At 42.9% G+C, this 135,713-nt stretch overlaps 1 protein-coding gene across 1 annotated transcript; it reads right to left on the reverse strand.

The window, feature by feature from the left end:
* Positions 1 to 21,480: 21,480 nt before the first annotated feature.
* c11h10orf90 (chromosome 11 C10orf90 homolog) lies at positions 21,481 to 119,572 on the reverse strand. The gene is made up of 8 exons (XM_078223440.1): positions 119,361 to 119,572; positions 96,017 to 96,096; positions 87,255 to 88,407; positions 73,656 to 73,864; positions 50,877 to 51,081; positions 33,963 to 34,026; positions 23,435 to 23,534; positions 21,481 to 23,353 (listed from the first exon to the last, which is right to left on the reverse strand). Exons 1-8 carry the CDS (start codon positions 119,365 to 119,367, stop codon positions 23,297 to 23,299), a joined length of 1,875 nt encoding a protein of 624 aa, XP_078079566.1. The 5' UTR covers positions 119,368 to 119,572; the 3' UTR covers positions 21,481 to 23,296.
* Positions 119,573 to 135,713: the final 16,141 nt, after the last annotated feature.

Here is a 135,713-nt window from a genome sequence, read left to right on the forward strand (position 1 = left end):
GATGGAGCAGGCATGAAAGGCCAAATGGCCTACTCCTGCTTCTATTTTCTATGTATGTTTCTATGTAAAACACAAGGAAGTCAACTAAAAACACATTTAATTACAACAATGGCTATCCATTTAAATTTACCCAGTTCCAACAAGGTTTTTCACACAGAGGGTGGTGGGTGCCTAGAACTCACTGCCAGGGGAGGTAGTGGAAGCAGATACGATAGTGACTTTTAAGGGACGTCTTGACAAATACATGAATAGGATGGAAATAGAGGGATATGGTCCGCGGAAGGGTAGGGGGTTTTAGTTCAGTCGGGCAGCATGGTCGATGCAGGCTTGGAGGGCTGAAGGGCCTGTTCCTGTGCTGCAATTTTCTTTGTTCTTTCTTCAACACCTTCTCTTCTCCTAACCTCAGAACTAAAACTCCCCAAATAGCATCCCATACATTTTAAAACGATAAGCAAAATCCGGCAGTAGTTACCACAAGAGGCACCTATATCTTTTGGGGTTGCCTCTGATTGAGAATAAAGACAACTGGCTTATCAAAAAATAACACAGGGTTTCACAAGCTTATTGGGAATGGGCACAGCTTCCTGTTTCATAGGCTGCAATTTCAAATAGCTCCCCTACATTGGGTGAACTTGTTCCTGATATACTATTTTTTCTTTTGATCTTCCTCTGTTTGAACTAACCTTTCCAGGAGTTATTATGAATAACCTTTATTACATGAGCTCATCTTTTAGAATGTAAATGTCAAATTCACCCCCATCTTCCACTGTTACCAAATTACCTTAGGTAAACACTTGTTCCCAGTACTATTTGGCGATTCAGCCCTCGTTCCATGAATCCATACAATCTGTCTTTCTTCCAATTTCCATTTTAAAAATAGTTTATTTGTTCTTTAAACATACAGCCACCAGAACACATTCTGAATTATTGAATTTCTCTTTCCCCATTTCATCACAATGACCTAACATCTTATGGCGTGAGACTTCATGGAGTCTGGAGTCAACATTGAGGACTCCCAGGGCAACTTCCTTTTTCCTGTATACCACTGTGCCACCACCTCTGCACTGATTGTGCATGACTATGTCAGGCTGTTGCTGTGACACAAGTAAGGAGACCCAGTGTGGAGGGTTCTGCAGGGTGTGCCTTTATTGTTTCCAGTGTTTTAAGTTTATTTATCAGTGTCACAAGTAGGCTTATATTAAGACTGCAATGAAGTTATTGTGAAAATCCCCTCGTCGCCACACTCCGACGGCAGTTCGGGTACACTGAGGGTGAATTTAGCATGGCCGATGCACCTAACCAGCAAGTCTTTCGGACTTTGGGAGGAAACCGAAGCACCCGGAGGAAACACACGCAGACGCAGGGAGAACGTGCAGACTCTGCACAGCAGTGACCCAAGCCAGGAATCGAACCTAGGTCCCTGGCGCTGTGAGGCGGCAGTGCTAAGCACTGTGCCACTGCGGCGTCAAAAGCAAGTGGTCTATCTGGGTTATTCCTTTTGGACCTTTTTATAGCGGTTTGGTACAATTGTGTGGTTTGCTAGGAGACTTTGGAGGGCAGTTAAGAGCACAGCACATTCCTGTGAGTCTGGAGTCACATGTAGGCCAGACGAGCTAAGGATGGCAGATTTCCTTCCCGAAGGGGGCATTAATGAACCAGATGGGTTTTTTTTGGTACACCAATAAAGTTGCAAAAATGACAATCAATGATGATAGTTTCATTACAGAGCCCAGCTTTCAATTCCAGGTTAATTGCCTGAATTCAAATTCCACCAACTTCCATAGTGGCATTTGAACCCTATTCCCAGAGTTGTATTCTCTGAATTATTAGTTGGGAGACATTATCAGTATGCCACCACGCAGGCAGTGATAATTTGACTTTGATGAAATCATTTTAATGGCTGAATAAAATCTTTTTTTTCTAATCACGTTCAACTGACTCACAAATTGTGACTCCATGCTTAGCTGGCAAGACTCCTATTTACACAGCATTAGTTTGGGATTTTTCTGAAGGCCCAGATATTTGAAATGTTGTATTATATAGCAGTTATCTACAGTACTATATAAGTAACTTTATATATTCAAGCGGTTTAACAGAAAATTGAAAGGCTTATTAAAAATCCCAAAAGATGCCTTGTTGGCAGTGGGAGATCAGATGTAAGCAACATTTGAACGGCAGCAATATCCTGCAATTGAAATGTGGCACCAATTCAGAAAAACTTGTAAATGAATTGTCGAAATTTCACAATTGCCCCCGTGGCACCTAATCAGCTGTTTGGAAAAGTTAATATCCAATATGAGTTGGAATTATACTTTTAAATATTTGCCAAAAAATAAAATGAGCAGAAATATCTTTCTACAAAAACACGGTTTTACATTGCTGATGTTTAACATCCTTGGTCACATACACAGAAGCAGATGGTTTCCAATACTACCTTTTCTCAAACCTAAAAAATGGTCACAGTGGGAGATGGAATCTGGAAATTGTGGCTATAATAATCCTGACATGTAAAGAGGACATATTCCAAGGTAAATATTCGAATGAAAGCCAAGAGGGTTTAGCTCGGAGTCTCAAAGCCAGATTTTGACAGGCTGTTGCCTGTAGCACAGCTGTTAACAACTCATAATGCTGTGACTAATGCAGCAGGACTTCAGACATGTGACTTAAACTAAGGTAGCAAGAATATTGACCAGATAATCTGGTACTTAAGCCAAAGTTTTTTTCAAGCTGCTCTTAATGGGAGGGGAAGTAAAATCAAAACTATTCTGAAGAAAAATTGGATAGAATCTTACTGCCTTAGTTTATAAATGAAATTCAGGACAATTTCTGGTATTTATGAAGCCCGCTTATGCGATTTTATCAGAGTTGACCAATTGAGAGGCCATCTCCCATTGCCTTGTCCAATTAAGGATGCCAGGTGGGTTGCACAGGTAGGAAGATCAATGGGAGAGGCTGAGGCTTTGGGTGACTGGCAGCCTCACTGGGTGTGGAAGACTATGAGGGGGCTTTAAGGTGAACGAGTCCTATGAATACTTCTAAAGAAAGTTAAATAGACTGTGACCATAGCTGCTAGGCCATCATCGTGGAACTAGAGCTGTTGCTGTGACTCTCCTGGGAGGTCACCTCGAGTCACCTGTTGGGCTTTGCACTCAATGGCGGTGCTGTTTTCCCATAGTAAGATCCTGATGGTATCGCCAATTTGAGCCTAGATGGGCCTCGGCCTTATTGCCTATAGTTACCTGCCATGACTGAGCCGGATATCACTCTGCCTCTAGCAAGATCATTCAGAGGTGTGAACGTATTGGGTAGAGGACCTGATGTACATGTTTCAAAAATTCCCTAGCCTCCCATTTCTGCTGAGCTGAAAAGATTCTGTCCAATATTTCAGTGAGTGAATCTGAGAGATTAAATTATAGAACAGAACCTTTTGGGACACAATGGAAGCAGTTACTATTGATTTATCTGTAAGGAAGATCCATAAACGTCAATTGCCCTCTGGTGCTTTCATCTATGACCCTAACTCGTGCAACTCTTTACAGTGTTTCAGTCCACTACTCAACTATTGCACATCGCAGCCAAACAGCCCTGTCAAAGAACAAAGAAAATTATGGCACAGGAACAGGCCCTTCGGCCCTCCAAGCCTGCACCAACCATGCTGCCCAACCCAACTAAAACCCACTACCCTTCTGGGGACCATATCCCTATATTCCCATCTTATTCACATATTTGTCCAGATGCCCCTTAAAACTCACTATCGTATCTGCCTCCACTACCTCCCCCGGCAGCAAGTTCCAGGCACCCACCACCCTCTATGTAAGAAACTTACCTCATACATCTCCTTTAAACCTTGCCCCTCACACCTTAAACCTATGCCTCCTGGTAAATGACTCTTCCACCCTGGGAAAAAAGCTTCTGACTATTCACTCTGTCCATGCCCCTCATAATCTTGTAGACTTCTATCAGGTTGCCCCTCAACGTCGTTCTAGTGAGAACAAACCAAGTTTCTCCAACCTCTCCTCATAGCTAATGCCCTCCATGCCAGGCAACATCCTGGTAAATCTTTGCTGTACCCTCTCCAAAGCCTCCACATCCTCTGGTAGTGTGGCGACCAGTATTGAACACTATATTCCAAGTGCAGCCTAACTAAGGTTCTATAAAACTGCAACATGACTTGCCAATTTTTAAACTCAATGCCATTGCACAACACGAGTCTGTCTTATGGAGGCATTGAATGAAGATCAAGAGCAAGAACAGATTGGTCCGGGTCCTGAACTGATTGGCCCAGGCTCTGGATTGTCTTGTCCAGGCTCTGAGCTGATTAGTCCAGGCTATGGAAAGAGACATGCACCCTATGCAGGACATCCTGTTGCTCTTACCTGCACTCCAGGTCCTGCCACATTAGGCTCTCCATGAGATTGGCCACTCTCTAATGGGTAGTATTCATGCACTCAAAGCCTCAAGGCATGATTGAACTCATCTGCAACTGTCCGCCACCCTCTGAGGGGGTCACCCCACATATACCTTTGCCTCTAAACCTACTCCTGCACACTTGAGATGTGTTTCTCACCCAGTGTCATCAAGTCTAATATCCTACATTGATCCACCAAGGTGGACATGGTGAGTTAGTCTGGTGTGACACTGCTTCCTCAGACATGTTTACCTCCTCCTGATGTCCAAGCCTCTCCTCAACTTCAGGAAATGGCATAGTGCTGGGACCAGTGTGAGGCACAGGGGAATCTAATGAGAGGTAGGCATGGAAGCCCCCTCAATATTCAGCGCATGTTGTCAAACTGGGTTTTCCTCACAGATTGAATGCCATCATTTCACTTTTCAACCCCTCCACCACAGCCCCAGCCATTTCCTGAAAATCCACCACTATGACAATGACCACCACGCCATTCTCACATATGCCTCTTCCAAGGCAATGTGCACCTGGAATGGGGAATTTTCTACCAGCAACATGCTTTCCCGATGGGGCCCTCACAACCTCTATGGTCCTCTCCTCTACGGCCATTACTGACCTCAGCATTGGCATCCTACCCCCACTCCTTTCTCTTTCAAAGGTGTTATGTGCCCATTTTTCCAGCAAGGACAAGAAGGAGTGAGAGATAAGGTGGTGCAAAATTGTCTGGAGAAGGGAGGTTCTCACGTGATTTGAGACACCATTTCTTCTTCTACAGCCTTATCCAGGGGCATTAGGCACTGCACCAGTTTCCAAGGGATTGCTCAGTGTTTGGCATCCTCTGTTGAGGCCTTAAGTAGAAAGGTTGTGTGACTTTGGGGGTGCAACCCCTAAGCTAGGCTGCTGTGTCCACTTGTATAGATGCGCTGTGACCTGTATGTTCATTTGGCAGAATGCAACCACTTGTAGGGGTGTGCAAAGAAAGAGAGGGCTAACAGATTGCTCAGAACTGGGTCTTCCCAGGCAGCAGATCACGGCACAAACAAATCATGCAATGGGTTGGGAGTTTACTGAGGGTTGGCTCGTGGGCTAACTTTTACAGAGGCAAGAAACTATTAGCCAGCAATGACCTCAGCAATGATAGTATGTATGCACAGGTCAAAGTTCAGCAAGCTGTTCAAACTGCAATGGGAAAAGGCCATCTTTTCCTTGCAGCTCGAAGGTGGCTGTGGCAATGGCCATTTCATAAGCCCTGAGGCAGGTTTGATCAGCCTCTCCATGCCCCTCCTCCATTCCCACCACCCATTCAGGCCCGACTCCAGCCTGTCCCAGCCTCCCCCGATGAAAATCTCGCCTGCCAGTTGGCACTCCCGAGTAGGAAGCAGGATCGCAAAGTCAAGAAATTTACTGACTCCCAATTCTCACTTCAGAAATGAATATCTGGCCCGATCCCTTTGAATTCTGTGAATCAGTCATCAATCTTCAAGTACCCAGAGAGGATCAGAAATAACATTTATTTCAGGTTTGTGGTCTTAAATTTGATTTGAAAAAGCAAAAATTGTAAATGTAATATTATATTTCGTCTTTTCAAAACTAATGAATCCAAATGAACCCTAAATTATATAATTCTGGATTCAATTCAATTAAAAATTGTCACAATTTTGTCCTTGTGGATTCCTGCTGACTTTTTAAAAGTGATGTGGAGATGCCAGCATTGGACTGGGGTAAACACAGTAAGAAGTCTAACAACACCAGGTTAAAGTCCAACAGGTTTATTTGGTAGCAAATGCCACTAGCTTTCGGAGCGTGCTGCTCCTTCGTCAGGTGGCATGGGAGATGTGCTCACAAACAGGGAATACAGAGACACAAACTCAATTTACAGAATAATGATTGGAACGCTGATCAAGCTAATCAATGCTAATACAGCTAATATATTGCCTGGACTTACAAAATCTCACTAGTTGTCCTGTCTGGAGACAATACACATCTCTTTAACCTGTGCTCTCTCCACTCACATTGTCTGTACCTTTAAGACTTGATTAGCTGTATTAGCATTGATTAGCTTGATTAGCATTCCAATCATTATTCTGTAAATTGAGTTTGTGTCTCTGTATGCCCTGTTTGTGAGCACATCTCCCACTCCACCTGACGAAGGAGCAGCACGCTCTGAAAACTAGTGGTATTTGCTACCAAATAAACCTGTTGGACTTTAACCTGGTGTTGTTAGATTTCTTACTTTTTAAAAAAATGAACAGAGGTGAACAATATTCCTTTATACTTACAGTTACCCTGGTACTATCAGGAAGACAACCATTCCCTGTGCCTGAACCAATGCAACAGAGTTACTATTTCAGAAAGGTTTTTTTATCAAGTGCGCCGTGTGATCAATAACAGTGTAGTGAGGAGTATCCAATTCCTCATGGTATGACATGCAGCCAGTTTCCTCGCAGTGAAAAAGCAATCACTCCACTGGCATGCTAATAGCATCCATTTCCTTTGAGATCCTAGCAAACTAGTGCAGCTGGGAAAATGCTCGGTAACAGAATTCAACTGGTTTTTCAGTTCTCCTTTGATTCCTTTCTTAAGCATTTGTGAAGTTGATTCCAATGATCAAATCTTAAACTAGATCCTAACACCTGGTGCACAAGCAATAACCTGCCTCCAAAAGTATTCATCTTTCCATGATCTGATTTGAGAATAAAAGTGCATTCTCATTAAAGCACAACCAAGATTTAGATTAAAACAATACGTTCTGTTTTCAGGATTTCGATGCAGTGTTTTTTATTTGTTCTTGTGCATTGGCCAGACCCTTAAGATATTGATGAGATCCAGTTCAGGATCAATAACATTTTGTTTAAAGTGGGCAAAGAGCGAGATTCTCTAGCCTCCCCTCAATGATTTTCTCGGCGGCGGGAAGTGGCACGCCATTCACTGGCGGCGGGATCCTCTGGTCCCGCTGTTGTCAGTGGGAATTCCCATTGAAGCATGGCATGCTGCAAGGAAACCCGCAGCAGGGGGTGCGCTGCCTCTTTGGACCGGAGAATCCCGCTAGTGTGAACGGCTGGAGAAGTTTGAGATTTAAGACACTTGATGATGAAATAAAGCCACAAGACTCCAAAGGTTTTTAACAAACATAAATAAACTTTACTATACATGGTCAGAAAGATAAAACAATTTACAATATCTATCTTATACCCTAACATTCAGGGTAAGTATGAGGTATATGTGAATTAATAGGCAAACTGTGATCGGAAACATTACACTTTGATTTGATTTTTGATTTGATTTGATTTATTATTGTCACATGTATTAGCATACAGTGAAAAGTATTATTTCTTGCACACTACACAGAAAAAGCATACCGTTCATAGAGAAGGAAACAAGTGAGTGCAGAATGTAGTGTTACAGTCATAGCTAGGTGCAGAGAAAGATCAACTTAATGCAAGGTAAGTCCATTCAAAAGTCTGATAGCAGCAAGGAAGAAGCTGTTCTTGAGTCGGTTGGTACGTGACTTTTGTATCTTTTTCCCGACGGAAGAAGGTGGTTTTCCCGACAGAAGAAGGAGTACATTGCACAATAAATGATAATGCAACCAAAACAGATTCCATGGATTTCTCAACAACTCACCCAGATATTAATTGCACTGTGAATCAACCAGTCTCACTGAAACTTCACAATGGCTTTCAGTCTTCACCTTCAAAGATCTTCTTTTGGAAGTCTCTCCAAATGCCATTCCAACTCAGACAGTTTCAATGATGGCCCACCTCACACGGTTTCAATCTTGACTTCCAGTATTCCATTCTCCTAGATTCCTGAGTACATACTCAAGCACCAAATTATGGACAGAATTTCAGATCTTTGCTATTGCTCCAAAGAGTAACTTTGCCCGAATAGTCCTCTTTACTTAAAGTCTGCTTCATGCAGTCCTTTCTCTAACCTGGAGCCTGTTTCTCTGCTCTACTCTTTTAACTGAACTTAGCCGGGACCTCTTTCTGCCCCCAGTCTTTGTCCCTTACTTGGGACTTCCTTTTGGGACCTCTCCTTGCCCCCACACCCTTGTTCCTTTTCTGGGTCACTTATTAGGACCTTTCCCTGTCACCCTCTCTTGTCCCCTTTTTGGGACAAGCCATGGCACCCCACACCCAGTCACCTTACCTAGAATTTTGCACCCTCTTCATTCTGCATAACATACTAGGATGGTCCTTGGCCCAAAGAATGTATAAGATGCCAAACTGCACAGATGCAGCGTGCACCTGGGCTGCGCATGCACACAAAGTCTGAGGTCCACTGGGACCTTGAGTTCCTAACTTTTGTACTCAACAAGTAAGTTAGAGTTTCTTAACAAGTGGAAAAGGTCTCATTTATTTCCTATCATTAGTTTTCCTGGAAAGTGATGGTGAGCCCTCTACACAAACTGCTGCAGTCCTTTTGGTGTTAATGATCTCACAGTGGTCTTTCAATAAGGATTTCTAGGATACTAGTCAAGTGACAATGAAGTAACATGTATGTCCAATTATGGATAGTGTGTTACTTGGTGGAGGGCTTGTCTATTACTGCTCTTGTCCTTCTTGGTGGAATAGGATGCGGGGAGTGAGGTGGTGTTACAGATGAGTTACTGCAATGCACCTTGTAGACCACATATATTGCAGCTACAGTGCACTAATGATGATGGTGGTGGGTACAATACCAGTAGCTGATCCAGAATATATATGACAGAACATACATTTAGTGCCATAAATTGAATGATGAATCCCCAACCCCAGATTTTGTGGTTGTACAGACAGTGAAATTGTCAGCTGTCATTACTCTGTGAAGGTGACTGCAATCATTGGCGTCTTCACATTTACAGATAAGTACATAATCCATAATCATAATTAGCATATAATCTATAAACTGCTGTCAGTGATTCCATATTCTTCCACAGGGTGCACTGTTGAAGTCCTCACAGATGGAAATCAATTGAACTGAACTTCCATTTCTTATGCTATTATTCTTGCTGTAAAAACCCTTGTAAAAGTTATGCCTTGTTGAATGAGGTTCAACTGGGGTTTTAACAGCTTATTAAACCATAAATGCTTTTGAACAACCTCTCTGGTTCTGACAAAAACTAGTTTTATAATTTGTGGTGTGTCAAATTTCTCCGTCTGGTGATAACATTTCAACACATTTTTAGAATAAGTCATTTTTTTATAGTTTGTTAAGAATATTTTAGGGGCAGTTAGCGTTCAATCCCAGTTCCAGCTGAGCTACATTTGGGATTTGTCTCCTCACCCTTCCCCATAGTAAAATCAGAGCAGAAACCATGATCCAGAAACTCTTGAATAATGAGGATGTTACCCGAATAAAAAAAAAGATACTTTAGCTTCTGCCTTAATTCCATTTCAATACTCCAATCTATATTTTGTTTTGCGTAAACTTATAAAAACCTGCTAGTTGTTTCTGTGGAAGTTAAATTGTTCAAATTGAAGTTTCATAGTGTGGAAGTTAAGTTGTTCAAATTAAAGTTTCACCCTTTCTCTGTACAGTAATCAGCTTACAGACCTTTGAATGTGGTCAGTGCTTGTGCGTTCAGCAGGAACGGCTAATCTTCATCTGCATAAGTCCCGTAAACATTCTGTTTTCGGCCTTCACCAGAGGATGAGAAAAATCAGCATTTTCCACAACAGAAAACCAAAGGCATGCTATACAAATGAAGGATTAGCCGGAGACAGTTCTTCATCGAATAAGAAAGGGTGAAAAGCTAGGGTATGATTGGTGAATATGTATGCAAATGAAGGATGAGACAAATTGCTTGTTTTTCATTTGCTGTAATTAACTATAATTGCCAAGTTATTTGTACGTAGCTTCAGAAACACTCTCTGCAGAGGGCTGCAAGTCTGTTTCTCCTTGTGCACAAATAATTCAACTTTGTAAGATCGAGTATTCGTAGTGTCTCGTGCTGTTTGTACCCAAGATAGTACCTAATAGTGCCTAATGTTGCTAGTGCCCAGGATCCCCGACATTTCCTGGTTTGTGGACTGTGGGAGTTCTTCAATGTGATTGGTTGCTTAGCCTCCTTGATGCCATCACCCTTTGCTGGACACCAGAAATCCCCTATATCTGGCACCAGATACAAATTAATGTCAGCAAAGTGCATTTCATGCCACAGACCTTGCTAGATCTTTGTGAGCAGGTGCTTTTGAGGTCAGTAGTGAGCACAGTCACTAAATGACTGCAAATGCTGGACCAATATTTTTGGTTCAGCATAGCCTGGGGAGACACAACAGATTTGCCCTGGCTCTCTGAAGCATCATGGCTGTGACATTGTTGAATAACTTGAATTAAAATAGAGAAATTGCTGGGGAACACTCCTCCCTGTATACAATTTCAAATAAATCATAATCATAGAATACATATAGTACAGAAGGAGGCCATTCAGCCTAATGAGCCTGCACTGACAACAATCCCACCCAGGCCCTATTTACCCTGCTAGTCCCCTTGACACTAAGGGGCAATCAAGTGTGGGAGGAAACTGGAGCACCCGGAGGAAACTCATGCAGACACGAAGAAAACATACAAACTCCACTCAGGTAGTCACCCAAGGCTGGAATTGAACCTGGGTCCCTGGCATTATGAGGCTGCAGTGCTAACCACTGTGCCACCAGCCCATCTCCAATATAAAGTGAACTTTTGATTTTATGTTTAAAAAGTGCTGAATTACCTATGGCCCTTGTTATTGCTATGATAGCAGGAAAAGAGCAGTCACTGAATTAATGGGTGTATGTCTGCCTGGTTGGGCAATCAGAGACAGAAAAAGGTGGAACTGCAGTCATAGTTGAATAGCAATCAGTAAGCAAGAAAGAATAGAGGTATCAGAGGATTGAAGGAACTTAGAGATCAGCTGAAGTGCAGCATGGCAGTCAATATGAATATAGATTAAAAGACACAATTACCAATTCAAGGTGATTTAATTCTTACTCTGGCAAACTTATATTAGTCTCAAGAAGTCTATAGTTTGTGTGAAGGTGGAAATGACTAAATAAAGTTAAATATAAATACAGATGCATTCTGCAAAAAAATTAAAATCACTCACCTTCAATATTGGGGAAATTTTCAAAATACTCATAATTTGACTGCCTGATTTTTGCCAGACCAAGAAGTATAACCTAGGTGTTGAAGATAATCAAAATGGTGTTTGCATACTCTGCACATTCCAGTCTAGGTCTAACACAGCAGCAAATGATTACTGCGAGTGAACTAAAACATCAACTTAGCCAATTATTAGAGGGCGGATCCAATTAAACCATGTAACTGAAACCATATTCCAATCTTTAAAAAGACATACAGGACTTGGTGCTCCAGTCACAGCCAGGCCACTCTATAATACTGAAGTCAAAATTATTGAAATGAGACAGGCTTTATAAGATACCTCATTGTTTGGCTTCTCCCTTCAGAGAATTGTCTTCTCTGAAGGGAGAAGAAGAATTGGAGAAATGGGAATACATGGACTATTGTGAGTTGTATGATTGATATTGTTATGACACAATATATTTGTTTCACATAGACAGTCAGTCAAGTAGGATAATTTTTTACAGGTGGTGGGGTTTCCTATAAAAGTTGTCATGCAACCTATTCCTGCTGTGATTGGCTGCCCCACAGCCATTTAATGCTCTGAGGAACATTAAGTGGCTTGAGACAAGCCTTCCGCCCCATATAGAGAGGAAAACTTGCCTCCAAGAGCTGCTGGCTAAACAGATTGGCCACTTAAAGGCCTCACCTGCCACCCATTAAATCACAGCCAAGTCAGAGATGAATGGGTAGCTGGTGGGAAAGGCAATGCACCTTCAAGGGAACCATAAAATTCTGCCCATAAAATCAATCCTACATTTAAATATGGAGTAAGGTAACTTTTTTCATTATCCATGGAATAGAATTCATAGAATCCACACAGTATAGAAGGAGGCCATTCAGCCCAACGAGTCTGCACCAACTCTCCAAAGAGCATCTTACCAGGTCCAACCCCTCCCCCCCCAATCTATCCCCCTAACCCTGAGCATTTGCCATGGCTAACCTATCTCACCTACACATCTTGGGACACTAAGGGGAAATTTAGCACGGCCAATCCACATAACCTGCACATCTTTGGACTGGGGAGGAAACCAGAGCACCTGGAGGAAACCCATGGACACACAGGGAGAGCGTGCAAACTCCACACAGTCACCCAAGTCTGAATCAAACCTGAGTGCCTGGTGCTGTGAGGCAGCAGTGCTAACCATGCTGCCATTATATTGGAATTGCTGAATTGTAATCAGAAGGCCCGATTTTACAATCAAGTTGCGCCAGTTTTCGGGCGCAAAAACTGGGTAAAGTCAGGCATAAGGCAAGTAGTGCGACCCACGCCTGCCTCCGCACCGGTTCCCCCTTTACCAAGGCCCGAAAATGGCTGCGATTTGGACATTTAAATTGACATAATGGACTGCATGCCCAACCTTACCGGCACTTCCCCCTTTACCACCGTCTTCGTCCATCCAGATTCGGCGCGAAACAGATATGCTGTACAAAAATCTGATTCAGGCGCTCCAGTTAATGAGGAGGTAAGTGCCGAGCGTCTGATGGCTCTCTGCTTGAGATTGGTGGGCGGGATGGGGGGGGGGGGGGTGAGGAAGATGGGTTCAACGGCTCTCTGCTTGAAATTGATGGGGAGGGGGAAGGGGAAGTCCGCTGCCACTCTGCCTGTAATCAGTGAGGGAGAAGGGAGGTCCGCTGTCACTCTGCCTGAGATCAGTCAGAGGGAAGGGAGGTAGCGGAGGAGGTGGGGGATAAGGAGGTCAGTAATGTTGTGGGGGTGGGGCAATGTCTGTGGGGGCCAGAGGGAGGCATTATCTGGCCCGGGAGCGATGTGGTAGGGGAGCCGCAACCTATCATTTTTTCTGCGTATGCGCAGTTGGAGGCACCAATCGGAGCTGCAGTATGTTGGGTGCGTGAAGCCCCACCCACGGGCTTGTACAGCGTGATTCAGAATCGCTGATTTTGGTTCAGGCAGAGTGCGTATGTGGGTGCCTGAGAACGGGTCTAAAAGTCGGATCTGAAACACTACCAGTTTCAAATCCACCCAGCACTTGGAATCAAAATGGTAAAATAGGGCCTAGAGTCATTTCAGATTTTCTTTACATGCTGTTGACCATGAGACAAAGATATTTTTTCACACCTCTAAATAATACATTTGATTTTACTTCGGCCAAGTGGATCTCAGATAATGTGCTGCTAAATTGGACAAACCAGAAATGGAGCAAATTATTCAAAAATTAGAACTTTTTGAAAAAGATTGGGCTCAGCCATCACTGAGGACCAACAGAAGGATGGATCAATACCTGCCAAGGACATCATGCACACTGTGTGTAATTGGTATTATTGTGACTGACCAAATCATAGACTGATGTAATTTAATTTACCTCATTGCCAGCGGGACACATCAAAATATGTGTAAGAATGGAAAACTGGACCAGTAATGATTCTTGAAGAGTCATGGCATAAACTTTATTATACATGTGAATCTAACCATTTTCTACAAAGTTTTATGTATATGTGTCACTGTAATCAGTGGAAATTACAGTAAATTATTAAAAATAAAAGCAAAAGGAGTAAGATCGTATATAGTTCATTGTACTTCAGAAGCCATGGAGGGGCACTTCAAGCTTCCGTACAACTGAGGTATCAAAGAAATCTTTTATTCACTAGCAAATCTCTCATGGCATAACACACAGTAAATCAGAAATGTGAAGGCTGGGGCTTATCACTTCTCTGCTCGTCAATCTACAATTTTCTGCCCATTAATTTTAATGGGTGTAAAGTCACAGGCTATTGAGCACAGACTAGGACGATCTCATCCAGAGTCACTGTTACCAGTATATCATCTTCATGTTGCTGTTTCCCATATCTCTTTCTGCACTCTTCTGCTGCTATGTCTTCTCCTCTTTGTTTCAGTGTGGTTTTTATTGCTTGTCTCCCTGCCCTGTTTAGCACTGTCAGTGATATTTATTTCTTTGTAGGTAGGTGCTGGTGGCTAAGTCAGTGAGGGCTGTACCCCTTATTTTATGGTAGTGGACCTGGGCTAAATGTGGGATGCAATGATCAGTGGGTTTCTTTGCATCCCTTGTGCCAGCTCTATCTGTTGCCACAACTTGTGCACTGTAATCTGCTGTCCACTGGCATCATCAAACTCAAGCCCTGATCTTGTACAGTGCACTCTCTGTTCCATCTCTGACTCCCTCTTACTATGTCTAGCTACTTTATTGTTATGTGAATGGCCATGAAAGCTCTACCCAGTAATGTTCTGTTACCATTGCATTTTCTTTACTCACAAATAGCCCACCAGCTCTGGCTATTCTCTCCAAAACCTTCTTGCACTTTTATTTGCTATTATGCAGCTTTATATCCTGCATACCAGATACCCAGCCCTTATCTAATGTGTTACATTTATCAAATTTGAACTTTAAAGCTTGTTCTACATTTTGATTTATAGTTGTAAATGATCTTGGTTTGAGAACCTGTCGTGAAACGCCCAGACACAAAGTTTCTTTAAGTTATATTTCATGGGCAAAAACAGATTGTACATTATTGATCTGGGAGTTACCCACAACCTTGACTTGAGTCTGTCAGCTTGTCTCTTCCTGGGGTTAGGCTCAAATCAAGTCACACACACTTTTGCTATTTAAGCTCTAAAAATTACAAAGATACGTGAACAGGTTTCCTGCTAATGGTAACCTAGTATGTTTACACATCACATGATCATACCAAGATGAGAAATAAACAATTCTATATAAAGGAAAACTAACAAGACAAGACTAGAAATTATCTATGACGTATCTTTAACAACCAGGAACAGAAGCAAATTATGAGTTCTTTTAGTTTTGTGGTTAGATTGTTCTTGCTGTGAATATGATCATGCAGTTATTATTATATTCATATACAGACATTGTGGTTTTACCTGTCTGGTTCATTACTTATTCAGTTCACTGCCAAACCTTTGGCAATTGTTGACACTTAACATTTACCCTTAAAGTTCTGCTGTCCTTAAACCCATCTGATTGCCCATGTCCCTACCACACTCCACTGACACTCATTGGAGCTAACAGATCATTGTCACACGTGGTGCTTTGCCAGGATGCCAGGATGATACCATGGATTCTCAACCACTCCTTGGGTGCTGTCATGATGCACTGACATGTCCATCTCCTTCAATGGCTAAAAATGAGTGTGTGCCCAGTAGATTCATGGCCTCCTCTTCAAAGGTGGTGTTGCCAAAATGACCAATTGTGTCCAAGACAGATTAAATGAAAATGTGTCGTATGAGGCACAGTGATAACCATGGTGCCACCGTGCCGGCCTGATTCGGGACAGGAAATTCTGGCTCTGTATTTGTGAATTCATTCATTCTGAACGCTGACTGAAACCAGGGGCCCTGACAAAGATCTTTGTATCCTCGCTAGCCACTGGAGAGGTTTCAGAAGACTGGCGAGGAGCTAAAGTTGTTCCTCTGTTCAAGAAAGCAAATAGGGATAATCCAGGAAATATAGACCGGTGAATCTCACATCAGTGGTTGGGAAGTTATTGGAGAGGATTCTTAGGGATAGGATTTAAATTAAGTTTTTTTATTAGTGTCACAAGTAGGCTTACATTAACTGCAAGAAGTTACTGTGAAAATCCCCTAGTCGCCATAATCTTGTGCCTGTTCAGGTACACTGAGGGAGAATTTAGCATGGCCAGTGCACCTAACCAGCACATCTTTCGGACTGTGGGAGGAAACCTACGTAAACACAGGGAGAATGTGCAGATTCCGCACAGACAGTGACCCAAGCGGGAATCGAATCAGGGTCCTTGGCACTGTGAGGTAACAGTGCTAACCATTGTGCCACTGTGCCTCCCATGCGTATATACACACATTTGGAAAAGCATGGCTTAATTAGAGAAAGTCAGCATGGCTTTGTGCGGGGCAGGTTATGCCTTACTAACTTGATTGACTTTTTCGAGGAGGTGATGAAGGTGATTGATGAGGGTAGAGCAGTTGATGTTGTTCATGTGGATTTTAGTAAGGTTTCCTCCGGGTGCTCTGGTGTGGATTTGTGTCTACTTTGTGTGGGTTTCCTCCGGGTGCTCAGGTTTCCTCCCACAGTCCAAAAGATATGTTGGTTAGGTGCATTGGCAATGCTAAATTCTCCCTCAGTGTACCCGAACAGGCGTCAGAGTGTGGCGACTAGGGGATTTTCACAGTAACTTCATTGCAGTGTTAATCTAAGTGTACTTGTGATTAATAAATAAACTTTACTTTAAAACACACCAGACACCTGGGTTCGATTCCCGGCTTGGGTCACTAAATGTGCGGAGTCTGCATTGTTAGAGGGGGTTTAGGATAACCTGGGACTAAAAAGACTAATAGATAGAATAGATTAATTTAGAGTGAATGTAGTATCGAAAAAGCACAAAGTACCTGGAGTTACAAAGGCACTATTTGCATAGAAACACATATAACCACTGCTAGAGAATTTAAATGTGTATTTTTGAAAACATATTATATTCTGTATTAAAAGCATACATCTTGGCCAATTACACACTGTTCCAAGGCATGATGGGATATAGCTAAATAAGAAGAACCACATTTCTCAAAAACAATACAGCTATTGAGTGAAGCAAAAAAACCCTCATCAGTGTGGGTCCCAGACAGTCCAAACAATCCCAGACAGTTGAATGAATAGAGCACACAGTTTCCTGATAAGGAGTTGCTAGGAGACATTGGGAAAGCATTCTCAAACTCGACAGATTTATGTATTTCCATGCTATCAGAGAGTAAAATATTATTGGCCAAGGTAAATGATCTATGCTAATAATTATTTGCTCACATCCAGCAGGGGTGAGCAAAGGGGATGGGTAATTGATTTTTGAAATCATATAAGTTAATACTGAAAGCAATGCAATTTGGAGAAATTTGGGCTGCCTCAAATTATTCTCCCACCTGCATGGACCAAACTTGGGCAATAAAGTACATCTTCAACCAGAATTATTGTCTCCGTGAGTCATTTGTATTAGCTGAGCTGTAAATCAGTGAAAGCCAGGATAAAACATAGTCTCTGAAAACGCTCCGACATGCACATTTTCCCCATGTCTGTGTGGGTTTCCTCCAGATGCTCCAGTTTCCTCCCACAATCTGAAAGATGTGCTGGTTAGGTGCATTAGCCGTGCTAAATTCTCCCTCGGTGTACCCGAACAGGCGCCAGAGTGTGGCGGCTGGGGGATTTTCACAGTAACTTCATTGCAGTGTTAATGTAAGTATACTTGTGACACCAATAAATAAACTTTAACTTTTCTCTGCATTCTCTTTCCAGGCTCATCTCTTCCATGTGACTCATTTTCAATTACCTCAATCTCTTGCCTAGGTCCAGCCCTTTGCTTATTGATATTGTTAATAGCTCTTTTGTTTACATCCCATTCCCTTTCAAAACTGCAATCATGACATCCCTCCTCAAAATGGAACCCTTCTATTCAATTGCTCCCCTTCCGAACTTGCCTTTCTACTATAAGACATTTGAAAGCATGACTGCATTCCAGTTCTGTGCCAATCTCTCTCAGAGCTCACTGGTTGGTTTCTTTCAGACTTCTGTCCTACTCATAAGAGGGAGACAGCAAATATCACAAAATATATCACAAATAATGGGCCATATCTCCAAGGTACTGTTATACTGAGATGGGTACCCCAAAGATGTGCTCAGGAATCCCCCCACCCCACCCCACAGAAATTCACATAGCCAACCTGGACCAACTCAAAACATGCCCCCCCCCGCACCAATCAGTCTAACCCAATGGTCCCTGACCTAATCACCCCCGCCACTCAATCTTACCCACTTACCTGAAATGCTTAGCTTGTCAAAGACAATTAAACCTGACTGAATCTTTAACTTATAAGGTTCATCTAGTGCTGTAAAAAAGGGGGCAAGGTTTACTTATCTTCAACTCTACAGCCCTTCGACACTAGGCCTCGGTGACGCACTGCACTAACCAGATTTTGCCCAGTCTGAGTCGGAAGGTCGGATCGAATAGGATTGCCTTGCACTTTAAGGTAATAATTTTTGAGTGGAGTGACAATTTGACTCAATTGTTATTCCATTGGAAGCTATGGCCCAATTTCTTTTACTTTTCCATAATGTTCAACAAGATGAATTGCACCAGTTCCTTTGAATGCCTCTCCACTTGTCAAACTCGACAAAAATATTCTGTTGAAGAGTCATCCAGACTTGAAATGTTGACCCAAATTCTCTGACCTTAGTCGCAGGTGGGATTATCTAGCCCCACTGCTATGAATGGAGATTTGACTAGCACCAAATTCTTCATTCTCAGTGGCAGTGGGGTGCGCGAGGCCGGAGAATTCCAGCCATTAGTTCTGTTCTATCTCCACAGATGCTGTTAGACCTGCTGATATTTTCCAGCATTTTCTGTTTTTGTTTCAGATTCCAGAATCCGCAGTATTTTGCTTTTATTGATAGGACTGTTCCTGTGTGCAATTTATTTTATTATTTCTTCAAAGGGTGTGGGTATTGCTGGCTAGACCAGCACTTATTGCCCATCCCTTATTGCCCTTGAGAAGGGGGTGGTTTGCTGCCTTCTTGAACCGCTGCAGTCCATATGTTGTAGGTATACCCACAATGCTGTTCGGGAGGGAGTTCCAGGATTTTGACCCAGTGACAGTGAAGGAACAGTGATATATTTCCAAGTCAGGATGGTGTATGACTTGGGGGGAAACTTCCAGATGGTGGTATCCACTTCTACCCTGACCCAAGCCAAAAAACCTACCTGCCTATATCCACTTCTGAAGTTGTCTTACCTTTAATGTTTGCTGATCTGCACTGGCTTCCTGTCCCTACCATCACCACACCCCTCAGCCAGCACTGCATTAAATTTAAAATTCTGTCTTCAAATGGTTTGCCCTGTCCTGTCTTTGCAACTTCTCCCAGTTTGATTTAATCTCACAATCTCAAGTGTTCTGATTTTGGAGTTGTCTCCAATTCCCTCATAGCAGATCCCCCAATTCCCAATGGAGGAAAAAATACAGGGACAGTAAAGATGCAGGCTGTTTCAAAAAGATTTCAAGGCCAGTATCAAACGTTACCTTGCAGTTATGCAAATTGTCAGGAACAGGGACAATGCAACTAAATTGTGTTTCCGTGAAAAAGGTCGCCCTCATAATGGTGGAGTTGTTAGTAAATGGCCACCCATTAAAAATGGAAGTGGATACTGGGACTGTGTCTCCATTATTAGGGAGCAAACTTATGATCACCTCTGTGTGGTATTCAGCTCCTAAGCTTAGACGACACAAAGGCCAGACTGGCCACCTACACGGGGGAACCATTGCAGATAAAGGGCACCACTGTGATCCGAGTGATATATAGGCAGCAGTCAGCCTGACTTCCACTCTTCATTGCATGGGAGCAAGGACCTAGGCTTATGGGGAGAGATTGGTCCTAACACATCAGACTGAACTGGCTGGAGATCTTCAGGTGGGCATGGGGGACTGTATGACATCATCAATAAGTACCCCAAAGTTTTCCAGGAGGGGCTTGGAAAAATAAGGGAAGCCAAAGCTAAGATCTACATTGACCCCGATGCTACATCTAAGTATTTTAGAGCAAGACTAGCTCCTTACTTCCTATTGGAAAAAGTAGAGCCGGAACTGGAACACCTGGAAAAGCTGGGCAGTATTCTCAGATCGAGAAAGAGGGATTGGCAGTTGTCTTCAATGTTAAAAACTTCCATCGATACGTCAACTCTAGATGCTCCGTTATAGTGACTGATCATAAGCCATTGCTGGAACTTTTTGAAGAAGACAAGGCAATATCCCGCATTGCCTCTGCCTGGATACAGTGTTGGGCCTTGTTACTGAGGCTTATGAATACCTCCTAGAGCACCACCCCAGGACCAGGAGAGCTAATGCCAATGCACTGAGTCAGCTGCTGTTGCCCATAAGCCTCACCTCATTACAAGCTGTGGAAGAGGTCATGATGACTCTCAATTGTTTGGACACTATGCTGGTGTCTGTAAGGCAAATTAAGGCCTGGACGCAAAATGACCCAGTCCTATCTAAATTAAAATATATGAATATATTTTATATATAATATATAATTTATATATAATAAAAATACATTACATGTGGGGATTCAGAGGACAGCCCTCAGAACCAACCCTGCCTCCAATCAACCCCAGACCAATCACCAAGTGGTGGAAAAGGCCCTCCCGTGGTAGGCATGCTGGAAAAGAAATGGACTTGAGGGGGGAGGGATGGTGTGATCCCCAGCGGAGATCATCAATAGATATGAGCTCCCCTATCAGGCAAGTGCAGGCTCGTCCAATAGGGAAGGAGCAGTGGGGATTGGGGGTTGGTGGTTAAGACCAACTGGCTCCACTCAGGCCAGCAATTGATTGACTCTGGGCTTGTCTTGTACACGGTAGCCACAGAAGCAGTATCTTATGTATGTTGCAAGTAAAGGGTGTTGATGACAGAAGACTGGCTTTAGCGAGATTATTGCAGAGAGAAAAAATAGATGCTGCTTGTGAATGTCATTCAGCCACATCTGCTGGAAATATGTGAGTTCTTGTCTGGACACTGTATATAGATAGGATTAGACTGTTGAATAGCTTGCTAACAATGAATGCATACACGGAGAAAGATCACTTGGTCAGATACCAAAGAGCTATCAGCATCTATGGAACATACCTCACATGATTCAATGCCTTGAAGAAATGAGGGGAGAAAAAGAAAGGAAACACATGACTATTGAGAACCTCTAACACAACAGTCAGAGTTATGCAAATACACATTTTCTTTTCACAAAGAACAGTCTTGTGGATATTTTCATCATTTGCCTCTCAGAGGAAGCACCATATCAAGAAAGAAAGTATAGTGTATGCAGTTTTCACAGAAATGTTTGAGGTACTACAGATACTATGTATCTTCACTACAGGGAGGAGAAGCAATTTGTTGCCATTCTACTTACACAGAAATATGACAAAAGTTCAATTGTGCAGTGCCAGAATTAGAGCTTTGCCTAGTATTTATAACCAGTAATAATTTTTATTTAAAAATTACAAATATGGTTGAACAAACTAATACTTTATTCAATGAAACAGTTCTTCAAGATGAGCAGAATTAAAATAGTAAAATGAACACTACTTTTGGATATAAAGGCACAGCCAGCCTCAGAGTTTAATCTTCAGTTTGTCTTTCACAATATGATTATTTCAAATTGTCCTTCAATTACAATGAAGCTGTAATATTAAAGCAAAAAGCATTACATATTCTTTCTTATCTAAATGGACCAAAAGTAGAATCTAATAATATAATACTTTTGGACAACAAATCCAAGGACAGGAAGGAAAAATAAAGGTTAGCAGTTAATCAAGTTTTAATTCTATTTGGTATGCTTAAGAAAGGGTAACATTTGACCTGGCAGTAGATAGATGCTTAAATTCAAACACCCAACTAGATTATTAAATTGTTGATTTTTTTTTGATTAGTTGTGCAATTTTAAACTATCTAATTAGATGAATAAAGTTTTTCACATCTCCTGTCAGTTGATATCATTACAAGGTCTGTGCAATAAATGCAAACCTTACTTTGTGACCTCTTGCTTGCTACACTAAGCACCATTCCAACATTACTCATTAATAATTGTTCACCAGAGCATTACAAAACTATATAAAAAACAGTAGCAGCATTGTTTTAATACATTAATCCAACAGACTTTAAAATGGCTTGGTCATTTCTGGATGTCAGAATGCACTTTTCAAAATTGTAAAACAGTAAAATAATCAGTGCTCACATTGGTATTTGTGGGGAACATTATTATTGGAAAAGTCGGTCTCCATACCTTGTGTCATTCATCCTCCTTTATGCAGCCTTGTTTTCAGGCCCTTTCAAGATTACTAAGGTTCATAAATGTCGCTACCCCTTCCTGATCACTACTGTAGGGTGTCAGCTCAGAAGGGCACTCTTCTTCACATCTATTGACGCAGAAGGTGATTCAGGATGCCACAAAGACAATCATTAATTCTACAGGTTGATTCCTTACAGTGCCTATTCACATTTATTTGACATTTTTCAATCAGAATGAGTGATGTTTGGCCTCCGTCTGTAATTAATAAGTGCTAAATCATCTGCAGCTATTCCTGGAAGCTCACTCAACATGCCAAATCATGTCTGGTGGTGAGACAATTGATTAACCACAGGTATATTAATGCACCTCTATAGTCTTAGAGGAGCTGTGCCATGGATCCCAATTAAATGTGGAACTACTATCAATGGGCCGAATACAACTGTGGGGATGCTCAGTAATATTAAAGTTCCATTTAAGTACAGTTTACTGTGATTCGATTTGCTTTTATATTAATGCAGTCTGTAAACCTTCTACAGACCAATTTATTTATACATTTTATTGTGTTTTAATGGTCAGGTAAGGGGTGAGCAGGAGAGAAGGGCTGAGAATTCGTAATCCCAAACTGAGATTAAGACAAAATACAACATACATCCAGGACTGTGATCATAACCAACAAGTGCACTAGATAGACAAGAAACCTGGTTAAACTGAATCCAAAGGATTAAGATTAAATGGAATGCTTGAACTATTAAACACACATTATTCCTGATGCAATTGCAGCTCTCATTAATGTACCAATGAACCCGACTGCAAGTACTTTGCAATAATAATGAACAATGGCTTTACAAAACATGAATCTCCATACAAACTTAGGAAAATGTAATTTAAAAATTAATGGGTTCAAATGCAAAGGAGTAGGGTATGAGAAATTAGCATTTCAGTAAATTGCAGTGGCTTCAATGATAACATTTCTCCGGGAGCTTTCAGTAATAGTTCTTCATGATGATTCCTGCAGACTGTCATTGTTTCTCTGCAGTATTTGGTCAAGCAATTTCTAGGAGGAATGAAAAAACTGTTTTAACACCAGGGATATTTTGATGAATGCTGGCTAGGAAGTCTCTGTTGGTTGTCTTACCCTTTTGAATAACTCAGCTCGTAATCGATTTGTTTGAGAAATAATTTTCTTCTTCTCTTCTTCCTTTTTTCTTTTCACCTCTGGCAGCATGTCATAAATTCTGTCATACAATTTTCAGATAAAAACAGACATTAGAAGTTACCAGCCTTTACACATTTGTATCTTGTAGAAAATGGGTTTGATGACCATAGTTTAAGTCTTAAAAGTAGAAAGTCTGTCACCAGAAAGGGGGAGTTATTGAATTGGCTGTGATTCAGTGGTTCAGTATCATCGGGTTCAGCTGCATTTAGAACATAGAACATAGAAGAGTACAGCACAGGAACAGGCTCTTTGGCCCATGATGTTGTGCCGAACATGACGCCAAATTAAACACATACCTTCTGCCTGCCCTTGCTCCTCTATTCCTTGCATATTCATGTGATTGTCTAAAAGCCCTTTAAATGCCTCTATCGTATCTGCCTCCCACACCAGCAGCATGTTCCAGACATCTATCACTCTCTGTATAAAATATTTGCCCCTCACATCTCCTTTGAACTTTCCCCCCCTCACCTTAAGTGCATGTCCCATAGAACTAGACATTTTAACTCTGGGAAAAAGATTCTGACTGTCAACTCTATCTCATAATTTTATAGATTTCTATCAGGTCTCTCCTCAGCCTCCACCCCTCCAGAGAAAACAACCCAAGTTTGTCCAGCCTCTCCTATTGGCTCATACTCTCTAATTCAGGCAGCATCTAGGTAAATCTCTTCTGCACCCTCTCCTAAGCCTCCACATCCTTCCTGTAATGTGGTGACCAGAATTGAACTCTTAAGTGCGGCCTAACCAAAGTTTTATAAAGCTGCAACGTGACATCCTGACTCTTGCACCCAATGCTCCAACCAATAAACCTTCTTTATCACCCTATCTACTTGTGTGGCCACTTTCAGGGAGCTATTGACTTGAACCCCAAGATCCCTCTGTACATCAATGCTGTTCCGCGTCCTACCATTAACTGTATACTTACCCTTTACATTTGATCTTCCAAAGTGCAGCACCTCACACTTGCCTGGATTAAACTCCATCTGCCATTTCTCCGCCTATATCCAGCTGTATCCCTTCACAACTTTCTACACTATCCACAACTTCACCTATATTTGTATCATCTGCAAACTTACAAACCCACCCATCCACATTTTCATCCAAGTCATTTATATATATCACAAACAGCAGAGGTCCCAATATGGATTCCTGCAGAACACCACTAGTCACGGATCTCCTGCCAGAAAAATACACTTACACCACTACTCTCTGACTTTTTTGGGCAAGTCAATTCTGAATCCATGTGGCCAACTCACCAAGGATCCCATGCATCTTTACCACCTGGATGAGCCTATCATGAAGGACCTTGTCAAAAGCCTTACTAAAATCCATGTAGACAACATCCATTGGTCTACCCTCATCAATGACCTTCATTACCTCCTTGAAAAAAAAGTTAGTAAGACATGACCTGCCCTGCATAAAGCCATACTGACTTTCCCTAATTAGGTCATTGTTTTCCAAATGCGCGTAAATTCTATCCCTAAGAATCCTCTCCAATATCTTCCCAACCACCGATGTCATACTCACCGGTCTACAATTTTCTACACTATCCTTATTTTCTTTCTTGAACAGAGGAACAACATTAACTACTCGCCAGTTCTCTGTGACCTCTCCAGTGGCTAGCAAGGATCAGGGCCCCCGCAATCTCCTCTTTTGCCTCTCTCAATAGCCTGGAGTAGATCCCATCAGGCCCTGGGGACTTATCCACCTTAATGCTCTTCAAGAGACCCAATACCACTTCTTTCTTGATCTTAAAATGCCCTAGCATATTAGCACTAATCTCACTATCCTCCATATCCTTCTGCTTGGTGAATACTGACGCAAAGTACTCATTTAGGATCTCGCTCACATCCTCTGCTTCCAAGCACAAGTTCCCTTCTTTATACTTGAATGGTCCTACCCTCTCACTAGTTACCCTCTTGTTTGTAATGTATGTATAAAATGTCTCTCTAACCCTACTTGCCGATGTCATTTTATGGCCCCTCCTTGTTCTCCTAATTCCCTGCTTCTGTTCTTTCCTGCTTTCTTTATATTCCTCACGGGCCCTGTCCAATTTTAACTCCCTAAACCTTACATATAATTCTTTTTTCTTTTTGACTAAATTCGCAGTATTCCTCATTATCCAAGGGCCCCTTACCTTACCATCCTTGTCCTTCCTCTTTACTGGAACATGCCGGTCCTGAACTCTGATCACAACTCCCACATGTCGAATGTGGATTTGCCCAAAAACAGCTGCTCCCAATTAACTCTCCCAAGCTCCTGCCTAATATTGTTGTAATTTGCCCTCCCCCAATTTAGTACCTTTCCGCAAGGTCCTGATTTATCTTTATTCATAGTTATCTTAAAACTTAAGGAGTTGTGATCAGTGTTTCCAAAATGCTCTCCCACGGAAAGCTCAGTCACCTGGGTAGGCTCATTTGCCAATACAAGGTCCAGTACGGCCCCTCCTCAGGTTGGACTAACCACATACTGTTTCAAGAAACCCTCTTGGATGCACCTAACAAATTCTGCCCCGTCTAAACCTCCTGCTCTGAAGAAGTCCCAGTCAATATTGGGAAGTTAAAGTCACCCACTGTGACTGCCCTGTTGATATTGCATCTTTCCATAATCTTTGACTAAAGGTAACCTCAGGTTATTGAGACCACTGTCAAAATCAAACATTTTCTCTGCTCCACCATTACTACGATCTAAATTATCTAATTCAGTATTGACTTATCAAAAGTAACTAATCCACAGCAAACCTGATATTCACACATCACAATTTGAATTGATCTAATCAAGCACTCCCTCAAATGTTTCTCCTCTTCTGCCAACAGCATTTGCCTGTGAATATGCTCCACTTAACGATTTTCTCTTCTATTAAATTAGCTACAAAAATTTACAGTTGTTACAATTACACATATCCCTTACCCAATGACCATGACTGAAACTAAGAATCACCATACATTACAATCATTTACATTCAAATTTACTTCAACTATTGAAATGTTTAAAGAAGTCAAGTTACAGAAACTAAAAAGAAGCCTAATTAAGTAACAGACTGTGATCTGGTATAACATGAGCAGAAGAACCAGTGGCATCCCAGCCTTGCCATCGTTAGCCACTTCAGAAAAATATCTAAACTACCCTCATGACACATCATAACTCAGGCTTTGATCTTGCACTGCATGCCCACAAAAGGGAATTTCTAGACTGCAACAGGCCAAATTCTGGCATGAGAACTGAGTGTCTCATGTGCAGCTCAATCCAATGTGACCTGTGAGACACCTCCAGCAGGGAATAAGTGCCATATTCTTAGGGACAATCAAATTTCTAAGCTGTCCAGTGAGTTGTGTCTAAGCCGGGAAATATTTTGTTATATGCCCTGTGTCCTCTATGAAGGTAACCTGTTATTGGGGTGCACAATAGCTAGAATGGAAGATAGATAATTAAAATAGAACATTGGTAAAAATAAAATAATTTTATTAAAACTATGGAAAATGATTCTGAGGACATGGATTGTGGGTCTGTTTGCTTACAGTGATGCACTGAGATTTGTCCACTCTCCAATTGCTCATCAAAATAGTAGAGAACATAAAATTAAATTTTATTTTTCTTTGCTCTTAACTGGGCATTTTTGAAATGTAAATTGTTAATTTAAATTGATTTTTGATTGATACAGAAAATAATTGATCCCTTGGAGTGATTACAAAGCAGCAAGTTCATTGATGGGTTTAAGTGAAGACGTAAATCACAGGATTGGAGCTACTGTAGTTTAAAGCCATTACAATGAAAACCAAGATTAAATTACAACCCTGGAAATCATTTCATGATACCTATTTTCATTCATAATATCTGCTGTATCAGTTCAATGTGACATTCTACTTTTTAAAAAATGTGACAAACCCTTCTTCTTTAGCATATTTTCTCTTGTGTTTTTCAGGTATCCTTGGACCAAATACAAGCTGTGGTTTAGGGCTGATTGGTGATATGCAAAATACTGCAAAACTGAGGAATGCAATAATGACCAATTTTTCCTCACCAAAAGGGAAGAACCTGCTCTTCATTCAGTGGCATATATTGGCATATTGGCATAGGAGAAACAGTCTGGAAGTTTGTGAGGGGAGATACATTTCATCTCACAGTGCCAGGCTGCACTGATGCTCCAAGATGTTGCAGCATCAAGCAGTCACATGTGAAAATTTGCTCTGCTTTTGCCTAATTTTCTTGTAAGCATTGAATGCCTATGAGCAGCCAAGGCTTTGTATCTCAATGCACAAAGTATTCGGAATAAGGCAGATGAACTGACAGTACAAATTGAGGTAAATGGATATGATCTCATAGCCATAATGGAGACATGGTTAAAAGGAGATCAACACTGGAAACTTAATATACAGGGATACATGACCTTTCGGAAAGACAGGAGGGAAGGAAAAGATGAAATTATGTCAGTTATGAGAGGCGACCTAGCCTCGGATAACGTAGTGTCCATTACCAGCTTTCGGAGCCCTGCTCCTTCATAAAGTGAAGCTCACGAAGGAGCAACATTCCAAAAGCTTGTGATTTCAAATAAACCTGTTGAACTATAACCTGGTGTTGTGTGACCTCTCATCTTGTTCACCCCAGTCCAACACTGGCATCTCCACACCATAGAGTCCATTTGGGTAGAGATAAAAAAACAGCAAGAGAAAGAAGACATTAGTAGGAGTAGTGTACAGACCCTCACACAGTAGCCATACTGTAGAAAATGGTGTAAATCAGCAAATACTAGAAGCATGTAAAAAGAATAGAGCAATAATTACGGCTCACTCTTAATGTACATGTTGATTGCGTTGTCAAGTTGGAAAGGGTAGCCATGACAATGAATTCATAGAGTGCATTAGAGATAGTTTCCTAGAGCAATATGTCATGGAGCCAATTAGGGAACAGGCTATCTTCGATCTGGTAATGGGCAATGAGGCAGGTTTAATAAATTACCTCAGAGTAAGAGATCCCCTAGAAGTAGTGATCATAACATGATAGAATTTAATATTCAGTTTGAAAGTGAGAAACATGGGTTGGAAACAATTGTGTTTAACTTAAATAAAGGGAGTACCAATGAAATGAGGATAGAGTTAACTAAAGTGGGCTAGGCAGATAGATTAGCAGAAAGACAGTAAGCAAGCAGTGACAGGCATTTAAAGAGTTAATTCATGTCTTACAGCAAAAATATATCCTCGTAAGGAGGAAAGATTCTAAGAGAGGGATAAACCAACTGTGGATAACAAAGGAAGTTGAGTATTAAGTTGAAAGAAAAAGCATACAAGGAGGGAAAGGTCAGTAATAGCCCCAAAGACTGGGAAAATTTCAGAATCCAGCAATGGGGGACTAAAAAGATAATAAAGAGAGAGAAAATAAGCTATGGGGGCAAACTAGTGAGAAATATAAAAACTGACAATAAGAGCTTCTTTAAATATATCAAATGGAAGAGACAGGTCAAAGTAAATATAGGCCCCTTAGAAAATGAATCTTAGTAGATAGTTATGGAGAACAAGACAAGATAGAAGAGTCAAACAGATACTTTGCATCCTTCTTTATGGTGGAAGATACTTTGATCATCCCATTAATACTAAAGAATAAGGGTTAAGAATTAAATACCACCACCAAAGATGTAGTATGAGACAAACTAATTAGGCTGAAGGCAGCTAAGTCCTCTGGTCCTAATGGTTTGTATCCTAGGATCCTAAAAGAAGTAGCTACAGAAATATTGGATGTATTGATTGTAATTTTCCGGAAATCCTTGGATTCTGGAGAAGTACCTGAGAATGAGAAAACTGCCAGTGTGACACCCCTATTCAAAAAGGGAGAGAGGCAAAAAGCAACTAACTTTAAGCTGATTAGCCTAACATCTATTGTTGGAAGAATGTTAGAATCACTTATTAAGGAAGTGATAACAGCTCATTTGGAAAATCATAATCTAATTAACCAGAGTCAACATGGCTTCATGAAAGGGAAATCATGCCTGACTAATGTATCAGTGTTTTTTGAGGCAATTTCAACCAGAGTGGACAGAGGGGAACCAATATATGTGTTTTATTTGGACTTCGAGAATATGTTTGACAAAGTGTCTCACAAAAGGTTAAGTCAGAAGTTAAGAGCTCAGGGTGGTGGAGGTAATATTTTGGCAAGGATAGAGAAAGTGGGGATAAAGGCTCTTTTTCAGGTTGGTGACAAGTAACTAGTGAGGTTCCACAGGAATCAGTGCTGGGACTGCAACTGTTTACAATATATTAATGACTTGTAATGACAGATAATCAGGGAGGCTAATGGAATGTTGGCCCTTATTTTGAGGGGATGGAGTATAAGAGAAGGGAAGTCTTGCTGCAACTGTACAAGGTATTGGTGAGACCACATCTGGAGTACTGTGAGCAGTTGAAGTCCCCTTTTTAAGGAAAGATATAATTTCATTAGAGGCAGTTCAGAGAAGGTTCACTAGGATAATCACCAGTATAGAGGGATTATCTTTTGTCACTGGAATTTAGAAGAATGAGAGGTGATCCCATTGAACCACATAGGATTCTTAAGGGGCTTAACAGGGTAAATGCTGAGAGGATGTTTCCCCTCATGGAAGAGTCTTGGAGCAGAAGGCATAATCTCAGAATAAAGGGTGCCAATTTGAGAATGAAATGAGAGGAATTTCTTCTCTCAGTGGGTTTTGAGTCTTTGGAACTCCTTGCCACATAGACCTGTGGGGGCAGAGTTATGGTGTATATTTAAAACTGAGTTGGATAGATTCTTGATCAGTAAGGAAAGCAAGCATCAAGGGGAAAGAGCAGGAAAGTGGATCTGAGGAACGTTGGATGAACCAGGATCTTATTAAATGATGGAGCAGGATCAAGGGACCAACAAGCCTACACCTGTTTCTTTGCTTATGGTCTTTTGGCCTAAAAACACTGGCTATGCCGGTTCCACAGGGATTGGGGCATCTTTTTTAAAGGGCGGTCTGATCTCAACGTCAACAGACAGACTCTCCCCCCAACCAATAATGGACATCAGGATTGCCCCATCAGATATGATGGCTGGCAATCTCTCACCTCCACCCCATCAATGTTCGGTGGCAGTCTCCTCCCCTCCCCCCCTCCATCATTGCCCTGCCCCCAGGTCCCACCTCAGACCCCACTTCTAGCCCGCCTCTTGGCAATGCCAACATAGCACTGACCCCTAGCACTACCAGGGCACCGGGGGCAGACACCATGTTCCCAACCGCCTGGGGGCTGCATTGGTCTCCACACCCTTGACAAGGTCACCTCCACTGCTGGAGAGCAGTGGTGATTCCCATTAGCATGACATCACTCCGGTGGGGGAACATACGGCAAACCCGGAAGGTAAGGCGTTATTTAAATCTATTTAAACTGATGGTGGGTCAAAAACCTGATTACATTGCCAGTGGGGGGGATGAAGATCTCATTCTGAGATCTTCCCAACGTAAACTCCTTTATGGCCATCTCGCCTGAGTTTCCTGCCATCACAGGATTTGCGCCATGGCGAACAGGCCCAGAAAATCCCAGCTGATATCTGACTTAGCATGGCTCCCTCTGAAAGATATCTGTGACATGTGTTGGCAGTGCAAGAAACAGTGAGGATTTTCAACCAGTCAAATTGGAAAAGCTTCACTAATCCATGCAGAGCCTAAAGCAGGAAGTTTAAATTAGATTTCAATTATGTACAGAAAGCAAATTTCTTAGATTGGCTAGAAAAAGGTGAAATGCAACAGAAATGAGTTCTGCTCCAAAATCCTTCCATTTGCCCAGATTGTCCCAATTTCAGATCCATGGGCTAAGGCTTTTAGGCCCAACACTTTACCTGTGGCTTAAAGTTGAGGATAAGTCAGTAAAGTAATAGGTTCAGTTTTTGGTCTCAGCATTTTATTGTTGTCTATGATGTGATGTTTTACTGAGGTCATTTAATTTATCTGTAAAGTGTTATAACCAGGAGCTTGCAATTCCCTGTTGGAATATCAACTTGTTAATGAGTGCCAAAACTGTGCAAAGTCAAAAGCCTCAGTCCTGCAAATTTAAATCTGAGTAGATTAATTCAATGCATTTACAGTTTAGGCACTTTCCTATCAAAAGCGAGTATAATTTTTCAAGATTGTACTTTTATCTGAGAATTCAAAGGAGCCTTTTAGCTTTTTGAAAGTTCAATCCTTTGAATTGTTACATACACTTGACTGCAGGTAACAATAGTGCTTAATTCACATATTAATAGCCAATGGATATTAGATGCTTCTGCTTAAAATATTTGTATAAACTTCCTTAGTTCCTCTTTATGAATTCATTAACCTGTTTGTATTAATGATTTAGTAACATTCAGCATTTGCACACTAATATTCACTCAGCAGAGCATTAGTGTTTATATTGTTCTTGAGTAATTATTGGCTTTAATAGTCACTTCGCTGCTCGTAATACTAAACGTTTTGTAAAAAAATACATTATAATATGTTTAAGATTTAGGGATATTGTAAAGTATCAGAAAATGCTCTTCTCATATCTTTGTACATAATTTGCATATATCATTTTCTCCTTTCTCCTTCACACTTTAGTATTGACTATTAAGCTGAAAGTATTAAAAAATAAAACAATATTAACTAGCGATACTTGGTTTCTTCTTCACTCTCAATTAGGTCAAATACAATTGTCCTTTGGTTATACTAATTCTCACCCTCTCCATAATCAGTTTCACCACCATTAAACTCTTCAGATAGATTTATATCACTATAGAAACTCAACAAAAAACAGTCCAGACATATTTCTCTGATATTGTAGAGAATGAACTTCAGCACAAAGTAAGCTCAGTTTACTGGTCTGTGTGACATTGAACTGCACAAAATGCAAGAGCAGTTTATGATTGTGTTTCCTTCAGCCTGCTAAGAGGATCAGAAAATTCCATTCCTGAACAGATAGCAGCTTTACAGATGGATGAAGTTGCTCATGTAACCCTAAGCTTTTTCAACACTTCAGGGAAGATATTCATTTGCAAAGCACCTAGAGAATACTTAATTCCCAGGTTCAAAACAAAAAAAAAAGCAAAGACCCACGATAGGGGAGATGGTGGCATAGTGGTATTATCGCTGGATCAGTAATCCAGAGATCCAGGTAATGAACCCACGTTCACATCCCGCCACACAGGCAAAAAACATCTGTAATTAAAAGTCTAACGATGACCATGAAATTGTCAATCATTGTAGTTCACAATGTGGCCTTTGGGGAAGAAAATCTGCTGGGCTACATATGACTCCAGACACACAGCAATGGTGTTGAGCCTTAAAAAGTGATGGGCAATAAATGTTGGTCTAGGCCAGCGATGCCCACATGAATAAAAAGCCTCGACAGGCCAGCTGCAGGAAGGATGTTCCCCCTAGCTGGGGCTCTAGAATTGGGGACACAGTCTCAGGATAAGGGATAGGCCATTTAGGACTGAGCTGTGGAGGAATTTCTTCCCTCAAATGGTGATAAATGGAATTCTTTACAGCAGAGGGCAGTATAATGAATATATCCATGACAGAGATCAATATATTTCTAGATATTAAAGATATCAATCGAATGGGGGATAGTGCAGGAAAATTGTGCTAAGGTAGAAGATCAACCATGGTCTAGTTAAATGGTGGAGCAAGCTCGAAGGGCCAAATGGCCTACTCTTGCTCCTATATCCTCTGTTCCTATTTTTGCCAGAGTATATTTTGGATACGATTTTCAAGTTGAGAATATGAATGTTTACATCTGAAGACAATTTATTGTCCTTACAGACAGGAAGGAAAATGAATAACATTATGGTTGAAGTGAACAAATATGATGGACAGTTACTTCTGATAAAGTATAAACAGTTTTAAAATGTATACTCTTCTGATAAAAAAAATGAACAATTTTCCATCAAAATAAGAAATGTGTTGCTGCAAAAGATTGTGAACAGTTTCTTGTCTTCTGAAACTTGTGATGAGTAATAAAACATCTATGCTCAATCTGCAGAATTTAATGGTGTACTGGTGCTGGATTTGTTTTTAGTAAAGTTAGGTAGATTATGTTTCACTGCAAGACGATTGATTATTTCTTACATCTTGTTTTGCTTAGAAAAAAACCTCTTGGTATAGATTTGTGTAGATTTCACTCCCAGCACAAACTGTTGCTTGGTAACACTGTTGATTAGAGACCAGGAGCTTAAGTCAGCTCACCCTAGTCACAACGCTTCTCATTTTCCAGCAATTTACTGGGGAAATCAGGAAATTCAAACACTAAAATTAATGACTGCAAAGTCAGAAATGTGCAAGTATGTTGTGTTGAGTTTCCAGTTCTTCAATCCATGCTGCTGTCAAGCAAACTCCTATGCCTGGAGTAGAATTTCTGGATGGTTAACCCAATGGGTAATGTAGCAATGATTTTGTGTTCAAAGTATCTTTGCAACATCTAAAATCTTTTCGAAAGTGATCTCTCATTACCTTTTGGATCTTATCTGCATTTCTTTCGATGGAATCATCCTCTCTCTTGGTTTAAATAGATTATCTAAAAAAAGTTAATAAAGAGAGATATACATCAGAAAATCTCTTACTCATCATATTTTACACTATGAGGAAGTATAATTTGTAAAGTGGAACATTTGTAGTCTCAGTCTGCCAAGCAGATGATATTTGATTGAAGACTCAGGGTCCCCGTCAATCAACAACAACTTCTACTTTTGCAGCACCTTTAACTTTATAACTTACATTTACACAGCACCTTTAACATAATGAAAAATCCCAAGGCACTTCACAGGAACAGCATAAAACAAAATATGAAGCCAAGCCACTTAAGGAGATATTAGGTCAGATGATCAAAAGTTTGGTCAAAAAGATAGATTCAAAGAGTGTCTTAAAGGAAAAATAAAATGCAGGAGACTGAAAATTGTAGGGAGGGAATTCCAGAGCTTAAGGCCCAGGTAACGGAAAGCACACCCACCAATGTTAGAGCAATTGAAATTGGAAATATTCATGAGGTCAGAAGGCTAGGCTAAGGAATGATTTGAAAACAAAGATGAGAATTTAAAAATCATGATATTTTTTGACTGGAAGCAGCATCAAGAGTTTTAGATGACCTCAGATTTATGGGGATGGTGGAAGCGCAAGGCACATGGGGTGGCGGGTCATAGAATGTGGGAAATTAACCAAGACTACATTGGAATAGTCAGGTCTAGATGCAAGGCATGAATGAGGGTTTCAGCAGCAGATGAGCTAAGATAGGAGTGAAGTGGGGAAATGTTACACAGGTGGGCGGCACGGTGTCACAGTGGTTAGCATTGCTGCCTCACAGCGCCAGGGACTCAGGTTCAATTCCAGCCTCGGGTCACTGTCTGTGTGGAGTTTGCACTTTCTCCCCGTGTCTGCGTGTGTTTCCTCCAGGTGCTCCGGTTTCCTCCCACAGTCCAAAGATGAGCGGGTTAGGTGGATTGGCCATGCTAAATTGACCCTCATATCAGGGGGATTAGCCGGGTAAATGTGTGGGGTTACGGGAATAGGGCCTGGGTGGGATTGTGGTCAGTACAGACTCAATGGGCCGAATGGCTTCCTTCTGTATTGTAGGGATTCTAGGGGAAATAGATGGTCTGAGTGATGTGATGAATTTGTGGTTGGAAGCTCATTTTGGCGTCAAGTATAGCACCAAGGATATGAACAGACTGATTTAGCTCAGACTGTTGCCAGGGACAGGGATGGATTTGATAGCTAGGGATAGCTAGCTAAGGTTTCAAGGTGTGATGACAGTAAGCATGGTTAAGGAGGAAATGAATAAAGCTGAGGGCTTTCAGGAGGGACTTCTACAGAGTGTGGTCAAACTGGTTATCAATGATAGAGGTAGGAACATGATATACAGGAGATCAAAGCTAGAGGACTGGTGCATCTGACTGGGCTATAGGACTGAAGGAAACTGCAGAGATGAGTGAGGCAATGAAGGAATTTGTAAAAAGAGTCTAGATTTTGAATTAAATGCATTAGTAGATGGAAATATCAGACAGATCCTGGGTTACAGACTGAGCAATACACCATTGCCTTAGCATCCTGCTGAAAATCATCCTTCCACCTAATCAATCCCAAGGGATTTATGCTTTCTTGCTCTGTTCTTGCAGATCCACCCAAGGCAATGGTTGGCATAGGGGGAAGAAGATAATGCTGAAGAGGATTCCAAGGTTTAAACTACCCAGCTGCAAGGTGTTGAAGATTCCATCCACTATTTCTTCAAGCTAGATTCTCTTTCACCGAATACTTGTCCCAGGATTTGATGAATGAGGGAATTCGTCACTGTGAGGTAAGGGGTGCTGTTCATAAGACAAGGAATGGCTTAAGAGAGGGAGTGAGAGACTACAAGTCCTGAGAGCTGAGGTCTCGAGGCATTAGCTAGGTGTGCATGTAGATTGATGAGTATTACATTTTTTTCCCTAAATTGGGCAGTATCATAGATCATAGAAATCATAGAAACCCTACAGTACAGAAAGAGGCCATTCGGCCCATTGAGTCTGCACCGACCACAATCCCACCCAGGCCCTACCCCCATATCCCTACATATTTTACCTGCTAATCCCTCTATTCTACGCATCCCAGGACACTAAGGGGCAATTTTAGCATGGCCAATCAACCTAACCCGCACATCTTTGGACTGTGGGAGGAAACCGGAGCACCCGGAGGAAACCCACGCAGACACGAGGAGAATGTGCAAACTCCACACAGACAGTGACCCAAGCCGGGAATCGAACCCACGTCCCTGGAGCTGTGAAGCAGCAGTGCTAACCACTGTGCTACCGTGCCGCCCAGTAGTTTAAACTAAGACCAGGGGGATATAAGGACTGTATTCAATTTATAGCTTAACTAGTAAAACTGCTTAATATAACTATAAATTCAGATATAAATAAGCATTGAGCAATATTTCAAAGCTTGAAACACTGATTAACCAAAATACAATAGAAATGGCAGGGCAGCTGTAGCATGTGTGAGAGGATGGACAGCAGTGTGATCCACAGCAACCACACTGCAATGTTTGCAACTCAAAGAAATTTGACTCAGAATTGATGAGCCGGTGTCTGAGCTTTGGATACTGTGGTGTTTCAGGGAGGGAGAAAGTAACCTGAACACTTTGTTCCAAGAGGCAGTCACACCCCTTAGGTTATATACTTCAGATTTGGTCTGTGATCAGGGACAAGAGTGAGTGACTACAAGTGAGGCAGGGTATGGGAATTCAGAGGGTAGTGTTTCAGGAGCCTTAACCCTTGCACTTATCCCAGGGGTACAAAGTTCTCGTAGCCTGTGTGGACGAGAGTGGAGACTTCAGGGAGAATGAGCAAACTGATCATAGTACAGAGTCCATTCAAGAAGGCAAAGTAAAAAGGAATGTAGTAGGCATATGGGTCAGTATAGTTAGATGATTCGATACTCTTCTCTGCAGCTGACAGGGTGAGTATTGAAGGTTATGTTGCTTGCCCAGGTTAAGGACATCTCCTTGGGGATGGACAGAAACTCAGAGTGAAAGGGGAAGGGTCCAGTTGTTGTGTTCCACATGGGTTTAAACTACATAGGTAGGACTAAGAAAAAGGTTCTGCTGTATGAGCAGCTAGGGGCTAAATTCAAAAGCAAAACCACAAAGACAATACTCTCTGAATTACTACTTGACTCACAGCCAAATTGGCACCAGTAAATAAAATGGAGAGCTGAACACACGGCTCATAGATTTTGTGGGAGAAATGGGTCTCAATTCATGGGGCACTGGTACTAGTACTGGAGAAAAAGAGAACTGTTCCTTTAGGACTGGCTTTACTTGAACTGCACTGGGACCAGTATCCTGAATAAGAATAGCTGATTTTAAACCAAACAGTAGATGGAAGGGTTCAGGTGAAGGGAAATTTAGAAACTTAGATAACCAGAGTGTGACTGAAAGGGACAAAACAAACAAACAGAAGAGTGCACCAGCAAGTAAGGTCAGAGTAGGGGAAAATGGTAAAAAGGCAGAATTAAAGGGACCCTTCCTAATCTGCCTCCAGCCTGCACAAGAAATTCTGCCAGGCTAGATTTTTGACAGGAGCGTCTCCCATCACTGGTTAAATCCGGCAATGATGGGATGAAGTTCTACAGTCAATTAAAGTCAAATAATATTAGAAGAAATTACCCCAAGAGTATCCTTGCTGAGAAAATTGTAAATATTGTTACAATGCCACTAAAATGCTGGCGATATGGAAGAAATCTGTCCTCATGATCTGGGTTGACTTTATCCAAGCAGATCTAACACATGAGCCAAAAGCATGGAATTTGGTGTTGAACTGGATCAATTGAAGTTTCGGAGACAGTTAGTGGTGATAATGAAGGTGTCAAAGGTTGGATCTTTTGAGTAAATTAACAGAGGTACTCAAGTCTGTGTGTGCCTTTGTGGAAAAACTTTCCTGATTATCTGACTTGGATCATGGATAGCTTACCTGTGCATAATCAGTCACTGAGGAGGAAACAGATGGAGCCAAATGAGAATATCTATTGTTCAGTTTGAACATTTGATAAACTGCAGCATGGAGGCATCTACAATCAAGCTCTCTCACTGCCCCAAGTGAATAAAGCTGCACAAAGACAGTTTGTACAAGAAAATAAAAATAGGACAGCAAGGACTACAAATAAAGTAGGTTTCAAAAACAAAAAAATTAAGTCATAAATCAAACAGGCAATAATATGTTGAAAGGAGCTTTTGCAAAATTGCTGTCACTTTGATGTGAGTGAATTGGCCAGTGAAGCAGTAAATATTTTTGTAACAACTGATTTGGAAATGGTGTTATCCCAGCACCAATCTTAGAACTGGCAGCTCAACCTCAACCTATAACTGTGTCAGTTCTAATCAATTATACACTTCAGTCATTTCAGTGATTACATTTCAGACCCTAGAATTTATTGAGCTCCAAATCTTTCATTGGTAATATTCTCCTGATCAAATGCTGAAAACTCTGTTGTGTTAAAGTCTTCAAGAGCTTTAATTTTACATTTTAATTCGAAAAGTTATGACTGGCGCTGGTGATTTAATTTTCATATATATATATATCAAAAAGTATGCATTGTATTTTATCATCAAATTTAGAAAAACACATTTTTATACTATTTATAAAAAAACTTTCATAAAACACTGGTTTGGTATTGTATCCAGTTCTGGGCACCCCACTTTAGCAAGGATATGAATGTTTCAAAGAGGATGCAGAGAAGTTTTATGAGAATGCTGCCAGGGATGAGAGCCTTCAGTTACATGGAATGTTGGTGAACCTGGGGTTGTTCTCTGTAGAGAAGAGAAGGTTGAGAGAAGATTTGATAGAAGTGTTCAAAATCATGAGGGGTCCAGAGAAAGTAGATAGAGAGAAACTGGCCTTTTGGGCGAGGTTTTTAAAGACTTATTGTTGACTGCCCATCAGAGGAGTCATGAACCCTAGTTTGCATGAGGGAACCTTTAAAAAGCTAAGTTCAAAAGTCCTCCTCATTCTCCCTATGTCAAGTTCTGCCCTTCCAGCCACACCCTATGGCCCCTCATACTCCCATGGGGCACCCCATGCCCTCTTAGCTAAGCTCTGCCCTTCCACCTACCCCTCATTGCCTCCTATGTGCTCAATCCCAAGCCATGGCACTTCCATGCCCATTGTCTGACTATATACTGTATAGAACCATACAGTAGGGTGTGTAAAAATGCTTTTAGAGAAAGTAATTCATTCATAACCTTGTTTCAATGTTGAAAAAAGTCATTTCATTACAAGCCAATAATAGTGCCAATCATCCAGACCTGTTAAAGTATCAACAACAAAAAGCACAAACATTTGAAACCACTTAGCTTAGATAAACAAACATTGTGAAATAGATATCAGAGAGCCTGACCTGTCAATCAAACAATGTTTTCTCTGGGATGCAGGTGTTTCAATAAGCACAGTGTTTATCTGGACAAGTCAATGGGCATGGAAGTGCGTTGAAGAGCAGAGCTTGGCATTAGGGGCACGAGAGGCCAAGAAGGTGGGTGGAGGGGCAGGAGTTGGCGTAGACGAGGCATGGGGAGTGCTTGGAGGATGGTCGATTGTGAGATGTAAGGCTGGTGGCAGGGCTGGATTTTAACATGCTTAGGCCCTGAGCTATGTCAAGATTAAAATGCCCCATATCATCACCAAAAAAAAGTGTATTATACTAATAGAAAGGACAGTCAAAAGATTAATATTAAATCTTTATATTCATATATACATAGATGAGGCACAACAGAAGACTAATAATCTAATTAAAACATGTGTCTTGCAATAAGCCTATTTGCATTATGAAGTGAGCAAAGAACAGTCCAGCACAGGAACAAGCCTTCGGCCCACCAAGCCTGCGCCAACACATGGCACCTTTCTAAACTAAAGACGTCTGCAGTCTGTATTCCTCTATTTCCTGCCTATTCACGTATCTGTCAAGATGCCTCTTAAACATTGCTGTTGTATCTGCTTCTACCATCTCCTCTGGCAGTGTATTCAAGGCATTTACCACCCTCTGTGTAAAAAGGTTGCTTCTCACATCTCTTTTAAACTTTCCCCCCTTTTACCTTAAACCTATGTCCCTCAGTAACTGACATTTCTACCCTGGGAAAAACTCCAACTATCCATGCCTCTCATAATTTTGTAAACTTCTATCAAGTTGCCCCTCAGCCGCCGACGTCCAAGTGAAAACAAACCAAGTTTGTCAAATCTCTCCTCATAGCTAATACTCCCCAAACCAGGCAACACCCTTGTAAACCGTTTTTGAATCCTTTCCAAAGCCTCTACATCCTTCTGGTAGTGTGACGACCAAAATTGCAAGCAGTATTCCAAATGTGACCTAACTAAAGTTCTATACAGCTGCAACATGACTTGCCAATTTTTATACTCTGCCCCGACCAATGAAAGCAAGCATGCCATATGCCTTCTTGACCACCATATCCACTTGTTTTGCCACTTTTGGGGAATTGTGGACCGGTGGACCTGTGCGCCTAGATCCCTTTGTATGCTAAAGCTTCGAAGGGTTCTGCCTTTTATTGTATACTTCTCTCCTGCATTAGACCAAAATGCATCACCTCACATTTGTCTGGATTAAATTCCATCAGCCATTTCTTTGCACAAGTCTCCAGTCTATCTGTATCTCGCTCTATCATCTGGCAATCGCCCTCGCTATCCACAGCTCCCCTAATCTTTGTGTCACCCGCAAACTTACTAATCAGGCCACCTACATTCTCCTCCAAATCAATTATATATACTACAAACAACAGGGGCGGGATTTTCCAGCCTCACTTGCCCTGAAACTGAAAAAATCCTGCCCGAGGTCAATGGACCTTTCCATGGTCCGCCCCTCGCCTGCTCCGATGGTGGACAGGATGGCAAAATTATGGTCAAGGAGTCCCAGCACTGTTCCCTGCAGAACACCACTGATCACAGATCTCCAGTCAGGAAAAACACCCTTCTACCGCTACTCTCTGTTTTCCATGACCCAGCTAGTTCTGTATCCATCTTACCAGCTCACTGCGATCCTTCTTACAGGTTTCTTAATTAGCATGAATGAAAACATTTAATGGACAGCAGCACAAGAGCAATTACATAGATCAGTACTTCCTAAATGGAAGAAGCAATATAACCTGCATAAACCATCAAACATTTTTTTGCGTGAACTTTTGGCAGCCAAGGCACTATGTGGCCTCAAATGATAACATTTATTATTTTCTATACACAGGGGGGAGACAGCTTTACTTGCACTATTGTTGTCCATACTTCATTCTTATATCCTTTCATCCTTTCTCCTGAGCAGTTTGTTATCATTAGACTCAGAAAGAGTCGCAATATTGCTTCTACATAAAGGAAAGCAACTGTATTTTACCTTGGATGATGACTTGCTACAGATCCTGGTGACACAAAATTCCTTTGAATAATTTCCCTTGATATAAGCTTGCAAGTGCTTTATTTCTCCAATGAGGTTAACATCAACATGTCAAGATAATTGCTCATCAGAAGTTTTGCACCTTCACACAGCACCTTCAGACATCTTAAACAACCAAACATGAAAAATTGCAATATTTTCATGTATAATTACTCTTTTCTTCAAGTTGGTTTCCAGTGTATTCCTCATAGGAATAAAGGATTCACTCCAAACTCGTATCTCGGACAAAGCATTTCATCAGCATTTGGTGCATCACCATCATTGACTTATTTTTTTCTCCTTTTCCTTTTATTCACATATTTGTCATCTGCATTAGGCAGATTTTAGTTTGCACTGAGTTCAATTTCATCAAATCTTTCTCGTGTTTCTTTCAAGAAGTGAGAGAGTGATGTGTAACGCTTTGCACATGTAATAATGGTTTCCTATGGATCCTGTAGGGCCTGGCTGGTTTTGTGTGACTGATCTAACAAATGATTCCAAAGTTCTAACATGAAAACAAACTCTAATTCTTCCATTTTCTTCTGCAGAATGCCAGCTTCTCTCCTTGCATCCCCTATTTCACTGTCATCAGTATGAAGGAAGAGCGTGAATAATTGAACCGTTACTCTCAGCTCTGGTTGAAGTCATCTTTGCATGTACTTCCCACTTAGTGTCAGAGAGATTTTTTGGTATGGTGGAATTAGGATCCAGCATTTTGTAGAGGTAGAGAAGAATGCATATGTCTGTTGCACAACCTCAAAAAAATCTATTACATCTAGGCAGCAATAAGCTGCAGCATGACCAACAGGATTCAGTGAATGTCTAGAATATGGAATATTCTGAATACTTATTTTTCTGCCAAAGTTTTTGCTGCATGCAATTAAAATTTCCTGCCATGTTAGCTGCATTGTCATACGACTGTCCTCTGCACTAACTGAAGTCAACTTTGCAGTCATTGTGCTGATAATGCAGCACCCTATTGGCCATACTTTCATCACTATGGTTTTCTAATTCAAGGAAAGTTAGAAAGTGTTCAATGGGAAAACTATCATCAGGTGACACATTTCCTACAATAAAAGTTAGTTGATCAACATGTGAAAGATATGGTGTACAGTCTGGTGTCAAGAAATTGAAGGATCCTGCTTTTCTCAGTCATCCAAAATAGATCCTCTTAGCTTTTCAACCATAAACTGGATGAGTTAATTACATATTGGCTGGAACTTCCTGGCTGTTCACACTGGCGGTATCTTCTTGTTCTGCTGACAGTGCACCCCCACCATAGGTTTCCAGGTGGCGAGGGATACATTCAACCTGAAATTCTATTGACAATGGTGGGACCAGAAGATCCTTCTGCTGGTCACTGGTAGGCTGCCTCCACCACATGAAACATGCAACATGCTTGGTAAATCCCACCCATTGTTTCAGATAGATATGGAGGCTTCCCGGATCCATGACCTCCATAATGTTTTATATGGATGGCAAGAAATGGATTAAACCTAACGATGAGTTCTATCAAGTCAAGAAAGTTCCCATTATGTGGCAAGTCAACCTTTTCATTACCTCCCTTAAAAGTTAGTCCACATTCTGCAAATGTGCACTCAATAGCAATAACACGTTCAAGTACGTGCTTCCTCTTGCTTCTTTTTTATTTGCTCCTTCAGGTGGGAATCCAAGGTTGACCCACATTGCTTCGTCAGATATGTAAGCAAAGCTTTTCAATGATACTTAGAGTTCTCATGATTAATGAATTCCAACAGGATTCCACCAGTCATTAAACCCATCACCAGCCAGTGCTGTCAATGATATTGAGAAGAGTTTGCAAACAAAACAGTAAACATAACCAGTTTTTGGAGAACACAAGCTACTCCCGATTGTGAGGCCACATCTGGAAAACTGTGTACAGTATTGGTCTCCTTATTTAAGGAAGGATGTAAATGCATCAGAAGCATTTTAGAGATAATTTACCAATCTAATACCAGGAATGGTTGGACAGGCTAGACTTGTATTACTGGAGTTTAGAAGAGTAAGAGGTGACTTGACAGGGTTGATGTGGAGCAGATGTTTCCATTTGTAGGAGAATCTAGAACTAGGGGTCACTGTTTAAAAATAAGGTGTCACCCATTGAAGACAGAGATGAGAACAAATCTTTTCTCTCAGAGTAGTGAGACTTTGAAACTTCCTTCCTCAAAAGACAGTGGAAGCTGAGTCTTTGAATGGTTTTAAAGTAGAGGTAGATAAATTTTTGATAAACAAGAGGGTGAATGGCTATTGGGGTTAGGTGGGAAATTAGTCAGATTAGCAATGATCTTATTGAATGGCGGAGCAGGCTTGAAGGGCTGAGTGGCCTGCTCCTGCTCCTCGTTTGTATGTTCGTACTTTTCATTATTAACTTTTGTTGAATGAAACAGACCCTTTGAACAATATCTAATTTGGTTTTTGATTTTTTTCAAATGGGCTGTTCAAACTCAAATGGGCTGTTCCAATGTTGATGCTCTGAGGGACTTTATTGTGACCAGAATGAAATATCATCCTAAGTCAGGACACCCCAAATACCAAGATCATTGGACTTTGTGTATCTATTTCCTTCAGCTGGGATTTCAGGCTCTGTAACATTCTCAGGTGCAGCAGTTGCATTCACATCTGGAGTCAGGGAGCGAAAAGGAAGTCCTTGTGTGACTCGGACCAGACACAACTGATGCGCAAAATTGTCTCAAGTCAACTGTATCATGGACTATAATTGCATCACGTGTTTTTCACACTTCATTAGTTTTTAGAATGTTTCTTAAAGGAGGACATTTTAAAATTAAAAAATATTTAAGTATTTATTTTCCTCTTGAAAACGTCATATGAGTCACTTTTATTTAATGATCAAAGAGTCCAAATGAAGCAAGCAACTGGCAGAGGTCAGGGGAAAGGTCAGCGTCACAGATATTAATTATATTTATTTCTTCACAGATTTCGGAACTCAATACAACAAATAATTGTGTAGCCATGTGATATATTTTTGCTATATCAGAAGCAAAATGACAATTTCAGAATCTTTTTTCTCCATCTCCTTTATTATTCAATGGATTATGTAAAAGTAAATATTTTTCCCCATGTTTTGAGACCCCACAAAATGTGTGGCCCTCAGCTTACTTAGCTTACGTGGATATCTGGCACGAGCTGGAGGGCCTTTGTGTTTTTATTTTAATTGAGGCATATTCCCACTGCAGGGCAATGGAGAAGTGGTTGGAGAATGGTGGTAGCAGCATTGCTCTTGCAGCCAGCTAGTAGAGACACAATGGGCCAAGTGTCCTCCTTTTGTGCTGTAACCATCCCATGATTCTATAAGGATCTACATGGTTCACTGGCCTGGATTCTTCTTCCAGCAGCAATATCCCGGTGAGTCTTGATTCCCACACACTCCGCAGACCCTGATGCAAACCCTCTCTAGTTGCCTGGGTCAGGATAAATCAGGTATGCATAGTGTCACTGGAATGGGACTGCTATTGTAGCACTAGAAGAGATGACCAGGCAATAATGGAATTAGAAGTGTCCCAAAAATCTGCCGTTATAACACCTTGGTACAGGCCAAGGCCTAAAAAAAACAAGGTATGTAGGAGCAGGATTTGTCTTCTCTTTCCACTGCGGACCTTAAGATCACTGCTTCCTGTGATCTAACATCACTTTCCTTAGGCTGTTCCCGGAAAGTGGCAGTATCAGGTAGGGAAAATCTCCCAGAGACACTGGACACTGTCCATTTAGACATATGGCATGGAGAGACAGATTGGCCAGCAACAAGTTCTATCAGGACCAGGGGAGGGAAATGCTGGTCAGTTAGTGACTTAGCAATGCCCTCTCCATCTGTAATCTCCATCAATCTCCATTAGGGAGCTATAATTGAAAAGTAAAGTCATGCTAAATCTATATCGAACCTTGGTTAGACCATTCTTAGAAAGCGTGCAGTTCTGATCGCCACATTATTAAAAAGGATATGGAAGCACTGGAGGGGGTACAGAGAAGATTTCTGAAGTTGACAGAAGAAGTGCATGGTTATACATATCAGGATAGGCTGTGTCTCTTTTCTGTTAATAAAAGAAGGCTGAAGGGTAATTTAATAGAAGACTTTAAAATTATGGAAGGTCTTGTCAGGGTACAGAAAGAATATTTTCTCTTGTGGGAAGAGCATTACTAGATGCCACCAATTTAAGATAATTACAATGAAATCCAACAGGAAATTCAGAAGAATTTGGAACTTGTTTACACAGGGAGTGTTTGAAGTGAATACTATAGAGGCATGTAAAAGGAAACTAGACAAGCATATGGTTATGATGGTAGATTTTGAAAAGTGGAAAGAGGCTTGAGTGGAGCATAAACATCAACATGGACTGTTTAGGCTGTATGGTCTGTTACTGTGCTGCATACTCTATGTAATCCAAGGTAAGGACAATGTTTTTTAAATCTGGCTATTAATTTTACTTTTTAAAATTAAAATTTATAATGAGTAGGAAGGAACATTCACTATACTACCAGATCTAAGCTTTAGTTGGCTTGAAATTTGTGACAACAACTGAAATTAGAACTAATTTGTGTAATTTTAATGATCCATCCTTCCCTCGAACTCAGCCAAACATAATTCCATTGTCCCATTACCTGGTTTAAATTTGAAATATCTGGATTATTTCACACATTTTCAGAAATCATTTGCATTATATTTAATGCAAAAGGTCTGGAAAATCTACTGGAAGTTACTTTACATAATCTCAAGAATAGGAATTTTGATATGTGTGCTTTGTAGGAGATGTACATTTAAGATGAACAAATGCAAAACTCACAGTGGATTCAATCTATTTGCTTTCACATTTGATATAGTCACTGCGGTTCTCAGATGTGTGACAGTGCTAGAATGTAATGAGGTTTTTATAAAAAAGCGGCTGTGTTGGAGGTCACACATTGTCTAACAGTACATATCTTACAATGCAAGATTGATTGACTGCCTTTCAATTTCTTGGGGTCTCCAAATGGTTTTATTGCAGCAATTCTATTTAACTCAGCACTTTTAGTTTTTTGAGGCGTCTTGGTATGCTACTGCATATTGCCAGTAAAATCCGGTCCTACATTTTACAATCTGCACAAGCTAAAAATTGTATATGGTGAACATCTAAGTATAGGGTGTAGGTCATTGAAATGTTCAATGAAATACAGTACATCCTTTGTGGTAACTCTGGACTGCAGACTTCTGCTGTCATCATTACTTTTCTGGAGAGAAACTGTTTCTTTTCTGTATCTGGGTTTGAGTAATGAATGTTTGGTTACTGCCATCACCCAGGATTAGAATCAAACAGTTTGCGAACAGAAGCTGAGATCCCCATCCTCCCCATGTGGGGGAATGGTGGTGCAGTGGTAGTGTCACTGGACTAGTCATCCAGAGGCCCAGGCTAATGCTCTAGAAACATGGGCTGCGATTCTCCCATCGCGACCTGCAACTTTTCTGTTGAGGTGGGAGATGCGCGTCGCCAGCCTTGTACCGGGATTTGTGCCTGCACCGGGAACGCATGCACATCTCCCAGAGCCGGTGAACAGTCGCCGGTTAGACCACGCTGGAAACCGGTGGGAAGTCATTTGAATCTTTTTAAAATGTGTTTTAAATATGTTTAGCAAGTCATTATCAGGAACTTTCAGGTCCCGATCGAATCTCCCACCCCGCCAGGAGTACTTTATTCCGGCGGGGTTTACACTAGCTCCCCCACATTCGGAAATGAGCGGGAGATCCCGCCAGAATGAAGGGGGAGCAATCGGGGCCCACCAGGGGGGTCGGGTGGTGGGGGGTGGTACCCCCTGGGTGTGAGCACCCTGGGAGTGCCAGCCTGTGTCCCCTGGCATTGCCCAAGGGCAAAGTGTCCATGCCCAGGGGGCACCATGGCACTGCCCATCAAACAGTGCCAAGGGGGTGGGGCATACTGTGGGTGAGGCCTGGGGTGATCATTTGGGGAGGGGGGTTCCTGCTGCTACTCTGCAGACAGGATCAGCCTGGGATGGAGGGAAGGCAGTGATTGGGGTGGGCTGGGGGGGGGGGGTGGTCTGCTGGGGGTCTGCTTCCGGAGGGAGGGTGGGTGGGTCTGACCCGGGGGGGGGAGGGGGGGTTGGTCAGCGCGTGGGGGGAGGTCTGCTGGGCTGAGGGGAGGTGGGGGGATCGCCACTGCTGGGGGGGTGGGGGGGGTGGGCTATATATTGGGGCACTCTGGGACAGGGGGGTCAGGACTGGCCCAGGAATTTTTGTGGGTGCCGTGATCGGGCTGTTGGGGTTGGGGGGGGGGGGGCGGGGGGGGGGCTGTGGGCTGGACAGGCAGCACTGCACGGGCCAGCGATCAGGTTGGCCAGCAAACGGGGAGACTGACAGATCGGGACCACTGCCCATGCGCAGAGTTCCAGAACTGTCAGACTGTGACACAAATAGGCCCCGCCCCCCTGGGTTTTTAATGAGATTCATGACTGGGACCATTTGCCATTTTGTAGAAGGCATAAATGAACAAAACTGCAATACTATTCATTCCATTGCCTGCTTGGCCAAATCACTGTGGTAGTAGCGTGCCCCTATGACAAAATCTTGGTTTCTCTCCTGTTCAATTTGACCCATTTCTCCTTACAAAACCTTGCTTAATACCAACCATCGCATTACATCTGTAAAATTGTCCTTCTTTACCTTTTCATCTCACCCTCGCGTCCTCCCAAATGTCTAACTAAGGTATTCTTCCTCCCACAATCTCAGCACTGAATAATATTACATCGTTTTTCTCCCTTCATTTCAATTCACCTTATCCTCTCTCTGCTGAATTCACTATCCTCCTGCACTGACTAAACTTCTAAGAAAGAAAGCGCTTGCATTTATAAGGAATCTCTCATGGCTTTAGGACGACCTGAAGCACTTCGCAGCCAATTAATTCACTAGTAAAATGTTGTCACTATTGTTAATATAAGTCAATAAACACACAAGAAGTTCCCCCAAACAATGATGAGAAAAATGGATGGATTCTATTTCAAAGTGTTGCTTAAGGGAGGAATAATGACCAGCTCACTGGGAAAATAACCTGCCCTTCTTCTAATACCATTATAGATCCTTTGCATCTATCTGCAAACACAAACAGGAACTTGATATAATCCAAAATATGACATTTAAATCTAAGCCTAGATCATGTCCTCAAGGAAGGTTTTAAAAGTTAGGAATGGGCAATTGGACTTGTCAATGATGCCCACACCCCAAAATTAATTTTAAAAATTAAAAAAATTGTTTAGTGCAACCCTGGTATGCTATGTATGCACCTGCTGCAATTTTCATATTGTGCCTGTATTCTAGCTCCAAGAGTTTGGACATCTGATTATAATATCTTAATGTGGAGATGCCGGCGTTGGACTGGGGTAAACACAGTAAGAAGTTTAACAACACCAGGTTAAAGTCGAACAGGTTTATTTGGTAGCAAAGCCACAAGCTTTCGGAGCCTTAAGCTCCTTCTTCAGGTGAGTGGGAATTCTGTTCTTCTTGGAAATCCTCTCCACTTGGAGCTGGCTTGGAGCCGAAAGCTTGTGGCTTTTGCTACCAAATAAACCTGTTGGACTTTAACCTGGTGTTGTTAAACTTCTTACTGTGTTTACCCCAGTCCAACGCTGGCATCTCCACATCATGACTACCATCGACACCGCAAACTGCCGGCTCCAAGTGGAGAGGATCTCCAAGAAGAACAGAATTCCCACTCACCTGAAGAAGGAGCTTAAGGCTCCAAAAGCTTGTGGCTTTTGCTACCAAATAAACCTGTTCGACTTTAACCTGGTGTTGTTAAACTTCTTACTATAATATCTTAGTCAGCCCTCCCATTCCCTACTTCCAAAGCCATGATCCCAAGCCTTCTGCCTTGAGACCTCTCCCCGAATCTCTTCCTTCCACTTTCCAGTCCAGCATCCCAACATTCTGCTCTGTAATCTTTCTCATTCCCCTCCTTCCTAGTCCAATATTTCCCAGTTACTTGGGGCTGTCCTCAATATTCCCAGTCTGTGGCCTTCTACCGCTGGTTTTCCTGTCTGGCCTCAGAAGGTTGAGGCATGCTCATCTACTCCACTGGAAAGATGATGTTGTTCCAGGAGGCTGAAGATGGCAACAGCCTATGGCATGTTATATGGCATGAGAGCCTGAATCTTCTGAGGCACTGGTGCTCAGTCATATCAGGAAAACTGATTCTCTACCTGCAGATCCTACACTAGGGGTTCCACCTGTTTTACTTGATCTCAGTGTTTATCCCTTATGGAGGGTGCATATGGTTGAGAAGAAGGCTGTTGGTGGTTTTGCTTCTGCTCTTGCCCCTCATCAGAGATATAAAGTGGAATTGCATAAACTGTTTCCACACTGTGGTGAGGGTTGGCCAGCAAAGAAGTGCAGCCGAAGGTGAGTTAAGTGCTACGTGGGTGAAGTACCTTCCAAGAAACTGAGGAACAGCTTTTGCTGCCTGAGCACCAGTGAAGTAGCTGAATGCACATTGGCAATGGCTAATAAGTTGCCTATCTCTGTGCTCCATCATCTTGCAAGGAGAAAGATCAGAAAGTAATGAGCATTGAATGCTAATGTTCTTTGTGAGGTCTGTGTAGTTGCTTTCCAATGATCCACATCTGCTGGTATGAATTTACTTGATGCCTTTGATTTTCCTGCTGCCAATAAAATGACCATCTCAGCTTCTTTATGAGCTGCAGTGCTGGATTCCCTGTCCCCCACCCTTTTTGGCAGACTCAATTTGGGTTGGGAACTTGCAATGTATTTTGGAACAAGGACAATCCCAGTTGATTAAAAAGGGTTAACAATTCTTACTTGTGAAAATACAAAACTCACAGAACACTGATCCTGCAGTCATAATATGGAAATCAAACACTTCTCATATTTAATAAATTATATTGCAGCAAAATGAATTTAGTTACCACGACTCAGTCAGAAATGATCCTCAGCTTTTATTACCTATTAACTGTCTGCAATTTTTTCAGTTATGATAAGTTAGTAAGACACTGCATGGCATGAAATAGACCTGAAAGCAAATCCCATTTTGGATTGGGTGTGCCTAACAAAACATTTCCAAAATCTTTCAAAAAAAATGTTGGCCTGGCTACTGATGACCTACCTCAAGAAGGCACTCACACAACAGACCAAGTAGAATCATTTCCATATTTAAGTATTACTGGATGTTTGTAGTGGAATGCTAGCTATAGATTAGTTCAAATATTCCATCAAACTTAAGTGGTCTATCTAAATTGTTGGTTACACCGGAAACTTTGGGAGAAATAGTTATCCTGCAGAAAAAACCAAATGAGATTGCTGGACAATTTAAAAACCAAACAAGACAAATCTCTGACTATAAAATTTTGCTCAAGTGAGGAAAATATCTAAAGTGAAAAACAATATTCTATTTATTCCCTGTTAGGTATGAGTCAGGTTTGTAATGAGAAAGAACTTACCACTCAAAGGATGTGGTACAGTGCATTGTCGTTTTTTAATTGGAGAAGGGATTGGCGTGTTTTGTACTGGTGGTCCCATTCTTTTTCTTTGCTGCTTCATTGGGTTGGCCAGCTGGACTTTCCTCTGCTTTGTCTTAACCTCAAGCTGCTGTATACGCTTTTGTGACCGAGAGATAAAATCTGGTTTATACATCTCCAGTGCCTCCTGGTGACAAAGGAAATGGGAAAAAGATAAATTTTCAGCAATAATTTGCACAGTGCTGAATCTCTAGTGTTTTCCTTCAACAATGTTTTTCTGCATATATTAAGAGACAACTGAATGGATTGCTTAAAATACTTCTAACATGCACATAATGGGTGGATATACGTTTGTATGCCTTCATTCAGACTGCTACTTATATTGAAAGTAAAGTTACCCTCTGTTACAGAAAAACTAAAATTAAATGGTGACTACAGTTCTTTCACTTGATTACCTCAGTCCTGTGTTCTTCTCTCACATTGCTTTATGTGAAGTTTCTTATATCTCTTGCCAACACATTCCAGCTAGTTGGAACATCACTTTCTGACTATAAGTTATGTTCATTACACGAAGAAGAACATTCCTCAACATTTCTCCACCCATTCTGGAAGCTATTTTCTCTCCTTTCAGTTTTGTTGTAATGCCATTCTGTATCATTTGGTGTCTCTCCCAGATTACTTTAAAAAATATATATTTTCAGGATTTGGGCAAGGCCACATTAGGAATCAACTAATTATAACATAGAGGAGGAAAGAATAAATATAGTGGGACCTTAGTGAAGCAACTGGTATTTTATATCAAATTATCAATTACCAGATTTATTGAATAGATTGTTCAAAGCCACCATTGTGGGATTATTAATTCACATTCTCTGGATTGCTAATCCAAGTCCAGAGCTACTGCACCATCCAGCTGTTCTGGATATTACAAAGTTACTTTGTGAAGAATTATTCAAAAAACATTGCAGGTGTAATCTTACCAAAAAATGGCAGAATGTTGGTTCTGGCGAGGAAAAATGGCATGTTTCCCTCCAGAGTAACACACAGGTTTTCTCTCCAGATGCTACCCCACTCGGCTGGTATGAGCTGGGCAAGTGTTCAAGCCTTCAAGTAGAGGATTGGGGCCTCAACAGGCCTCAAGCCCAGCTTGAGATCAGGGTGCCATGTTTAATAGGTGTGCCAGAGCAACACCTCCTTACTGCATTGCTGGTGTGGGAGGGACATAGCACAGCTATTCTCACACTCCACAGAGATGAGGCGCTGGGTGAGATTCCCCAGGTTTGGTGGCATTAACAGACTGGGTGGAGGCTCTGTGGGTGAACAAAGTGAATTTTAATGTCAAACATTCAATATAATGATGACCTATCTCTACCCATGCCCACTAATTACCTACAGTTGCTAATCTTCTTCACCCTCATGCTACATCTACGTGTATCTCCAGGATCCACAGCTGAGTTTGAGGTGGCCTGCTGACTTCCACTTTTGCCTGAGATGACCTTGGTGAACATCTCTTGGGGGCCAGGACCTGGAGGGTTCATGCCTACTTTCAGGCAGCACAGATGTTTGACTGCTGTCCTCCTCAGTGTCTGGGGCTGGGGGGTGTGTTGCTCACAAGGAGGGGGGTGTCAGATCGAGACGCCTAGGGTCCCCTGAGTTGAAGGCCCCAAGCTGTACTCCTGCCGATCCCTTCCCTTATGGTTCCCAGGAGCCCCTGTGCTCCTCTATAGGATAGAGGGGTAGATGGAGTGAGATCCAGAAGCCCTGCCACCCTCTGCCGCTGACACTCGTAAATTGCCACCAGTGTCTGCACCATGCTGTCAAAGCCTTGCATCATGGAGCTCACGCCCCCAGACATGGGGGTCATGAGCTGAGCCATGGTGTGGACATCTCCTGCTATGGAGTGCATGTCCTGCACCAAGGTCTCCATTGCGCCATCACCTTTGGAGAGCCGAAGGGCCTGTTTCCTGTGCTGTACTGTTCTTTGTTCTAGCAGTGTTGGCCTTGTTGCGCTGAAGTGACAGCATCATCTTCTCGGACTGAAGCGATGTGACTCCTCCAGTCAAACTTGCAGTCCAAGGGGGAATGGTATCTTTGCTTCCTTATGCTTGTAGCTCTGTCTTTGCAGCTCCAGCAGCTGTGGGATGACCAAACCCAGGGGCACGTCATTGACAAGGGCCTGGCAGAGCCTTCCCTCTGAGTGCCAATTCCCTGGGACATCCCTGCCTCCAACTGCTGTGGATCGTCAGCTGTGAGGTGCTGACCAGTGAGATGCTGACTCAGTAGCTTGTCTACTTAGTGCTCCCACCGAGGTGTTTGTATCTGTGTTGGTGATGGGTGTGGGTGACAGCTGTGACACCTCTTCCCTGGTGGGGTCGGAGAAGTCTCCCTCTGAACTGCTGGAGTCCGGTGGGTCCAGGGTCATGAGGACATCTGGCCTATTTAGCTGGTCGGCTTGCAAAAGAAGGCAGGTGGCATCAGTGCATTACAAGTGATACAGAGGGAACATTGATTACTCACTTGGGACTTGAGGGATAACAGTGTGCCTTGAGGATTCTCATGTTTCTTTGCTACCCCCGCTTCACCAGCAGCGCAAGCACGCTCCTCCTCATCCTCAGCCAGCTCAAGAATTCTGTCCTCGAAAGGCGTGAGGGTTCTGAGTTCAGCATGATGCCAGCAGGCATCGCCCATTCGCACTTGTTGTGGTTGAGTTTGTCCTGCAATGATACTGATAGGGAAAGTGTAGGCATGAGTTGTGAGATTGACGACGGTGATAGGTATGACAAGCGTGGGGCTTGTGTGGGAGCTGGAGTGTGGAGAGCATAGCAGCTACAGGGGGGAACATGGTGATTGTGGGAGGGAGGAGGAGGGCCTTGTGTCTGGTGTTGACAACCTTTGAGGTGGCTGGGTGAGAGATGGAGCTGAAGGTGTGAGGGGTATGCGAGGCGGTCCAGAGGGGGTCTGGCATGTTTCACTTACCCTGCTGAGTGAAGAAGATCATTCATCTTCCGACACAGCTGACCCATCCTCCTAAGGAGTGCGCTTGCACTAACCAGGGCTGCCACTGCATTCCAGGTGGGTTTGGTAACCCTGGTGGACGGCCTTCTCCTGGAAGGGGGGTAGAGTGTGTTCCACATCTGCCCCACTCTATCCAGCAGTTTGGTCATGGCATGAACCTGATTACGTCACCGGCGTGGGGCAGCGAAAATCAGAAGTCACAAGTATGGGCTCAAGATCACTCCCTGCACCTTTCTGCTTGATTACACATTGCATGGTACAGACATGATGGGCCAAGTGGCCTCCTCCTGTGCCATAACGATTCTGTCCAGTAATAACATCAGCTGGGATCATAAAAAAGTTAACTTATATTAGTTATAAATGCAGAAAAGATTATTTTATATTCATAGAATCACAGAAGGATACAGTAAAGAAGAATGCCATTTGGCTCATCCTGTCTATACCATGACTACATGGAGTTATTCAATTAATCCCACTTCCCTGCTCTTACCCCATAGCCATATAAATTTGTTCCCTTCAGTTATGGATTCAATTTGCTTTTGAATGTTACAGTAGGATCTGCTTCCATTGTCCTTTCAAACAATGCATTCCAGGTCACAACTCATCATGTAAAACAATGTTTCTGCATATCACCTTGAGCTATTTTGACAATTGGCTGAAATGTGTGTCCTCCGGTTACTCGTCCTTCTGATGGTGGAAACAGTTTCTCATTTACTTGATCAAAGCCATTCATAATTTTGAACCCCAAACAAATCTCTTAACCATCTCTGCTTGAGGGAGCACCTAGCTTTTCTGGTCTCTCCACATGATTGAAGTCCCTCACCCCTGTTATCATTATGGTAAATCTCTTCTTCACCCTCTCCAAGCTTGGCCTTCTTCCTAAAGTGTAATGTCTGAAGTTTAGCTGTAAATACAAAACAGATGAGCGAGTATTTGAAAAGAAAGATGATGGGGGTGAAATTAACATTTTTCTCTTTCACCAATTAACCAAACTGCTGTGTATTTTCCAATATTTTCTGTTTTTATCCAAGGTAATCATATATTAATGGATTTAATTTTTAGTTGTACAATTTGAAATATTTAGAATTGTAAGAAGGGCACACTGCCTCCTAAATGTCCATGCCAGTGCTCTGAAAGCACTATTCGCTAGCTCAATTTAGTTTCTGTTCTTGTCACCATATACGTTTAATTTTTTTTCTTTTTCAAATATTTATCCATGTCTTGAAGAAGATATTATGAATTCTTCCATGAAGGTTTCTAATTGCATGTTTTGTGAGTCCTTACAACCCTCTTTGGGAAATATTCCAATCTATTCCTTTGTTTCTTTTGATTATGATTTTTAATTTGTGCCTTCTAATTATTCCATCAAGGGAAAGTAGGAACTCAGGGACTCAGCACTGCATAAAATTAGTCCTGGTTATTAGAAAATATCAAACTCACAAAACCTTTCTCCAATTCTCGCTAGCACTTGGTAATATAATCACCTTCACTGCCTCATTTAAGGTCTGATAGGCTATTCATCAAAATTCATATACATTACATCCATTTCACTTCCAAAATCTGTACACTATGGGCCCGATTTTACTAATTGGAGCCTAAGGGCGGGATCCGGGTGTAATACGGATCCGAGCCCGGAATCCTCTTTCCAGCGCGCCCATACGCATTTTGCCAGCTCCGGTCCGATTCGCGCTGTGGGCAGGGCTTAGCGCTGCTGGACCGATCGGAGCTCTGAACTGCGAACTGCGCATGCGCAGTTTGAAAAAAATCTGAAGCAGCGCGCCCGGGCGTCAAAGACAAAAGCAGAGAGAGCGGCTCTCTGTCCCAGATCATCTGGGGCGGGGGCGGTGGGGGGGGGTAACGTATCATCCTCCCGGGGGAGGGGGGGGTGGGAGGAGAGGGGGTGTGACTGATCATCCCCTGGGGGGGTGGGAGGAGAGGGGGTGTGACGTATCATCCTCTGGGGGGTGGGGTGGGAGGAGAGGGGGTGTGACGTATCATCCTCTGGGGGGGGGGGGCCGCTGCCACTCTGCGGCTGACCGGTGGGGAGGGAGGGAGCAGGGGGTTCCACTGCGGCCGATCCCTCCTCCCCTTCGGAGGAACGAATCCCTCCTCTCCGGAGTGGCCGCATACTTCAAACACCATGACTGCCATTATTCACCTCAGCGGAACCCCTGCCCCCTGGCTCCCCACCGATCGGCCGCAGGGTGGCAGTGGAGCCCCCTGCCCCCTCCCTCCCCACCGATCGGCCGCAGAGTGGCAGCGCCCACCACCCCCAGAGGATGATCGGTCACACCCCCTCTTGTCCTCCCACCCCCCTCCACCTCCCCAGAGGAGGTGCTGGGTCAGAGAGCCGTTGCAGTCTCTGACCCCGCTCTTCGGAGGCTGCAGCGGTGACTTCAGATTTTTATTCGGCAGGTCGATTAGAGCGCGGATCCGCACCGGACCAGAAGATGGTAAAGTGGGATTTGGTGGTAGGGTTGGGCGCGCGGTTCATTAAGTCGATTTAAATGCATGCAAATGCATTTAAATCTTGGGCTGCCCGATTCGGGCACGGACCGGACCCGCACCCGAATCGGGTGTCGGTAAAGCCGTGATCAGCTCGGAATCGGGTGCAGATCACGGTATAGGCCCGACGCCCAACTTTACCGCGATTTCGTGCCCGAAAATGGGCGCGAAGTTTTGGTAAAATCGGGCCCTATATTTGCAAAGAACCTATTAAAATTGCCAGATACCACATGTCTTTCACAAAGGCAAAACATTACAAATGCTGGAGATCTGAAATGAAAACAGAAGATTCTGGAAATACACAGAGGTGGGGCAGCATCTGTGGAGAGAGAAACGGAGTTCTAGATTGATTATCTTTCATCAGATCGTTTCTGGATCGTTGTTTCATTTTCTCCTCTTGAAACATTCCAATTCTACTATCATACACTGTTATTAAACCAAGAATAAGTATTAATTTCACATCTTTGCCATTTCTTCATCTTTTATATTTTCATTTGCAATTCTTACAATTTACTTTACATGCTTTCTTCATAGTCCTTTTTAGCCATTCTAATCATCACTACACCATTAAAAAAAGAGAACTTTGTGTTCTATGATACTTTATCATGGTCATTGGAGATTCCAATATCTTGCTCACAGGAGGTCCCAAAACATTTTCATAACAAATTGTCTATGAAAATCCAGTTGTTATCTGTACAGATGTGGCAGCTGTGGGGTCTTACACATCTGCCCAAAGAGGCAAATAGGACATCAGTTTAATACTTCAACCAAAAACAGCACCTCCAGCAATATAGCACTCCATCAGTCAGTACTGTACTGAAATGTTGGCCTAGATAATGCTAAGCAGTATTGAAGGCAGGAGGGAGGTAAAACCAAATACCCTTTGTTTAAACATTAGAAACAATATAAGAGAGTATTGTGCCAAAAGAAAATTACAGGGCATTTTTCAATTTTCCAGCATTAATTGCTTTCAAGACCAATATGGTACAAATAGCACGGTTTGTTTCATACATGAGTAGTAGTCCAGGCAACACCAAAGAGACATAATTGGAAGGAAATTGATTCAGCAAAAAGAACATTATTGATGTTCTTCCCTTTACATCTGGGATATGAGTCATTCACCAATGACAATATCCTCTGTAGCATAGGTGGCAATTCCCACAGAATTATTTACTCTGTAACAGTATACATACAATGGTTAGAGCAATAGAATTCATGAAAATAACAGAAATTGAAGGGGACATTCAGGACTGTTTACATTGAAATATCATGTAGTAGTTAAACTCTCTGCTAGATTTATTAGCGTGGAATTGTGGTTTCAGATGTAACACTGGGCGGCATTTTATGGCCTTGCTCGAGTGAGATGAGAAATTCCCACCCGAGGTCAATGGACATTTCCATTGTTCGCCCCTTGCAGGCTCCGATTCTGCGGCAGGCGAAGTGGTAGAATCTGCTTCAGTAATTTATTTTCCAAAATAATCCACAAGGCAGCAATAACAGATTTTCCATGATTGGTAATGTATACATATAGCACAAATGTTGAAGCATCATTGAGGGATGGTCCAATCACAATGGAGCTATCAGAAAACTACAGTAGACTGGGGGAACAGAATGGAATTGATATTGGTTACAAATTCATGAAGAAAAATTTTAAAGCAAATTCAGAAAAAAATCATTGTAACAGATTGCAGGCTGATCTGACAGGGAGCAGAGCAACATTTTTTATTCAAATGTCAGTGACTAATATTGAGCCTAACATGAGGAGCAGGGAGAAGATTTACTGAATGGTCTCAGGGATCAAGGACTTCAATTATATGGGGAGGCTGGAAAAGCAGGGATTGATCTTGAAGAGGTGAGGGAAAATTTAATAGGTGTGAAAGATTTCATAGAGTAAATAAGGAGGAACTGTTTCCAGTGGGAAAAGGGTTAGTAACCAGAGAACACAGATTTAAGATAATTAGCAAAAGAAGCAGAGATGAATTCTTTTTATGCAGCAAGTTACTGTAATCTGGGGATTCATAATATGATAGAAGCAGATTCAACAGTAACTTGCAAAAGAGAATTGGACATATACTTGAAGGGAAGGAAATTGCTCAAGCTCACAATTGACAGATGTTTAGAACTTTGTGGAGAAAGCAGGGGAGTGGGATTAATTGAATAGCTCTTTCAATGAGATGACAGTCATGATGGGCTGGATGGTCTCCTTCTCTCCTTTATGATTTTATGTTAATAATTATTGACATCAAGTTTGGCTCAGTAACATTCTAACTTCGGAATCAGAATGTTCCAAGCTCCACTCCATAGGCTTCACTATTAGAGAGACTGGGTGGAACTTTCCCAAAAAATGACTTAAGGGCTGGATTCTCCAACCTCGCACACAGCTGGGATTCTCCGGTCCCGCTGCAGTGAATGGAGATTTGGCTGAGCGATGACGGAGAATTCCGGCCTCAGTGTCATTTTGTGTAAGAAAACCGGTCTGAATCAGAATGCAATTTTCCCACACAATTACTTTTTGGGAGAGAGGTGAGTTTTGCATTGGTTCTGAGAGAGAGGTGGGGCAACGTTTTTAAAAGGTGCCCCATTCTGAAAGAGACCTTGAAGACCCCCCTCCCCTCATACCCATTGGGGGGGTTCCCCTCCCTCATTGAAGGGATGTTTCCCAGTCCGTTCTCCAATAAAGATCGCCGGCATTGGGGCCTTCCCAGTGGGTCTCCTCTTATGACTCCCCCTTCATGAACCCCATTTTATGACCCTCCCTCCATGACCCCCCCTCCGAATTCATGTACCCCCTTCATGACACCCTTCATGCCCCACCCCCTCAGACCCCACCCCCTTGGCACTGCCAGGCTGGCACTGTTAGGTGGGTATTGCCCAGACAGGTCTCTAATCATCCAAGGACTTCAATGGCCTCTGAGCAACCCCTCAGCATGGCCATCACACGTGGTCTCCATTTGAGAAGACCACTAGTGCTTCTCACCTGAGTTCTCACTGCACTTGAGAGTTGGAAAATCCTGGGAGCAGGGGGAATCCAGCTTCAAACAGACTCGGCATACTTAAATACTTATTTAAATATGCTAATTTGGTTCCTGCCCTGTAAGGATGTGGTGGCTGGGAGAATCGCAATGGAGTTTCGCGTCGGCGCTGAACACGCTAAACCGCTCACCCATGATTCTCTGGTTCCGCTCCACTCTAATGCAATCTGCGCCAGGTGTGATTTGGCTGGAAAATCATGGCCACTATTTTGCGAATGACACAATAAAATGAGGCCATATATGGCTTCCATATTTGATGGATGTGAAATATCCACGGGAGTTTTTGAAGAAGAGTAGGAAAAACCTCTGGTGTCTTAAATGCCACTGTCCACATTATCTGGTCACTATATGTGTGACCTAGTTGTGAACAAATTGGGTGTTTATCTCTCGACATTACAACAGTGACTAGACATCAAAAATATTATATTTGCTGTAAAGTGTTCTTGGACATGGTGAAAGGTGCTGTATAAATATAATTTCTTTCATTTAAATTTACCTTTATTTTCGCTCCTTCCCTCCCCCCTTTACATTTTACTGAGTATTGAACTATCCTGCATTTGAAGGGGGAAACAATTGAGATTGGTTCTAAACATCTGTTAATTGTGCGCTTTGCCCCATTTTATATGCAGCATAAAAATGTCTCAGGGTGATGAGTGTATAGATTGACTCCTTTCCTCAGCCAACTTTTGCTCACTGCCACTTGTTACAACACAACCAATGTAGTAGTTTGACGAGGTAAGCAATCAAGAGCATCGACCTTACTCCCATTATTTGACATTGTGTAGCATTAATAAAACAGTTTCTGCATGAAATAGGTATTTAGAATAATATTCCTGATAGCCAATTGGTGAAAGATGAAACCAGAGCCTGTCATTGCTTGGAATAGATTTATTCACAATTACAATCTTCATAGAGACTCATAACTTTTATGAAGAAATTTGTCTTATATTTGTAGCACTTAACACGGGATAGAAGAATAGAAAATGATAGCATGTGGATTTTGGGTGTTCTTTTGTATTTGTTCATGGGATGTGGACGTCACTGGCTGAGCCAGCATTTATTATCAATTCCTGAGGGCATTTAAGAGTCAATCACATTGGTGTGGGTCTGGAGTTACATGTAGGCCAGACCAGTTAAGGATGGCGGATTTCCTTTCCTAAAGGACATTAGTGAATCAGATGGGTTTTTATGACAATCGACAATGATTTCATGCTCATTATTAGACTTTTGATTCCAGATTTTTATTGAATTCGAATTTCACCATCTGCCATGGTGGGATTCAAATCCCGGTCCCCGGAGCATTACCCTGGATTTTTGAACCGCTAGTCCAGTGACAATACCACTGCACCTCAGCCTTAATGTTTCCACTGCAATCTTTACAAAGATTCTAAGCCTGATTGACAGCTGAGGTTTCTTCAAAAGAATTACACAAAATCGGTGAAATTCGCCTTGAATCGATAATACGTTCAGTTTAAATTCTTCATCAGACTTGTGTGTTGGGTATTCATTTTTCTTGCTGTTCTTTTCTTTTATACAAGAAATTATCTTGGTGAAATGTATTTATTTTTCTTCTTTGGTATATCCAAGTTGTTTTTAGGGATACTCTTTTCTGCAGAAGTTGTTTTCTTCCAGCAAGCCCTGGCTATGTGACCAATCTTGCCACAATCTTTGCATTGGATGTTCATGTCCCAGCACTCAGTCTGTGAATAACCCATTCCTGCATAGCATTGACAAGCATGTTTCTGAGTAGACTTCCTCTGGGTGGTGCCAATGTTATGGATCGTTGTACCTGCTCTGAGCTGAGAAGACTCTTTTGCAGCAAGCTCCAATGAAATAGCTTTTTTCAAGGCTGTTTTTAACTCTAAATTCCATTTTGTTAATAATAGCTTCATTTCTAAGGCCACAAATGAGTCTTCTCAGACAGTATCATCCATAGAATCACCAGATTCATAGTGCTCAGCGAGGCGTTTCAGAGTCACGACGAATTTTGCAATGTTTTCTTCATCTAACAGTTCTTTTATGAAAACGAAAATGCGCTGCTATGATCAATGGTCTTGGGGCATAATGATCTTCTAAAACATTGGTTAGTTCTTGATGAGTTTTACTACCAGGTTTCTTGGGTTGAACTAGGCTCCTTCGTGGATTAAAAGTTTTAATGCCAATAGTGCTTAGGAAAACAGGGACTACAATATGCTCGAGTATTATATTGGGTTGGACATGATAGTGAAATCTTTCTGTATGAGACTTTCATTTCTCATCGAGATTCTTTCTCGAATGGTCTAATCACGCCAACATTTCCTGCCATTTTTCACTAGCATTGTAAATTGCGCAATGGTGCCTTTGATGGAAAATGGATTCAATTCAATGGTGGTGCGAGCTAATTGCAGTGGCTACTTTTCTCCGAAGACTCACCGCAGTGCAAATATCTTTTCTCTCCCACTCTACCTCTGTGCCAATTCTAACAGTATACATGGCAAGCTCTGCAGCCTGAGCTCCAAGGGGTGCCAGTTTAATTAACGAGGGACCTTTTGTTATTTTGATTTTTCTTGTCTTCTTTTTTAGCTGTGGAATTGAAATCCACTCCTCGTTGCCAGTTTTCTTCTGTTGTATTTGTAGCACATATTGCTGGATAAAAGAATAGAAAGTGATAGCACGTGGGTTTTGGGTGTGACAACAGAACAGGTTCATTAAGTAGCTGTTTACTCCACAGTGCAGGACCTAGTCTAAATAAAGCCTGCAAAATAGCCAATGACGTCATGGACTGACTACATGACCAAACCCTTAAAGGGACCATGCAACACACAATAATTCTAATATATAACAATTTGAACTTCTAGTTAATAGCTGAAAGGATGACACAAGACTTCACATTAGGACTTTTCATGTAACAAAAGACTAAAAACACTATTAAGAACAATCTTTGTGGGTCTGCGCGATTTCCCCCCATAGTTGGTGAACTGGGTCTGTGTGTTCCCCCCATAACCAATGAGCTGGGTCTGTGTGATTCCCCCCAAAGCCGATGAGTTGGGTCTGTGCGATCCTCCTCATAGCCTCTCAACTCTGTCTGTGTGATTCCAGCACAGTCAATGAGCTGGTCTGTTCAATTCCCCCCGTAGCTGATGAGCTGTGTCTGTTTGATTCCCATGGCATTATTATTCTTGTGATTGTCCTGATGAGTGCAAGACAAAAAGCTTCAACACAATTTCTTTTTCCAGCAATACTCAAATTTTGTACTAAGAAACCTTCATTTTGGCTTAAATCAAAGACACAGACTGGAATTTTACCGCCTCACCCGCCCAAGGCTTATAAGATCCCGCCCGAGGCAATGAGAATGTCGTTCTATGAGCCTTGCCCGCCCCGATTCTGGGGCGGGTGTGCCGGTAAAATTCCAGCAACAGTCTCAAAACATAACTGTAACAACAGAGTGAAGCATTTGATATATATAACTCCTAATTCCTGAGTGTGTCCATATATATACTCGAGTAACAATTCAATCAGTGCCCTCCACCTATTCATACTTAACACCAATTGATACATTTATATTTAGTGACAGATTCTGCATGTAATAATCAAGGAATTCAAATTATCCAATTGTAATCAATATTTTTGTCAGATTACAATTAAAAGCCTTACGGGCTGGTGACTCTTACTATTTACTAATGTATGTACACGTTTGCACTGAATATCTATACTGCCTGTGTTGGTCAGTTATAATCATTTTTTAAAGAAAATTGCACATTGGATTGAAGAATGAACAAACTACTTCATAGAATACTGAGAAAAATAGGTTTGCTCACGCAACACTCCAGAAGCTGATTTTCTAATCTAAATCATGTCACCTCCGGGCAGTGCTAAATGGAAGCTCACCACTTCCTCACATGGAAAGGAGAAAATAAATCAGTGATGAGTCACCCTGGGCAGCTTTACCATGTCTCCAAGAGACTAGTTTTAATGTTGCAATTGCTGCACATCATGCATGTCCAAGGAGACCACAAAGGGAAAGGAATGAAAAACACCTTTTAAGCTCAGCCACCTAGCAGATTGTCTTTGTTTGTTGCCTAGTGTTGTAGCAAGGTTGTGATAGCACTGAACAACAACATTATTTTGAATGGACTTATATTGTAGCTATTGTTGTTCATGTTTCAAATGTAGTCACCAACAACGTAAATTTCATGAACTATTTAATTCCTCTTCCTCACCTCCCATTCTCTAGTCAAATAATGTATATTGTTATAGAAATGTGATTTTAGAGACCTTATGTGATCTGTGGCTATAAGACGTGAAGAAATTGCTCATGTACTCAGTTCAATTCCTTCTTGATTCCCTGTAATCCTGGTGCAGTGCAGAGTCTGAAGACCAAATGTTCCTCTAAGTGGCAAAAGAGCAATTTTATTTGCTATACTAAAATGTGAACTCCATTACTGAGCAGCTCAGGACTAATAACGGATAATGGAGTGTGTGAGCATTTCATAGTCATTTTCATCCACTTGGGCAATTTTATTGTCAATAACAAGAACAGTTAAATAGAAAATAATCGATTTCATTCATGGGAATAATTCCATTTGTTGTACATTTTGCTCAGCTATTGCCCCAGCTTTTTTTAAGAAAGATTAGATTCAACAGCCAGTTCTAGGCTAAAAAGTAATATAGTCCCGGAACATTGTGTTTGGTTTGCTCAGGTGCCCTGAGCATGTGTTTATGCTGGTTGGTGGTTTTGTAGTCTTCCTCAAGCTAGTTTTCCTCAGTGTGGATGATGTGGAGTGTTCTGTCAGTGTGTTTGGTGAGTGCAGGGCTTACTGCATTGGCCTCTGGAGGAGTCTGCAAGTCCACGGGTGTAGGGGGCCTGTGTTATAGGCCAGGTGAGTGGAGTGCAGTGTTACCTGTTGGTGCTGGTTCTGATACCTGTAGGAGGTGATGGCAGTTGCGTATGCATCATCTGAGGCTATCACGTAACAGTTCGTTTGAGGGGCATGGCTGCGTACCATCGCCAACTGGTCATGGTCACATGTGGTCAGGATCCTAGCCGTTTGATCAGGTGTTACTGGTCCAAGTCTGTGGGCATTTCGATCATAGTATGTTTTGCTTCTTAATTGGCATTGCACGAGGGTATTATTTACATTGGTTTCAAGTTTGGGCTGCAGCAGAGCCTGAGGAGTAGGCCTAGTGGTCCTGGTGCACCTGGAAAAGAATTGTGCTGATGAGGGCAGGTCCTGTCATGGTAGATTTCACAGGCTGAGTAGGGCAGTAGAGTAATCTGTGTGATCCCGGGCACATTTCTCCAGATGCTTGGCTGAATGAACAACCCGTTCTACCAGACCATCTGACTGCTCATGATATGTTCAAAGTCCCATGCATGTGCAAAGTTTCAAAATTCAGTGGAGACGAATTGGTGAATGTTGTCTGTCATGCGTCTCTGAGGAATGTCATGTGTGGCGAAGTGTCTCTTTAGCTTGATGATGACTGTGTTACTTGTCATGTTTGGCAGGTAGTCAAGTTCAAACCACCCAGAATACAAATCAACTAAGACTAAATGTTGTTTACCATTCCATTCATAGATGTCAGCTGCTGTGAACGGCCATGGGAAGTCCAGGATCTCATGTAAATGCAATGGTTATTTTGCTTGTCTGGTTTGAGTGCATTGAATGGTGCACATCTGGAAACCTTTTTAGGATTGCTATGAGTGGTTGATGATCAGTTTCAATAGTTGCAGGATGACCATAAATGAAGTCATGAAATTTCTGACTGGGGAAGATTAAAGCAAGGCGTTCCTTTTCAAATTGTGGCTAAAGTGTCTCAGTGTCAGTGAGGGCCCTTGAAGCAAAGGCTATTGATCTGTCACTTCGCATGCAGACTGCATCGTCGGTGCTGGGAGTAGTCTGCTGATATAAGTATGGGTACTATAATGGCAAAGCATTGCAGCACTGGTGAAGATGTGAATGCCTATTTGAGTCTATTGACAACCACTGTGTGGTATTTTTGCCAGCACCGTTCAACGTCCTGGTGGGGAAATTGATGAAGAGGTCCAGTGACCTCACTATAACATGGAATTAACTTAGAAAGATAATTTGTCAAACCAAGCGGTGTAGGACATGCTTGTTAGTGGAGATCTCATAGAGCAGATGAAGAAAACAATATCTGCTTACCGGAGACATGAATGTGGTAAGTTTCGAAGATTCTCCATCTAATGGGATTTGCCAGAACCTGCATTTTGCATCCAGGATGTGGAATACCTTTGCATTTGGCATGTCTGCTATCTTCTGTTCCACTGCTTTCATAGGGTGATGAGATTTGAGCAGAGTCTTGTTTAAATGAACTGGGTCAATGGCATATCCTGACCGTGCCATCATTCTTTACTGCAGCCACCATTGCTGAAACCCATTCTGTGACCTCATCTATAGGAATTAGGACATCTAGTGTTGTCATCCTATGCCGATCATTGACTACATTGACTACATTATGCTTCATGGCAACTGGTACTGTTCTTGGAGCAAAACTGTTAGTGGTACCGAATCTTCTAGTCTCATGTGGTATACATCTGATAGCTTACCAATGGTGTCACAATTGAAGAGGTCTTTGTACGCCACCATTTCTGGGGCCTTGTGATGTAAAACATCCACTTCTGGAGCAAGCTGAATGAGCTGCAATGTAATGCTATGCGGAAGATCTAATAGTGGCCTTATGTTCTAGTCACTATATTAAACTTGAAACTGCTCTGTCTCAGTGAAGAGTGGCAACGCCTTCCGTACAGATGATTTGTCTGCCGTAAGCCACGTAGTCACCTGGGTACTGGGGTCTGGTGCTGCATAGGCGTCTAGTCCCCATAATATTTGCTGGATAATATGATGCATTAAGCTCCAGCATCAATCTTTACCTTCATTCTTGCTTTACTGCAAGTTATGTTGAGGGTGGTGAAGATCTCACCCTTTTCTGTGATTGTGTCAACACTCTCGCAATAGTGTATTGTTGGATGCTCTGCAGCTTTGTTGCTTTGGCTGAGTTCTAGTTCATTCACTTTGCTGACACTCCTACTGCTGGAAGATCAACCAGTTGCCATGTTGCTGATGACAGAAGAAGGCTGCTGTGGTTTTGATCTTCAGCATTTAGCAAAGTGATTCCAGGTGCTGCCTAAGGAACCTTGTTGAATTCCTGCAGTGTATCCTGCACATAGTGTGCTCCGCTGTTCATCATTGGTGGAGTGAGTGAATGTTTTTGGAAGGGGCATCAATCAAACGGGCTGCTTTGTCCTGGTTGGCGTTGAGCTTCTTGAGTGTTGTTGGAGCTGCACTTGTGCTTTGTAGATGGTGGATAGGGTTTGGGAAATCAGAAGTGGATTTCTCCCCGCAGGATTCCTAGCCTCAGACCTGCTTATGTATCTATCTATATGTCGAATCCAGTTCAGTTCCTGGTCAATAGCAATTCCCACGATGTTGATAGTGGGGAATTCAGCGATGGTAATGCCATTGAATGTCAAAGGCTGATGGTTAGATTCTCTCTTGTTGGAGGAGGTTACTGCTTGGCATTTATGTGGCATGAATATTACTTGTCACTTGTCAGCTCAAGCCTAGATGTTGTGCAGGTCTTGCTGCATTTGGACATGAACAGCTTCTGTATCTGAGGAATTAGGAATGGTGCTGAACATTGAGCAGTCATCAGCAAACATCCCCACTTCTAACCTTATGATAGAAGGAAGGTCATTGATGAAGCTGCTGAAGATGGTTGGGCCAAGGACACTACCCTGAGAAACCCTTGCAGTGATGTCTTGGGGCTGAGATGATTGATCTCCAATCACCACAACCAACTTCCTTTGTGCCAGGCATGGCTCCAACCAGCAGAGGGTTTTCCCTTGATTCCCATTGACTCCAGTTTTGCTCGGGCTCCTGATACCACACTTGGTCAAATGCTGCCTTGAGGTCAAAGGCAGCCACTCTCACCTCACTCTGGAATTCAGCTCTTTTATCCATGTTTGAACAAAGGTTGTAATGAGATCAGGAGCTGAGTGACCCTGGCAGAACCTAAACTGTGTTAGTGAGTAAGTTAGAGTTAAGCAAGTGCCACTTCATAATGCTGGGGTGGGCACCAAGACATTGTACTTGTAACTTTCAGACATTGTGAGCACAGGATGGGTTTTCACAGATGATTTTTATCAAAGTAATGTTTTGTTTTTGTGTAACTGTGCCAACCATTTCATTGTCTGTTCCTTGTTTGCAACTCTGTGAAAGATATAAATAAACGTTATGTTGAAATGACCTGAGTGTCCTTCATGTTCTTCATGGGTGCACTGGTACCTTATGATGGATGGAAGGGGAAGCAAACTTAATTACAAGGGCTGTGAGGCAACATTGGGGTCACGACATTGCCCTCTCAGAAATGTGTGCTCAGGAGATGCTGTCCTTGGACTGAGATAGAAGTCAAGCCTTTGCACCCAAGCTGAAGCATTGAAAAATGACTCCCTGATGTCTCTGCATTCCAGGATGTTCATCCAGGCTGCCTTCACATTCTAACCTTCTGCCTGCCCAGCTTCTCATCAGATCCATCTGTGAAATCTTCCCTTGAGGCATGTGTATCTGCCTGGATATCCTCATCCTCCAGTGGATTCCCCCTTTGTACTAGATTGTGTAGAGCACAGCAGACAATGACAATAATTGACACAAGCTCTGGACGATATTGCAAAGCATCCCCCCTGAATGGTCCAGACAGTGGAACCTCATCTTTAGAATCACTGCCCTGTGGAGATGTGACTCTGACTGTTTCTCTATTCTACCTCTGTCCTATGGTGACAGAATGATGTCATGAGCCACCTTTTCAATGGATGCTGTTTGTCACCTAGCAACCAACCATCCAGTTCAGCTGGCTTTACGAACAGCCATGACACCTGGGAGTGTTGCAGTGTGTATGCATCATAGGAGCTGCCTGGGTACCTAGCACAGACATGCAGAATCTGGCTCTTATGACTGCATACTATCTGGATGTTCATCGACTGATAACCCTTCCAATTCACAAAGGTGCTTGGATGATCCGCTGGTGCTTCGATGGCCACATAGGTGCAGTCTATGGAACCCTGGATGATGGGGAACCCTGCAGTAACTGCTAAGCCTCCGGCTCACTCTGCCTGACTGGTTTAGTCCATTCGGTAATGAATAAATGTGAGGACTCATCTGAACAGAGCATCAATGATGAGTTTGATGCAGCAATAAACAGCTGATTGGGACACTCCACACAAATCCTCCACCAACCCTTGGAAAGATCCAGATGCAAAGAAATTAAGGGTAATTGTAACTTTTGGAGTCACTGGCATTGGATGCCCACCCACACAATTGGAGGTGACCTCCGGCCCAATCATCTGGCACAATTATGTAATGATGTCCCTGGAGAGCCTCCTGCTGCACTGGGCCACCAGCATGTTGAGGTAGCTGGATCACTGCCTGTACACTTTGGCAGCAGGATAGTGGCATCTTCTGAGGTCTCTTCCACCTTCCTCACCCTGCTAGTCCTGCATTCCTGTACCTGGCCCTCTTCTCCCAAAGGTCTCTCCCCGCAAAGCTACCTGTGGACACATGGTCTCCTCTCCCTTCTGCCCCTCTCTTTCTCCTCTAAGGAGGTCCTCCAGCAGAGTACTCAATCCCCATCTGCAGAAATGCAGATCACAATGCACTGAAGGCTGAGATGGGCAAATATGCTCCAACAGAATTACTAAAACTAAAGAGTCATAGAACATAGAACAGTACAGCACAGAACAGGCCCTTTGGCCCACGATGTTGTGCCGACCTTCATCTGAAACCAAGATCAAGCTATCCCACTCCCTACCATCCTGGTGTGCTCCATGTGCCTATCCAATAAGCGCTTAAATGTTCCTAAAGTGTCTGACTCCACTATCACTGCAGGCAGTCCATTCCACACCCCAACCACTCTCTGCGTGAAGAACCTACCTCTGATATCCTTCCTATATCTCCCACCATGAACCCTATAGTTATGCCCCCTTGTAATAGCTCCATCCACCCGAGGAAATAGTCTTTGAACGTTCACTCGATCTATCCCCTTCATCATTTTATAAACCTCTATTAAGTCTCCCCTCAATCTCCTCCGCTCCAGAGAGAACAGCCCCAGCTCCCTCAACCTTTCCTCATAAGACCGACACTCCAAACCAGGCAGCATCCTGGTAAATCTTCTCTGCACTCTTTCCAGCGCTTCCACATCCTTCTTATAGTGAGGTGACCAGAACTGCACGCAATATTCCAAATGCGGTCTCACCAAGGTCCTGTACAGTTGCAGCATAACCCCACGGCTCTTAAACTCCAACCCCCTGTTAATAAAAGCTAACACACTATATGCCTTCTTCACAGCTCTATCCACTTGAGTGGCAACCTTTAGAGATCTGTGGATATGGACCCCAAGATCTCTCTGTTCCTCCACAGTCTTCAGAACCCTACCTTTGACCCTGTAATCCACATTTAAATTTGTCCTACCAAAATGAATCACCTCACATTTATCAGGGTTAAACTCCATTTGCCATTTTTCAGCCCAGCTTTGCATCCTATCTATGTCTCTTTGCAGCCTACAACAGCCCTCCACCTCATCCACCACTCCACCAATCTTGGTGTCATCAGCAAATTTACTGATCCACCCTTCAGCCCCCTCCTCTAAGTCATTAATAAAAATCACAAAGAGCAGAGGACCAAGCACCGATCCCTGCGGCACCCCGCTAGCAACCTGCCTCCAGTCCGAAAATTTTCCATCCACCACCACCCTCTGTCTTCGATCAGATAGCCAGTTACCTATCCAATCGGCCAACTTTCCCTCTATCCCACACCTCCTCACTTTCATCATAAGCCGACCTCAGAACAAGGTTAACAATGCCAATACCTCTCAAGAAACCAGAGGAAAAGGTCTGAAATCTCAATAAATGTTACAGCACACTCTAAACTGAACTCCTCACAACTACACAGCCAGTGTTCCTGCCCACTGTTTATTCCACTCTTGGATGAGAAGATTGAGGAACCGGGATGGCTGCCTGCCCATGTTGCCTGTGCACCAACCTAAAAATGTTTTCAGGAAATGTACAAGTCCAATCAACTGGACATTTGATCCTATTAGCTGGCTGTTCAGTTGTCAGCGGGCGTGAAGTCGACTCCCGCTCACATCCACCAATCAAACGCGTGATGACATTGGTGTTACTCAGCAACTGGGCATGCTGAACTCAGGAGGCCATTATAAAAGCACTCACTTCCTGGGAATGCCAAGCTTTGCCTGATTGTAATTTGGTTTCCTGAGGCTGAAGTTGAATGACATTGAGGTACTGTATTAGCATATTTAAAGTACCAACTTGCCCCTTGGAATGGATTGGTCACCCATTTGCCTTCTCACCTCAGTTACAGATGGAAATGGATGGGATAGGGTGGGTTTGAATCATCAGATTTTTAAAACTTTAATTTCCAACCTGACCCAGACCCACCTACTTTTAGATTAAAACCTCCCTCACTGACAGTGAAACATGAATGATTAAGCTCAAATTCACATTTAGAATACTTTAGTTTTAAAAATACTGCTTACTAACTTCATGAAGGCTAGCTGTCAGCAATAAGTTTTCAACAAATTATTGGCTCAATTTAACTCTTTAACAGTTTATGATGGGTAAACTTTGATATGAATTGGAAACTCACCTGCTCCTGAAATGAGGCAGGATTATTTTATTTCCTGTAAATTTAAACTCCATTCCAGGTGCCGCACGCTGACACAGTGGTTAGCATTGCTGCCTCACAGCGCCAGGAACCTGGGTTTTAATTCCAACTTGGGTCACTGTCTGTGCGGAGTCTGCACATTCTCCCGTGTCTGCGTGGGTTTCCTCCCACAGTCCAAAAGATGTGCTGGTTAGGTGCATTGGCAATGCTAAATTCTCCCTCAGTATACCCGAACAGGCGCCGGAGTGTGGCGACTAGGGGATTTTCACAGTAACTTCATTGCTGTGTTAATGCAAGCCTACTTGTGACATTAATAAATAAACTTTAAAATCTCACCAGGAAGCTGAGGCACATCAGGAGGCACAGAGACCATCCAGCAAAAGGGACTATTCCACGAGGATCTTGCAACCGGGGAGTTGGGGTAATGTGTTTGCAGTAATGGAGGCCTTAACTTTCTTGTGAGCATCTTGCTAACTCAGACCTTTCAAGGAAAGCTTAGAAATAATTAAAAACTTTCTTTCTTTGGCTCTGGTGGCCCTGATCTGTCTCACTGCTGGGGTAGGCTTGGAGAAAACTCACTACAGCATCTTTAGGCCACAAAGTTAAAATTGTAGTCAGATCCCCACGGCCAATATCCATGTGTCAAAAGAATCTGCTAGTTTTGGGGAGGGTGTAGTTGCCATATGAAATTCTCAACTGGTTGTCTCCAGGTGACTCCAGGACAGTCTAAGCAGGTTGGCCAGGTGGCCAGGGCTGGATTGAGTTGATATTCCTTTGTATTTTCCTTACCTAAAAATTACTTCATTAGCCTAATTTGATGGTCAGTTAATAATAAGAGAATAAGAAACTCTATCAATTTACAGCCAGGGGCTCTGAAATCATTTTTTTCCATTGAATTATGAAAATTACAATTAGCTGTCAATTGCTTCAGTAAATTAAAAATAGCAGTTTCATCTCTGGGTGGCTCAGTGACAATTCAATCATAAATTCTAATAATGTACATTCTTTTGAGTTCATTAAGACTTGCCAAAAGTTTTCGTATAATTACTTCCCAAACTCAATTAAAAGCTGTAGAATAGGACTACTGAATCCTCACAAAGCAGTACAAACGTGTGATGCCCAAAGTTAAGTTATGCAGTGAGGGACACCAAAAGCTTGTTGATAATTAACAATAAAGGTGTCGGTGATTTTCTTTCATGGACAAGCATACTGAGATGTGGTTTCATGTGGTCAAACTGATTTAATTTATCAAAGCCAGCACAGAGAGGAATATTCATCTCATCAATCCGAGTTATATTCAAACTCAGCTCTTAGATGTGAAACAATTATGTACTATCTCATTGCACAATCAGCACGGGCGGCAGCGCAGTGGTTTAGCACTGCTGCCTCACAGGGACCCGGGTTCAATTCCCGGCTTGGGTCACTGTGCGGAGTCTGCACGTTCTCCCCATGTCTGCGTGGGTTTCCTCCAGATGGTCCGGTTTCCTCCCACAAGCCGAAAGACATGCTGGTTAGGTGCATTGGCCATGCTAAATTCTTCGTCAGTGTACCCGAACAGGAGCCAGAGTGTGGCAACTAGGTGATTTTCACAGTAACTTCATTGCAGTGTTAATGTAAGCCTACTTGCGACACTAATAAATAAACTTTAAACAATCAAGGCTTTCATTTCTCATCAAATTTCTCCCCTTCCATCCTCTTTGTAAATGCAGGCACTTTCAGAGCATCAAACAGCCTCAATATTTACACTATTATTCCAGTGTGAAGTTTGACAGAGTGTTGGCAGACTATTAAACTATGATGGGTGAAGGGCATCACAATTTAGTCCAGTGATGAGCAATCTAAGCTAGTGGGTGAGTCACAAGAGTGGCCCTCCTACATCTCAGTGGGTTGCAAGATTGAAATCGGGCATGTTCACTAACTATGACCCTTGAATAAGATTGGATACATTAATTACATGCCAAATACTTCATAACAAGTTATAGAAAATGCTTAATCTTCCATTTTTAAAAATTCATTTGTGGGACATGGGCATTGGTGGCTGGCCAGCATTTATTGCCCATCCCTAGTTGTCCTTGGAGGGCAGTTGAGAGTCAACCACATTGCTGTGGCTTTGGAGTCACATGTAGGCCAGACCAGGTAAGGATGGCAGATGTCCTTCCCTAAAGGACATGAGTGAACCAAAACAAGCCTGGTGTAGCGTATATAATGCCCCAGTAGTGTATTTTCTCAATCTGTTAATTTAAATAGCTTCCCTCAGACAAGAGAGATTCTAAACAATTGTTTTTTCTACAGTTGGAGAGCTAATTCAGAGAGAAAGTTTTTTGTCCAGCTTATTTTCTTTAACTATACAAACGGTACTGAGGAATATGGTTTAATATTTAGCACAAGGCTGTTCCTGTGTGAATTTTTTATTGAACATTCCGCATACCAGCACAGTTTATCATTTTTAAATAAGGCATACTCTATAATATCAAAGCAATTTTTCTTTCATATTGCCATATCCAATAACTGGAATAGGGTTTGATGCCTCTTACCTGCAATGTGAGCAGTTGCAATGCAGCTTTCCCATGTTCAGTGTTGAGCTCTGACTGGCTAATCTCAGTATTTTCACCTTGGTTTACAATGGGAGATCCTGTTTTAGACTTGGCTGTCATGCTGAAGGTGGGTTTTTGTCTTCCCTGTTTCACAGTGTCTTTCCATTTTCCATTTAATTCAACGTGAGTTTTGTGGAATGTTATATCAGCTGTAATGAAAATCTCACATTAACTCAGGCGACTGGTGTCATTACATTTCTAGTGATGAACTGCAAACTGTTTGGAATCCAGAATTGTTAGAACATGGTATGGGAGGATGTACTTTATCATTAAAAGGAAAATTCAACCCTTCTTTAATAAATGGTTAAATTTCAATGTTTTGCTCAGAAATAGGATAACTGGTCCAGTATTCTGTACAGTCACATTTTTTCTGTCAGATAAACAGCAGCATTTGCCTTTTGCTGGCTGGTTTCACAGGTTTCCTCACAAAACTGGTTCGGGTTTAGGGAGACACAATAAAGGAATTTTAATCTGAAGGAGCACTTGGGGATTGGGGCGGGGGGGGGGGGGGGGGGTGGATTTAAAACTGGAAAACATAAGTATATTGAGATGTTGCCTGCAATCCACCAATTTCTGGGTTTAATCTGTCTCCAAATGGCTACTTGGGCTCCATCCCCTAGGGGAGGTAGGTTGCCAATTAACAAATAGTGATCACTCAATAGGAGTGATAATTCAACTCATTTTCAAACTTAATGCTGCATCCATTGGTTTCCTGGGCTTCCTGAATTCCCCCAGTGAAAGCAAGGTGAGACACATTGGCAACTGTGGGGCTGAACTAAATTCAAGAAAATGCTGCATTAAATATTTTGCTCCCCCAAAGCTTTCTTGTCTGCTCATGAGAGTTTGTTCACAGAAATTTTGCTGAGAAGTTACTTTCTACATGTAGCAGACTGGTTGGCACCTGTTGATCCCACCCTGAAGGAAGCGGTGTCTTTGGCAAGTTGAGGGACAAAGCCAGATGCCACGAGGCAAGGGAGAAAACAGCAAGTCCAGGACTTGTGAGTTGCAACGTGGCAGGAGCTAAGGCCATGAATATGATGGCTTGAAGCCTCTGATGGTAACAAAGGAAAAGGAGAGCAGGGCAGCAACAAAGAACTGGAGCAGCAGGCCAATACAGGTGAGGCACTCTGTTGAAGAGCCAAGGCCATGAATAAGACTGAAATTTGGAGCATCAGCCATGAATATTCAGTGTAAATAATCTGTTCCTTGAAGTTAAGCTTTCATTTAAGAAATTATAAGCTTTGATGCTTGTGGAGTAACAGAACCCTATTTTATAACCTTCATGTAGTCTGTGTGCTGGAATCTCATGTGATGCGCACTTTTGAGGCTTTCTTAATCTTATCATGGTCTTAGTCTTTTCATGGTCTTAGATTGGACCTTAGGCAAGGCAGCAGCACCAGCGCCAGCTTCTGTGCAGAGATCTTTAGCTGGGCAGTGGCGAGAGAAACAACAGAAATGGGATCACTTTCCCAGCTTTCTGAACAGAGAGCTAACCTGTTGCAGTTTTTTGCCACATGCTGTCTTCTGCTGGCTAACATCACTGTGAAGAAAGAAAGAACAAAGAAAGAAAAGTACAGCACAGGAGCAGGCCCTTCGGCCCACCAATCATGATGCCTGCCTAAACTGAAACCGTATGCACTTATGGAGTCTGTATCCTTCCATTCCTATTCATGTATACGTCTAGTTGCCCCTTAAATGCCACTATCGTACCATCTCCCCAGGCAGTGCGTTCCAGACATTTACCACCCTCTGTGTAAAAGATTTGCCTCGCACATCTCCTCTAAACTTTTGCCCACGCACCTTAAACCTATGTCCCCTAGTACTTTACTTTTCTACCCTAGGAAAGAGCATCTGACTATCCACTCTGTCCATGCCACTCATAATCTTGTAAACCTCTATCAAGTCACCTGTCAACCTCCGTCGTTCCACTGAGAACAAACCGTGTTTATCCAACCTCTCCTCATAGCTAATACCCTCCAGACCAGGCAACATCCTGGTACACCTCTTCTGTACCCTCTCCAAAACATCCACATCCTCTGGTAGTATGGCGACCAGAATTGTACACAATATTCTAAATGAGGCCTAACTGAGGTTCTGTACAGCTGCAGCATGACCTGCCAATTTTTATACACAAGCCCTGACCAATGTAGGCAAGCATGCCGTATGCTTTCTTGACTACTTTATCCACCTGCATTGCCACTTTCAGTGATCGATAGACCTGTGCGCCCAGATCTCTCTGCCTGTCAATACTCTTGAGGGCTCTACCATTTACTGTATAATTCCTACATGCATTAGACCTTCCAAAATGAATAATCTCACACTTGTCAGGATTAAACTCCATCTGCCATTTCTCCGCCCAAGTCTCCAACCAGTCTATATCTTGCTGTATGCTCTGACAATCCTCTTCATTATCCACAACTCCACCAAATTTTGTGTCGTCTACGAACTTACTAATCAGACCAGCTACATTTTCCTCCAAATCATTTATATATACTACGAACAACAAAGGTCCCAGAACTGATCCCTGTGGAACACCACTAGTCACAGCCTTCCATTCAGAAAAGCACCCCTCTACTGCTACTCTCTGTCTTCTATGGCCAAGCCAGTTCTATATCCATCTTGCCAGCTTTCCTCTGATCCCGTGTGACTTCTCCTTTCGTACCAGCCTACCATGAGGTACCTTGTCAAAGGCTTTACTGAAGTGCATGTACACAACATCCACTGCCTTTCCCTCACCTATCATCTTCGTCACTTCCTCGAAAAACTCGATCAATTTAGTGAGGCACGACCTCCCCTTCAAAAAACCATGCTATCTATCACTAAAAAGTCCATTTGTTTCCAAATGTGAGTAAATCCTGTCCCTAAGAATCTTTTCCAATAATTTCCCTACCACTGACGTAAGGCTCACCAGCCTATAATTTCCTGGATTACCCCTGCTACCCTTCTTAAACAATGGAACAACATTGGCTATTCTCCAGTCCTCTGGAATTTCATCTGTAGCCAATGAGGATACAAAGATTTCTGTCAAGGCCCCAGCAATTTCCACCCTTATATCCCTCAGTATTCTGGGGTAGATCCCATCAGGCCCTGGGAACTTATCTACTTTAATGCTTTTTAAGAAGCCCAATACCTCCTCCTTTTTGATATCGAAATGACCCAGAATATCTACACACCCTACCTTAGGCTCCTTACCCATCAAGTCCCTCTCTTTGGTGTTACTGAGGCAAAGTATTCATTTAGTATCTCACCCATTTCCTCTGGTTCCATGCATAGATTCCCTCCACTATCCTTGAGTGGACGAACTCTTTTCCCGGCTACCCTCTTGCTCTTTACATATGTATAAATTGCCTTAGGATTTTCCTTAATCCTGTTTGTCAAGGACCTTTTAGCCCCCATAACTCATTCCTTAAGTTTCTTCCGATGTTTTTTATATTCAAGGGCTTCATCTATCCTAAGTCTTTCAGACCTTACAAATGCTTCCTTTTTCTTTTTGACAAGGCTCATAATATCCCTCATTATCCAGGGTTCCCGATACCTGCCACACTTATTCTTCATCCTCACAGGTACATGCCGGTCCTGAATTCCAATCGACTGACATTTGAAAGACTCCCACATGTCGGATGTTGATTTATCCTCAAACAGCCTCCCCCAATCTACGCTCTCCAGATCCTATCTAATGTTGTTGTAGTTAGTGAGGCATGACCATTAGTTTGTGAGCAAACCAGTGTTGTGCACAAAATTATCTCACTCATTTCCTCCGGTTCCATGAATAGATTCCCTCCACTATCCTTAATGTCCTCAAAGAATTCCAGTAAATTAGTTAAGCATGACTACCTTTCATGTACCATGCTGCCCCTGCCTAATGGGACAATTAGTTTCCAGATGTCTCACTATTTCTTCCTTTATGATAGATTCAAGCATTTTCCCCACTACATAAGTTAAGCTAACTGGCCTATAGTTACCTACCTCCTTTTTTAAACAGTGCTGTCACATTTGCCGTTTTCCAATCTGCTGGAACTGCCCCAGAATCCAGCGAATTTTGTTAAATTATCACGAGCGCATTTGTTATTTCCCCTGCCATCTCTTTTAGTACCCTGAGATGCATTCCATCAGGGCCAGGAGACTTGTCTACCTCTAGCCCCATTAGCTTGCCCAACACTACCTCTTTAGTGATAATGATCGTTTTTAGGTCCTTACCTGCCATAGCCTCCTTGTCATCAATTTTTAGCATGCTATTTGTGTCTTTCACTGTGAAGACCAACACAAAAAAGGGATTAGCGGGTAGGGCCTGGGTGGGATTGTGGTCGGTGCAGACTCGATGGGCCGAATGGCCTCCTTCTGCACTGTAGGGTTTCTATGATTTCTATGAAAATACCTGTTCAATGCTTGGCCATTTCTTAATTTCCTCTTATTAAATCCCCCTTCTACCCTCTAAAGGACTAATGTTTACCTTAGCCATTCTTTTTCATTTTATATATTTATAGAAACCTTTGCTATCTGTTTTTATATCCTAAGCTAGTTTACTCTCATAATCTATCTTACTTTTCTTTATAGCTATTTTTGTGGCTTTCTTTGACCTTTAAAGATTACCCAATCCTCTAGTTTCCCCACTAACCTTTGCCACTTTGTTTGTATTTTCTTTCAATTTATATCCTCCTTTATTTCCTTAGATATCCATGCCTGATTATCCCTTTACCTACAATCTTTCCTTTTCACTGGTATATACTTTTACTGAGCACTGTGAAAGATCGCTTTCAAAATCCTCCACTGTTCCTCAGTTGTCCCACCATAAAGTTTTTGCTCCCAGTCTACCTTAGCCAACTCCTCCCTCATCCCATGTAGTCTCCTTTGTTTAAACACAAGACACTGGTATTGGATTTTATCTTCTCACCTTCATCTGTATTTTAAATTCATCCATACTGTGTTTGCTCCTTCTGAGAGGATCCCAAACTGTGAGATCATTAATTATTCCTGTCTCATTACACAGGATCAAATCTAGGATAGCTTGCTTCCTCCTAGATTCCATTACATACTGTTCAAGGAAACTATTGCAGATACATTCTATGAACTACTCCTTAAGGCTGCCTTGACCGACTTGGTTTGACTGTCGACATGTAGATTAAAATCACCCATGATAATTGCTGTACCATTTTTACATGAATCAATTATTTCTTTGTTCATTGTCTGCCCCTCTGTGATATCATTATTTGGTGGCCTATAGACTACGCCTATCAGTGACTTTTTCTCCTCACTATTTCTGATTTCCACCTAAATGGATTCAACCTTTCTCTCCATAGAACCTATGTCATCTCTCACTTCTGCCCTCATATCATTCTTAAATATCAGAGCTACCAGTCATGACCACTCTGCAACCATGTCTCTGTAATGGCCACTAAATCATACTCATTCACGATGATTTGTGCTGTCAACTCATTGACTTTGTTTCAAGTGCTACGAGCATTTAGGTAAAGTGTCTTTATGCTAGTTTTTATACCTTCTTTTTGAATCCTAACACCTCCATTAATAACGTCTCCTGAGTTCTCCATCCTTTTAACTTTTTTCATAATTTTCCATGTATTTAAACACTCCTCCCCACATGCTAACCTGCTGCTTTCCTTCCCATTAACCATTATACTTCCCATAGTTTTACCCTTCCCTTCCCCCCCAACTTGCTAGTTTAAAGTCCTTGTGACCACCCTATTTATTCTTTCTGCTAGAACACTCGTCCCAGATCGGTTCAGGTGAAGACAGTCCCAATGGTACAGATCCCTCCTGTTCCAATATTGATGCCAATGCCCTATGAAATGGAACCCCTCTTTCTCGCACTTCTTCTTGAACCATATGTTTACTTCCCTAATTTTCTCATCCCTATGCCAGTTCACACATGGCTCGGGTAGTAATCCAGAGATTATAACCCTTGAGACCTGTTCTTTAATTTAGGTCCTAGTGCCTGATAATCCCCAAATAAGTCCTCTTTCCTAGTCTTGCCTATGTTATTATCCCAACGTGGATCACAACAACCGAATCCTCCCCCTCCCACTTTAATATCCTTTCAAGCCGGTCAGAGATGTCCCTCACCCTGGCACTGGTCAGGCAACATACCATGCGGGACTCTCGATCCTGCTTATAAAGGATGCTATCAATCCCCTTAATTATAGAATCCCCTACAACTACAACTGACACTTGTCTTTTTGCTCTCCCCTCTTGAATGGCCTGCTGTACCACGGTGCATCCGGCACTTCTGACCTGGCCAATTCCATTGCGGAGATAGGTATGTCCTACCTCTCCACAAATTTCATGGAATCAGTCCAGGTTTTTAAAGAGTTGTGGTTCATGGCTCCAGAGACAAGTCATGAACCCTAGTGTACATGAGGGGATCTTTTAAAAAGATAAGTTCAAAAAGGCCCCCTCATGATCCCTGTCCAGATTCTGCAAACCTAATCCACTCCTCATGTTTCCTATGCTAAGCTCTGGCACTTCTATGTCCATTGGTCCACTGTACACTTTATAAAAACAATGAACATTACAGTATAATGTGGGAAGTGTAAAAATGAAATGCTTTGAAAAGAAGTGCCCGATTGATAAATTTCTCCTATTAAAAAAAGGTCTGGATTCAAAGCTAATAAAAGTGTCAATTATCCAGGCACTTTGAAGTTTCAAAAACCACAAACACTTAAAATCAATTGACCGATGTATACAAACACAGTGAAATTGAGGATGAGATCAGGGAGCCTTAGCTGTCAATCAAACAATGTTTCTACTGGGGAGTAGGTTTTCTTTTATTCAAACAGATGCCTGGGCTCTCAGTCAAGCATGAGGAGCCTGAGAGAGTGGGTGGGTAGGTGGGAGGGCAAAGCCTGGCATGGGGGCATGAGGAGACATAGCGGTTGGTGTAAGGGTTGGCTTAAGGGGCATGAGGGGACATGGGGGTGGGTGGAAGGCACAGCCTGGCATAGGGAGCATCAGGGGCCTGAGGGAGTGTGTGACAGGCATGAGATGGCATGGATGCTGCCTTCACAGTGTCTGGAGAATAAAGGCGGTGTGAAGAGTGAGGGCTGGAGGGCCATTGTGTTATTTGTTTCACTGGGACAAAGTCCCATGGCACTGAGGCAGGTCTTTTAAACAGTCTGCCTCTGCACCCAACAGCCCATGTGGCTGCCTCAGCTCCCACTCTCACCCAGCCATCAGCAATGCAGATGCTGCCTTTATGATCACTTTCTCCCGAGGCAGGCAAGCCTAAATGGGAAATTTCTCAACTCCCCCGCCTGCACAAGGATTGAAATCTAGCTTGTTAATTCTGTTTCTCCTTCCACAGATACTGCCTGACCTGCTGAATAGTTCCTGCACTTTCTGTTTTTAACATCCACTTATTTCCAACATCCATGATATTTTGCTTCTGATTACAAAGCTGTTTTGCAGCCAGTAATCTGGGCAGTGTGTCGCACCTGGGACAAATTACAATTGGAAACAAGAAAAGCCATTTCCCACAAAGGTCAAAAAACAAAAGAAAACTTGTATTTGCAGAGTTCCTTCAACATAGTAAAATACCCAACAAGCTTCAGAATTGTATTGGTCAAACAAAATTTGATATGGAGTCAGAATAAAGAGAGGTGATTAAAAGCCTGTCAAAGAAGTAGGTTTTAAGATGGAACTTAGAGAAGGATGAAGAGGTGTAAAGGCTTGGAGAGGGAAGTGCAAATCTTAAGATCCAGGCAGCTGAAAGTACAGCCACCAATGGTGGAGGGAAGGAAATTATGAATGTGCAAATTGCCAGCACTGGAGAAGTGCAGTGACTTCAGAGAGTTATAGGGCTGAAGGAGGTTACAGATATAGATAGGGATTAGGCCATGCAGGAATCTGAACATAAGGATGAGAATTTTAAAATTAAAGTGATGTTGAACCAAGAGCCAATGTGAGTCAGTGAGAACAGGGACGATCAGAGAGTGGAACTTGGAAAATCAACATTTCAGGTATGTGATTTTGAATCAAATCAGAGATTTGAAATGATACATCTGGCCTTAGGGTTGGGTGTGCAAAGTTAGGAGATCTCTTGGCTCAGAGAGCCCAGAGAACTCAGAAAATCCGTCCGCAGGTAGGATTTTCAGTTGGGGGTGCCAACTTAACTCGGAATCAAGGTGGGCTATCCTTGAATTGGAGAGACTTTGAAGGCAGGCCTGGTGCAGGTTGGGCAACTGGGGCACAAGTGAATCCTTCCAGTTCAGTGTAGCCAGTTTTTTTTTCAGTTTATTTATGTTCAGTGTTTCCAGTTGTGCTTTAAAGTCTTCAAATTCTAGTTTGTGACATTCGTATTCAAATACTTAACATGCTTGTTTGTCAATCATCTGCCTGCTATTTTAACAGGAGCACCGAACCATTTCTTTAAAGATGTTCATGCTTCCATTAGAATTGAGAATAGAGAATGGGAATAGCACAAGTAATAATTTATACAGCTTGAGAGTAATTAACTTAATGTTTTTGAAGATATTAAGCACAATAAAGCAGCACACGTTTACTGACGAATGGAATATGACGGACTGCGGAAGCCAATTCTGCCAGAATTCCCCATTTAAGGAGTTAATTCTGAGGATCTTAACATTTCCACAGCTTGCCCACCAACTACGTCTCAAATTGCCACTGGCTTCATTTGAACATGTCAAAGTGAGAGCCTGTGATTAAGGAGCTCCAGGTTTCTTGGGGTTGGAATGCTGTGGTGCCCAGCTAAATTAAACACAGTTCAGCAAGACGCAGAGGCTTAAGGGTCAGCTGCTTGAAACACAGATTTCTGCAGGTTGCAAATAATTTTAAGAAGTGTTTTGGGTTTTAATTTCCCATTCTACAGTCTTAGTTCAAATTGCTCCTCACTGAGCCAAGCCAGCGGAGATTTTCATACCTCAGCAACCACACCACCACCCCCCCGCCCCCCTTCAATTCGGCAGCATGGTGGACAGTGGTTAGCACTGCTGCTTCACAGCACCAGGGACCTGGATTCAATTCCAGCCTTGGGTGATTGTGTGGAATTGGCATGTTCTCCCCGTGTCTGTGTGGTTTTCCTCCGAATGCTCCGGTTTCCTTCCAGAATCCAAAACTGTTGCAGGTTAGGTGGATTAGCCATGGTAAATGCGCAGGGTTACAGGAATAGGGCAGGGGGAAGGGCCTGGGTAAGATGCACTTTTGGAATATCAACGCAGACTCAATGGCTCGAATGGACTCCTTCGGCACTGCAGGAATTCTAGGAATTCTATAGTTACCCTCTTGAGGTTTCTCAGGAGAAGGTATGGCACTTCCTATGGGGCACAGCTTGTTCTGCTTTTTCAAGATGCAGTTTGAGGGTCAGAATTATGGGTGGTTGTTGATGGTTTATGCTTTAAGGAAGGATTATGGGAGTGAGGTGGCCCGCATCTCCTGTCAGCTTGCTCCTTGGCAACTTGGTATTATCTCCTCTGCAGGAGGCCTGACATGTGTTACTGTCCTATGTAGTACTACACAGCTGCAACTCCTGGGTGGCTTGGTCCTCATCATCTTTATGAACATTATCTTCCTGCAGTGTTGTCCATTGCTAAATCAGTAGGAAAGGGAGGGAGAAAGCTGATGTAAGGTCCCATGGTGGGAGAGGTCTTCACACCCTAGTCCTGATCATCCCCAAACTGAGAGGCTATGAGGGAATCCCTAGCCCTGCACCCCATGGGGGCCCTGGCCATCGCATGAGGTCCTTCCTCTGCCTCTTCTGCGGGTTGCCCTCCTTGATATCCTCCTCATCTGTGGAGATATGATGCTCCTCCATTTCCCCCTGGTCTGGCTGCTCGCCTCAATGTAGTGCCAGGTTGTGCAGAGCATAGCAGACCACTATGATGCATGACACTCTCGGGGGGCTATATTGTAGGGTTCCTCCTGAGTTGCACTTATCTGGGTCTCCTGTGTCCTCTCTGGTTCTCCTTCTGCAATTAGTACCCTTGGTGGGTGACCTGAGTACTCACCTCCGATATTCACTTCTTGCTTTTACTTTTATACAGCTTATTTTTATACAGCTGTTGTAAATTGTACCAGCATTCACACTGGCGCCCAATGAATATTCAATTCGGGTGGTGGGGAGGTCCTGGCAGGAGGGCTGGTAAGATGCTAATACATTTAAATGAGTTTCCTGACCTTCCATGGTGGGATTCTCATTACGTGATTGGCGAGGGGCTTGGAAAATCGGAAAACATGATCTCACCAGTGAGAATCGTGTTTCCCGATTTTCATTCTATTTTGCACCCGTGTTATCATTGTCACTGATGGCTTACAGGCTGAAAATTGCCCCCAAAATGTCTGTTCTTTTTACCAGTCCATCTATGTCCTCCTGAATCTCTTACATTTCTGAGTATCATGGTGTCTGCAAACTTTGAAGTTATGCATTGTTTTGGTTATTAATATGTATGAAAAAATGCATCTGTTCTAAGACTGGCTGCCTAGTTGTACAATACAAACCCTACCCTACTTGCTTATCTTCATGAAATAAAATTCTGCTTAAATGTTCCATGATGCTCAAAGGTAATATTTTTAAAATGCAGAAAATTCCATTTTCTTGCTTATCACCTGCTGACACTTCCCTTACCTCCTTTCCAGCCACAAGAGCCATGACACTCCAAATGGAGTACTTGACCTTCTGAGTATACACCTATCACATTCACCTGTAATTCTATCCCAACCAGATATTTGTACAGCATTTTCTGATACTCAGAAATGTAAGAGATTCAGGAGGACATAGATGGACAGGTAAATGAACAGTCATTTTGGGGGCAATTTTCAGCCCGTAAGCCATCAGTGACAATGACAACACAGCAAAATAGAATGAAAATTGGGAAACGCAATTCTCACTGGTGAGATCATGTTTTCCGATTTTCCAGGCCCCTCGCCAATCACGTAATGAGAATCCCGCCACGGAAGGTCAGGAAGCTCATTTAAATATATGCAGAATCATTGATTTAACTTTTCTCCTGTGTCTGCCATGGATGAGTTGTTGGCATTCTCAGCACAGAGTGAGAAGGTTATGGGGTTAAGTCCCACCTGGGAACTGAGCACAAAAATCAAGGCTCATGCTCCTTGTACTCCTCTAGTACTGGCCATGTACTAGACAAATTCACTTGTTAGAACCACTATGATATGCAAAAGTTACCCATTGAGGCAGACAATTTCAAATGCTATTTAAAGTTAGGATACCAAGTCACAATTATCAAGAAATGCCTAAACAGAGTTTATACATTTGTGTTGACTTGTTTTTTCTCCTGGGGTTTCAGGGTAGTTTTGACTATTTTGATTGACAGAGACAGAGTCATGTGCTTAATCGGAAGAGCTAAGCATGCAGGGTAAAACACAATTTCTCCTTCATTTTTTTAACAAGCAGTTCCTGCCTGGTTCTGAAAGAAGCAAGATGTGTCTCCCTGTTTCTCTCTCTCTCTGGAGATTGTCTTGGAGCTCCAGGGCTGGCAACCTAAGTACAAGCATGTAAGCCTGTGTTTTGCTTACTGATTTTGAAGAGGGTTTTAAGTCTATAAGAGGAATATTGCTTGAATTGGAACTAACAGGGATAGATTAGCAGTTAGGAATTACATCTTGTCATGCTTAAGTATTGTTCAACTGTTCAATGTTAAGCTAATTCATTTATTATAGTTAAATTGTGTTGTGAAATAAAGTTTGTTTGACAAAAGCTTCCCATTGCGGGAGTAGACTTGCACCTGGAGTGAAACATCATTTCCTCACATTAACGCCAAAATAGCAAATTGCTAGGGTCTATTCTAACTTCATATTATACTTTGGGGTTTCTAATCTATACCCTAACAAAATCTAGCACTGTTCCTCAAATAACTGAAAATCATAAACATGCAGCAGATCCATCAGCATCTGAAAGAGAAATGACAAGTTAACATTTTGAATGTAAATCATTGCTGGAATACCAGAATCATTGATTTAATTTTTCTCCTGTGTCTGCCATGGATGAGTTGTTGGCAATCTCAGCTCAGAGTGAGAAGGTCCCACCTGGGAACTGAGCACAAAAATCAAGGCTCACGCTCCTTGCAGCACTGAGGAAGTGTTTCACCGTCGGAAGTGCTATCTTTCAGATGTGACTTTAAACTGAGCCCCAACTTCTTTCTCAGTTGGATATAAAACATTCCATGGGGCTATTTTCAAGAACATCATAAAACAAATTATCTGGTCATTATCACATTGCTGTTTGTGGGAGCTTGTTGTACACAAATTAGCCATACCATTTCTGACATTACAACAGTGACAGCAGTGACTATACTTCAAAAATGCTTCATTGGCTGTAAAGCACTTTGTGATGTCCTGAGGTCATAGAAGATGCTATAAAAATATAAATCTTTCTTTTCTTTCAGATTCTGATGGACCTGTAATATTTTCCCAGCATTGTCTGTTTGTACTTCAGATTTTCAATGTTTCCAGTTTGCATTCCTTTTACACCCAGTACTGTTACTTTCTGTTGTACCCTAATATCTTCAGAAGCTGTGATGCATGTCGAGTTTCAATCAGTTATATTAGTGCCATCTGTGCAGCATCAGCTGGACCATGCAAAAGCTCTGGGAATTTTAAACATAGAGGAGTTCCAGCCAAAATCATTTAAATTTTTGTTTTCTGCAATCTTTGGCATTGGTTACGGGTCAATTTTCCTGGATCAGGCCACTCCTTCAAACCTAGTCATGCCAGGCCAAAATTGCAAATTCTGTCAATTGTGCAGGTTTGGGAAGCCTTATCAAATTTACTCCATTTCCTTAGTCATACACAGCCACTGGCAAGCAATGTTTAAAGTTTTTCATCATTAAAAAAAAGTAACATACAAAGAAACTGACTAAATTAATGAAACTATTAAATGGCTCGGCAATTTTAATGCCACTTTCAATCACTTTGAAGTCATGATACAGGATTGGACTTCCTTATTAAAGGTTTCATGGTGAAGCCATTTTCAGCAGTATTCATAGAAATCATAGAAACCCTACAGTGCAGAAGTAGGCCATTCGGCCCATCGAGTCTGCACCGACCACAATCCCACCCAGGCCCTACCCCCACATATTTACCCGCCAATCCCACTAACCTACGCATCTCAGGACTCTAAGGGACAATTTTTAACCTGGCCAATCAACCTAACCCGCACATCTTTGGACTGTGGGAGGAAACCGGAGCACCCGGAGGAAACCCACGCAGACACGAGGAGAATGTGCAAACTCCACACAGACAGTGACCCGAGCCGGGAATCGAACCCGGGACCCTGGAGCTGTGAAGCAGCAGTGCTAACCACTGTGTTACCGTGCCATTATTAATTACAAAGAATACTTTCTAATGGCAAAAAGAACTATGTTCTATTAACACTGTCAGATTGCACTGGTTCATAGAATGTTTTACATCTGTGATTATTCAAATGATTAATTAGCAGAAATTTGCAAATATAACCTAAATAGCGCAATTTTACACATTTTGGTGTAATTTCTCAAGCAGAAACTTTACCCTCCAATATACCTTTAGGAAAATAATATATTTTCTGACACGTACCTGATTCCCTAATAATTTCAGAGAATGCACGCTGCACTTTACCTTGTTGACATTCATACTTCTGTTCAGTTGTGTCATAATTGGTTCCATTATTCATATTTGAAAGAAAAATAAGGAGATGAGCAGACCCTTCAGGTAAACTTGAAGCATCCTTTATACCAGAATGTGCATGCACATCATGTTGACATTTAGTCTTAAAATCTTTCTGAGTAGTTGATTGTTCCTGAATGAAGTCATTGGTTCTCAGGGATACATCCACTGGTTTCTTATCCAACATGGTGAAAGAGACTTTTTGTTTTAAGTTTCCAATGAATGGAATGAGCTTAACTGTGCCATTGTCACCATCTGCTGATGTTATGGAAGAAGTGCAGTTTAGCCTAAAAAATAGAGTTGCTTTTTGTATTAATCCAGACGAACTGTTGTTTGTAAGAGAGCAAAGATCAATCAAAAGGGATTTGTCTAAGTAGTAAGCACTCTTAAAACACTGTGCTGGGACTTTGAAATGTGAAAAGGAAACAATGGACTGAACCTGCTGAGCAAGAAGACAGCTTTTGTCATTCCTGTTGCTTAGCAGCGAAGTTTCAGGAAGCCTGCTATCAATTTTTAAAGTGCTTGGCCTGACTTCTGTTGAATGTAACACTGAGCGAGGCTCAGAGTACGTTGCTGCAGCAGTATATCCATCACTCAGAAACTTACTGACGTTATCTGTGTGGAAATAAATGCGCATAGTACCTTCACAACTCTTGAAATTTTTCAGAATTTTCACAGATCTGTTACGTGCTGTTGACATTTTCTCATTTGTGGAAGCACTGACAATTCTTTTAGAACATTTATTCGATGGACTTATTATTCTTCGGGCTGTAATTGTGATGGAAGAAAACCCTTTCTGAGATTTAATCAGGGTTTTACCTTTCCTGCAATGTATAGTTGAGTCCAGAATGCTTTCCTCAACGGGTGTTGTTGACAGTACTGTGTGTAGTGTATTAATTTGAGATAAGTTTGGATTGCTTAATGGTTGATGGGAATGTCCAGCCTGGGCATGCTGTAAACAAATAGATGAAGCACGCGGATGCTTTTTGCTTGCTTCCTCTCTGATTGCCAGTGAGATTACAGCTGATGGAACTGATGTATTTGCTTTGCTGGATGTTGCATACTGCTGAAAAAAAATAATGTGCAAATTAATCTACAGTATTATGGTAAGCACGATATAATTAAAGTGCTAAGATCCTTTATTTCAGTTTACATGCATAAGTTGCTTAAATATTTTCCAGCTCAATTCCTATTAATTGAATGAAAATGAATATTAAAACTTTAATCCTGTTAAATAAGACAAAACAAAGCATGTATAATTGAAGGCTTGACTTTAATTGCAATATTCAGGCAGCTACATTAGTGCTCATATATAAAGCTGTCGGGGCTCTTTTCGTTCAGCTAGGTGGCATGCATTTACAAGAAATTCCCTTCGTATGTGTCATACAATGTGGTTGTAATTCGATGTCTACAATGATTAATTTCACAACATGGGGGAGTAGCACCCAGTGTGTTCATTGCATGTAGTAATGTATATCTTCGACTTACTAAAGTAAACTAAATGATATTGGAATACACCCAAGAGTAATATTTGAATGTAAATATCAAAATTTATGATTTTTCACATTATATACACTACACATTTCCAATCATCTATAATTCAATAACTCTGTTTGATGTAATTTTTAATAAGTGTATTCTTTGAAGGGTAATGTCAGCTGAATATAGAACCACAGATATCTGAGAGATGCATTTCCATTTCTCTGATTTTATTTGATTTGAATCCAACTGAGAAAAGCTGAAGGTTTCAGGCATTGAAGGTGCTTTGCTTTTCTTCTTTGGGTCTTTGGTTGGGATAGGGATATGCTCTTGCAAGATTTTCTCATTTTGAAATAACTATGAAGCATAGTGATTGTCTAATAATGAGATCATACCTTACTTGGTGCTTTAGCATTCATAGTTTCGATTATTTAGAAACTGAAGGACAAATACACTACAGCTTGTCAATTAAATAAACGAGCACAACAAAATTCAAGATCATGGCTCTGAAGAAAAGGCACCACAAACTTGAAACATGGGTACGATCTCCAATGCAGCTAAAAGATTGCGTCAGCTGACCTGTCTCTTCCCTTGCATTAATGGTATTTTTATTGCAATGTTAGCAATACTATTTCTGCATTGCAGTACAGTTATTGCTTTTCACTACAACCTAGCAGCCAGAGGCAGTGGTATTTTGCATCAGGCAATTAACACACATGCAGATCTAAGCGAAATGTTTGAGTGGGATACAAATTACTTTTACATTTAAATGCCCCCAGAGTATTTTTTTTGTAATTTGTAAAATTGCAGTTGCTGCAGTAGGGCCACACAGTAGATGCGAAGCGGTACAGACAGCTGAATATTGAGCTACATTTATTTGTGAGCTACATCTTCGGCAATGATTCTTCTGCTCCCTAATCACCATATAAAGAATAAAAGGCTAAAAATTATCATTATTAATATGCAGCCTCTCGGGTCCAAAAGTCATTTAAAAGGTATTTAAATGATCACCACAAAAGAATTGCCTACCATATTGCATGGTATAAAATTGAATAGATGTGGGCGCAGTGGCTCTGACAGGGAAACTACTTAATTGCTTGTCTCAGAGTACGTGATAAGTGATATGCTGGAATTGTTGGTTCTCGATGAAGATTTAAGTTTATAGTGACAGTTTCTTTTAAACATGCTATTTGACAACTTACTTAGGAGTTTGCATTTTAAGTTAGTCAATCAAAACTACACGCAGCACTTACAATAAATATGGCATTTGTGAGGTCTGTCTGCCCCTGGATTAACCTTGTACGAGGAACTTGGACACAAAATGTGTCATCCAGTAAGATCTGAAATACTTACAGTATTCAGTCTGGGTGCAATGAAGGTTCTGGCTTCAAGTATTGTTCAATCTTGTACTGTAATCTAACACTGACTAATAACTGACCCTAACATTAAGTTATGTGAACTCATTAAGGTTTAAAAATGGAATGAAAATCAATTCATTTAAGTTGGCTTGTCTTCTGTCCCTGCCAGGATTGACCTCAAATTCATCTTCATAAATCTGCTGCGGTTATTTACTTTGTTGTTTGTTGAACACGATCCCTATATTGATAGGGAATGAACTTTAAAAAAAATTAATATTAGCAATCCATGTTAATATCAGGTATGGAGGAAGGGGGAAGTGTCTGCAGAAATAACAAAAATACCATTCTAAATAAATCTGACCAACAAAGCGCATTTCATCAGTATTTCAGCTTAGTTATAGATACGTAAGAAACTAACATCCAAAAATATTTCACTAAAGATCAGACACATGTATGTCAATCGACATTGATCAGGTCACTCTGAGTGTGAAAGTCAAAGGGATCATCTTTAGAATCAAACTCCAGAGAGTCTTCTGTAGCAAAATGAGTTTATTTCCCAATTCTCAGTGTTGCTTGAATTGCTTATTTAGTACTGAAATTTAGAATTTTGCAATAGACTTGAGGTGAATTTAGCCTTGATGTTCAGCTATTTTTAGGCACAGAATAAGATGCGGATGTGTCATCTTAAGTCTGAACTGATCCAAATGGGAAACTGAAATCCGACCAAGGGGGTGATTCTCTGACCTCATCGTGCCTGGCACAGATCGCGCTGATCCTGGAGAATAGCATATAGGGCTAAATGTTGGTCTTGCTTCAGCACCAAACAGTTTGCGATTCTCCTGGTCCCTTTCTAATGGCGTGAACCAATCGCGCCCAGAAGGGATGTGAGGCTGATTTACATGAGATTGACTAAATTTCAATCTCATCAGAGAGTTTGGCATGTGATCGTCACCCCTCCCTGAATGCTCCCCCCTCTCCGGAGGGATGTTACACCGACGCGAATCACTACTGGTCCCTTGAACTATGATGGTATGAGGCATGAATTGGCCATGATGGACTGGGAAACATTACTGAAAGGAAAGACAGTGGACAGGCAATGGCAGGCATTTTAAGAACGAATAGCAGAACTCCAGAAGTTGTTTATTCCTGTTTGGCACAAGAGTGGTAAGGGAATTGTGGCCAAACCATGGTTTATAAGGGAAATTAGAGGTAGTATCAGATTCAAGGAAGAAGCATACAAATTGGCAAGAAAAAGCAATTGGTCTGAGGATTGGGAGCGGTTTAAAATTCAGCAAAGGAGGACCAAGGGATTGATTAAGAAGGGAAACATAGAATATGAAAGTGAGCTAGTAGGTGCCAAATGTGGACATCGTGCCTCAGCAGGCTGGGGTTGTGATTGGGGCAATGTTGAGGAGGGCTGGGTGGTGGAAGGCCACGGGGAGTCTGGGATGGGTTGATGTAGACATTCCAGGTGTGACAGGTAGGATTGATGCCAGGACGAGACCGATGGACACTCACCCTGCAGCCCGAATGAGGTCATTCATTTTCTTGTGGCATTGGGTGCTGGTCCTCAGAGACAGGTCGCAGTCACTAACTGCCACAACCACCTCATCCCAGGCCACATAGACTCCCTGCTCCTGAGTCTTCTGCCATCTCAGGAGTACAGGATGGCCTGCCTCTCCTCCATGATATCCAGCAGCTGTCCTAGGTCTCCCTCGCTGAAGAGGAGGGCTGGTCTGCACATTGCCATCCTACTAGCATGACTGGTTGTGGGTGCATTGTTAGCATTTAAATGCAGTTCTCCCTAGTTAACGGTGTACAGCTGCAGCCACTACGAGTGGATCATACACCTGGGGACTCTATAATGGTGTGTTTCACATGGAGGCTCTTTCTGCACACTATTTTACCATTTTCCTTCTAAGTGCTGAATCTGGGCGTAATTCAGATCCGTCTGAGAAATCTGCTTTCAGGCACCCCCCCCCCCTCCCCCCCCCCTCCCCCCGTTACGCACTCAGCCTGAAAAAAAATTGCGGGTCCCATTCGTGCTGTGGGCGGGGCTTAGTGTGTCCGAAAGGATCGGAGCTCTGAACTGCGCATGCGCAGTTAGAAACAAATTTGAAAAAGCGCGCCCGTGTCAGATCGCTCCCGGGCCGCAGAAAGCAGAGAAAGCGACCCGGGAGCGAAAAGCGGACGGGATGGCCCCCACAGACATCACTGTCCCCCTTATCCACCCGACCCACTACCAAACACACATCACTGTTCCCCTTATCGCTCCCCCCCACTACCCACAGACATCACTGTTCCCCTTCTCCACCCCCCCGCTACCCACACACATCACTGTCCCCCTTATCCACCCACCGCCCCCCCCCACTACCCACACACATCACTGTCCCCCTTATCCACCCACCGCCCCCCCCGCTACCCACACACATCACTGTCCCTCTTATCCACCCACCCCCCACCACTACCCAGACCGATCACCACCCCTGCCCCCCTCCCCCCACCGATCGCCGCAGAGTGGCAGCTGATGCCCCCCCCACCCCCGTGCCCCTACCAGAGATCCATCTGTCCCTCCGACCAGAGATCCATCTGATCTGCCTCCCTGCTCCTCCCCCCCAGACAATGATCTGGCCTCACTCCCCCCTCCTCCCCCCACCCCTTCAGACAACGATCTGGCCTCACTCATCCCCCCCCCCCTCAGAGAATGGTCTGTCCTCACTCACACCGTCCCCGTCCCCCCCCACCGAGGAACATCTGACCCGCATCCTCCTCCATCCCCACCAGACAATGGTCAGCCCTCCCTGCTCCCCCCACCGCCCCCACCAGAGATACATCTGACCCGCCTCCTCCTCCTCACCCCCCCTCCCCCCAACCAGACAACGGTCTGGCCTCACCCCCGTGCCCCCCCAACCAGAGAATGATCTGGCCCGCCTCCCTCCTCCCCTCTACCACTGATCTGAGTCAGAGAGCCATTGGAAGCACTGAACGTGCTCTTCAGCAGCTGGGAGCGCCCGATTCAGACTTTTATTTAGCAGGTCCATTACGGCGCAATTCCAGATTGGCAAACGCGGTGGTAAAGGGGGAAATGCTGATAAAGTTGGGCAGGCAGTTCATTAATTCAAGTTAAATGCATGCAAATGCATTTAAATCGCCGTTGCGCCCATTTTGGGCGCGAAGCGGATCGCCGCCATTCCCGGGTTTCGGTAAAGTAGCCATCTGCGTGGACATGGGCGTGGATCACGTTAATGGCCTCACACCCAACTTTACCACATTTTCGCACCCGAAAATGGTAAAATCGGGCCCTAAGTGTGGGAAGATTGTGGTGCAGTGCGTGCCTAAAAGACCAGCGTGAATTGCTCCTGTTTTCTTGCTATCTCGACTTGAGGGACAATCTTACCAGTTTGTCCTGCATAGGCAGTGCCAGCCTATGCCCCCAACACTGCTCAAGGGGCAAAGCGCCAGTGCCCAGTGGGCACCTTGGCACTGCCCATCAGGCATGGGGCAGGGCCTAGGGGGTGATCGGTGGGGGTGGGGGGTTCCCGGTCAGCACTGCGGAGGGGAGGGGGTGCATCGGGACTGCGAGGGGACTTACTGTCGGAGGAGGGAATCGGTGGGGGGGGCGGGGGGGGGGGGGGGGCTGGGGGAAGAGAGGGGAGGCTGGTGATCGCAGCGGGCGGGGGCCGCAGGGCTGGCCACCAATTGCAGGGCCACTGCGCATGTGCCAATCTTGACACTGACAGATCGGTGCATGAGCAGTAACCTGCTCAGCGCACTGATTTCAGCCTCTCCAGCAGGGATAGGTCCCGTCCCCTGAAATTTAATGATATTTGCACTGGTGGCCTCTGCAGTGCACAGTGTTCGAGATTCTTCTCTGAACCCCCACTGAAAAAAACAGCGTGAATTACTGCAGTTTTCACGCGAATCTGACACAATATGTTTGGGAGAATTCCGCCCCACGTCTGGGCTTTTTTTTCCTAAGTGCTGTATGATTGTGTCTGGGAGCTCGCCCAAAAAATCGCCGTGATTCTCTTCCATTTTCATGCTCATTCAACACTTAGAATTTTTTTGGCAAGGACGCCCCTCCCCCCCACCTCAGAAATTATTTGGGAGATTTGTGTCCAAATTGCATCAGATTGTAAAGCTATTCTGTTATCTGTTCAAATAATCTACAGCAACCATTTTGTAGATGATTGGACCATCACAAAGATGGTCCAGTCTGGAGTCATTTCCAGAAAGAGCAGGTGTGATGCATTGCAGCTATGCAAAGATGAATACTCAGTTGAAATTGGCGATTAACATTAGTGTTCTAAATCCATATTAAAACTGACAAATAAAACATTGTACATGCAAGCAGGGGAAACTGAAATCAGAGACCACCAGGAAATTATTACGTTTCTGTTCGTCATTTCATTAGAATGCCAGAGAACTCAAAGACAATTTCACGAGGTCACCAGAGACGACTGTGCTGGCAATTCCTGCAGAAAGTAATTCACTTCCAACCCACAAAACACAAAGGTATAACTGAGAAGGAACACAAATTGGCCCTCTGCGGAGCTGCACTGACACTTTCTTAAACCAACAAGTGGATTTGATTTGGACTGCAATTTTGAATTTTTCTCCATTGAATCATGTCAGATTTCCTATCTGGATGTGGTACTGATCCCTACAGATTCACCTTATTGGCTCTGTAATAGCACTTAATAGCTGATATGGCATTTAAAGAGCCCACCCCAATGTCTGCTTTAAAAAATCAAAGCAATCTGTCTCTTTCAAATTACCTGGTGTCAAACACGCCTGGATTGTTCCCATTTGGCAAGTAGAGGCTCCTCCCTTACAAGGACTTATATGAATTCCTACAGTAACTGGTGTAGCCAGCTCCTGGTCTATTGTTTGGCCTTCTGCTGTACTCCCAGTAAAAATATCCCAGAAGGGTCAAAACCACTTTCTGTGTCTCTATTTGTCATCAGTTCTTAGAGTGTACACTATTTCTGGAATCTTCGGTCGTTGTTTCATCCCTTATTTTAGTCCAACCTATTTTTTCCTTACAAAAGCAAAATACTGAGGATGCTGGAAATCCTGAATTATAACAGTACAGAAGGTGACAATTCAGCCTTGTTTTTTTGCAGTCTCTGTCATAATAGAATTCAATACTGGGAATCCTGCACAGGTCAGGTACTATCTGTGGACAGAGAAACAGAGCGGGATCTTGAGCCTAGACTCTCTGTGCGTGGGATCGTCCAAAAAGGGTGTGAAGCTATTACGATAGATTTTAATAAATTTATTGAATCATCTGGTCTCCTCGCCACATTATCCCCCCTCACAGAACATTCGTACCTTGCCAACGAGACGTCATGTCGGCAAGGTTCTCGACAGGTTTTTAAAAATGTAAATCTGTCAAGGGGATCTCTCTGGGAGTACAAAGGTAAGTATAGACCCCGGCAGAGAGGACCATGGCCAGGTAGTGCCCTGTTAATGGTTCAGTTTTCAGAACTGATGAAAGATCACAACCTGAAACATTAACTCTGTTTCACTCTCCACATTTGCTGGCAGACCTGCAGAGTATTTGCAGCACTAAACAAGAACAAAATTGTGTTGGGTTAACAACATCATCTGATCTGACCCATCCTTTATTCCATTAATGAGGCTCTTGGCTGTTTCTGGTGACCACCTAAATCAAAATTTACTTGAAAATTGCAACATGGAGGTCACCAGAAATAAGTTGACAATGATTAACCAATGGCCTGTTACTTCCTGAATGCATATAAATGAGTGATAGCAGGACAAAAATTAACCCGCTTATAATTATAAGCTACTATTTTCTTATTTATCTCTTACCTTGGATTTTGGTTCTCTAATGTTAGAATATGGCACAGGAAAACAACTTTTCGCACTGATGCCAGATTCTTCAGATAAACCTGAAAGATAGAAAAGGTAGAATATTACAAGTTGTATTTAGAGTAGCATTGATCCCCTGTTCCACAAAATATGGGTGGGATTCTCCCTTCTCGGCCTTTTGGCTAAGATCAAGTGTAGTATGGATCGCCTGCACTTGGTTGAGGTCATTAGGTTACGCTGAGGCTTCATATGTTTCATATGAAGCAATTTTTAAAAGCGGCATCTCGGCCTTTTGGCTAAGATGCAAATGAGCTCAAGTCTTGGAGGAGGATCCTCCCCCTTCTCCAATCAGCTTGACTCATGTAGATCAGGCCCAGGACAGGGTTGTTTTGGTCTCCCGTCCTGTCTTGTCAGCCTGGATCTGAAATGTCTCAACTTGTTGAGACTCTGAATTGGATTTGATTTGATTGAATTGGAAAAGTATAAAAAAAATACTTCTTGGCCTTTTGGCTAAGATGCAAATAAGATCAAGCCTTGGAGAAGGAAGACCTGCGCCTCCTCCAATCAGCTTGGCTCATGTAGATCAGGCCCAAGACAGGGTAAAGGGTCGCAGACCCTGTCTTGTCAGCTTGGATCGGAAATGTCTCAACTTGTTGAGACTCTGAATTGGACTTGATTTGATTGAATTGGAAAAGTATAAAAAATAAAAATACAAATACAAAAAAAAAATTCTAAGTGCCAAACTTGCGTAAAAACTGGAGTAAATCCCACTGGTGTTCTCAGTGGGAGTTTCAAAATGAATCTCCCACACTCTGTGCACTACAGAGTGCACTTGCGTGAATCTCATTAAAATTCAGGGGGCAGAAACTATTCCCCCTAGAGACGCCGGCACCATAGTGCTGAGCAGGCCACAGCGCATGTGCCAATCTGTCAGTGCTGAGAACAGTGCATGCGCAGTAGCTCCGCTCTGCTGGCCTCCTGATCGCTGGCCAGTGCAGCAACTCTCCACTGCTGGCTGTACGATGCCCCCCCCCCCACCTGATCGCTGGCCTCCCGGACATGTCCAGACTAGCCCTGACCCTCCTGCCCCCAGCCCCACCTCCATCCTCCTCCCGGCAGTCCCGATCTCCTGATCCCACCGCCCCCACAGTCCTGATGCTGCCCCCTGCAGCCCCAAATCCGCTCCACCCCACCCTGATGGCTAATCTCAATGATCCCAATGCAGAGTGGCAGCATGACCCCCACCTCCACATCTCCCACCCCCCACCCAGAGATCCTTCCCCCTGGAGGCCCTTGACACTCTCATGCCTGGTGGGCAGTGCCAAGGTGCCCCTTGGACATTGCCACTGCTCCTTGGCAGTGCCAGGGGGCCAGGCTGGTACTGCCAAGCTGGCATTATCCAGGGGACACTCCCCCTTACCCCCGACCTCCTGGGGGGACCTCTATGGCCTCCCTTCACTCCAGTGGGGTCGGGCCGCCAGCTCCCCGCTACTGGGGAGTTGTTGTAAACCCCGCTGGAGTGAAACACTCCTGGCGGAGGGTACAGGCTAGCAGGCCTGGAGATTTCAGTCGAGGCCTGCTAATGATCTACTAATCGCAATTTAAATTATTTATTCAGCTCCATGCCGATTTCTGGCACGGAGCTGATGACACCGGAAATCAGGGGCCAGAGACGGATGGAGGCTGTGATGCCCAGCAGGAAGCCTGCTACATGGTCTCCGCTGATGTCTCCTGGCCCATTGTGCTGCTGCAGAAGTGCTCCTTGTACCTTGAACATGTAAGTAGCACAACAACACAAGACAATATATTCTGATCCTGAATAAAACATTAAAGATTAAAAGTATGGATGGATCTTGAGACAAATCTGTTTTCTCGTATTTGATTTTTCTTTTGTCTTCCAACATATCTTGGCTTACTACACACTGAACTAGCTTATCCAGAGAATATTGATCAATTGGGAAATTTGTTTCATATTTGGTGAATTCTAAAAGTACCAAAAGGTTTTTGACTCATGCTAATGCAGAATTAATAAAGATCAAAGGCTCATAAATCTGTTTGCCTAAATAACACAATGATGAGTTTGTATTCATGGGGGAACAGAGAGTTTGACAGATATTAACACAGTAGCCTGAGTCCATCATATTTAGTAGTATGAAAGGATCAAAAATAAAGATCGTGACCTAATATACTGTGATACAATATCCTGGTAGCCTCATGGTGCAGCATGTTGATGTACTGGTGTACTGTCTGCATCAATTTCAGGCTAATTTGAATTGCCATATGGTCACAGTCAAGCTGCAAGAAGCAGGTGGGGAAAGAAGCAGAGGGGTTCACTGACAGCCTTTTCACCCACCTCTTAGTAAACAGCTCAAGAACATATGCGAAACAGAATTAGTTTGCCAGTTTGCTTGAGGGTAGAGTCTCATTTTAACGAAAAACCAGAGAGTGCGGATTTCTTCATAATCAGTGACTAACTAATGTAATCCCAAAGACAGTTGATTTTGAAATCTGATCTCTGAGAATGTAATCTTATTCATGGGTTGATAATTACAAGAAAAATAAGTATCCTCTCATTTTTCATGAAAAGCAGTGTTTCACATCCATTGGTTGAGAAGTGACTGGAAATTATGATTAACCTCAAGGAAAGAGAGGATAATAATATAGTTTAACATTAAGTGGGTGGAGGAAATAACTCAAATAACACAAGGTAGGTTACATGAGGGCCATCCCTCAATCAATGACTTTCAGAAATGTTACTCGTTTTCTACGTTAACTAGGAAACCTGGGTCTATTCATTAACATGACAATGCTCCCACCATGGCAGATAGTGAATTTTGAATTCCATAAAAATCTGGGATTTAAAGAAGTCCAATGATGGCCATGAAGCAATGATCAATTGTTGTAAAAACCCATTTAATTTTCACTTACCTAGTCTGGCCTACATGTGACTCTAGGGCGGTTGACTCTTAATTAGGGACGGACAATAAATGCTGGCCCAGCCAGTGATGCCCATGTACCAATATAATGTGTAATTTGTCCTTCCCTGTGTGAGTATCTGAGCTGGCGCAGGAGTCCTTTGGGCTCCTCCGAGGAGATATCAAGGTGCTTGATGGCTCTGTGAAAGGTTAAAGACATGAATTCAAACTATCAAAGTAAGAATGTTTTAACTCATTTTACACATGATCATATTTCACTGATCATAACGTAAAACAAGTGAATGTTGTAAGCCATGTGGCTCAATGAAATTTAATTTTGTCAGCGTGGGAGACTCCCATCTGCCATGATGACAAAGCTTATTGACTTTGCTGATATCCAACCCTGCCTCGTCTGTAGCTGTCAGTTGCAAGCCTTTGGCTCTCTGTTTCTCTCTCATGTTCCTCTCCCTCATGTTCAGTGCTCTCTTCTGCAAGGAGAGAGGGGACGAGATCTCTGGGTGAAGTTAATGGCATGTGTTGAATGGCTATATGAAGAGCATTTATTGAGGGTGACTACAAGGGAGAGGCATAGTATTGCATAAACATGAGGGTGAGTGCCAGAAGTGGATGGACAGATGGGGATGTGAGGAAGTGTATTGACAGAGACGAATGGGTGTATCTGCAATCTAAGTTGCTGTGAAGAATAATGTGTTGAAATTTGAGAAGGTAGAATGAGGAAGTAGGCATGAGATGAACATCTGAATATAGTTGAAGGTGAAACTGTGCTCACTTCTTCTGTCTTGCTTAGATTATTAAATTACTTTTGCTACTGAGCCCATGAGGGTGGCACCCCCCCCCCTCCCCCCCCCCCCCCCCCCCCGGCCTTTGACCTCATTGGTAATCTCCAACACCTTTTGTTCACTGGGAGGTTTCTTCTTCCTGTCAATATTACCTCCATAAAGTCCATTACAACCCTTGATATCACATTGATTGAGGCATCACTAAAATTAGTTGTAGTCTTTGAATGTATACAATCTGTTCTGTCAATTCATTCTGTTCAGTTCCTGACTCCAGAATTCATCAGATGTCATGCTCTGACTGATTCCTTAAATACTGGAATTGAAATCAATGCCACAGTGGTTAGCACTGTTGCCTCACAGCTCCAGGGACCCGGGTTCAATTCCAGCCTTGGGTGACTGTGTGGATTTGCACATTCTCCCCATGTCTACATACGTTTCCTCCGGGTAGTCCGGTTTTCTCTCATTGTCCAAAGATGTGCAGGTTAGTAGATTGGACATGCTAAATCCCCTTAGTATCCCTAGATGTGTTGGTTAGATGGGATTAGCAATGGTAAATGCGCAGGATGAGAGAGAGAGCCTGGGCCAAGAGCAGAGAGTCGGTGCAGACTCTTCTGCACTGTAGGGATTCTATGAATGGGTTGTCAAGCTGAGTGATTAGAAAAAGCAGATACAATGGGTCATAATTCCCAATGCAATGGCAATTGAATCAAATTGCCACTCCACTTGAAAGTTCTTATTTTAAAGTTCAGATGATCCTAACTCGCCTAAACTTCTGACTCAGGCTGGGCGAGATCTGAGTAGTGCGACGGATCCTTAGTATCAAAGGGTTGTAGAGCCAAAGGTAAGTGAACCCACACCCCCTCCCCCTCCCCCCACCCCACCCCACCACCACCACCTTTTACAGCACAAGCTGTAAACTAGGTAAATTTAAAGATCCAGCCAAGTTTAAAGGCCTTTAGCAATGTACGTGGGTAGGATTTGGGTTGGGGGATGGTGGGGGAGTTCAGGTTGTAGAATTGGGATGGGGATTCTGGGAGGATGAGTGATCGGGAGGTGAAGTGTTGGAATATGGGGTTTCTGGGGAATCAGGCCTTGGAGTCAGGTTAGATTGGATTTTGGGGCGTTGGGATAGGTCTTGAGGAAGGGGGAGTGATGGGGATGAGGTCGGCTCAGACCTCAGGATGGGGGTAGCAGGGTGGGGGGTGGTGATTAGGAGTTTTGGGTCAGATTGGGTCTGGGAATTATAAACATGAACTTCCAAATTAGGAGTAGGTCACTTGGTCCATTTCACCTGCTCCACCATTCAGTAAGATTATGGCTGATCTAATTTTAACCTTAACTTCACATCCCTGCCTACCTCTGGTAACTGTTCACCCCTTTCTTATTAAGAATCTATCTGGTTCTACCTTAAATACATTCAAAGACTCTCTCTCAACTATTTTTTGAGGGAGAGAATTCAAAAATCTCACAATTCTGAGAGAAAAAATTCCTCATCTCTGTCTTAAATTGGCACCCAAGTATTTTTAAACAGTGGCGCTTAGTTCTAGATTCTAGATTCTTCCACAAAAGGAAACATCCTCTCCACATCTGCCCTGCCAAGTCCTATCAAGATCTTACATATTTCAGTCAAGTTGCCTTTTATTCTTTCAAATTCCAGTGGGACTAACACAGCATGTCCAGCCTTTCCTCAAAAGACAACCCACCCATTCCAGGTATTTCTCTCGTAAACATTGTCTGAACTGCTTCCAAAGTATTTACATCTTTCTTTCCCCATAATTAGTCTTTTAGTTATTCTTGGCTGTTTTTTATATTCTGTCCAATCTTCTGATCTGCCACCAATCTTTGCACAATTATATACTTTTTCTTTAAGTTTGATACTTCTAAAAACTTTTATAGTTAACGACAGATGTGATTCCTCTCCTTAGAATTTTTATTTCTTCTTGAAATGTATCTATTTATTCTGAAATGTCTATTGATCTATCCCTTAACCTAAATTGCCAGCTTGCTCCACTTTCATACCCTCATAGTTGCCCTTAATTAAGTTTAAAAAGTCTTAGACCAACTCTTCTCTCCATCAAACTGAATGTAAAATCCAATCATATGAACCCTGTCACTTAGGGGCGTCTTCACCATGAAGTCATGAATTCATCTATCTCATTGCACAGTAACAGATCTGGTATAGTCTGCTCCCTGGCTGGCTTCAGAACATACAATCTAACAAATTCCAAAAACATTGTATGAATTCATGATCTATGCTACCTTTGCCCATCTGATTATTTCAGTCTATGTGCCCGATTTTACCATCAAGTTGCGCCTGTTTTCAGGTGGGAAAACTTGGTAAAGTCGGGCGTGAGGTGAGTAGTGCGATCCGCGACCGCCTCTGCGCCTGTTCCTCCTTTACCAAGCGCCTAAAATGGCCACGATCGGGACCGCGCCCAAAACGGGTGCAACAGCAATTAAAATGTATTTGCATGCATTTAAATTGACTTAATGGGCTGAACGCCCAAACCCCTCACCGGTGCAGTGGCCTGAAACATGCCGCGGGACCATAGAACGCTCATTTTAATAAATTAGTATACAATTAGTGAGCACTCTCTCCAGATTTTGAGCCCCACACAGAATTTTCAGCTGGCGCCGGTATGATGTTACGTTGCTGCCATTTGCAGCAGCTCTACAGAAGCGTGAACCTGACACCTACACCTCTGAAGGGATTTTGGAGGTGAGCATTCAGGTAACCAGCTGGTGTTCATTGTGCAGGGGGCATCGGAGAGGACTCGGGGGACACAGATAGGTTCAACTTGGGGTCAGGCATGGGGGTCCCAGAATCACCATTTCAGGGAAAAGGGTCAGGAGGGGTCACTTGCAGGCTTTCTCTACCCTTCATGTTGGGGCATCCTTTGCTTTGAAGAGGTTGTGAAGGCTGGTATGCAGGCAACGCTTCCTGCGTCCTCCTTCCCGGGTTCCTGCCCATATCTCAGTTGAGGGAGTGCCTTTCCTTAGTGGCGCTGGCAAGATGGTGGGTGGGACATAGCACTGCATCCTCACACTCAGCAGAGATTAGGCACCGGTTGAGCACAGCGGTCCCCCTAAAGTTGTTGGCATGAACAGACATGGTAAAATTTATTGACAAACATTCAGAACAAAATGGTGACCTTTCTGCAATAGTGCCTATATTCACCCATGCCCACTAAGTACCTACCATTTCTTAAACTTCTTCGTTCTCCCACTATGTCTAGGTGTCTCCCCAGGAGCCACAGCTGAGATTGAGCTGACCGCCACGCCCTTTCGCCTGAGATGACTTTGGCAAGCAACCCTGAGTTTGAGGTCGCGTACCAACGGACTCAAAAACAGCATCTTCCCTGCTGCCATCAGACATTTGAATGGACCTACCTTGCATTAAGTTGATCTTTCTCGATACACATTAGCCATGACTGTAACACTACATTCTGCACTCTCTCATTTCCTTCTCTATGAATTGTGTGCTCTGTCTGTCCTTCAGGTTCCTGGGGACCCCTGTGCTCCTTCATGTCATTGAGGGGCAGCTGGAGTAAGATCCAGAGCTCGCTGCCCTCTGGCACAGACACTCATAGATTTCCACCAGTGCCTGCACCATATAGTCGAAGCCCTGCACCATGGCATAGTGGCACAGTGGTTAGCACTGCTGCATCACCGCTCCAGGGACCTTGGTTCCCGGCTCGAGTAACTGACTATGCGGAGTTTGCATATTCTCCCTGTGTCTGCGTGAGTTTCCTCCGGGTGCTCCGCTTTCCTCCCACAGTCCAAAGACATGCGGGATAGGTGTATTGGCCATGCTAAATTGCCCCTCAGTGTCATAGGATGCGTAAATTAGAAGAATTAGCAGGGTAAATATGTGGAGTTACAGGGATAGGGCCTGGGTGGGATTGTTGTCGGTGCAGACTTGATGGGCCAAATGGCCCCCTTCTGCACTATAGCCTTTCTATGATTTCTATGACATCTCCTGTCATGAAGTGCATGTCCTTCACTAAGGACTCCATTGTGGACACTCACCTTGCAGTGTTGGCCTTGGTGTGCTACAGCGATGGCACCATCTCCTCAGACAGAAGGTGATGGACTTCTCCAATTGGCCTTGCAGTCTGAGGAAGACTGCTGTCATCCCTTCCTGAAAATCGCAACTCTGCCTTTGCAGCTCCAGCAGCTGCAGGATGACCAGGTCCAGGGGCACATCATTGGCCTGGGGCTCAGCATAGTCCTGGGCTCTGACATCCTTCTGAGCGCCAGTTCCCTGGGACGCCCCTGCCTCCGCCAGCTGTGAATCATCAGCTGTGAGGTGCTCATCAGTGAGTGACCCAGAAGTCTGTCTACTTATTGGACCCACCGAGTTGTGAATATCTGTGCTGGTGCCAGGTGTGGGTGACAGCTATGGCGCCACTATAGGTTCGGAGAAGTCCCCCTTTTTGCACTGCTTGAGTCTGGTAGTTCCAGGGGGCATGAGGATGGTCTGGCATGTTCACGTGGTTGGACTGCAAGAGAAGGCAATGGCATCTTGGGATAAGGAGAGAACACTGTTTACTCATTTGAGACTTGAAGAATGACAGCATTCCTGGTGAGGATTCTCATGTTTCTTTGCTGCTCCCACTTCACCAGCACTGACCAGCTTTGGGGCCCACTCCTCTAAGTGTGTGAGGGTTCGCAACTTGGGCATGACTCTAGTTGGCTGTGCTCGTTCAGGCTTGTTGCGGTCGAGTTTGTCCTGCAATGACTCAGATAGGGTGAGTGTAGATGGGACTGTTGACATTTAAGATGATGATAAGGTGTGGCAGGTGTGGGGCTTGAGTGTGAGCTGGAGTCTGAGGAGCATAGCAGCTACAGGGGGAACATGGTGATTGTGTGTGTGTGGGTGTGTGGGGGGGGGCGGAGGGGGGGACGACATCTCGTGCCTGGTGTTGGCACAGTCCAAGGTGGCTGAGTGCAAGAAGAGCTTGTGGGTGCAAGGAGTGCATGAGGAGTCCAGTGGGAGACTGGTAGTGGTTCACTTACCCTGACTGAACAAAGAAGAACATTAATTTTCTTCCGACACTGCTGCCCTGTCCTCTTCTGCAATGCACTTGCACTCACCAGGCTGCCACTGCATCCCAGGTGAGGGGGGTCACCCTGCAGGATGGCCGTCTGCTGGAGAGTGGCATAGGGTTTCCTGCCTCTGCGCCACTCCAACAGGCAGTCTGGTCAGTGCCCCTCTGTAAAGCACGGTGCTGGTTTCTTGGCTGCCATCCCCTGCAGTGGTTGTGGAACAAGTGTCGGGGAGCTGTTTATATGGAGCTCCATAGTGTTTGCAGCAGTTAAGTCTCTACATGGATAAATCAGAGGGAATGTGCCTCTCGAGTAGCGTGAAACTTGTGGAAATAAAAACTAATACTAATGAGCCATAAGGTTTAGCCAGGAAACAGGCCGGTGCCATTGGTGGAAAACACTCAACTTTTTGCGCTGGATCCAACACTCCACCAATTTCTGGTAAAAGTTTGCACATACTCTCTGTCCCTCCTGTCATGATCTATTTATCAATTCCCATATGAATACCTACCTCTCTTCCCTTGTCTCTACTGTTGGATATGCCACATCTGCCCATATTTGATCCCTTGTCCCCACTATTTAGTTTAAAACCTCCTCTATTTCCCTGTTATGCCATTCACAAGAACACTGATCCCAGCATGGTTCAGGTGTTGACCATCCCAATGGCACAGCCCCCACTTTCCCCAGGTTTGGTGTCAGTGCCCTATAAACCAGAGCCCATTTCTATCTCATCAGTCTTTGAGCCAGGTGTTCATCTCTCTAATTTTATATACCCATGCCAATTTTCAAATGGTACAGGTAATAATCTACAAATTATAACTTTTGAGGTTCTGCTTTAAATCTAGTGCCTAGCTCTTCACATTGTCTATACAGAACCTCCTTCTACGCAGGCTGTAGGTACCTACATAGATTATGATAATTGTATCCTCCCCTTCCCACTGCAAGTTCCTCTCCAGCCTGAGCAGATATCCTGAACTCTGAATAGGCAATGTAGCCATCTGTATTCTCGGTCTTTGTTGCAGAGAGCACTGTCCCCTAATAGCACTACATTCTTTTTTGCTCCTTCACTTGAATGGCTTCTTATATTACAGTGCCATGGACAGTTTGCTCATCCACCCTGCATCCCCCGCCCTCATCCAAACAAGATGAGAGAACCTCAACCCTATTGGATAGTTGCAGAGGTTGACACTCATGAACTCTTGGGCGGCACGGCGGCACAGTGGTTAGCACTGCTGCCTCACAGCGCCAGAGACCCGGGTTCAATTCCTGGCTTGAGTCACTGTCTGCATGGAGTTTGCACGTTCTCCTCGTGTCTGCATGGGTTTCCTCTAGGTGCACCGATTTCCTCCCACATTCCAAAAGGCATGCTGGTGAGGTGCATTGGCCATGTTAAATTCACCCTCAGTGTACCCGAACAGGTGCCGGAGTATGGTGACTAGGGAATTTTCACAATAACTTCATTGCAGTGTTAATGTAAGCCTACTTGTGACACTAATAGATAAACTTTAAACTTTGCTATCCAGGTTCATTTTCGTGCCTCACTCAGTCACACCTTCCTATCCTTGAGTACTGACCAAATCAGAAGACTCTGTGGTGTGACTACCTCCTGGTACAATGCTTCCAGGTAACTTTCTCCTGTTGTGTCGCAGTGCCTGTAGGGGTGCAGTTTCCCAGTGCATCTTTGGGGTATCCCCCCCAAATTCAAAGTCCCAGAACTTAGAGGTTACGGCCCATTATGAGAATGTGGAAGCGGGTTCAAAAAGTCACTAACTGATACACTATATTTTCTTCCAAGTTTCCCACATTCTATCAAAATCTGCTCCACTGCCACCGCCGCCCCCACCCCCCCCCCCCCACCCCCCCCCCCCCCCCACCCCCCACAAAATCAAGCCCAAAGTCTTAGATGAGGCATTGCAGGAAGTGTATGTCCCATTGCATCAGATGTTGAAATATCCTGAAGCATAAAAAACACTAAGATGCACCTTGTAGCACTGGACTTCATATTTTTAAAGTTAGAAACACATTAATTACATTGCTTTAACGTCCATAATATAAATATATTAGATCAAATTACAGTGCATCACTACATTATTCAATCCATTTAACTCAGCAAATGTTCAACTTGATCTTCCCAACTTCTGAAAAAAATTCAATGGAAGAATAATATCAAAATACTTTTTTAGTGAGTATAAATTTATCGAATGCACCGATCATTTACATTCCAATATGTAAATGTAAGTTCAAATAGTGAATTTCTTTGTATATTAAAGAAGTTTAAGAATTTTAATCTATTTGTGTTCACTGTGGTGAAAGCGTGATTGATTCAGGATGTTTTGCTCTTCTATCTCAGTCCTTCATCTCCTGTACTACAAATTTACTACAACTGATGAAGGTTTACGATAATGGGTCCATGTAGCCTGAATTAATTACATTTGAATACTAAAGGGAAAAAAAACAGGGTATTTGCCGAGAAAAGGTAAAGGGACAATAAAAAATATGATCTTCCCTATGTAATTTTTATAAACATACACAGGCATAATATACGTAATGTATACATATATCATTAAATATATTAAAAGCCCACGGCACAGTGGCACACTGGTTAGCATTGCTGCCTCACAGCGGCAGAGACCCGGGTTTGATTCACAACTTGGGTCACTGTCTGTGTGGAGTTTGCACATTCTCCCCATATCTGCATGGGTTTCCTCCAGGTGCTCCAGTTTCCTCCCACAGTCCAAAAATGTGCGGGTTAGGTGGATTGGCCATGCTAAAATTGGCCCTTAATGTCAGGGGGACTAGCTAGGGTAATGCATGGGGTTATGGGGATAGGGCCTGGGTGGGATTATGGTCGGTGCAGACTTGATGGGCTGAATGGCCTCCTTCTGTACTGTAGAATTCTATGATTCTATTTGACATTTTCCCATATAACAATAGCGCTAAGTTATTTAACTGGTCGTGACTTGCTTTAGGGTATCCTTAGTATGTGACCATACAATGCAAGATTAAATCTGATTCAAATGCCATATTGTGTCACCAATGTTTGTTTCAGTATCAAACCTCTACAGATAAACAGTCTGTGGTCATGAGAGGGTTTGCTCATGGTGGATCTTGCTGTCTCACAATCCAAAACACTCAGTGCTTAATGCCTGATTTAGGGACTGGACATTGGGAAGCGGGGGCCTGCTAAGAGCCACCCCCTGTCCTTGCTGCAACACCCAACCCCTCTCCCTGAAACCGCCCCCCCATCTCCAAAACCTCCTTCTCATAACTTACCTGTGACCTTGTCGCTCTGTGATCCTAGGATTCTGACGCCTATCTGACGCCACAGCCTCCCCAATGGTGCTGCTGAACACAAGAACTATCAACCTCTAATTGGCCAGCAGCTCCTGGTAAGGAGACTTCTACCCCCTGCATCTTGATCCCAGGGGAAGGCTCCCTGCTGGCCTTGCCACTGCCTGATTGGCTTTTGATTTGGCAGACCTTCCCAAATAGAGGCAACATGGGTCTCTTGCTGGCTCTCCAGTTGGCAGAGGAGATCCCTTACAAGATGTTACAATTTCTGAATTGTTACAGCAATGAAGGAGTTCATTTGGTCCATTGTGTCTGCATCGGCATGCCAAATGAACAATTTACTTACTGTCATTCCCCCTCTCCTCCCTGTAATCGTCTAATTCCTTTTTGAATGTTTCAATTAAATGTGCCTCCACCACACTCTTGGGAAGTACATTCCAGACTTTAACCACTCTGCATGAAAAAGTTTTTTCTTGTATCACTTTTGTTTCTTTTGCCAATTACTTTAAACCTGTGCCCTCTCGTTCTCCATCCAGTTTCTCCCCATCTACTCTGTCCAGACCGCTCATGATTTTGACTACCTCTATCAAATCTCTCTTCAGCCTTCTTTTCTCCAAGAAAAACAGTCCTAACTTCTCCAATCTATCTTCATACCTGAAGCTCCTCATTCCTGGAATCATTCTCATGAATCTTTTCTGGAATTCTGAATTCTCCAATGCTTTCATATCCTTCTGAAAGTGTGGTCCCCAAAACTGGATGCAATACTCTCGCTGAGGCTGAACTGGTGAAATACAAGTTCAACATAGCCGCCTTGCTGTTGGACTTTATGTCCATTTTAATAAAGCCTAGGATACACTATGCTTTATTAACCGTTCTCTCACCTATCACACCACCTTCAATGGCTTATGTATATGTACACCTGAGGTCTCTCTGCTCTTGCACCTCCTTGAGAGTTGTTTCTTTTATATTGTTTTGCATGATCTTGCTACCAAGATAAATAGTTTCTTTGTTTGAACTTCATCAGATTTGATGCCAGAGCAGTTATGTTACCAATCAACCAGTGCTGGAGTGTAACTAGCCCAGGAATATGAATCAACTACTCACATTTAGTTTAATAATTTTAACAGAGTTTCTGCTAAATTTATAGTGGCAGAGTGAGAAATGGCACAAAATAAGAAAACTCCCAACAATCTGGTTCACAAACACACTTACCTACATATACAGTGTTATTAATCATCCCTAAGGGAATTAAACAGAATCACGTTGGATGAATAGATAGAAAACAGACAGAGCAAATGGATAGATCAGAAAGCAGTCACGGAACAAATATGGAAGAAAAGACAAAAATGCTAGAAGCAAAAGTAGCAGCTTGAAGCACAGGGAAAAGAAACTCTACCATCAGCATTACGTGCAGGAAATACCAATGTTTTAGTCAGATTTATAGTCTATAAGCATTTCACCTCCCCTCATGCAGTAAGACTTGGTTTGCTTATGTTTGCTCAATTGCTCCAATCTGTTCAAATACATTAGTCCATATTTAACAATATGCAGCAAACCTGAAAACCTTACCCTACAAATGCAATCTAGGATTTTATGTCTAATTTTCTTTGCTCAAATGATTGCAATCTATTAAAATTATTGGTTGTCTCTATGTAAGTGGTACTAAATATAAAGTACATTATCCAAATTCTCTTATTCTTGATCACATCCTCAATCAAGATTCTACGACTCACTCCCAGCACCTCACGGCTTAAATCCCTGCTCTTTCTACCTCCTTATAAAACACAGGTTTGACATCAATCACTGCTTCCTGATTTACTTCAATCTCATTTTGATTTCTTCATCCTCAGTTGCCTCCTTCACTGTGGGTCTTGTTCCTTCTCCTAGACTTCTCATTAAAAATTTCATTCAAAGATGTCACAAAGTTGACTGAAATGGATAATGGGAAAGTCACAGTGGGCAGCAGGGGATGTTCGACTGAAACGAGGGACCTGATTTTAGCTCACACAAAATTCATTAACTTACACAGTGTTAAAAATTGGTCCTTCGGCCCAAGGTAATTTTCCAACTTTGGGCTCTCAATGGGGAACTTCACCTTTTGCTGTATATGATTTTCTCAACCAGTTAAATAGAGCTTAAATCAAACTTGAATTTCCAATATGTATTTTGGCTAAAAAGGCTCAATACCAAGAACACAAAGTTAAGTAAATCACCCCATAAGGGAAGTTGTCGGGTAGGACAAAAGTTCCACTGTTTGTGACTGAGTTATGGCTCTAAGTTCGGAATGTTCAAAACAGAAAATTCTGGAAATACTCACCAGATCAGGCAACACCTATGAAGAGAGAAACAGATTTAATGGGTGGATTTTAATGGTCCTGGCAGTGGACCTGTCCATCAACTATTTCTGGGGGCCCCAAAAGGACTAAATCTCAATCAGGCAGTCTGCTAGCTGCTGTTGATAATAAGTTCAAAGGAGGATCATTGTTGGAAGCTCTGAACACAGTTATATGGAGTGGGATTACCAGGACCAGTCAGGGAGACTCTGGCAAGGCGGTGTTGGGGCGTTGTTTAAAGAGCGGGGAGGAATGTTACTGGAAAACTCGCACTTGGTGCTAGCAAGTCCCTCTGTTGAGTATGAGGGACTCAATTGGGGAGAAATTGGGAAGTCAACAGGCTCTCCACCTCGAGCCTTCCCCTGATTATGAATCCATCCCCACCGCTCAACCTATTCCCGCTGGGAGGGGGGGGCAGGTTGCAAGGGGAATTACATTCTGCCCAACATTTCAGTTTCATGATCTTTTATCTGAACTAGGAAAGGTTAGAAATTTAATATGTTTTAAGCAAGTGAAAGAGGGATGGGTGGTGGAAAAAGAACAACAAGGAGGGTCTCTGATAGGGTGGAAGACAGGAGAGACGAAACAACCAAAGAGTTGGTGGTGTGGGACGAAGGGACTGGTAATGGGACAAGTAAGGAAAAAAGATGTGTCTAGAGCAGGTTCTAGACCCCAGGGGTCAGGAAACTGAGCAGTGATAAGGAGGAGCAAGCATTCACTTCCACATTGAGAGTTTCAGGATACTGTATGGGCCAGGAGCAGTAGGAGTGCTTGAGTAACTTAAAAGGGATGATTTATGCATAGCCTACACAGAAACTCTTCGATTGCTCTATAGGTGTGTAACTTAGAGGAAATGTTTGTTAACAGTTCCTTTAAAATAGTGGAGAAAGAATTGTCAAAGAAATAAATGAACCACTTGTCTATTAACATCCCCAATTCATGTGAAAGGCACATGAATTGGGGATTTTCACAGTAACTTCATTGTAGCATTAATGTAAGCCTCCTTGTGACACTAATAAATAAACTAATTATGATTTTATGACAAAAATTACATTTGGCTTTTCCTGCATTTTTTCTCCTGGAATAAAAATGATTTGCCAGACCACTTTTCATTAAAAAGGTAGCCCTAGAAATATTTTGTAACATAACTTGTTCCTCTGTATCAAACAAAGTATTCAAAATGTTAGCAGATGGTAGACTTAACTAGGCTATATCCCCAGCATCCCAAAACAATTCTGGTCTATGCAACCTCAATCTACAGCTTAATGCGTGATTTAAAAATAATCAAAATGAAAATAATAGCTTGAGCACTGGCACAGTAGTATATTCTGATTCTTCCTGATACACACCCCTACCCCTGTCCCACACCTCACCCCCTCGACCCCCCAACTTTACATATACTGTGGTGATACCCATTACTACTGGTTCAGATATTGGTAATAGAATTCTAAATTTAGCTTTTTTTTTTGTGTTCCTACATGTAAGGAATTATCTGGCACCACGTAGGGTATCTGCCGTTACAAATGTTCGGAAAATGCGAGCCAGTATCTTTGTGCCTTTTACAACAGTCAAGCGTTCAATCAAATCAAGTAAAAATAATGCCTAGAATCTCCCTGTAGGTTAAGCTTACACTTCAAATAACACCATTGATTTTCCGGATGCTTCAGATGAACCTCATGGATATCAATCTCGAGCACAACGTATTCACTAAAGATAACTTGATAAATAGGAAGTCAGCGCAGTTTTCCCCAGATGCAAGATTAATTGTCAGCTGAGTTGTGAGATTTGTACAAGAAGCTGCATTTGTTTCATTTCAGTAGTTAAACCTGCGCAGAATTCTTTTCATGTCAGTCGTACAATATGCAGGGGACCTCTGGCAATTTCTGCCAGATAAAATGAGAGTTATAATCAGGCAATCAACCATCATCTCTGTTCTGAGTTTCATAAAATATCCAGTGCAGCATTTCAGACAGCACTTTGGAAATTCTAATGAACATTTTCAGAAGGCTGGAGTCTTATAAAAGGCATGCTGAGGAGATCATGATTGCTGCATTAACTGTTTTCTATGACAGCAAAGTAAGGTCAGAGAGATAGTTCTCCACCTCCATTGAGAGATGGAATATACTGCATAGAATATTAGCTACACAAGGGTAAGGAACATGATGGTAATACGATTGTAGGGTTTGGAAAATGACATAAATTGCATTTGGATTTATAATGGTTAGCAATCACAAATATATTAGTTGTATAATGATGTTTTTAACAACCAAAATAACCATTTTAATTTTACCTTATACTTTAGGAATGCTGAATGTCATTGCAAGATTGAAGTGCCATGATGTAAGAAAAATGGTAATACATCTATTTGTGAATTCTGGCGTAAATGAAATGTTATTGATGCTGTAATCATCTTTTCCCAGCCATTTACCAGTCTATCTGCCCTTTAATGTGTTGTTTACTTGTTAATTCACAAATGCAGGGTTTTATTATATACATATATATTAGATATATTGCAGAGAAATGAAATTGGGTAACTTTTTTGAAAGAGTTTTTTTAATATTGTAACTGAAGAAACTGAGTCACTCATGTGATGCCTTCATAAACATTTGAGTATCATGAAACCTGTTGCTTAGCAACAAAAATTATAGTGAGATTCATCATGGCATTTATTAGCATAATGAAAACAGAAACCACTGATCAGACCCAGAAAGTAACTTGAGTAAATCTCTCTAAAAGCACAAACTGTTAGAAAGATATTTTATCTTTCTTACTCGAAATGCAACCTTTTCTAATACTTACAAAAATACGATTAATTTATAGAGCTGTTCTTTTTCAATTCTGGCCATAAATTACGCATTACTGTAACTATGTAATCTGTAATTAATCTGCCACTCATTTTTTCATGTTGCTACGTTGCCAGCTAACCAAGAATGGAAAAATTTCAGGCAGGACCCAGTAACAGGGGCATCTCAACCCATTTGCACTGCCCCTTTATCTTCCAGTTTTCAGGCCATTGACTGTTGTGCTATCCAAACCCTCACACCACACTCCCATGGCTCACATCCTGCGGAAGAATTTTTAAAAATGCTGTCTGCTCTGCAGAAAATAGCACTTTTCTGTTTCTATTTCAGATTTCCAACTTCTGCCGAAGTTTGCTTTTTAATATCGGACATAGACATAGACATTGCTTTGTAATTCTTCGACTATATTTTGGACTTGGACTTGGTACTGGGTAATGAATCAGGCCAAGTGTTAGATTTGTTTGTGGGAGAGCACTTTGGAGATAGTGACCACAATTCGGTGTCTTTCATTATTGCAATGGAGAGGGATAGGGCCATACGGCAGGGCAAGGTTTATAATTGGGGGAGGGGTAATTAGGATGCGATTAGGCAAGAATTAGGGAGCATAAGATGGGAACAGAAACTGTCAGGGAAAGGCACAAATTAAAAGTGGAGCTTGTTCAAGGAACAAATACTGTGTGTCCTTGATAGGTATGTCCCTGTCAGGCAGGGAGGAAATGGCCGAGTGAGGGAACCATGGTTCACAAAAGAGGTTGAATGTCTTATCAAGAGGAAAAAGGAAGTGTATGTAAGGATGAGAAAACAAGGTTCAGTTGGGTCGCTTGAGGGTTACAAGGTAGCAAGGAATGAGCCAGAAAAAAGGGCTTAGAAGAACTAGAAGGGGGCATGAGAAGTCCTTGGTGGGTCGGATCAAGGAAAACCCCAAGGCTTTTTACTCTTATGTGAGAAATAAAAGGATGACCAGGGTGAGGTTAGGGCCGGTCAAGGATAGTAGTGGGAACTTGTGCATGAAGTCAGAAGAGATAAGAGAGGCGATGAATGAATACTTTTCTTCAGTGTTCACCAAGGAGAGGGGCCATGTTTTTGAGGATGAGAGTGTGATACAGACTGATAGGCTGGAGGAGGTAGATGTTCTGAGGTAAGATGTATTAGCAATTTTGAAAAACCTGAGGGTCGATAAGTCCCCTGGGCCAGATGGGATATATCCTAGGATTCTTTGGGAGGCAAGGGATGAAATTGCAGAGCCTTTGGCTTTGATCTTTGGGTTCTCACTGTCCACAGGGATAGTGCCAGAGGACTGGAGAGTGGCGAATGTTGTTCCTCTGTTCAAGAAAGGAAATAGGAATGACCCTGGTAATTATAGGCCAGTTAGTCTTACTTCGGTGGTCGGTAAGTTAATGGAAAAGGTCCTGAGGGATAGGATTTATTACCATTTGGAAAGATGCAGCTTAATCTGGACAGTCTTGCCTCACAAATTTGATTGAATTCTTTGAGGAGGTAACTAAGTATGTAGGTGAAGGTAGAGCAGTTGATGTCGTATACACGGATTTTAGTAAGGCGTTTGATAAGGTTCCCCATGGTCGGCTCATGAAGAAAGTAAGGAGGTGTGGGATAGATGGAAATTGGATAAATAACTGGCTATCTCATAGAAGACAGAGGGTGGTGGTGGATGGAAAATTTTCAGACTGGAGATCAGTGACCAGCGGTGTACCACAGGGATCAGTGCTGGGTCCTCTGCTATTTGTGATTTTTATCAATGATTTGGAGGAGGGGGCTGAAGGGTGGGTCAGTAAATTTGCTGGTGACACCAAGATTGGTGGAGTAGTGGATGAGGTGGAGGGCTGCTGTAGGCTGCAAAGAGACATTGATAGGATGCAGAGCTGGGCCGAAAAATGACAGATGGAGTTTAACCCTGATAAGTGCGAGGTGATTCATTTTGGTAGGACTAATTTGAATGAGGATTACAGGGTCAACGGCAGGGTTCTGAGGAATATGGAGGAACAGAGAGATCTTGGGCTTCATATCCACAGTTTAAGAGCCATGGGGTTATGCTGCAACTGTACAGGACCTTGGTGAGACCACATTTGGAATATTGTTTGCAGTTCTGGTCACCTCACCATAAGAAGGATGTGGAAACATTGGAGAGAGTGCAGAGGAGATTTACCAGGATGCTACCTGGTTTGGAGGGTAGGTATTATGAGGAAAGGTTGAGGGAGCTAGGGCTTTTCTCTTTAGAGCGGAGGAGGATGAGAGGTGCCTTAATAGAGGTTTATAAGATGATGAGGGGGATAGAGAAAGTGGACATTCACAGACTATTTCTTCGGGTGGATGTAGCCGTTACTAGGGGGCATAACTATAAGGTTCATGGTGGGAGATATAGGAGGGATGTCCGAGGTAGGTTCTTTACTCAGAGAGTGGTTGGGGTGTGGAATAGACTGCCTGCTGTGATAGTGGAGTCGGACACTTTAGGAACTTTCAAGCGGTTATTGGATAGGCACATGGAGCACACCAGAATGATAGGGAGTGAGATAGCTTGATCTTGGTTTCGGACAAAGCTCGGCACAACATCGAGGGCCGAAGGGCCTGTACTGTGCTGTACTGTTCTATGTCTCTATTTTCATTGAGTCAAAATGACATGGAAGCCCTTTAGAAATGATAGGTGGGTTCCAATTTGGGGATTCCGACCCCATTCCTTGGCTGTCTGATTCATGGGAGTACTACTAAAGGTCATGGTCTGGTTCCTGTCAAAAGCCCACATCTGGCATTCTCAACCTTGCCAGCTCAATTTCAGAGCTAGGCGTGTCCTACTATCTGCAATTTACAGCAAGTCAGTTTTTCCAAAGATGGTTGTTCACGCCCCCTCAGAGGAGGTATGAACTGTAGTCTGCATGAGGGAAGCTTTAAAAAGAAAATTCAAAAGGCCCTCCTATGCTCAAATGCAAGATCTGCCCTTGTATCCACACTCCATGGTCCTTTGTGTTGTGGTACTTCCATTCCCACTGACACACTATACACTGTCTTGAACCAATGAATCTTGCAGTTATAGTCAAATGTGTCAGAAAAAGTTTTTAAAAAGTAATTTGTGAATAATTTTCTGTGCTGAAAAAAAGTCTGGCTATTCAATGAATTGCTGCTGTTGGCGGGATATTGCTATTTGCAACCCTTTTAATATTTACTATTCCACATTGAAGAAACTGGATTATTTTTAATATTTGCAGCAAAAAAAATGTGGAATCTTTGCTTACTTACTAATTTCACCAAGAACCACGGAAATGTTAGAGTGTAGAAAGGGGCCATTCGGCCCATTGTGTCTGCGCCAGCCAAAAAAAGAAAACAAGCCGCTCATTTTAATTCCACTTTTCAGCAGCTGGTCTGTAGACTTGCCGGTTACAGCACTTTGGATGCAGATTGAGATTTCAGCCTCAACCACCAATTTAGGCCATGAATTCCAAATGGCTACCACCCTTTGGGTGAAAAGGTTTTTCCTCATGTCCCCTCTAATCCTTCTAACAATCACCGAAGATCTATGCCCCTAGTAATGGACCCCTAAGCGAGGGGGAATAAATCTTTCCTGTCTATCTTATCTAGGTCCCCCATAATTTTGTACACCTCAATTTGGTCACCCCTTAGCCTCCTCTGTTCTAAGGAAAACAACCCTATCCTATTCAATCTCTTCTCACAGTTGCAATTTTCAAGCTTTCACTTGGAAACTACCTCTGTGTAATTATCTTGCCAAGGCCAGTCTTCGCAACTCTATTTAACACAAGGAAAAGGCTGTTCCACGACGTACAACAACACAAGTCCTAAGCTCCGGACCTACAGTATCCTGATCCAGGTTGAGAGGGTTTCATTGCTTGTCTCTCATTGGGCGAGCTCCCGCTGACTCAATTGCGAAACTCAGACTCCAAGAGGCCCATGGGGAGATCTATTGATGATGCCCATGTCCTTTGTGGATAATATAACACTCTCATAGTCATGAAAACAGCATAGCAACAATGAAGTGAACAGTAAGAAGGTTACCAGGAATGAAAACATTAATATGATAACATGATGTTATAACTGTAAAAGCTGCACCATCAGTCACTTTAAATTTAAATTTTGTTCAGTGTTTGACAGTGGTATAGAAATTCTCAATCAAAGTTTTTTGAGATTAAAAAAACACAAATGGAAAGTTAGCTGCTTAAAGGCCCCTACTTCACCATAGATTTGCTTCATTCTTATGGTAAGTAAAAATGTCTCTGTGCTGAAATCCATTGGGAATCCAGTTAATATGTTGAACTTGCTAATTGCCTCCAAGCTCCACTGTAAGTCTTTGGTAGCTCTGAGTAATCCTTAAGAGATTGAGACATAGTGAAGACTCCATTCTTTATTACTGCTGGAAAAGACACTGCAATACATTAATTAGATTATGTGAAAAATGTCTGGGAGTTTCTTGCAGAATGTTCACTACAATAAACTGGGGACGGAGATAATTTAAGAATTTAGATTGATTAAACATCAATTTGATTCCCCATTAGGTGAGCACAATTGTTTGCAGCGGAATTATAAGCATTGTTAGGTGCATTTCTTTTTTGGGGAAGGTGGGTTAATTTTTACTGCATCACTGTTTCATCCTCTTTCATGTGATGACATGAGAAGATGAGAATTAACAGGAGGAGTCAGCTATTTGGCCCCTCAAGCCTGCTCCGCCATTCATGGTTGATCTGATCTTGGCCTCAACTCCACTTTCCTGCTTTTTCCCATAACCCATGACTCTCCTATAGTTCAACATGGACAAACTGCGAACTACTCTCCTCTGATCAAATATGAACAGACAACCATCATATAGGGGCCGATTAATATGGTACTAATCACCAGAAGTACTCTTATGCTCTGCACGACAGCTTATAATGGAGTTACTAACAATGTTGGAAAGAGGAATGTGAGCTGTGTATATCATCCAAGTGCCTGAGTCATTAGCCACCCTCCAGGATGGTGTAAACATGCAGCATGTAGGCCCCTTATACATGTGCAGTATAACAGTATTCGGCATAGCAAGAATTAATGTGGGACCGGAGAACAGTGCCACTCACAGTATGATGTAGAGAATCATATGATAGGAGACAGAGTTGTACGGAGAGACTCAAGTAAGAGTCAACATGAAGTTCGCTCCTAGTTCAGGCTATACTTTTACATATGTAAACAATTACGTGCTAATAATAAACACTATTGTTCAACCTTGTAAGCCTCTGCACCTCTTCATGAGACCCACTGAACAAACCCTTACAACATGTAGTTCACTTGATGTTGAATAAATTTAATGGATTGTATAGTCAATTCACTAAATGGCAACATTACACAATGTCCCAACAGTCAGGAAGTTGGTAAACTGCAGTGCAATTATCTTTTGTGATAGTGTCGCGAGTTTGGTTTGAAGTGCACTGCATTCCAAATTGTAAAAGAAGCCATATAGTAGGACATACCTTGGTAACCTTGCACAGTCCAGGAAATATCTTACTTTTCTGTGCCCTGGTTCAGGTAGAGTTACATTTACTTGCTCTGTATCTCACAATCAATGATCTCCTATTGCTGCTCCTTGTTGCAGGTTACCAAAAAGAGCCACTTTTTTCTACTGAACTGCCAAAGTTGAGTCCATGAAACAAAACAATTTTCACACTTTTTTTACTCTGACCATTTGCCCTCCTTAGTTGTAGAACAACTTTAAAGCAACCTTTTTAAGATCTGCTAGCACATGTTCATGTGGATTTTGAGTGCACAATACACTGAGCATTGGGAGTACTGTAGAGATTTTACCTCATTTTATTACACAAGGTCAACAAAATATACCACAAATACACTGAGCAACTGAAAAATGGGTATTTCCCCCAATGGTCCATTGTGCCATACATTTATCAGCTAATGTAAGCTTTTTGATTTTTGGTATAGTATGGCTGTGATAGTAATATATTACAAATACTAGATTCCCTTTAGAAGAGTCTCCTTTACTTCATGTGACTTATTGCTGGTCCACTAAAACAATAATAGAATTTGATGTAATTGATTGTCTAATCACTCACTGCAAGTTCCAGTAATCTGTGCTGAATTAATCAGCAGTGCTAGTTCTATGTGCAAGAGGGAGCAGTACTTATCAACTGGAAACAAAAATTCAAACTTACCTAACATTCTGCTGTTCAAAGCGGACAAAGGAAATGGCTACATGCGAAAATTCCACAAAATTTAAACAATACAATTCTTAAAACCAGTGGACCATCAAGTACACTCCTGCTGTGGCTCCCTGAAAATGGCAGGAGGGCTGTAAAATAGGTCTCTGTTTACAGAAACTAACTGTTTTATAGCTTTTGTAACACACTCTTAATCAATTATGTTTGCAACAGCAGGTTGAAACAGCACCAAACACATGCAGGGTGTAAGATGTGACAAGTAATCTAACTCATCCATATCTCTTCTCTGCAGTATCTAAACCAAACATAAATTTTGTACCTTGGTAGAGATCACATACTTCTTTTTGGTTCTTTCTGTCAATCCATTTAATTCACAAGAGGTTTGCGGAAAAGGAATTTGTTTTTAAATGATTCCAGTGTTTTTGCTTCCATTACTCAATCGAGAAATCCATCCCAAATGATAATCACTATTTGTATGAATAAGGATTTCCTGCTAAACTTGCCTTTACCTGTTTAAACACATACCCCCTTATCATATATTTACAATTTAATTTAAATTATTATAGTTACAGTTTCAGTTTCCCTAATGATCTCTTATACTGTACAATTTGCATTTTTATTATTCTTTTAATGTCTTAGAATCATTGGCCAGAATCTTTGATTCTGGAGACTAGGTTTGATGGCAGGTATGGGAGTGGGAGTAACTTTTGCTCACAGAGCATGGGATGGCTGATCACAAGTGATCTTGCGCTGACCCCCATCCCTTCGGCATCCGTTCTCATGCCCAATCTGACCCTCTCATTATTTGAGCCATCTGTTTTGTCTATTTCCATGACAAATTCCAGCCCATGAGGTCTTCACCTATCTTTTTATCCAACTATTACCTCTTGCCACCCTACCGCTTCCACTCCCCCGTCACTACGACTGTTCCCTCTGCTGCCTAGTACCCTCAGTTAAACACCCAGGATCCCACTGTCAACAGCACCAACACTGTGCTCTAGCACCATTTCTCTAATACCATCCCTGCCCAGAAACTCCTTCCTTCACCCAACCACAGGGCCCCAAACCCAGCAAGAAAGACTCTCCATCCCATGTTACTGCACTCTTATATTCCCTCGCTGCCTCCCTCTCCATCGTGGGCAGTTTGTCTTTGCTCCCCAGACAGCCTCACTTCCCTCCAGACAATCTGTGTTCCTTCCCCAGTCAGCCTCTCCAAATTCCACCCTTAGCCAGCAAAGCCCACATCTCGTAAATAAGTTTTTAAAAATTGCTCCTGCTACTGGTGGGACCGGAAGATTCTGCCCGCTTTGTATTTAAATGCTAAGAAATGTGGCATATGGATGAAAGTTGCCAGGTCAATAATGTCTTTATTCTTCTGTGTACTCGAGAGTGATGATTTTTTACTTTCCCTTCTGCGTCCAGTTCATCCTTAATTAGAGTTTAGAAAAATGGGCAGGAGCTTCCTTCTGGTATTGGGAAACAGTGGATGGAAACAGAGAGTGGGTTGGGACAATTTTGAAGCAATCAATTGATGTGCTTTTCATGGGAGTTGCCCCTTAATTGGTTTCCATCTAATTAAGGAAATTGGCCAATGGAGCTCCAGCCCGCCTATCTTCCTGGCCCTGGTGAGGGCCAAAAATTCAGAGTCATCTCTAAAGATAAATTTCCTTGATATGGTTCATGGCCAAAATCAGTTACAAAGGCTAGAATTTTCCAGCACCCCTCCCGACACTGGTTCTTCCGTAGCAGGGCCGGTTCCATTCACAACGGCGGGACCAGAAGATCCTGCTGAAAGATTCCAGCCAAAGTGTCCTTAATTGGATGGTGAGCCCACAAGAGCAATTAAAGGGTCACCCCCATGAAAATTGACTGATGATGTGAAAAAAATCTAATTAGCAGGGTTATCATTTGTCAAAAGAGCAAATACTAATTTCTCCATATGCAAATAATATCTCAGGCCCAAAGACCTTAGTGTTTAAGAGAAAGTATACTGATGGTCTTGCAACTTACAACTCTGAGCAAGGATCAGAGAAATTTTTTTTTTTAACTGAAATTTTTAATGTTGCCTGACTCACTTGGGACTCAATCAACAGACTTTTTGATTCACAGGCTCTCAGTATGTTTGCCAAAGTTTCTCTGTTAGTCTCTCTTCAACAGATGCAAAGTTTAGAAATAACCGGCAGTCTACCCATTTGGGACAGGTAAAAATGCACTGGGACAAGTGAAGACGGACTGTTATCTCACTCATTTCTAGGGCAGCCATGTAAGGTATACATTATTGAACTAAGAGCTGTACCACGACAAACATAATTAGACAATTTTAGTAACTGGGCTCTACTGTGATTTAAGAAAGCAGTAATTGGAACAGTCATGTGCTGACACATCTGGTATCATTTCAAGTACACGTGAGAGAGGCAGAATTTAATTGGGGTGGCTAATTGCTTTCTAGTATCTATCCCAACAACAGATGTCCTTCTCTAAGCTAGCCACACCATATGTGCTACGACTGATTTATAAAACAGAAAAGTTTAAATGAATACTAAGGACCTTTAAAAGGCAAACAACTTCTGAATTGGAACATTGTGGGCTGAATTTTCCCATTTGAGCCATGAGCCTGGTGTTGCGCTGATTTCCGCATCACAACATATTCATGTGGTGGGGACTTTGGGCATGATCTTCCCGGAGAATGCCAATTAAGAACCCGTCTCGAGGATTTCCATCCAATTAGGGACGGGGATGTGGCGGGGGGCGGTGGGGACAGTCGCGGGTTGGGGGCTGAGGAGATGGGAGGGGCAATCGGCACTCATTGAGTGGGATTTTATGGCCTCGCTTGCCCCAAAACCATAAAATCCCACCCAAGTTCAATGGACCCTTCCATGTTCCGTCCCTCGCCCACTCCGATTCCCATGGCGGGTGGGGCGATAAAATTTCAGCCAAATTATGTGAGGCATGTTATGATATGACTTTAAAGGGATATGCAAATAAGCAAGTGGTCAGGATGCAAAGCAGCATGTGACCAGTAGCTAGTGTATGTAGTATTGCAACTGTGCTGTCCTAGTGAGCAATAGCTGCTGAAGTAATAAATTTGTCTGTTGAGCCATCCTGTACTACATCTTCAAATAAACTGAACCTATGTCTCATTTACCAGTCCTGTGTCCGAGATTGGAAAGTTTGTATAAAGCAGGCATAGAAATGCAACAGGCTTATATCCTTCACTGCGGTTGCAGTGGGAGTGCAACTATGGTAACTGGGACACAAAGAGAGAACAATTTGAGTAATAGGGGATGGACTTGAAGATGCTGAAAAGCTATTCTTTGAATTGATCACTCTCAGTGGCAGCATTCTCCATGAGCAAATTCAGCAATCACAGGCCCATGCCTGGGGATGATCGCTGACTTTCCATTTTCCGCAAGTAAAGGTCAGATTGGATGTAAATGTCAAGTGGCTATGACCTCCTGCTGTTTATTTGCCTCTTGTGAGCTTCTGAGTTCTGCATACTATAGGATTTTGGTCACCTCCCAGAAGATTGGCAAATCCATGAAGGATCCCTATTGATTACCTACTTCAATAACTTAACTGGCTTTATGCCATTGCTGGAGGCTCCAAAGTGGCCTCCAGCAAAAAGTCTGAACAGGAAGACTGATTCATTTTTTGTGCCATTTCCTGTGTCCCCTTCAAATCCACCTCCAAAGTGCTAAGAAATGTCACCTCAATGGGTCTATAGCATTTAAGAAATAATCCCAATAACTTTTCATACATTGAGCAGGATTCAACCAATTTTTCTTTAATTCCATATATCACAATGTACAGTAGAGGAAAAAAAGTACATTGTTACTGATAGTTTTAGGTTTTAATAATCTACCACTCAAAAAAGACAGCTTGTCCATGATGCAGCATTCCAACCATCACTAATAGGATTCTTTCTGCTTCTAAAACCACTGTAGATGATGTAGGGGAATTACCATGCCAGCATTTTCCATAATTAATTTCTAAAAGTTAATTAAACAGGAGTAAAGTGTTGCTAATAACAAGATAGAAGTCCAAACCATCATTGCAACCTCTTCTATTAAAAAACATAAACGTCATTATAGACCAGATAGGGAATAGCCCAGACTTACTAACATTGTTCTCTGCATTTGGCATGAAGGACATTCATGAATAAAAGATAATTACTCTCTGTTTGTATTCTTTGGCTACAGAAATTGTTTCCGGTGCCAGCCCTGCAGCGGCTCATAAAAGTCAGTTAATGAGCAGGCATATTGGTTGGCACCTCTTAAGTGCCATAAAGCCTTAGTTACTCCTACAACAGAGATGTGGCTGCTAAAGCAGATGTGGACAGTAGAGGTTTTTATGTGCAACTGGTTCCAATGTCACCTGTGTTTTGGAACACTCAGATAAATTATTGAACTGACAGAACGGGTTACCTTTAAGTTAGCGGGTGATGGGATGAGTAAAGCACAACATCATACCTGGAGAAGCCTACCAAGAGAATGTATACCATGTGCTCAAGCTAAAAGCTAGCAAGTGAAGCGAACAGCATGCAAAACATAATTCTTATTGTATTATAAAATGATGCTCAACCACTAGAGTTGGACGCATAAGGTATTCTCAAAGGGAAAAAATGCACTTAATTCATCTTAATGCCATACCCTATTAAGCAGAAGGAATCTTAAGCTGAATGAAATCCTGGTGCAGGAAAAAGTTGTGGGCTTTGTGAATGCATGGGAACAAACTATACGATGAAATTTGGCAGTGAGCTTGCGCAAGCCAGTGGGAGAGAGGCTGCAGCCTGAGTGAGATTCAGCCAGAGTGAGGGTATCGGGAATTTGGAGCTGAGTGGGAATTTGGTGCTGAGGGGAAAGAGATGCTCATCTTCAGGAGGAGCGGAGAGGCGGACCTGTGAGGGAGACTCAAGGGCAAATGAGAGGTAGAAAGAAATCGAACCGTGCTATCACAGCCAACAGGTAAGTGATTGGCTGGTAAGTAGTTTTTCCTTTCTTTTTTCTCTTTTTTGGTCTTTGCATTGTAGTTGTTGTTGTAAGTTAACTTAAGGGTTAAGTCATGGCAGGAGATCCTAGACCTGTGTAATCCTCCTCTTGCACGATGTGGGAATTCAGGAATTCTTCCAGTGTCCCTGGCTCCTTCATACGCAAGAATTGTGTCCAACTGCAGCTCCTGTTAGACCGTTTGGCAGCTCTGGAGCTGCAGATAGACTCACTTTGGAGCATCCACAATGCTGAGGAAATTGTGGATGGGATGTTCGGTGAGTTGGTCACGCCGCAGATAAAAACTACTGAGGGAGATAGGAAATGGATGACCACCAGACAGAGGAAGAGGAAGAAGGCAGTGCAGGGGTCTCCTGTGGTCATCTCCCTTCAAAACAGATTATACCATTTTGGATACTGTTGGGGGAGATGGCTCACCAGGGGAAGGTGGCAGCAGCCAGGTACATGGCACAATGGCTGGCTCTGCTGTGCAGGAGGGCAGAAGAAAGAGTGGCAGAGCTATAGTGATAAGGGACTCAATTGTAAGGGGAATAGACAGGCATTTCTGCAGATGCAAACGAGACTCCAGGATGGTATGTTGCCTCCCTGCTGCAAGGGTCAAGGATGCCTCGGAGCAGCTGCAAGACATTCTGGAGGGGGAGGGTGAACAGCCAGCTGTCGTGGTGCATATAGGCACCAACGATATGGGGGAAAAAATGGGATGAAGTCCTACAAGATGAATTTAGGGAGTTAGGAATTAAACAAAAAAGTAGGACCTCAAAAGCAGTAATCTCAAGATTGCTACCAGTGCTACATGCTAGTTAGAGTAGAAATGTCAGGATAGCTAAGATGAATACGTGGCTTGAGAGATGGTGCAAGAGGGAGGGATTCAAATTCCTGGGATATTGGAACTGGTTCTGGGGAAGGTGGACCAGTATAAATCAGACGGTCTGCACCTGGGCAGGACTGGAACCAATGTCCAAGGGGGAGTCTTTGTTAGTGCTGTTGGGGAGGGTTTAAACTAATGTGACAGGGGGATGGGAACCGATGCATGAAGTCACAGGGAGGTAAAGTGGGGACAGAAACAAAAGGCAGTAAGGGAAAAAGTGAAAAGCAGAGAAACCAAAGACAAAAATCAAAAAGGGCCAGAGTACAAAATACAGAGATGGGAGAACTCAGTGAAAGGGTCCAGTAAGGCTAAGAGAAATAAAGTACAGGGAGAGTGTACAAAGCATGACAGAACAGATCGTCTGAGAAAGCAGGGCAGAGAGCAAGGGAAGTTTAGATTAAATGGCATTTATTTTAATGCAAGAGGCCTGACGGGCAAGGCAGATGAACTCAGGGCATGGATGGGTACATGGGGCTGGGATATCATAGCTATTACTGAAACATGGCTAAGGGAGGGGCAGGACTGGCAGCTCAATGTTCCAGGGTACAGATGCTATAGGAAAGATAGAGCAGGAGGTAAGAGAGGAGGGGGAGTTGCGTTTTTGATGAGGGAGAACATCATGGCAGTACTGAGAGTGGGATTATCCAAGGGTTCACCCATTGAGTCTATATGAGTAGAACTGAGAAATAAGAAGGGAGAGATCACTTTGATAGGATTGTACTACAGGCCTCCAAATAGTCAGCGGGAAATTGAGGAGAAAATATGTAAGGAGATTACAAATAGCTCCATGAAAAATAGGGTGGTAATAGTAGGGGACATTAACTTTCCCAACATTGACTGGGACAGCCATAGTATTAGGGGCGTGGATGGAGAGAAATTTGTTGAGTATATTCAGGAGGAATTTCTCATTCAGTATGTGGATGGCCCGACTAGAGAGGGGGCAAAACTTAACCTCCTCTTGGGAAATAAGGAAGGGCAGGTTGTCAGAAGTGCTGGTGAGGGATCACTTTGGGACCAGTGACCATAATTCCATTAGCTTTAAGATAGCTATGGAGAATGATAGATCTGGCCCAAAAGTTAAAATTCTAAATTGGGGCAAGGCCAATTTTGATGGTATCAGATAGGAACTTTCAACGGTTAATTGGGGGAGTCTGTTGGCAGGCAAAGGGATGTCTAGTAAGTGGGAGGCTTTCAAAAGTGTGTTAAACAGGGTTCAGGCTAAGCACATTCCTTTTAGAGTGAAGGGCAAGGCTAGTAAAAGTAGGGAACCCTGAATGACTCAGGATATTGAGGCCCTGCTCAAAAAGGAAGAAGGAGGCATATGACATGCATAGGTAGCTGGGATCAGGTGGATCCCTTGAAGAGTCTAGAGGGTGTAGGAGTAGATTTAAGAAAGAAATCAGGAGGGCAAAAAGGGGACACAGGATTGCTTTGGCAGATAAAGCAAAGGAGAATCCAAAGAGCTTCTACAAATACATAAAGGGCAAAAGAGTAACAAGGGAGAGAGTAGGGCCTCTTAAGGATCAACAAGGTCATCTATGTGCGGATGCACAAGAGATGGGTGAGATCCTAAATGAATACTTTTCAACAGTATTTATTGTTGAGAAAAGCATGGATGTTAAGGAACTTGGGGAATTAAATAGTGATGTCTTGAGGAGTGTATATATTATAGAGAAGGAGGTGCTGGAAATCTTGAAGAGCATCAAGGTAGATAAATCCCCGGGACCTGATGAAGTGCATCCCAGGACATTGTGGGAGGCTAGGGAGGAAATTGTGGGTCCACCAGCAGAGATACTTGAATCATCGACAGCCACAGGTGAGGTGCCTGAAGACTGGAGGGAAGCAAATGTTGTGCCTTTGTTTAAGAAGGGCTGCAGGGAAAAGCCTGGGAACTACAAACTGGTGAGCCTAATGTCTGTAGTGGGTAAGTTGTTGGAAGGTTTTCTGAAAGACAGGATCTACAGGCATTTAGTGATGCAAGGACTGATTAGGGACAGTCAGCATGGCTTCGTGAGTGGAAAATCATGTCTCACGAATTTGGTTGAGTTTATTGAAGGGTTAACCAAGAAGGTAGATGAGGGCAGTGCAGTCAACGTTGTCTACCTGGACTTCAGCAAGGCCTTCGACAAGGTACCGCGTGGTAGGTTGTTGCATAAGGTTAAATCTCATGGGATCCAGGGTGAGGTAGCCAATTGGATACAAAATTGGCTTGATGACAGAAAACAGAGGGTGGTTGTAGAGGGTTGTTTTTCAAACTGGAGGTCTGTGACCAGTGGTGTGCCTCAGGTATCGGTGCTGGGTCCATTGTTAATTGTTATTTATATTAATGATTTGAATGAGAATTTATGGGGTATGGTTAATAAGTTTGCAGATGACACCAAGATTGGTGGCAGAGTGGACAGTGAAGAAGGTTATCTGGGATTGCAATGGGATCTTAATCAATTAGGCCAGTGGGCCGATGAATGGCAGATGGAGTTTAATTTACATAAATGTGAGGTGATGCATTTTGGTAGATCGAACCAGGGCAGGACCTATTCAGTTAATAGTAGGGCATTGAGGAGAGTTATAGAACAAAGGGATCTTGGAGTACAGGTTCATGGCTCCTTGAAATTGGAGTCACAGGTGGACAGGATGGTGAAGAAGGCATTGGCATGCTTGGTTTCATTGGTCAGAACATTGAATACAGGAGTTGGGACTTCTTGTTGAAGTTGTAAAAGACATTAGTAAGGTCACACTTGAAACACCGTGTACAGTTCTGGTCACCCACTTATAGAAAGGATCCAATTAAACTAGAAAGAGTGCAGAAAAGATTTATTAGGATGCTACTGGGAATTGATGGTTTGAGTTATAAGAAGAGGCGGGATAGACTGGGATTTTTTCCCCTGGAGCGTCGGGGGCTTAGGGATGATCTTACAGAGGTCTATAAAATAATGATGGGCATCTAAAACTAGAGGGCATAGGTTTAAGGTGAGAGGGAAGATATACAAAAGGGTCCAGAGGGGCAATTATTTCACACACAGGGTGGTGAGTGTCTGGAACAAGCTGCCAGTGATAGTAAGAGAGGCAGGTACAATTGTGTCTTTTGAAAAGCATTTAGACAATTACATGGGTAAGATGGTATAGAGGGATATGAACCAAATGCGGGCAATTGTGACTAGCTTAGTGGTAAAAATTGGGCAGCATAGACAAGTTGGGCCGAAGGGCATGTTTCCATGCTGTAAACCTCTATGACTCTATTCTTTGCACTGCTACAAAACATATAGAGAATTCCAAATAATAAAGTAGTACTGTCTGAGAAGCTGCAAAGTGGTTAGCTAAATAGCAGACATGTACCTAAATATATATAAAGGATAATATGTGAAAACTGCTTTGTTGCAACCTTACCTTTATTCTGCCTGTTGGAGGCCAAGGGTCCCATACTCTGGCAAGCCACAAGTGGGAACTGTTCAACTAATAATAAGACCACTTCACATATCGGAAGAGTAATTGAGCCAATTTACCCACCTGGCAACACTCAATGTATTAAGTAGAAATAAACCTCGATCTTCTATACCATGTGGTATTATGGGTGTATGTCAAAGTGAAGGTAAATAATGAATGACTGAAACAAAAAGAAAAATTCTGGAAAATCTCAGCAGGTCTGACAGCATCTGTGGAGAGAGAATGGAGACAACGTTTTGAGTCTAGATGACCCTTTGTCAGAAAATCTGTTTTTGTTTCAGATTCCAGCATCTGCAGTATTTTGCTTTTATCTTAATGAATGACCAAAGTTGTTTATACAAGATCAGTGGAAAGCACCATCCAAGCTTCAGTTGATCCTAACAATTGTATTGCGCAGTTCCAATGAAAAGAATCATTCCAATTGTAGCTCCAATTTACAGCTAGCAAAGAACTTCAACTCCAATGGGAGGCAGCAGATGTTACCCTGAGCTCAAATTCTCTTCCCTTAGGGCTTTAGGGTCATTAAGGCAAGTGAGCTGGACAATAGCGTCCAGGACTTAGTAATTATATTAAAATAAATGAATGAACATTTAAATCATCCTTGTGCCCAGGCTGATTTCGCCGGAATCACGGGGCCGGTAACATCACGGGAGGTGAGAAACCAGGCGCGAACTCAGTTTTTCTCCTCTCACCCGATTTCACCAGCTCACCACGCCAATTGCCTTTGATCCTTTATACATGTAACATTTTTGGATGGCTGGAACCTATCCACTTGACTCCCATTGGAAAGTATATTTGTTGTTTGCAATTTTGCCATTTGCGAATGGCAGGACTTTGCAGTATACCTGAATTAAAGTACAAACATTGCTTTTGTTATATCTCCCATGCTACTCTAAACACAGAGCCAACAGGTATTTTCAATATTTTATCTTAAAAAATGTCCTTAATGTTTGCATAATAAATTCAAATTATTTTGAAATATGTAACTTGCTTGTTTTAACTTTGCATTAATAAAAGGATAATCCAACAGAGTTCAATCTATTTTGAAAATATGCTTGTAGTTATCTTGGGAGTTCATGGAGTCGATTGCATAAGAGTCCAAAAATCTACTGAGATCGAATCGCAGGATTCACAAAGGCATATCTAACAGTGCCAAGGAATACAACAAGAAAAGGAATTTTTGTGCTTCTCATTTCCTTCTTTCTGCCTTATTAGCAATCATTATTGATTGTCGGTGCTTATATCTCTGACTTAAATAATTCACTTATAAAGATGGATGAATGTTGGTAGTTTTGTTATATACTACCTCAAAGATATCAATTCCAACGATTTTTTGATGTGAGCACAAATCTACCTCATGATCCAAATTCCAAGGACATGATTTTCAATTTCATATCGTTTGTGCTTAGAGCCACTGGCCATTGTGTTCGGGCTCCTTCTTTGCTCAAGTCATTTCCCAGGAAGCTGGAGCAGAGTCGGTGGGGCCACTCACCCTAAAGTGTGCATAACCAATTAACGATAGACAAAGGCCGAACATCAGAGGCCAACTCAAATTTTCCAGTTGACCTGCAAGCTCCCTAGATCAGCTGCTTGGAAATGGTCTTTTCATGGTAGACCAGGGTGTCACCTCTCCAGGCAGGAGTTGAGATCATCCATCAGTTGCTGCAACCGCCCCACCTCACCCCTGCCCCCCCACCTCACCCCTGCCCCCCCACCTCACCCCTGCCCCCCCACCTCACCCCTGCCCCCCCACCTCACCCCTGCCCCCCCACCTCACCCCTGCCCCCCCACCTCACCCCTGCCCCCCCACCTCACCCCTGCCCCCACCTCACCCCTGCCCCTTCCTTCTCCATCCACAATGGGAGGCCTGGCTGCTGAGGGAAATCTTAACTAAAAAACTAAAAGATGGCAAGTTGCACCTTCTTCTGAACTGGAAGGGCTCTTTTTTGGCCCTCCAGCTTTGAGAGCCCACCTAATATCCTCAATTGGATGGCTGCTCCACCCCCAGTAATTAGCCAGTAATTGGCTAATTCAGGGAAAATCACTGCTAGGGTGACTGTTTCCCACAAAGTGCAGATCAGGTTGTAAGCCCCATTTGACAGCAATGTTATGTCCTGATACAAAGGGCAAAGTCCTGCTCCATCTTTCCAATTTAGTTATGGCTAGATGTTTTGTGACATGCAGCTACATTTGGCAGATACAGCCAATCAGGGTTGCTGGCTGTTGTTCATCCTGGCATGTCTTCTTTCATGCACTGCCATTGAAAGCATAATATACTGTGATTGGAGTGCTTCTGAACAAGCATCCGATATTACAGTTAATCAGGCATTCATGTAATCTGCTGGTGCCATCAGGTTTACTTCTTTCTGCAGATCTGTTTAGCAGTGGGTGGACACAGAGTACCTCTCCTGCTGTCTGACCTGGTAGTTATCCCTCCTTTCATCCATCTCTTCATCAAATTGGGAGATTTTTAGTAGAAAACCTACTGATATCATTGATGGGGCAAGGTACAAAAAAGTTAGAACTGTCGGCAAAAAGATTTACAACAGCCTGTAGAAAGGAAACCAAGCTGCATAAATGGTATTGAAAGTGTTGAATCAAATCAGGTTACAGTACCTCTTACATGATTGTTCATGGTCATAAATATAATTCCACATCCTCAGCACTTAAACACCGAGGTGATAGATATTTGATGCACTGATGAAATTTCCATCTCCTTCAGGAAAGTTATTCCTGCCCTGATTTCTGCCTCCTGCATCAGACAATGCATTAATTTCACAAAGTGGCCAGAGGTTTCCATCCATTTTTCCAATTGGGTTCACTTGATGTACACCCGAAAATTATAAATCCGATCAGGGAATCGAGGCTCATACGGACTCAGCTAGAATAATACATGTATTTAATTGCTGTATCACTTTAGACTTAGCAGCTTTTCAGTGTAATTACTTTTCTATATTACAAATATTGTACATGAACTTAACAGTGTGATAAAGTTATCCTATTTCACTCTGATCTATCCTGCTTTTTTGTCAAACCATTACTCTCTCTTTTTCACTCAGACTGTTTCCCCAGCACAGGTCTCACCTCCACTTCCTTAAGTCCCAAGGATGACACCTGTTTCGCCTTCCCCCACCTGATCTGGCTGGATTACTTAACACACTGTCAGAGGAGGCAGTGGTGAAGTGGTCATTGGACTAGTAATTGAGACACCAGGAGTAATGATCTGGGAACCCGGATTTGAATACCATCATGGCAGGTAGTGAAATTTGAATTCAATAAAAATCTGAAATTAAAAGTCGAATGATGACCATTAAACTATTGCTGATTGTTGTTAAAAACCACCTGGTGGTTCACTTCTGCTGTCAAAGAACAAAGAACAATACAGCACAGGAACAGGCCCTTCGGCCCTCCAAGCCCATGTCGTTCCCTGGTCCAAACTAGACCATTCTTTTGCATCCCTCCATTCCCACTCCGTTCATATGGCTATCTAGATAAGTCTTAAACGTTCCCAGTGTCCCCGCCTCCACCACCTTGCCTGGCAGTGCATTCCAGGCCCCCACCACCCTCTGTGTAAAATATGTCCTTCTGATATCTGTGTTAAACCTCCCCCCCTTCACCTTGAACCTATGACCCCTTGTGAACGTCACCACCGACCTGGGGAAAAGCTTCCCACCGTTCACCCTATCTATGCCTTTCATAATTTTATACACCTCTGTTAAGTCTCCCCTCATCCTCCGTCTTTCCAGGGAGAACAACCCCAGTTTACCCAATCTCTCCTCATAACTAAGCCCCTCCATACCAGGCAACATCCTGGTAAACCTCCTCTGTACTCTCTCCAAAACCTCCACGTCCTTCTGGTAGTGTGGCGACCAGAACTGGACGCAGTATTCCAAATGCGGCCGAACCAACGTTCTATACATCTGCAACATCAGACCCCAACTTTTATACTCTATGCCCCGTCTTATAAAGGCAAGCATCCATATGCCTTCTTCACTACCTTCTCCACCTGTGACGTCACCTTCAAGGATCTGTGGACTTGCACACCCAGGTCCCTCTGCGTATCTACACTCTTTATGGTTCTGCCATTTATCGTATAGCTCCTCCCTACATTATTTCTACCAAAATGCATCACTTTGCATTTATCTGGATTGAACTCCATCTGCCATTTCTTTGCCCAAATTTCCAGCCTATCTATATCCTTCTGTAGCTTCTGACAATGCTCCTTACTATCTGCAAGTCCTGCCAATTTTGTGTCGTCCGCAAACTTACTGATCACCCCAGTTACACCTTCTTCCAGATCGTTTATATAAATCACAAACAGCAGAGGTCCCAATACAGAGCCCTGCGGAACACCACTAGTCACTGGCCTCCAGCCGGAAAAAGACCCTCCCACTACCACCCTCTGTCTTCTGTGACCAAGCCAGTTCTCCACCCATCTAGCCACCTCCCCCTTTATCCCATGAGATCCAACCTTTTTCACCAGCCTACCATGAGGGACTTTGTCAAACGCTTTACTAAAGTCCATATAGACGACATCCACGGCCCTTCCCTCGTCAACCATTTTGGTCACTTCTTCAAAAAGCTCCACCAGGTTAGTGAGGCATGACCTCCCTCTCACAAAACCATGCTGACTATCGTTAATGAGTTTATTCCATTCTAAATGCGCATACATCCTATCCCTAAGAATCTTCTCCAACAACTTCCCCACCACGGACGTCAAGCTCACCGGCCTATAATTACCCGGGTTATCCTTCCTACCCTTCTTAAATAACGGGACCACATTAGCTATCCTCCAATCCTCTGGGACCTCACCTGCGTCCAGTGACAAGACAAAGATTTGCGTCAGAGGCCCAGTGATTTCATCTCTCGTCTCCCTGAGCAGCCTTGGATAGATTCCATCAGGCCCTGGGGATTTGTCAGTCTTTATATTCTCTAACAAACCTAACACTTCCTCCCTTGTAATGGAGATTTTCTCCAACGGTTCAACACTCCCCTCCGAGACACTCCCAGTCAACACATCCCCCTCCTTTGTGAATACCGACGCAAAGTATTCATTTAGGATCTCCCCTACTTCTTTGGGCTCCAAGCATAATTCCCCACTTTTGTCCCTGAGAGGTCCGATTTTTTCCCTGACAACCCTTTTGTTCCTAACGTATGAATAAAATGCCTTGGGATTCTCCTTAATCCTGTCTGCCAAGGACATTTCGTGACCCCTTTTTGCCCTTCTAATTCCCCGTTTGAGTTCTTTCCTACTTTCTTTGTACTCCTCCAGAGCTCCCTCCGTTTTTAGCTGCCTGGACCTAACATACGCCTCTCTTTTCTTTTTGACCAGTCCCTCAATTTCCCAGATTATCCACGGTTCTCGAATCCTACCCTTCCTATCCTTCTTTTTTACAGGCACATGCCTGTCCTGCAGCCCTAACAACTCCCACATGCCAGATGTGGATTTACCCTCAAACAGCCTCTCCCAATCAACAGCTGCCAATTTCTGCCTAATCCCACTAAAGTTAGCCTTCCCCCAATCCAACACCTTACCCTTGGGACACCACTCATCCTTTTCCATCACTACCCTAAAGCTAACAGAATTGTGGTCACTATTTGCTACATGTTCCCCTACCGAAACTTTGAAGACCTGACCGGGCTCATTCCCCAGTACTAGGTCCAGTATAGCCCCCTCTCTAGTCGGGCTATCTACATATTGTTCCAAAGAACCCTCCTGTACGCATTTTACAAATTCCTCCCCATTCAGAGTCCCAGCTCTCAGCGATTTCCAGTCTATACCAGGGAAATTGAAGTCTCCCACGACAACAACCCTATTTTTCCTGCACCTATCCAGTATCTCCTGACATATCCGTTCTTCCACTTCCTTTGGGCTGTTGGGGGGCCTGTAGTATACCCCCAACATAGTGACTGCGCCCTTCCTGTTTCTAAGCTCCACCCAGAGTGACTCGTTACACGACCCCTCTGAATTGTCCTCCCTCTGCACCGCTGTAATATGCTCTCCAACTAATACTGCTACTCCCCCACCTCTTTTGGCCCCTCCTCTGTCTCGCCTAAAACACTTGTACCCCAGAATATTCAGCTGCCAGTCCTGTCCCTCTTTCAACCAAGTCTCTGTCACCGCAACCACATCCAAATTCCTCGTGAGCATTAAGGCCCTAAGTTCGTCTGTCTTACCTGCTACGCTCCTTGCATTGAAGTATAAGCACTCCAGACCTCCAGGCCCAGTGAGGTCATCCTCCCCCAGAGTGCTCTTCTTTTTTGCCAGCCTTGTCCCAGCCCCAAGCTCGTCCCCAGCCTCTACACTTGTAGACCTAATATTTTGATCCCCACCCCCCTGCCATACTAGTTTAAACCCCCCCGAACTGCACTAGCAAAACTCCCAGCCAGGATATTCGTGCCCTTCCAACTTAGTTGTGACCCGTCCTTCTTGTACAGGTGCCATCCTCTCCTGAAAACTTCCCATTGATCTAGGAAAATGAAGCCCTCCCTCCTGGACCAGTCCTTTAGCCAAGCATTTAATTGTACTAACTCCCTATTCTTAGCCTTACTGGCACGAGGCATTGGGGCAGCCCAGAGATGGCCACCCTGGAGGCCCTACTTTTTAGTCTATTTCCCAACTCCCTGAATTGCTCTCGTAGGATCCCCCTGCTCTTCCTATCTACGTCATTTGCAGCAATGTGTACAATGACATCCGTTTCTTTATCTTCCCCTTTTAATATGCCTCCTATCCGCTCGGTGACATCCATTACCCCAGCACCAGGTAGGCAGACTACCATCCTGGAGTCCCGTTCGCACCCACAGAATCGCCTGTCCGTGCCTCTAACCGACGCATCCCCCACCACTATTGCTCTCCTAACCCCTCTCTTTCCTTTCCGGGCCACAGAGCCTGACTCTGTGCCAGTGACCTGGTCACTGTGGCTTACCCCTGGAGAGTCATCCTCCTCCACACTATCCAAAACAATATACTTGTTTTGGAGTGGGACAACCACAGATGACCCCTCCACTAATTGCTCACTCCCCTCCCCTCTC

The sequence above is a fragment of the Mustelus asterias genome, chromosome 11 (genome assembly GCF_964213995.1).
Source record: "Mustelus asterias chromosome 11, sMusAst1.hap1.1, whole genome shotgun sequence".
Classification (NCBI taxonomy): Eukaryota; Metazoa; Chordata; class Chondrichthyes; order Carcharhiniformes; family Triakidae; genus Mustelus; species Mustelus asterias.

What these genes read in the sequence shown, in the direction of transcription:
- c11h10orf90 (XM_078223440.1), bottom strand. An exon ending in TGTACCACATCCTTTGAGTG is followed by an intron (nt 34,027 to 50,876) that starts GTAAGTTCTTTC and finishes AACTTTTTTTAG; the next exon opens with ATAATCTATTTAAACCAAGA. An exon ending in GAGCTGAGTTATTCAAAAGG is followed by an intron (nt 23,354 to 23,434) that starts GTAAGACAACCA and finishes CATTCCTCCTAG; the next exon opens with AAATTGCTTGACCAAATACT.